Consider the following 128073-nt stretch of genomic DNA (forward strand, 5'->3'; position numbering starts at 1 on the left):
CAATTAAGAATGTTTTTTTAAAATCTCCACTACAGCCCAACTTTACAGGGATCCTTAAACCTAAAAAGCCTGACCCCCCCAAAAAACTTAATGCCACCTGCAAGCTGTAAATACACGTATTATTTAATTTTTTTTTCCCCCCCACGTATTTTCTTTGGCCCTTACATCCAGCTGAACGAGGCCTAAAAAATTGTCAAACTAAATCCTTGTTTAAGAGCAGAGCTCCAACCACTGCCAGTTTGAGTGAAAGGCACGGGCCAGGTTGAGGGAATACGCTTTATTTACCTTGGCCGCGGCGCGCGGTTGGAACGTTTTCCATCCTCCCATCCGAACGCGGGCGCAAAAGAGGGAAAAGAAAAAAAAAAAAAGGGGGGGGTGGTTTTGAAATATTGCACAATAAAAGCCATTCATTATATCTGTCTCCTCTGCCTTCCAAAAACAGAGCTGCCTGACCAGCCCCGAATCTGGGCAGGGGGCAGGAAGATGGGAGTCAAGGGGTCACTGGAAATAACCCAAGACTAACAGCGGGTTTTTTCAGGCCTGGCTTAGGGAATCTGTTCCATGCCCTCACTCCCGGAGCGCACAGGTTTTTTTTCCTGCTCCCCTCTGGCCGTCCCAAGCCTGGCTAAAGTAGTTAATTGCTCTGTTATGCACAATTTACAGGAGTTAATTACTAAACTAATACATTAGGCTGCTCGTCTCCCAGTCGTGGGCTCAGCTCCGGCCCCTCCACTGGGACACGGCGAAATTGGACCTGGCTTTAAACATTTGGGTTTTACCTCCTCACGTTAAAACCACGTTGGAGGAACACCCTGCTATTTTTGTTTTCACTTATTTCCAGTGCTCACCTGCCTGCTGACACGCTCGAAAATGCAATTTCTGCTCTTGCCTGGTCGTGTTTCTGCGCCTTGAATCCATCCCTGCCATTCTTCAGGGGAATTTCTCCCTTCCTCTGCCTCCTTGCCCACAGCTTTTGCAGAAAGAATTTTGCTGTTTGCATCCCTGCTCATCCCTAAAGTCTCTCTGGATCTAAGAGAGAGGATTCACAGTGAGGAGGAGGAGGAAGAGTTGAGCACAAACTTTCTGAACATTTCTGAGCAACAGCTCAGGAGGAACCCACGACAGAGACATTTCTAGGCAGCACTCAGGTGTTTCAGCATCTTCTGCTGCTCATTAGTCAGGAGAAAGTAGAGAAAAATCAGCTGAAAACCAGATTTATTTACAGTTACTTTAAAGGGGAATAACAAGAACTGTATATGCCATTTTTATTTTTTTATTCCCCTGCTTATCAGGTCAGGATGAGAAAACTTTGATTTCTTTAGCTTTTATTAACTCATATGGGAGAAAATAAGTGGGGATAACATCTTATCTCCACTTTTATAACTTACATTCGCCTTAATTAAGGCAAAATATTGGCATAAAATAATTCCTGGGAAACATTAACACTTTCCCTTGAAAACCTCCTGGAGAATTCAGGGATGAGGATTGTTCTTTGCACCTCGAGCAGAGCGAAGCGGAGACTTTTCCAACTGTGAAACAGCTGCCGGATATCCAGCCCTGAAAAATCCATCATCGCCGCCCTTCACAAAAGCAATGTGTAATTACTCTCACTTATTAACAGCATCATAATTACAGAGCAGCAAAACAATCAGCCTTTCCAGGCCCCGGCACTTGTCCTCCCTGCCAGTCAGAGCAGTAATTATGTGGCGAGCTGCTAAATGCAATTATTCACCAATCCACGCCCAGGGCTGGCTTCCACCCGCCAGAAGTCGTTTAAAGTCCACACAAATTAAAGTGGGGAAGGACTTTGGAACACAAATTCATCCTGAGAAAAGAGAAGGGAGAGAGAAGAGTGAGGAAGGACTTTGGAACACAAATTCATCTTGAGAAAAGAGGGAGAAGAGTGAGGAAGGACTTTGGGACATAAATTCATCCTGAGAAAAGAGAAGGGAGAGAGAAGAGTGAGGAAGGACTTTGGGACACAAATTCATCTTGAGAAAAGAGAGAGAAAGGTGAGGAAGGACTTTGGAACCCAAATTCATCCTGAGAAAAGAGAAAGGAAGGAGAAGAGCCTTGCTTTGGAAGAGGAATGGCAATGCCATGGATTTATCTGGATGCCACTGTAACAGATGGTCGGAGCTGGAGCTCAGCACAATAAAAATGGGATAAAACCGCTGGAATCTCCTTCAGGCAGAGCTGGAAATGCAAAGTGAAAAAGTCCTGACACCTCTCTGCTGTCGCACACCTTGATTTCATTTCCTACCCCCCACCTTGTCTAAGGTGAGACACAACTCCAGAAAAGCTGCTGGCACAGGGAGGAGGATGCTGGGCTTTCTAAGGGAAATGCTGATTTTGGAAGAGCAGATGTGACCATGGAACAACTCTGCTGCTCCCAGCCCCTGAGACACCACAGGCACCGGGTGCAGGTGCCAGTTTCAGTTTAGTCCCGAGCAGGGCAGGGACTCAGGTGAGATCCGAGTGTTTAAATCCCAAGCTCTCCCCGATTCCAGCCACGGATTCCAGCCCCACAGCAGCTCCTGCAATCTGCACCATCAGAAAACGCAGCCGGAGCCTCCGGAGGCCATCCCGGCCCGTCCCTGCCCCGGGAAGGATCATCTGTCACTCTGACAGGGATTTGTTTAATCTGCTCCTCAAGGCTGCGCTGATGGAGATTCCACACTTCCCCAGGCCCTGGACTCGGCCACGGCCGCTGTGAGAACTTTCCCTTCACGTTTTACAGAGCTGTTTTCCTCTGATTTAAACACTTTTCTTGTCCTTCTCAGCGCAGGCATGGAGAACAGATTATTGCCCCCCACTTGCTCAAGCCCTCTCCAGATTAAGGACATTAAAATATTTGGAGGACAAATTCTAACCAGAGAAGGGCAAAAGGAGCTAAAAAAGCACCATGAAGAAGCAGAAATCTCTCTTGGGAAGAGCTGCAACTCTTCATTTCTTGTAGGTTTCCTCACCATCAAGCATCCATGAATGATTCCTAATGCTCCTTTTCCAAATAGCTGGGGCAGGAGGAGAATCCAAGCTTTGTTTTGCTCTCCTTAGCCTCGTTCCTCTCCTCCTGCCTTCACTCCCAGCTGAGGAGCAGAGAGCTCCTGAGGGGACCTGGAGGGAGAACTCAGGACAGCAGCTGGGATTGGCCCCTCTGGTATCAGACACAGGGATTTATTGCCTCTTCCCCAAGGACGAGTCTTTGATTCCACGATTCCAGTCTGATATTCAGGATGTGACAGCCCCAGTGCTGGATGTGGTACCCAAAGCTGCAGAGACCCAGACACTCAAGCACAAAGCGATTTCCATGTAAAACTCACACCTGATTCCAGCCCATCATCCTTTCACTTTTCCAGTTTAATTCCAGCACAGCCTTCAGCTGCTGCTTTACCATTAAAAGGAGTGGCTGTTTTTACTAATTTACTCGTTTTTTAAGCTTTATATTTTAACCTCAGCCAGCCTCTCTGATTCTGTCCGTGACTTTTTTTTTTCCAGGCCCTTTCCAAGCAGAAAGCTCAGCCCAGCCCGCCCTCTCCTGGCAGCCAAGCACAGCATCCAGCCCAGGAACTTCCCAAAACTGAGCCCAAGAGCAAAGCCCCGAGTCAAACTGTTTTTGGAGGGATTAAGGACACAGAGATGTGGCACTTGGGGACGCGGTTTATGATCTTAAAGCTCTTTTCCAACCCCAACGATTCTGTAACTCCAACAGCACTTTGAGAGTGGAGATTCTTGCTTGAGGAATTCTTGTCTTGGGAGAAAGGAGTAAAAATCCAAGCTCTATAAAAGCAGCCAAGTACATAAAGGATTTTTTTTCCCACATCCCTCAGGTTGTGTTGGACACAAAACCATTTCCTCCAGGCTGGCACGAGGATCGCTCTGGGCTGGACCAGCCCAGGATGAAAAATGAAAGCAGCAGAGCTCCTCTCCCCTCAGCCAATTTCATTTGCCAGATGAATTTTATACACAATAAACATTTAAAAGTGCTTTTTTTTTTCTCTTTAATGACCACCCTTTATTCATGAACTCTTAACACAAAATGTTACTCTAAGGAAGCCCACCGCTGCTCACGGCCTTCTTTTCAGAAGACAGAAACAGGCTCCCCACGTCCCCCTCTGCCCTTTCAATAAATGATTCCTTTATTAGTTGCAGACAATCTCTTTTTTAATGTGTTTTTGCAATCCAGAAGAAAATCCACGCAGATTTCAACAGCAATTTATAGGGAAGGGTCAAGCACGTGGGAAACAAACCCTTGGAGCAACTGCAGCTGCAAGGACACATCTGACAAACACACATTTATCGGGGAGAAGAATTTCTTTATTCTCTTCATTACCTGCCCTAAACTGTGCCAGACCAATGCTCTGAGCCACTCTGCCACACAGTTCAGATCTTCAAACATTTTAGGCATCAAGACAAGGAGAATGAGCTCTAAGTTAGCCAGAAGATGAGTAAAGAAAATAAGTGAGGAAATACAAGTGGGAAAGAGAAGAAAACTGCGCTCAAGAGGCAACACCAGGCTCAAAGAAGCACCTTCACTTGAGAAAATCAGAGATGCCTGAAACATCTTTCCATCTCAGCTCAAGAGTTTCTGCTGCTCCCGAGTGGTTTTGGTCACTCCCGTCCTTCCCACACCCGGAATTTGTGCTTCTCCTCCTCTGGCTGGGGGCCCTGAGCGTTTCTCGAGCCGTGGCTTCCGAGAGGCTTCTCCTCCTCCGCGTGCTGCCGGGAGCAGCGGCCAGAGCAGCAGAGCCCTCGTTCTCCTTGCCCGGCGCTGCCCAGGGCAGCGGGTTCTGCTCCCTGCGGACGTTCTCAGCTCCTGCCAGGACGGAGGCGCTGATGCTTCTCCTGCCCTTGGGAGCAGCCGGCAGGGGAAGCTGGATCCATGCAAGTCCCTCAGCGGCTGCATCCCTGCTCAGCCTCATGCTGCGCCTCACCCTGAGCTCGGCGCTGCTCCTGCGGCCCTGCAGGGACCCCTCCTGGGCCCGGGGCACTGATAAAACTTCTTCCACACTGTAACAGGAGAAGGGAAGATCAGCCCCAGTTATTTCCGTGTTTTCGACAGGAGGGAAGTAGAAGGTGCTGCTGCTTCTTCTTCTTCTTCTCCTTGCTGGATCGCCTCTGACAGAATCCTTTAGAGGACGCTTGGCTCTCTGGGCACGCTCCTGTTCATCCTGTGGTTCCAGAATTCCCGGCTCAGTGAGGAGATTTCCTTCTAATTCCTCCTTTTCTATCAAGGAACTGCAGTGTTTTGCTGCTTTTTCACGTGGAGTCTCTTTGCCCTGCTGGAAATACTCAGATGTATCAAAATCACCTTCCGCACCTGGCACAGAAAACTGAGAGGATAAAGAAAAAAAATTTTTTTTTTTAAATATAGGCAAGAGGTAATCAATTAAAAAATGTTTTCAAACAGCTGAACTGGGTACTGCTCTCCTCCCCACATCAGTCTCCAAAATCCCAAGGACTGAGAGGGAATCCTGCAGGCTGGAATCTCTTTCAGTGTTTGGGAAGCAGAGAATGCTGGAATGGCCAGGGCTGGAACAGATCCCAAAGATCATCCCCATCCACCCCCTGCCACGGGCCCAGGCTGCTCAGAGGAGGGAGATTCCACGGCCCCCAGGCTGCCTGATCCCCAGTTTAATCACTCCTGATACAATCAGCACGAGGTTTTATCCCCACAAAGGTGTATCAGCTCTGAGGGCTGCCAGCAACCTCCCAGAAACAGCCACAAAATAATTACTGAGGCAGCTGATTAGAGGTGTTTTGGAAAAGCAGAAAGATTTTAAAGAAGAAAATAACAAACTGTACAAAACTAAAGAGTAAAAGCTCTGCACAGTGCAGGGAGTTTCCTTGCACCTGCTAAGACACCCCAAAAACCCCCCAGAGACTCCGTGCTCTCTCTCTTATGTATTCACCAGTCCAGGAGGGATTTTTGCTTTGCTGCCCAGCAGAAAATAGCTAAATCCCTCGAGGAACAGCTCGAGGGTCCAACAGGTGCTTTTGTCAGGATGAGAAGAGCACTGCAGTCCCTGCTTCTCTCCTCCCTTAAAAGCTCAGGGGGCGAAACTCCAACTCCTTCCCAGTGTGGGAGCAGCTGCTGGGCTCTGAGGGTGCGCTGCCAACGCCCCCAGGGGTTTTTTGCCCCCACCATCGCTGCTGTGACCCCTCAGCCCTGCAGTTACCTCAGGAGCGGAGCCAGGAGCACCCTCCAGGCTCCCTGGCACCTCGGGGTGTCCAGAGCTGGTGGCTGCTGCCTCCTCCAGGTTTTCTTTCCCAAACGTCCCTCCAGTGTCCCTGCAGGCACCCTCGGGTGCGGGGGCAGCCAAAGCTGCAGGCTCTGAACGACAGCAAGCACCTGGTTCATTAAAGGAACGGACAAAATCTGTCACTGCAAGAAAAGCTTCGTGTATTTGGCTTCTGTAAGTTATTTTACTGGTTATTTACCTGTGTAAAAATAAGTTTCTAAACAGCAAGGAACAAACCCAAGAGGAAGCTCAAGCCTTTAACTCAGGGATGCAGAGTTAATGGATATTTTTAATTCTGCACTTCCCTTCATGCCCAACTCACCAGCCCAAAGACTACGAAAAGCAGGACCCAAAGTAAAGAGGGGGAATTTTTTTGGTCAGATTTACACTGGATTCCAACAAGAACTGAATTTATCAGCTGGAAATTATTCATTAGATCCTCCAGACTCTGCTATTACAGACGCAATTAAAAGTAAATAAATATTTTTGTGTGTAAATATAAAGCAGATGTAAATTTCTGCTGAAATAAAGGAACAGAAAGAGCAAAGCAAAGCAAAACTAAAACCCAAATGACCTGTAAAAAGTCCATCTGCCTTTGGTGAGTTTGGAGACGAGACAGAAGAGAAAACCTCTGGAATTTCAGGGATAGGGCTCAGGAGGGGTTTCTTAGAAGCCATTTCTCTTTCTCCATACAAAGATTTCTTGACTCTTTTCTTTCTTCTTTTCCCATAGCACGGGTATTTTGTTTTCTGAAAAGATGGAGGAAGAGAATAAAGCACAGTGAGATTTTAATCATCCTCTACGGTGTTCCTCAATAAGTGACCCCATTACTGGATTTTGATGGATGACAACTCTTCCCCCTAAAATGAAGTTTCTGCCTCTTCTGCCAGCCACAGAATAATCTAAAAACTCAAAAGCAGAAAAGAATCACTTCTCTAACACAGCTCTGCAAGAACTCGGTAAGGGAAGAACCACAAACTCACCTGTTGGCCCTCAAGTCTGAAAAGCGACACAAAAACCTCTCCCCAAAAAGATCCTTTCAGCCCCACAAGAATTCCAGCCCTCAAGGCAGTGAGGAAGAGGGATGGGGCAGGAAATGCAGGAAAACGAGGTGGGGATGAAGAAGAAAATAGTGGCAACAACAGGAAGATCAAAACAATCTTGCAGGACACAAGGAGAGCCACTTGGAGAGAGAAAAAAAAAATAAGAATAAAAAAAGAGGAGGGAGGGAGGCAAAAAAAGGAGGGATAAGAGCAGAATTCAGCAACAGCAGTGGCTGGCACTCACCTGGGTCTTCTTGGGAGCAGCTGTGCTTGGATTTTTCTGTCTCTGGATCTTGCTCCTCCTCGGGTTTTTGGTGCCTTTGTCACTCTCAGTGCTCAGTGCCCCAGAGCTGCTCTGATCTGTGCCCTCTGCCACAGCCCCACCCTGCTGAGGAAAAGGTTTGGGGTGTTTGGGGGCATCTCCAGCCTCTAAAAACCCACCAGAGTCCAACAGCAATCAACTGGAATTCATCTCTGTCACCTCATCAGGGGCTGGCACGACTGGAAATTAAATATTACAGACTCGGCTCACACAGAACAACCCAGTCCTGTTCGTACTGCAATGAAAATGCAGTGAATTTTCAGCTGAAGTCATTGAAAAAAATTAGGGTTTTTTATATATTTCTGGTTTTTTCCTTCCCCTCTCACCAGCACTGACAGCATTTCTTGTACAATCAATTCTGTGCCTTGAAATGCCAGCAACCAAAACATTTTGTCAGATTATTTGGAAAAGCTCCTGGAAAACCCAACAGAAATTGTCAGTTGAAGTATCAGGCTGTATTTTTAATAACTGGAAAATCATTTTCACTGAAAAAATCTCATTTCCTCAAGGCACTGGCAGGAGCTATTTCCATACACCTGGATATGGATAATCCTCAAACCTGAGGCTGCAAAAACTTCTTTAAGCATCAGGAGGGATAAAAGAAAAAGTCTGCCTGAAGAAGTTAAAGAAAATAAAGCAAATTTTATCACTAAGGAAACTCACCTTCCTTTTCGTAGAAGAACGAGTTGTTATCACGTCAGGTTTGTGAGTATCTGCTACTAAAAATGAAAAAAAAAGATTTTTAATCAGTTTTGATGCAAGTTAATCACATTTTGAGGAAATTATCTACATAATTTCTGGTATTGTGCACTTCAGCCTTGAGTAGAAACTTAATCTCGAGGATTATCAAACAAGGCAAGATAAAAAAATTCTACCTTGCTCTACAAAACAGAGGAAAACTCAGCTTGGGAGGATTTGGTAATAATAATTCGAACATCCATAGCTTTCACAGATAAATGCACACAACCCACTTTCAATCCCTTTGTTGTTGGGTTGCTGTTTAAAGACCATCAAAATCACAGCATCAGAATCAAGATTCTAACAAAAAAATTACTCTGAGCAGTAAAATTTCCGCCATCAGGAGTTTAAATAAGATCCAGCAAAGCTCAGGTAAACGCTGCAGCTACTGCAAAGGAGCTTCAGAAGAAAACCCTGGAATTTAAATGCTAGCATTCAAATTTGAGCACAACTGAAATACATTTAAAAAATACAAACAGAAAAACAAACCAAAGCCCTCAACTCTCCGTTTTCAGGTACCAAAAGATTGATCATCTACTGATAAAAACACAAATTGGGGTCACCTTCTGCATTTTCCACAGGTGAAGGGGCTTCTGCAGCAACAGAACCTTCCAGGAATTCTGGGAGAGGCTCAACACCTTCCTTCAAACAAAAAAAAAAAATTACATTTTCAGCAATAAATTACAGCGGATGTTTGACAAAGCCTGTCCATCAGTGTTTGTAGATAAAGTGGTTTGGTTTTGTTTCCTTAGGGAAAACACCTCTGCTCCGTGTGGCGAAAAGAAACACGGCAGCAAAACGTAAGAAAAAGCCAAGGGAGAAACGTTTCAAGGTTCAGAAACCTTCTAAAACAGCTCTCCAGGCCAAAGTGCTGCTCAGAACTCCTAAAAACTCAACGTCTCAGCGTGAATCTAGAACTCCAAGCAAACTCCACATGGATATTTCAGCAATTTCTTTGCAAAACCAAAGAGGCTGGAGGGGGGAATTAAGCAAGAGTTGATGGTTCCCAGGGAAGAACAGAGGAAAACAAACTCACATCATCCCAACCAAAATCCAGGAGGGGCAAAGGCTCCTCGGAGAGGGCTGGCCTTGCCCCGGGGCCGTGCCCTGGGGAGGCTCCTCTGCGTAGGGGGGTGTTGGCAGGAAGGCTTTGGTCAAAGATTTCGGGGCTCAGCACTTCCCCAAAAGTCACTTTTTTCTTCCTTGGTGTTTTGGAGCTCTGAGCGTCAGGCGTCTCTGTTGGAATAAAAGGAAATGAGTGAAGGGGAACTGGCACAGAGCCGAGGCTTTGCAAGAGATTTAAAGTATTCTCCTAAAAATCACCACCTGAACAGTCAGCAAAATGTCACCTTTACATGTGAGGCCAGCCAGGATTTATTAAAAAAAAAATTAAGGAAGAAACAGGCTAAAAATGACGCAGTTGAAAAGTGTAAAACTCCTTTAAAGCTCAGGGGTTCTGTTCTGGTGTTTGAGGCTTTCTGAAGTTTTGGGCTGGGATTAATTTTTATTTTTGGTAGACGTTCCTTTCCCTGGCAATCTTGTTCTCCATGTCATCAGCAAGATGCCACAAGGTCATTCAGTGGCGATTAACCCCAAAAACCAGACTTGGCAAAGAGGCAAAACTTTTCACCCCACACAACACTCATTTAAAGAAGAACTAAAGAAAGCCAAGGGATTTTTATTTCTCCTTAGAAAAGGGAATCTGACCTGTTTGCAACGTTTCAATGGCTGTTACACAACTGGAGCCTGCAGCAGATTCTCCTCCTCCTTTGTCAATGGCTCTGCTGGAGTATTCCTGTCAATAAAATCTAATTAAAATATTGTCCTCTAAGCAGCATTTAATATTCAGTCCTTTTGTTCAACCAAACCTCCTTGTTTGCTGCATGAATAAAACTCAAAAGCATTCCTTTCATGGAATGGTTTAGGCGGGAAGGGAGCTTAAAATGATCCAGTGCCACCCCTGCCGTGGCAGGGACACCTCCACTGTCCCAGGGGGATCCATCCTGACCTTGGGCACTGCCAGGGATCCAGGGGCAGCCACAGCTCCTCTGGGAATTCCAGCCCAGCCTCTCCCCACCCTGCCAGGGAACAATTCCTCCCCAATCTCAATCTAACCCTGCCCTTGGTCAGTCTGAAGCCGTTCCCTGTCTCCTGGCACTCCAGACCGTTGTGAAGCCTCTCTCTGTTTTTCCTGTCACCCCTTCAGGTCCTGGCAGGTGCAGCTGGGTCACCCAGATCCTCTCACAACATGAAGGCTCCCAAGATGACCAAGCAGCATTAAATCGTTCCCAAATCATTCCCAACCCACAGCAATCGGTCACCAAAGCACTTTTAAGCTCATCCTCAGTGCAAGCTCTGAACCAAACCTTGGGGCTGTCCCCGAGCTCCATCCCCGGGGTTTTTTTCAGGATGGACCTCAGCAGGGAGCTGCTCTGGGAGAGGTCACTGCTGGGGATGTTCCCTGCTCCCAGAGGTGTCCCAGGGGTTTGGTTTCCACCCAGCATTCCCAGGCTGACATCTTCCACAGCTTTCCTTGGGCTGAGATCCGAGACAGCATCACCTCGGTCACACCTGGAAACTTGGGAGCAAACACAGAGCTGTGACAGAGAGGCTGAAGGAAAACCCACAAAACTTTAGCGCTAAAAACCACGAGCTGTCAAAGCGCACACATCTCCACACAGATGCAGAAACACCCCACAAAAATCCACCAGGCTGCAAATTCTGGCTCTTTTGGTGCCACGTTTGCCATTTTCAGAAATTTATAAAGCGTCCAAAAGAGGAGCACTGCCCGAAGGAAAAGCTACATCAGGTTTCTACTGCGTCCTAAATTGTAGACAAGGTGACAAATGTCAGCTGAAGCATTTCCTGACAAATATCCCAGTATTTTTATTTCCTAATGAGAGTTTAACAAAGATTCTAACAGCGCTGAATCCTCTTACCGTGGCCTGTTTCCAGGGAATCTCCAGTTACAACAGTCTCCAAGGATTTAACAGGATTTTGTCGCTCACAAACCCATTCCTAAGGAAAAAAAAATTTACAGGATTTTTACAACAGCACAAACCATGGAGGGTTTTAATCCCACAGACAAGGATTGCAGAGATTTCTCCATCATCCACTGTTTGAGCTGAATTTATTTTCCCAAAACACCCAGGGAAATGCTTAATTAACGAAGAGCTTAGAAAATGCTTAAATAATGGAATTATTTAGGCAGGATTAGACACGGCAAATGAAGAAATTGTCTGTTTTAGTGTCTAACTTAGAGGTTTCTCCCCATTCAAAGCACCTTTGCAGCAGCAGGGTCAGGGGCAGCCACAGCTCGGTGCGGGGACAAGATGCTGCAGATCCTGAGCTCACTCCTGCTGCTCTTGGTCCCATTTTCACTTAAATTTCCTTTCAAAGCAGTTCCTCTGGTGCTCAACGAGAACTTTTCACTCCAGTGCTCCAGGCTTGGCTCTTTTTTAAAAGGTGCTTTGCTCTGAGCTGCATCAGTTCAAAATAAAACAGAACCCAAACAAACCACAAAGACAGACATCAGGTTTTGCAACGGATTTCTTTTGGTGTTTCTTCATCAAGAGGTGCAAAAAGTCAGGTAATGCTCTAGGCAGGGAGAAGAACACATTTTTGAGATCTACTTCGAAAATAACATTACGAACCTTCAAAACAAAGTGATTCTTTTCTAACAAAGGTTATTAAGACCAGCAATAACAGTAGTGGAATGAAAACTATTCTCTGTTTCATGGAAAGAAGTGCAAAAACTTTTGCACTTTTAAAAACATTAATGCTCAGCGAGAAATCCATCAGAGTACAAATCTAGGAAGTAAAGCTAAGGAAAGAGCCCCAAAAATACAAGTTTTCAGAGGAACCACTGATCAGGGTGCATTAAGATGGTTTTAAACAAACCTCAAACCAAACACAAACACTCGTGCTGAGCCTTAAAAATGAAGATTATGTTGTTCCATAAGAACTATTTCTGGTTTGATGCTTTTAGCCTAAAGGAAGAGCTGATACTTGGGGTAAATCACTGACCAGGAGATTTAATCAGCTTACAGGAACCTCTCTGCTGGGAAGGCTCCCCCAGGTGTGAGAGCCCAGCCTCCCCCTCAGCCTCTTGCAGGGATTCAAAGGAGGCTTGGAAAGCGTCGATCTTGTCCTTCAGCGACCTCACGTTCGCAGGTTTAAAAGGACTGATCTGCCAAAACAAAAATCAACCCCATCAGGCATTTCCTCCCTCACCACCTGAGCTTTAATGATTTAAAACACAAAGGTTTCATCTGGCTGCTGTTGTGTCTGCACAGTAAAAATAAGGAGGAAGAGGAGCTTTGGTGCATTTTATTGAATTTCATCCGTTCCTCTAGTCTAGAATTTGGTTTCTGGCAGCCCAGGATAGTTCAAGTCATTAACAAATCCGACCAACCAAGTCACTCACGCGTGAACTGACTTCACTTGGAACCAGCACACAATTTAATTACCCAAAAACCAAGTGTCAGCAAACACAGGGAAGTTAAAAAAAAAAAGTTAAAATATATCAGCAAAGCTCAACACGGAGAAGAAATTCCTCTACACAGTGTGAACAAAACCTGGAACATCTCCTTGTCCTGAAGGGACCAAGGGACAGCAGCAAGTTACTGCCACGCTCATCCCCTCTGCTGGGCTCTTCCCAGGACTTGCCTCCCCTTCTCCCAGCACAAGGAGGGAATTCCTGGAGGGAATGCAAGCCTCCCGTGGGGTGTTTGGGAAGGGTTCTCACCTGGGTGAAAGCTTCTCCCTGCCTGCTGCTCCTCTGCTGCGCCAGGTACCGGATCAGGGTGTTGTTTTCTGGGGATCCCCTCAAGCCGATGGTTGATCTCCTCCTAAATTTTAGCGAAGTTGGGGAAGTCCCTGGAAAAGAGACGAGAGGAGAGGTTAAAAAGAAAAGCCAAGTGCAAGCCCAGGAAAATGTCTTGTAATACCTAAAGCTCTAAAGTGGTAATTTTTTAAAATTCTTTTTCAGGTTGATTAATGCTACTACTTCTAAGGTACAAAATCACCTGCTCAGCCCAAGAAGCCTCCCTGAGCACAACAAATTAAGTGCCTAAAAGCAATTAACCACAAACCAAGCCTGCCTTTTAGCTTTTCAATTGCTTGTTTGCCAGCACTTGCAGAATTTGTCTTGCAATTCCCTTGTGAAACTCAGGACACTTCATTAACTGAAGAGAGAGAAGCAGATTTAACTGTGTAGGATAGAACCTGCACAGGTAAATGGTGTAATTTACCCTATAAATGGGATATCCTATAAAGATGTTGCAGCAGCAGCCTCTCAGAGTTGTGCTCCTGGGCATATTCCAGCTCTGATCACCTGAATCTGCCCTAAATTGGAGCCTCTAGCACGAGGTTGGACTGAAGGAGCTGGAGAAGCCCCTGTGAGAAGGACAAAAGTCATTTATCGCCCCAGCCTCACCCGTGGCTCGTTTGCCAAAGCCTTCCTGAGCCGTCCCGAACTCAGCAGTTATCACAGCAGCAAAGCCACCAGGTTTTTTCCGCTGTTCAGACAGTCCAAAATCAGGTTTTCCATCCTCTTTGTCCCTCTCAGGAGTGCAGAAGTCGTTTCCCAAGGGAACAGCTCGGCTGCTGGAGCAATCCCCCCTGGTGTGCAAAGGCGAGGGGGGCTCACTGAGCACCCCAGGGAGCTGCCAGCTCACATCAGACCCCCGGGGCTGACACAAATGCTCCTCGGGGACTTTGGGCCATTTCAGGGCACGTTTTGGTGGCCCTGTCTGGTTCCCATCACCAAAATTCTCCTTCTTGGATGGTCTGACGACTTTGGATTTGGTCGCTTTGCAGCTCTTCTGGTCTCTTGATGGAGTGAAAGAGGCCTCTTCCTTCCGTCCAGGACAGCCACTCTCATTTTCTTTAACTCTCAGGGGAGTTTTAGATCCTCTGAGCATTGTTTGGGATTTATTTGAAGGAACATTCACTCAGCTTTTGCTCCTGGCAATTACCGATTCCTACTAAAAAAGGGGAAAAAAAATATTATTTGCTAAGAGCAAAAGCTCAAGCTTCTCTCAAACCCACATTTTTCCTGGACAAGGTGTTCGACAGCGGGGTGGGAAGGGAAATTTATCCCCAAAAAAAACTGCAGGGAAAGCACACAAGGGGCGGGGATCAGGAATAAAAACATAGAGCAATAAAAACCTGCAATATAAACAAACACAGGGTAAGGAGGTACAAGGTTGTAATTTCACTCTGTCGGAGTTCACACTGATATAAACTACATGTATAAAATACATTAATCACAATCACACCGCGACTGTCTTGCTCCAGGGGTTACAATAAATATCAGCAGTTTAATAATACTTTTAATAACGCTAATTAGTAGGAGTAGGAGGAGAAAACAAGTCTTGGAGCGAAATCAGCAGAAACAACACTAGTAATATATATATTTAAAGTACCACTAGCTTTTAAATAGAAACTTTAGAAGGTTAGGGGGTTTTGCAGCTAATTTCTTGAAGTTTATGACAGACAACTCAAAACGTGACTCTGAAACTTCACTTTTAGAAGCAAAATTACCGAAATTAAGCTGCTTAACAACGCTTGGGCAACCTTTTTCTCTCTTATTTTTTTTTTTTTTTTTTCTTTTTCTGCTCTCAGGCCCCAGCGGAGGTCGATGGCCACAATCACAGCCCACAGGCGAGGGAAAAAACCCTCAACCCGGCGTTCCCCGGTCTGTGCCAGCCCCCGGGCAATGGCACCCCGGGTACCCCCGCACCCTCCCGGCCACCCCTGAGGCTGAGGGATCCCCGCTCCTGTTTGCGTTCACACCGAGGGTCCCGGGCCGTGTTCCCCTTCACCCCCAGGGATCCCCGCTCATGTTCCCCTTCACACCGAGGGATCCCCGCTCCTGTTCCCCTTCACCCCCAGGGATCCCCGCTCCTGTTCCCCTTCACCCCCAGGGATCCCCGCTCCTGTTCCCCTTCACCCCCAGGGATCCCCGCTCATGTTCCCGTTCACACCGAGGGATCCCCGCTCCTGTTCCCCTTCACCCCCAGGGATCCCCGCTCCTGTTCCCCTTCACCCCGAGGGATCCCCGCTCCTGTTCCCCTTCACCCCCAGGGATCCCCGCTCCTGTTCCCCTTCACCCCCAGGGATCCCCGCTCCTGTTCCCCTTCACCCCGAGGGATCCCCGCTCCTGTTCCCGTTCACCCCGAAGGATCCCCGCTCCTGCTCCCGTTCACCCCGAAGGATCCCCGCTCCTGCTCCCGTTCACCCTAAGGGCCCCGGGCCGTGTTCCCCGTTCACCCCGAGGGATCCCCGCTCCTGTTCCCTTTCACACCGAGGGATCCCCGCTCCTGTTCCCGTTCACCCCGAGGGATCCCCGCTCCTGTTCCCGTTCACCCCGAGGGATCCCCGCTCCTGTTCCCCGTTCACCCCGAGCGTTCCCCACTCTCGCCGCCCTCACCTCCGCCCCTGCGGCTCCCGCCTCACACTTTCAAACCGCGCCACGCCCCTGCGGATCCCTCCGCGGCCCCGCCCCTCCGCCCAGCCCCAGCGCCCGCCGCGGCCCCGGCAGCGCCGCAGGGAGGGCGGGTCATGGCGGTGACCCCTCACCGCTGCTCTGCCCCGGGGGTCCGCGGGGCTCGGCGGGGGACAGGGGGGATTCTTTGAGTCGGCGGAAGGATCGCCGTTCGTTAACTCTCCGCGCCGCTTCGACACGGAAGGGAAAAAGAATGAAATTAACAAATGAATTCATTCAACGGCCCGCGCGCACGTGACGGGCGACAACCAATCAGAGGGCTGTTATGCAAATACAGCCGCTTCTTCTGCTCGCCATTGGCTGTCGCCCCGGTTTTGCCCCGCCTCCTCGCTGCTCGTTGGGAGGACGCGCGGCGGTGATTGGTCGCGGGGGCTGCCCGTCAGCGCCCGCCCCTTCCGGGTGTCGGCGCGGCGGCGGGCGCAGCATGAGGCGGGTGACGCTGTTCGTCAACGGCAGCGCCCGCAACGGGAAGGTGAGGGCGGGCCGGGGCCGGCACCGGCTCCCCCCGGGGCCCTGCCCTCCCCGCAGCCTCCCGGGGCAGCCGGGCCCGCGGGCTCCCCCCTCGCTGCCCGTGGAGGGAATCGCGAGGGAGTCGCGACAGGCGGGGATTTGTCGCGGGTGGAGGCGCTTGGGGGCTTTAGGGAGTCGCGTCCGTCTGCTCGTGTCGGGCGCGGCTGTGGGATGAGGGCTCTGAGGGGAGGTTGATCCTGCGCGGCGTGGGGGTACGCTGGGAATAATCGCATTGAATTGTTTGAAACCTCGCTAAAAATCGTCTCGAGACTGAAAACAGTGGTTTGTAGGCCCGAGCAGTGCTTGTCCAGCAGAGGAAAAGGCCCTGGGATGCAATTCCATAGCGAGTCTTTATGTTTTCATCCACATCCTCAGCGCAGACGTTGACGTGGCTGTGCTTTAATGTGTAATTCTGTTAATTCTGATCCCGCTATTTCCACCCGGGCCTGGAGTGCAGGAGCTCGTGTGGCCGCGTTTCATCCTTGCACTTCTGCTGAGTTGTGTCTGAGATCCTGATTTTCCCCATCCCCATCCCGAGTGCAGCCAGGTCACCTGTCCTTTAACCCTTGGTTTGGGGGAGAGAGTGGCTTGGAGCAGAACAAGCAGCAAATTTTCTTTTAGAGAAATAAAAAACTGAATTACATTCTATTTCCTCGCTGCTGGTACAGTGACTTTTGGTGGGAGCTGTGCAAAAGTCACGCTGGTTTTGTGCTCCAGCGCCAGAGTTGGTTTTTTTCCCCCTGGTTTCTTGGTCAAGATCCAGATGGATTTTGCTCCTCCTGCTGAACCTGAGGTGGCAGAACTTTAGGTTTGTTTTTATTCTCAGCCTCCTCTCTTCTCCCACAGGTGGTGGCCGTGTATGGGACTCTCTCAGATTTGCTCTCTGTGGCCAGCAACAAGCTTGGGATAAAAGCCACCAGCGTTTACAACGGGAAAGGGGGGCTCATTGATGATATTGCTTTGATTAGGTGAGGATCAGCCAGGAAAAGGCAAATCAGGGCTGTGGATTAAGAGACTTACCTGATTAATCCCCCTTAATCAACACCCAGTGCTTCCCCTAAAAAACAGATTTGATCGTTTCCAGCCAGGATGCCCAAAGGTCATTTCACGTCTTTTTAACTTCTTTTTAACTTCAAACCATTTATTGATTCAGAATTTGATACGAGCCGTGTTTGAGGCTTTTTCAGCTCCTCCTGTGTTGATTCCAGGGCAATGTTTGTGCCATGACATCCCCACTATTCCAGTCAGCCCTGCAGTAGGGGTGTTTCTGTGAAGGAGACACATTCTGTCACTGCTTAGAGCAGACCCAGACTGGGGACAAAAGCAGCAGTTTTGTAAGAATGAATTGGTTACACAAATGGTCCCTACCTGGCTGCTGCAGATAAAATCTCTCGTCAACTCAGTCCATTCCAATCCAGTAGAACCTGTGAAATACAGATAAAAAAAGATCAGATACAGAAGTTCCGGCTAATGGCCACTGGTCATCATTTACCTGAGAGTAATCAGGAGAGGCTCCACTGTCAATTAGATGAAGAATAAATTATGATTAATGTTCTTTTTCTCTCCCCTCTGCCCCCTCCTGTCTCAGGGATGATGATGTCTTGTTTGTCTGTGAAGGGGAGCCCTTCATTGGTGAGTCTGTAATCCTTACATTTTACCTTTTATTTAACAAGAGTTTAGTTTGCTTTCAAACCAACTTAAGACTTTATTTCGTGGTGTTCTCAGAAGTTACCTCTTTGCAATTCAAGAATACTCACAATTTTTTTTTTTTTTTCCCAGTAATGGCTTTGTTTTTCTCTGCAGATCCTCAGAGTGATCCTGGGAGAGCTCAGGAGGAGCTGACAGGGTCCCACACGGACTGGCTGACTCTCAATGTGGGAGGCAGATACTTCACCACCACCCGGTAAAAACGGCCTTCAGAACTTAAAAACCTTCATTCCAATAAAGCAAAAGACCTTAAAAAGCACTTTTCTGTCCAGTAGGAGGTCTTTGACTCCTGCAGCTTCCCCTGCATTTTGTATTTGCCGCCACGTTTCGGCAAGAAATTAATTCTTAGACGTTTGCAGGTGAAGGAAAAATAAATTGAGGCTGCTTTTGTTTTCTAGGAGCACTCTGGTTAACAAAGAACCTGACAGTATGTTGGCACACATGTTCAAAGACAAAGGTGAGTACGCGGAGATAAACTTCATTATTTTTAAGTAATAAATGAGCAGAGTAGGCAAAAAGTCACTGTCAAGCTGAGGCTCTTGTTCAGTACAAGTAAATTTAATTCAAGTCCAATACATCCAAAGTACGTTAAAGTACCGGAGCAGAACAGAGAATTATTTTTTAATAGCTTTATTTCTCTCTCTGTTTATCATCTCACCACCTAATGCTGATCACCTCACAAGCTGCAAATACAGCTCCCATCCTTTGTGAGGAGTTTGGGTCCTTTTTTTTTTGTTGGTTTGTTTGTTTGTTTGTTTATTTGATTTGAGGTTTTCATCTCGTTGCACCTTCCTCAGTTCTGTCAGCAGAGCCAGTGAGCAAACTCTGCACGAGGAGGCAGCCCTGGGGAGACAATCAGAATAAAATATCAGTGCTGCTTTTATCCTCACCATGATTCCTTTGTGTGTGGTAAAAATGCACTTACTCAGAGCAGGAACAAGTTCATTTTAAGCTGATTTTTCTTTTTTTTTCCCTCCCCACTCCTCTTTTCCTCCCTTCTCTCTCCGAACCGCTCTTCCAAGCGGAATGTTTGCCATTCCAATCCCCTTTGGTAATTAAAAAAAAAAAAACCAAAAAAACCTCTGAAAACTGAAGCAAATGCTCTTCTATGACTACATCAAAAGTAATTTTATATATATATATGTTGTGGAAACAGATGCTTGGGGGAATAAGCAAGATCCTAGAGGAGCTTTCCTCATTGACCGCAGTCCCGAGTATTTTGAGCCCATTTTGAACTATTTGCGTCACGGACAGCTCATTGTAAATGATGGCATTAATTTGCTAGGTAGGTATTACCTGTCTGACATCTCCTAAATTATTCCTCCTTGGAAATTAAAGCTTTGCCCTCAGGTGCCCGTGGTGAAGGCCAAGGGGGGAGCTCTGCGTGCTCGTCCCCGTGGTTGGGAGTTTTCCTTTGGTGGATTTGTCCTCAGCAGTGCAGCTCCATTGAAGTGCTTGCTTTAATGAGGATAGGCTGCTTATTTCTCTCTGGAGCGTTAAAAATCCACACTGGATTAATAGCTGGAATTCTGGAGTTGATCTCTTTAACCTGATGCTGGTGTTGGAAGTGTCGTGTCTTGAGTTACGTTTTTCCTTTTAGCTGCAAGCAAGCTTTTGCTCTTTCCCCAGTTACCTCCAGTAAAATGTGTGTGTGTTCTCCAGTAAGGGGAGAGAAGGGATCAGCAATTCCCTGGAATAACCAGCACTGCTTTGTTTGTAGGGGTCCTGGAAGAAGCCAGGTTTTTTGGGATCGACTCCCTCATTGAACACCTGGAAGTTGCTATTAAGGTACCTTGCTCTCTGTAAGCCCTGGATGCACGTCCTACTCTCCCAGGGAAAAAAAAAATGACTGCTGTCCCCAGAATTCCCAGGGAATGTGTAAATTATTGCTATCCTTGTTCTCCCAGGGAATGTGTAATTTATTGCTGTCCGCTGTTCTCTTAGGGACTGTGGAACTCAGTGCTTTCCCTGGGAGGTGCTGTCCCTTGTTCTGTCCTCTCCCCAGAATTCCAGGGAGGGTGGATCTCAGTGCTGTCCTGTTCTCTCCCCAGAATTCCAGGGAATGTGGATCTCAGTGCTGTCCTGTTCTCTTCCCCAGAATTCCAGGGAGGGTGGATCTCAGTGCTGTCCTGTTCTCTCCCCAGAATTCCAGGGAGGGTGGATCTCAGTGCTGTCCTGTTCTCTCCCCAGAATTCCAGGGAGGGTGGATCTCAGTGCTGTCCTGTTCTCTCCCCAGAATTCCAGGGAATGTGGAACTCAGTGCTGTCCTGTTCTCTCCCCAGAATTCCCAGCCAGCTGAGGATCACTCTCCCATCTCTCGGAAGGAGTTTGTCCGGTTCCTGCTGGCAACACCCACCAAGTCCGAGCTGCGCTGTCAGGTGAGGGAGCTCAGCCTTTGTCTTCCCAACAAAACTCCAGGAATTGCTTCCCAACGCTGCCCTCCTGCAGTTTAAATCCACAGCCTGTTTTAAGGAAATACCCATGCCTTGAGAGCTTTGCCTTTACATTTCGTGGTGTTATGTGATAGAAGAAATGATCTTGGATGTTTGTGTAGAGCCATGGGATGGTTTGGGGTTGGAAGGGACCTTAAGGACAATCCTGTTCCAGGCTGCCCTGGGCAGGGACAGCTCCCACTGCCCCAGGCTGCTCCAGCCTGGCCTTGGATGCAGCCACAGCTGCTCTGGGAATTCCATTCTCCCCACCCTGACAAGGAGGAATTCCTTCCCAACATCCCACCTGAACCTGATCTCCAAATCCATTGCGCTCTCTGTCCGTATAAAAATCTCTCCCATCTTTTTATCAGCCCCTTTGAGGTGCTGGAAATGTTCCAGCACATGTTTATCTGTATAGATTTATATACACAACCACCCAGACGTGTTTCTTTTAACCCTTGACCTCGCCCATCCCTTCTGTGACCGTTTTGGGGTTGCTCACTGGTTTTTCCAGGGTCTGAATTTCAGTGGAGCCGACCTTTCCCGCTTGGATCTTCGCTACATCAACTTCAAGATGGCCAATCTGAGCCGCTGCAACCTGTCCCACGCCAACCTGTGCTGTGCCAACCTGGAGAGGGCTGACCTCTCTGGCTCCGTGCTGGATGTAAGGATGCTGCACCCTGGGCAGTTCTCTCAAGAAACAGGGATTGAAACAACAAAAGAGGAAAAAAAAAAAAAAAAAAGAAAAATCACTTTCCAATGTTTTCTGTTCTCTCACAGTAACGGGGGGCGTTTTTCTTTGGGGGTTCAGTTGTAATGCGGAGTTTAAAGCTGTGTTGTGCTGCTGGTTTTTGGTTTTTATCTTCGCCCCCTCGTGACTCCCCGCCCTGTCTCTGCCAGTGTGCAAACCTGCAGGGGGTGAAGATGCTGTGCTCCAACGCAGAGGGAGCGTCCCTGAAAGGCTGCAACTTCGAGGACCCATCAGGCCTTAAAGCTAATTTGGAAGGTAAGATTTTGCCCGTTAATTATTCCCTGGAAACAGCCCCGTGCCTGTAGATTTACCTGGCAAAACTGAGCTGTGTTTGTGCAGTCCGTGGGATGAGCCCGAACCTCTGGGCTGGTTCTGCCAAATAAACATTAAATTCCCAATTCCGCCTTCACCTCTCCCAGCTCATTAAATTCCCAATTCCGCCTTCACCTCTCCCAGCTCATTAAATTCCCAATTCCGCCTTCACCTCTCCCAGCTCACCCAGCTCTTGGGAAGCATCACCTGGAGCGTTTTCTGGCTGATTTCCCTCCTTGGCTGGGGTTGTTGCAGGTGCCAACCTGAAGGGTGTGGACATGGAGGGCAGTCAGATGACGGGCATCAACCTCCGGGTGGCCACGCTGAAAAACGCCAAACTAAAGAACTGCAACCTCCGAGGAGCCACGCTGGCAGGGACTGACCTGGAGGTGAGCTAGCATTCAATTCCTGTGCGTACAGAGACATCAATTCACCTGTGTGTACAAAAAAACGGTGATTTGGGGGATTTGCTGGGTTTTCTCCAGCTGCAGAGCTGAATGGAGTTAAGACTTTGGAACTGGGTTCTGTCTCTGTTCAATCAGTGTTGATTGTCCTTTCCCCCTTCAGAACTGTGATCTGTCAGGTTGTGACCTACAAGAAGCCAACCTGAGGGGGTCTAACGTGAAAGGAGCCATCTTTGAGGAGATGCTGACGCCCCTGCACATGTCCCAGAGTGTCAGATAGGGGCCAGAGCGCGGCCAAGAGGAAGGAATCCAAACGTTCATCGTGACTTTCTTCACCTCCTCCCCTTCCTGAGTTAAAGTCATGGTTATTAGCCGCCTTCCATTTGCAGTAGTGCCTAGGTAAACTCTTTTTGATCCACTTTTTGGGGAGGGAAGTTTGGTTTTCAGAGGTACCAGCAGAGAGTTTGTACCTCTTGGGAGCAGAGCAAGGGAACCAGAGAGCGTGGCTGCTTCTGTGGGAGGGGGAAAGGGTTCAGTGGTTCCATTGTTTAGCGTTGCCTCACTTTGGGAATGCATTTTAATTTATGAAGCACAATATATGCAATTCTATTTATTAAACCTGTAGCTGCAGTAGGAATAGGAAAGGTCACTCCTGTACAGTAGCACCGAGTTGAGGTTTACAGGTGTGTTCCAGCCTGGGGCCGTGCCAGGGGCGCCTCGGTGTCCCCTGGGGGTGCTCAGGTCTCTGCTGGGGTGGAAGCTGATGGGAAAATGCCTGCTCAGAAATCGGATGTCTTTAATTCATCCTCTCCAGAGGAGCCTGGAAGGTGCACTGTCAGTGACAGCTGCTGAGGAGAATCCTGCTTTGGCAAAGATCCTGCCCACTGCAGGCTGGAGTTGTGCAGAGAGAGGAGAGCACAGAGCTGTCACCAAAGCAGAGAGAGGCAGAGGGACCTCAGCAGGTGAATCCTTCCCTGCTTCCCTCCGTGTACTATGCAAAAAAAAAACCCAACAAAAACAAACTCCCTGAAAGCTCCCTGGGCATCTTCCCTTTTCCCAGCTGGATCTTCCTGTTCCTTTTACCTGTGGCCAGGTGCCCTCCCACAGCTGCTGTGCCTGTGCAGGAAGCAGCTGGAGCCGCTTTGTGTGGGGGATTTGTGCAGGGCAGAGGCCTCAGCACCCCTGGGTGTGGATAAGGAGCTGCTTCCCTGTAGGATCCACGGAGTTCTGAGCTCACACCACCTTTATTTTACACGCAATCAAAAAAAAAAAAAAAAAAAAAAAAAAAGCACAGGAAGAAACTATACCAAAAAAAAACAAACAAAAAAGGCAAAAAGGTGCATCAAGAACTTACCTCAGATGCTTAAACCACCCCAAAGTGAAAACTAACCTTGAGTTTAAGGAATTCAAGCTGTTACTGTAGAAGTGCAAAGGAGGAGTAAGAACCAGTGGATCCCGGGGGAGCTGGAGCTCCACGGTTCTTTCCGGGGGGGCCGCGTCTCCCTTGCAGTGCAATTTCTGTTCTGTAGTCTCAGTTGTTACACAAATGCTGCTTTGCCACCAGCCTGGGAGGACCAGTGATGGTCTGGGACGAGCAGAGGATGCCTTTGGGGGGAACTGCAGGAATTTTCCAGTTGGTTCGACTCAGGCAGTGAACTCGAGAGGCTCGAAATCCCAGAGCGGCGAGGTTCAGAATTGGGATTATTTCCTGCAGACCCCTCTGGATCAGGCTCTAGGACAACACTATATCCTTGGAGAAACCACCTGGAGGTTCCAGGGAAATATTGCAGTGTGACTTTTGGAGTCCTTTCTCCCACCTCATGGCTTTCAGTGGGAATGTTGTGTCTGTTGCAGTAGGAGAAGATTCCTAGGGCTAGAGAAACAAATGAATTATTTTTCTTTATCATATTTTGTAGCTGCCAGAAGTAAAACTATTGTATGGGGAAAAAAATAAATATATATCTATATCTATATCTATTTTCATAATCACTGTGTATAAAATCTCTCTGAACTTTCACTGATGCACTATGAAATTATCACAGCATGTGGCACCACCATTCACAGCTGGATTTTAGGGACCTCTTTTGCCTGCCCAGAGCTGTGCAGAATTTTGCAGGTTCCAGCTAATTTAAGTTGCATTAATAAAAAAGTGTGAAAGAGAAAAGTGGCTTGGTTGTTTTCATTTTAATAAAAACCCCCAATTTTACCTGGCTTGTGTGAGAAGAACAATAATTTGTTTGGTTTTGAGCATAAAATAACCTGCTGGAGAAACAACTGTGCTGTGGGGGTTCTGAGGCGTTAATTGGGAGAATTTCCATGGAATTGGTTTTGGTTGTCATTCCTCTCCAAGACTTCTCAGCCTTTTTGTCCCCACCCTTTCTATTTGCTTAATAAAATAGCTGGAGGCAGAATAGTCAGAGAATCCTGGAATATCCTGAGCTGGAGGGATCATAAAACTCCAATTCCTGTGGAGAGAGAGTTTAAAACTGCTGAGGGCAGACTCATCAGAGCCAGGGTGAGAGGTGGTTAACGAGGTGCAATTATTGAGCATTTAAATGTCCAAACCAAATCTGTTTTTACCTTTTAATGCCCCTCATTTCTGCCAGGCTCGCTCCGGAGGCAGGGAGATCCCTGGGTGAATCCCTGTGCCCACGCCAGAGCAGCAGGAACATTTTTTCCTCCCCTGAACCCAAATCTTCCCACAGCTGGGGCTCAGTGCTGGCTGCAGGGAGTGGGAGCAACACCGGGGCAGGAAGAATGACTCTGCTAAGAGTCACCAAATCCTCCCTGGATTATTGACTGATTAAATTACTTTAATCTGTTCAAGCTCCCAGAGGTTATGGGAGCCGGGAGTGAGGATTTTTGGAGAGCAGGAGAAGTTCAGGGGGCGCAGAGCAGCGCCCAGCAAGGCAGAGGAGCTGGAGCTGGGGGAAAAATAATTTCTGCAGTCAAAATCGCTGCATTGAACTTCGTGCAAATCAACCTTTGTAAACCTGCAGCACACAACCCCTGAGACTGGAAAAACAGGGAATGGGTCGGGTTGGAAGAGGCCTGAAGGATCATCTCCATCAATTCCATCCCCAACTCCTCCCGCTGTCCCAGGCTGCTCCAACCTCGGGCACTTCCAGAGATCCAGGAGCAGCCACAGCTCCTCTGGGAATTCCATCCCAGCCCCTCCCCATCCTCCCAGGGCAGGAATTTGTCCTAATATAACCCCAAATTATATATTTCTTCCTGACCTAAACCTCTTTTCTTGTCAGTTCAAGCCCATTCCCCCTTTTCCCCGAGGCTCCAGGCCCTTCTAGAAAGGATTTGGGGATCCTATTCCCACCAGAGACTCCCTCGTGCCAACAAATACATTTACCATCATGGACTCGTCCAGTTTGATCCCACCTGGCGTTTTACAGAGCAAAGAACACCGAGGCAGCCGAATTGAAGTATTGAGGAGGAGGATTTCAAACTGCTCTGGGCACCGAGGAGTTGTTTCCTTCCTGCCTGATAAAAATGAAGGTGGGCACGAGGGGATGCCTGGATCACGGATTCTCCATCCCTGGAAGTGTCCAAGGCCAGGCTGGATGGGATTTGGAGCACCCTGGGATAGGGGAAGGTGTCCCTGGGTGGAAATCAATGAATTTAAGGTCTTTTCCAACCCAAGAGGGGCTGAGCTCAATTCCTCACCCGTTTCACTCCCCCAACAAATTCAAACTCACCCAAAAACTTTTTCTGAAGGAACCAGAAGGGAGTGACAGAGGAGCTCCTGAATTTCCCGGCGGGATCAGCTGGGATCCCCCAGTGTGGGATTTACAAGCTCCTAAAAGCAGAGCTGTCACTTCCACGGCTCTGGGAGAAAAGAGCTGAGTTTAATTGCTGCACCAATTACGGGGGTGTTCCAATTATGGGCTTTACTGGTGCTGCCTGGCCGACGCTGGAACAGCAGCACCCAAATCGCAGCCTGGGAGGGAGAAGTGGGAGAAAAACCTCCTGCTGGCAAAGGGTGGCACTGGGTATAAAAAGGGAGGAGGGAGAACGTTTTCCAGACGTTTTCCAGAGGAGAAGAGCAGCTGGAGTTACTCCATCGCCTCTCTCAGGTAACGTGCTGGAACATCTCACGCTCCGTTTTTATTTATCCAGCGCTTTCAGATGATCCTATTAGAACAAAAAAATGCATTAGGAGAGACTGCAAAGGGCAGTTTTTAAAGAGCAGGGACATCAGAGCAGAAAGGAGCTGGACAAATCTGCCAAGCACCAGCAGGGAATGCGACCCTGGAGGTCCTCACCTGCCTGGAGCTCAGCAATCCTGATTTAGACCTCCATCCAAATTTTTCAAGCGAGCTAATCCACGCTTCCAGAAGCTGCAAATGCAGCTGGGGGTGCAGATCAGAACTGCAGCAGGAGCAGGGTGGGATTTTTGGGGTGTCTGTGCAGGGCCAGGAGCTGGAATTCCAGGATCCTCGTTGAATCCCTCCCAGCTCAGCATCTTCCACCACTCAGTGAGGCAGAAATTCCTCATCCCCATCCCTCCCCAGGGCACCAACGGAGCTGCAATGCCCTGATGACCAGACAGGGGTTGTTTTGGGGTTTGGGGTTTTTTTTTGTCTCTCCAGGATGGAGAAGCCCAGGAGGATGGTGGCCACGGTCCTGCTGTGTGTGCTGGCCCTGGGGCTGTGCCTGGCTCAGCACTGGTCCTACGGCCTCCAGCCGGGGGGCAAGAGGAGCGCCCAGGTCCTGCTGGGACCCTTCCAGGAGGTGGGTGCTGGGCTGGGAAACAACCCTGGCCCGCAGGAAATGCAGCAAAAAAGGTGATAAAGGCTTCTCCTCCACCCTGGCCCCGTGTCTGTCCCCCAAATCCCCCCCTGCAGATCTGGGGATAAACAAACTGTTGGAAGGAGGATTTGGGGACGAGGGGTGAGGTGGCATTTGGCAGCCTGGCACAAAGAGCTGGCAGAAACCAAACATATTTATATATATTTCTTTTTTTCCATGATCACTGTGTGTAAAATCTCTTTGCACTTTCAGTGAGGAACTATGGAATAATTTGAACAGCTAGCTCCAAGGGAGAGACGGAGCTCTGGGTTAAATCTGATTTCATCCTCTCCCTAAATTCCGACATCCTGATGGGTTATTTTGTGACAATTCCTCCACTTTCCCTTAAAACTTTGGCACTCTGCACGTGCTGGATGCTCAGCAGTGAAAGGACAGAGCTCGCCTGGAAGGTTCTGTCCAACCTCTCCCTCTTTTCCAACCAACCCCTCACAGCTGCCTCCTCCTCATCCCTGGGGTTCCCGAGGAAAAGGTGAATTTCTGTGGGGTGGTGGGACACCTTCGCCTCCATCTGTAACTGGGGTAGAAAAATCTCCCTTTCCTGAAGGTTGTGTCACTTCCCTCATGTCGCTTCTCCCATCCAGATCGCAAACGAGATGGAAAAATTACAGGAGGTGCAGCAGGGGGAGTGCCCAGGCTCGGGGCAGAGCTCCAGGATCAGGGATCTCAAGGAAGCCCTGATGGTGAGTAATGGGGTTTTTCTGTCATCACCCCGAAACAGAACACCTCAGGAGAGGGAAAAGGAGGTGGTGGAGGAGGAAGAGGGAGAAAAGTTTGGCTCACGTGAGGAAATACTGGCTCTGCCCTTGTTCTGGAATCCTGGCATGGTTTGGGTTGGAAAAGGACCTAAAAATCCACCTTGTCCCTAAAATCCACCTTGTCCCTAAAATCCACCCTGTCCCACGTGCAGGGACAGCTCCCAGGGTACCACAAGTCCCTGCCCTGCTCCCTCCCTGGCCCTTCCCAGCACAGGGATCCACCGTTCCAAAGCTCCCCCTTGCAGCTGTGCCTTTTCCTGCCTGGATTAACCCAGACCAAGCCCAGCCCCACCCGGCTCCCCACGGACCCACAGCACTCCCAGCTGCTGCTCCAGGGCTGTCCTTGGGTTGTTCTTGCTGCCCCAGGGCTGTTCCTCTTGTCCCAGAGCTGTCCCTGCTGTCCCAGGGCTGTTCCTGAGCTGTCCCTGGGCTGCCCATGTTGCCCCAGGGTTGTCCCTGCTGTCCCAGGGTTGTCCTTGGGCTGTTCCTGAGCTGGCCCAGAGCTGTCCTTACTGTCCCAGGACTGTTCCTGGGATGTCCCTGTTGTCCCAGTGCTGTCCCCACAGCTCCAGGGCTGTCCCTGGGCTGTCCCCACTGTCCCAGGGCTGTTCCAGCTGCTGCAGGGCTGTTCCTGAGCTGTCCCAGGACTGTCCCCAAGCCCCCAGGATTGTCCCAGGGCTGTCCTCACCATCCCAGAGCTGTCCCCACCACTCCAGGACTGTTCCTGGGCTGTCCTTGTTGTCCCAGAGCTGTCCCAGAGCTGTCCCTGGGCTGTCCCCAGCATCCCAGAGCTGTCCCCACTGCCCCAGAGCTGTCCCAGGGCTCTCCCCACTCCCCCAGGGCTGTCCTAGGACTCTCCTCACCACCCCAGGACTGTCCCCATTGCCCCAGGGCTGTTCCTGGGCAGTCCCTGTTGTCCCAGAGCTGTCCCAGGACTGTCCACACCATCCCAGAGCTGTCCCCACTGTCCCTGGGCTGACCCCACCACCCCAGGACTGTTCCTGGGCTGTCCCTGTTGTCCCTGGGCTGTCCCCATTGCCCCAGGACTGTCCCCACTGCTCCAGGACTGTCCCAGGACTGTCCACACCATCCCAGGGCTGTCCCTGCTGCCCCAGGGCTGTCCCAGAGCTGTCCCCACTGTCCCTGGGCGGTCCCCACCAGCCCGGGATTGTTCCTGGGCTGTCCCCACTGTCCCTGGGCTGTCCCCACCACCCCAGGACTGTCCCAGGGCTGTCCTCACCATCCCAGAGCTGTCCCAGGGCTGTCCTCACCATCCCAGAGCTGTCCCCACCACTCCAGGACTGTCCCTGGGCTGTCCCCACTGTCCCAGAGCTGTTCCTGGGCTGTCCCCATTGCCCCAGGACTGTTCCTGGGCTGTCCTCACCATCCCAGAGCTGTCCCCACCACCCCAGGACTGTCCCAGAGCTGTCCCCACCACCCCAGGATTGTCCCAGGGCTGTCCTCACCATCCCAGAGCTGTCCCCACCACCCCAGGACTGTCCCTGGGCTGTCCCAGCTGCTGCAGGACGCAGCCAGATGGAAGCTGCAGCTCCCGGGGTCCCCAGGCTGGGAGATGCATTTCCATTTTCTGCTGCAGAGCGCACGCCTCCCACCCGAGCTCACTGACACACAACGAGCCCTCTCGGGATAAAATGGGATTTTTCACTAACCCAGCGACACCTTGAGGGGGCCAGATGGGCAGTGTCCCTGGGACACCCCAAAAACTCAAGCTCTGCTTCAAATCTGAAGGCAAACCCCAAAAAAACCCCAAAGCTCTGAGTGCTCAAAAGCCTCTCCAGCCTCTCACCGAGGAGCCAGGTCTGGGAACGGCTCCTAAACCCAGGAACAGCGAGGCACAGCCTGAATTCCACCGGGTTTGCATGCAGAAATCACCTAAATAAATACATTTTTAGCCCATCTTGAATCCTGTTTGTACTGAACACATATTGGAATCGTGGCCCATGACTTCCAGCAGCAGTAATTCACTATATTAAAGTGTTTTTTTTTTTTTTTTTTCAACTTCAAGAGATGATGTTAGGCAGGAAAACACGCCAGAATAATTCCCAGGATGTTTTCACTGATGGAAAACTTGGTCTTTGCAGAGCTGAAGGCACCAAACCCCGCCCAGACCCTGAGGTTTGCTCAGGAACTTCTCATTTCTCACTGCTTAACAACCCTGAAAACAACAAAGCTTCCTCCACTCCCATCTTTTCCAACCCAACACATTCCTGCAGCTGCTACAGGAATATTAAACGGAAAGCAAGGGAAGGGAGCGGCTGGAAATGTTCCACCCCATGGAAAAACTCCAATTTCTCTCCATTTCCTGGGGAAATGGGGCAAGCACAAAAATCCCCCTCGCTGAGACACCTGAGAGAACAAACCCCAGACCCCGAACGCCGTTCATCTCCATCCAAAGCACCCCAGGGCCTTCAGCTCCTGGGGAATTCCAGCACCTGAAAATTCCATCCTCAAAGCCATTCCCTTGCTCTCTTTAAAGCAGGAATTTGTGTGGTTTTACAGGAGAGGCTGGCGGAGGGAGAAGGCAGAAGAAAGGAGATTTAACCCCAAAGCCAAACGGAGCCACAGAGACAGAGAGGTTCCAGAACCGTTGTTAAAATAAATCGGTTTTTGCTCGGATCGATGTGTGAATAAATACTGTGAAATGGCATTAAAACGGTGGAGAAGTTCTGTGCAGGTTGTTGGATTTATGTAAAAAAAGATTTACGTTGGATTTTATGTAAAATTTCTGGATTACGAGCCAGAGTGGGAGCAGCAGTGCAGGGGAAATTTGGGATGTGAGAAATTTTGTTTCACACGTCCGGACAAAACCACGGCCCCTCTCACTCCTCTCTGGGTAAAACAGCAAGGAAACTTCAATTAAAAATTAACTTACTTTTGGAACTGACTGCCCATCAGTGGTCCGTGGAAGAAAGACTTTTACTGCTCTTTTTCCATCTGGTTCGGTCATAAAAACTACATTTATTTTAAAAATGTATTTACAAACTTTACAACGGTCATTACGTTTTTTAAAAAAAAACCCCACAAAAAAAAAAAATTTGTACACCTCGTTTTACAGATTTAGTGATTTATCCACAGCTCCTGCTCTCTCCAGAGCCACTTTAAAGCTGAGTTTTTTACTGATTCATAATGCAAAGGACTGGAAAAAAAAAAAAACCAAAAAACCAACAAAATAAACAACCCCAAACCTCGCATTTGCAGTGTGCAAAAATGGGTTTGCAACGAAACCACCAATCCCGGATCCCAGAACACACGAAAACTCCTCCCACAACCCCCAAATCCTCCTGAATTCACCTCAAACACATCCCAGGGCTCAGAGTGATTAAACCTTTGCGACACCGCAGTGAGAAGAATTCAGCAAATGTAAATTGCGGTGAATTTTGGAGCTGCCTAAAAACCCAAACCAGCACCACAAGGACCCGAAAAACAGCTTGAGGTGTGAACATCCCTTGGGGAACCCCTGCAGAGCCCAAACTGTCCTCAAGGTGCTTTAATTAATGCTCAGAGAGAAGAATCGGGCGAACCTTTAAGCCATAAAATCACATTATCCGTTAATTTTTTTCCCCCTCCTCGCTGCAGTCTTTGGAAAAGCTCACCCCGGTCCCACCAGAGGATTTGGTCTGCAGCAGTTAAAAAAAAAATAAAAAATAATAATAATAAAAAAAATAAGGTCAAGTTTTTAATTAAAAAATAAGAATAATCAAAAGAAGGTAGCAGAAGCAGGTCAGGAACATTTTCACTATATATATATATATATATAAAATTAGTTAAATTACAGATTTAAATTTATTCTTTCCATTTACAACGATAAAAATAAATAAGGAGAGGAAAATCTGGGGGGGGGGGGAGGAGCTCTTGTCCCTGCCAAGTCCAACTGGGAGCTGGGAGTTTATGGGATGCAGATTCCCAAAAAAACCCAAAAAAACCCCTCTGCACATCCACGCTCGGGCTGAGTGCAGATCACAGAGCTGGGATCTGTGCCCTTGCCTAATCCAATAATCCAAAGCTGCCTGCTCCCCTCTCTGCCCCTGCTGTGGATTAAAAGCTGCCACATTTTTAAAGGAATTTTATCCCAGCACGGCAAATTTTAATTAAAAGCTCCGGCAAAATCAGCGCTGAGCGCGTTTCTCCAAAGGAGAAATCCTCGAAGGGTTGAAATTTCACGGCGGCTTTGAACAGCTTGGCTCTGGAATTGGGTTTTGTCTCCTCTGCAGAGCAGAGGTTTTGACTTTGAGATTTTATTCGAAACCCTGAATTGGGCAGAAATTGCTGTTGGTTTGTGGCGTGCGGAGATCAGCACTGTTTTAATAACGCTATTTTAATAACCCTCCAGTTTAAAACACATTTCCTAAAGCATCTAGGTAACCTGAGGAGATGATTCTCATTGAAAAGAAAACAAAAAAACCCAAGGTGCAGACACCTTAAATCGTCTGTGAAAATGAAATCTCACAACTCAAGTCAGGCAATGAGCAAACACTTTAAAAAACCAGAGTTCTGGTGGGATTTCTCCTAAGAGTGGGCACTTAATTCCACTTTTTAAAATGCCCTGTTCCTCCTCAGACCCAATTACCTTTAAAATGCCCAATTACCTTTAAAAATCTGACACCTGGGTGATCTTTTTTTGATTTTCTTTTCCCCCTAAAACTGACCCAAAGCCCTGAATGATTTGGGCACAGAACAGAAATTCCATCCTTAAACCCCTGAGCCAGAGACGCCAAATTTATCAGCCAGGTGAGAGAACTGGACGCAAATTTGGGGACATTGCCAAAAAAAAAAAAAGGAGGAAGGGTGGGACAAGTTCGCAAACTCTAGAATATAAATAATGCTGAGAAAGGAAAAAAAACCCACAAACAACCAAATTTAGAGCCATTTGTGGCAAATTTACCAGTGAAAATGCCCAAAATGTGCTGGGAAGGGAGAACTCGCTCTGAACTCTTTGGTGTCGGCAGTTCCTCTCCTCCCAGTTTGCAGGGTGCCCGTCCCAGTGCCCAGCTGGGCAGGAACAGGGACGGGAGGAGAAGCCTGAACTCCTCAGGTGAGGTTTCAGGTGAGAGGAACAATTCCAGGGCAGAGCACCAAGGAAGGCAGGGATAATTAACCACTGACACAGCAAGGGTTCTGTCCAAAATCCTGGTCTGCAGCCGCAAAAAATGCAGCCAGAGCCAAACCTCCCCTGAAAAAAGAGAGCAAAAAGCTGGTTAAAGATCGGCTGGAAAATTCTTCCCAAGGCCAGACCTCCTCCTGTGAGTGTTTTCTGCATGGGGTGGTTCCTTCTCCAGGAAAAAAAATACCTGGATGCACAAGGTACAGCCACGTGTTCAGGTGGTTAATTAAAGCAGAATGAAAAGGTTGGAAAAGAGAACCCCAAAGTCACTTAGAGCCAAAAGAGCTCAGCTCCCACCGCAGAAACCATTCCTGAGGTCCCAGCTCAGCCTCGTGCTGACTGACTGGAGGAGTTAAACCCACCCTGAAAAGCAGGACCGGGGCAGGGCAGAGTGGGGAGAGGCACTGAATTAACAAAGCTGCTGGTAAAGATGCACTTCAGACAGCTCAGACCACGTCCTGCCGTTCTGCCTGAAGGGAAATCCCCAGCCCAGACGAGAAGTTGCTGTTGGAGTGAAGTTTCTGAGGATCCCGGGGTCGGCAGCGATGACAACGGGAGGGAGAGCAGACGGAAAACGCAAAGACGAGAAAACCCAGCGGTTTTCAAGTCAAGCAGCGTCTGTGTCCAAGAACACGACGAGGAGCTGACACCTCCAGAGAGGGGGGAAAACCAGGCCAGGGCGTCCAGGAAGATTCCTAGGATTTCCCCCGAGGAGCAGCGGCCCGGAGACAGCTGGAAGCGCGTGCAGCACTCGGGGCTGGGGATGGATGGGATGTGACCGCAGCGCCGCCTCCAAAGCGGCTCCAAGCTGGAGGTGACGGCAATCTGGGATGACGCTGGGATGAGGACAATCTGCTTCCAGAGCTGGGCAGGCAGCACAGCAGCTCCCGGACGTCAAAAGAATTGGGAAGAACAAAAGGAAACGGCGACTTCGGTCTGAGCAAAACCCTCCTGGGGGTGGTTTTTGTTTGGGTTGGGTTTTGTTTTGCCTGAAAAAGGCTTTGCTGAGGAAACTTTTGGTAAGGTTTAACAAACTTTGGTTCCTCAGTGAGGTCAGAAACCCATTTCAGTCAGGGGAGCACAATCGTGGCCCGGCAATAATTGTATTTCCTGCTGTGAGCAGCACTCTCAGCAGGGTTTGAGTGGCTCTTCCCGACTCCTACAAGATGATCAGAAGCAAAACAAGAGAATCAACAAACAAAATTATTTCCTGGAAGAGAAAGCAAAATCTTCATCAATACTGATGATAAATAAACCACGGAACTGGTACCAGTCCAGCCCTGGCAAAAGTGCAGCTTCTGTCATCCCCAACATCCACTGGAGGGATTTTTTTTTTTTTCCACCCCATTAAAAAAAGCACAAAATGAAAAATCAAACCAAGCACAAGCTGAGCAAAGAGCCTGACCCGGGCAGGACCAGTGAGATCACCCCAGGATTCCCAGTTTAAACTGGGATTGCAGCAGTGAGGAACTCGGGACAGACAAAGCCAGGAGAGAGAAGAATCCCAGCAGGGAGACGCGTGGATTAGTGTGTCAGTCCTGCAGAGGCAAACAGAGGGCAGCAAATCCAGTCCCAACAACAGATCCTTTGTGGGATTTCCCAGGAAAACTCCAGGGGAGATCCCCAGGCTGGCTGGAACCCCCAAATCCTCACTGCAGGCCCTGCTCCGAGGACACCACGCTGGATTTCCTGGTTTTTGGGGGCGGAGGCGGAGGCTTGGCCTCGCGTCTGCTGGGCAGCGGCGGAGCGACCTGAGGAGATGGAAACAGGAAAATCAGCCGCTGCTGGAAGGTGGGAGGCGTTGGAGAAACCCAACGAGGTGCTGATGGCTCCTCCAGGAGCAAAGCCTGGAGCTCAGCAGGGCCAAACAAGGACACACAGGAGATCACAGAAGCTGAAATGTTTTAGTTGCTAAAGCGTGCCCAGGACAGACTTTAATTGCTTCTGACCCTCAGCCCAGCTTTGGCATTTATCTCTCCTTTTGGGGATCAGCAAAATGGAAATAAACCAAATTTCCTTCCAGGTTTCAAAATTCAGATTTGAGTTGTTTTTTTTTGTTCCTCCTGCTGGCAGGATCAGCTGCAGCAAAAGGATGTGAAATGTGTTCCAGTCAGAATGGCAGAACTTCACACCCTACAACGGGAGCCAGGGCAGTTTTAATTAAACAAGGTCCTGCCTGCCTGCAGAGGGGCTTGGAGGGGGTTTCTTGCAGAAAACTGCACTCAGGGGGGTTTGTTCAAGTTGTTTTAAGGGGCATCCTGGAAATAAATGGGATGGGAAAAGCCAGGAGAGAGAGGAGCTGGTGTGGTTCATCACTCCTCAGCCAAAACCCAACATTCCAGGGCTCCTCTCCTCAACCAAAACCCAACATTTCAGAGCCTCTTTCTCAGCCAAAACCCAACATTTTAGGGCCTCTTTCTCAGCCAAAACCCAACATTTCAGGGCCTCTTTCTCAGCCAAAACCCAACATTTCAGGGCCTCTTTCTCAGCCAAAACCCAACATTCCAGAGCCTCTTTCTCAGCCAGAACCCAACATTTCAGGACTTTTCTAACCCAGGGAAGACAGACCCAACTTCACAGCAGCAAAGTAACAAAACCCTTCAGAAAAACCCTTCCCAGCCTCCCTTCCCATCCTTTCCCTCTGGCTGCCAGCCAAGGGCGATGCTGCAGGCCAGGACACGGCAGTAATTAGGATCCTTTCATTAATCCTCCTGATCCAGGGACCCCCACGGCATCCCTGGAGCCGGGATCTCTCCACAGCAGCCACAAAGTCACTTCCAGCCAAATGAAGGGCAAAGAAAGGAAAACTTTCCTCCCTATCCCCACATTTTCGAGGCTTTATTGCAGATTGACGGCACGGAATTAAGTGAGGAGCTGTTTTCTTGTCTTCCCGTGCTGCTCAAGTCACTCAGTGTGAGCGCTCCTCAAATTCTTTTTTGGACTACTCCAAAATCTCACTCAGGTGATCCCAAATCCTCTCTAAACCAGGCTCGAAACCCTTTCAACTGCCAAAGGTAATTCCTGACAGGTTTTGGGGAATTTTTCAATTGCCAAAAAAGGTAATTCCTGATGGGTTTGGGGAATTTTTCAATTGCCAAAGGTAATTCCTGACGGTTTTGGGAACTTTCAATTGCCAAAAGTAATTCCTGATGGATTTTGGAGATTTTTCAATGGCCAAAGGTAATTCCTGATGGGTTTGGAAATTTTTCAATGGCCAAAGGTAATTCCTGACAGGTTTGGAGATTTTTCAATTGCCAAAGGTAATTCCTGACGGGTTTTGAAGATTTTTCCAATTGCCAAAGGTAATTCCTGATGGGTTTTGGGAATGTTTTCAATGGCCAAAGGTAATTCCTGATGGGTTTGGAGATTTTTCCAATTGCCAAAGGTAATTCCTGACGGGTTTTGGAGATTTTTCCAATTGCCAAAGGTAATTCCTGACGGTTTTGGGAACTTTCAATTGCCAAAGGTAATTCCTGACGGGTTTTGGGGAATTTTTCAATTGCCAAAGGTAATTCCTGACGGGTTTTGGGGAATTTTTCAATTGCCAAAAAAGGTAATTCCTGACGGGTTTTGGGGAATTTTTCAATTGCCAAAGGTAATTCCTGATGGGTTTTGGAGATTTTTCAATTGCCAAAGGTAATTCCTGATGGGTTTTGGAGATTTTTCCAATTGCCAAAGGTAATTCCTGACGGGTTTGGGGAATTTTTCAATTGCCAAAGGTAATTCCTGATGGGTTTGGAGATTTTCCAATAGCCAAAGGTAATTCCTGACGGGTTTTGGAGATTTTTCCAATTGTCAAAGGTAATTCCTGATGGGTTTGGAGATTTTTCAATGGCCAAAGGTAATTCCTGACAGGTTTGGGGAATTTTTCAATTGCCAAAGGTAATTCCTGACGGTTTTGGGAACTTTCAATTGCCAAAGGTAATTCCTGATGGGTTTGGAGATTTTTCAATGGCCAAAGGTAATTCCTGATGGGTTTGGGGAATTTTCCAATTGCCAAAGGTAATTCCTGACGGGTTTTGGAGATTTTTCCAATTGCCAAAGGTAATTCCTGATGGGTTTTGGAGATTTTTCCAATTGCCAAAGGTAATTCCTGATGGGTTTTGAAGATTTTTCAGTTGCCAAAGGTAATTCCTGATGGGTTTTGGGGAATTTTTCAATTGCCAAAAAAGGTAATTCCTGATGGGTTTTGGAGATTTTTCAATTGCCAAAGGTAATTCCTGATGGGTTTGGAGATTTTTCCAATTGCCAAAGGTAATTTCTGATGGGTTTGGAGATTTTTCCAATTGCCAAAGGTAATTCCTGATGGGTTTTGGGAATGTTTTCAATGGCCAAAGGTAATTCCTGACGGGTTTAATAATAATAATACGGTATAATAATAATAACAGGCACTGCGCTCCACTACCTTCTCCTGAATCAAAAAAAACCACCCCAAAAATAATTTAAAAAATCCTTTTTTCCCCTTCTTTCGTGGTTTCAGGGAGTGAAGCAGTGAAATGATGGGATAATAATAATAATAATAATAATAGGCACTGCACTCCACTGCCTCCTCCTGAACCAAAAAAACCCACCCCAAAAATAATTTTAAAAATCATTTTTTCCCCTTCTTTTGTGGTTTCAGGGAGTGAAGCAGTGAAATGATGGGATAATAATAATAATAATAATAGGCACTGCGCTCCACTGCCTTCTCCTGAACCAAAAAAAACCACCCCAAAAATAATTTTTAAAATCCCTTTTTTCCCTTCTTTTGTGGTTTCAGGGAGTGAAGCAGTGAAGTGACGAGACAGCAGCAGCGCCCTAAGAGCAGCTTGGAAAATTCCAGTGGTGTCTCCTGCTCCAAAAATCCTTCAGCTCCCGTTTCCTCATTTCCTCACCTCCAAGGAGTTCCTGGGGGTGCTGCTCTCGTAGGGTTTGCTTTTGGGTGGAGGGGGAGGTGGAGTGGCCAATCCGTCAGCCTGCAGCGAGGGGAAGCCTGGAAACAACAACAGCGAGAGGAGAAATAGTAATTAAAAAAAAAAAAAAAAAAAATATATATATATATATATAAGGAAAAATAAGAGTAAATAAGGGAAAAAAAAAACCCCACAAGACAAAAAGGGAAAAAAAGGGAAAAAAACAAGGAAATAAGATAAAAAGGGAGAAAAAAAAGAAAAAAAGGAAAAAAAAAGGAAAAAAAAGAACAAATAAGAAAAAGGGAGAAGATAAGAACAAACAAGAAGAACAAAAGGAAAAAAAAAAGAAAAAAGGGATGAAAAAATATAAAAAAAGGGAGGAAAAAAATAAAAAAGGGAGGAAAAAGAATAAAAAATGGAGGAAAAAAAATTAAAAAAGGGAGGGAAAAAAAAGCGAGGGAAAAAAAAATTTAAAAAGGAGGAAAAAAGAAAAAAAGGGAGGGAAGCAGCAGCCAGGGACTTCCAGGGGTGGAACTGCCCAGGGATTTTTAATTTCACCTCAAACCACACTGAAGTGTTGCAGCAGAATTAACTCCAGAACTTCCTGGAGATACAAGAAATGCATTTTTTCCCCTCTCCTCTTCTCTTCCAGGATCAGATTACTGTGCTTTTTGACACCCTGCACGTTTTCAAAACCATCAAAATGATTCCTTTTGGTAATTCCTGAAGACAAATCCCCTTCAGGTGGAACGTTGACAGCTGAGTGTCCAAGCTGCACAGCAAACCCTTCTAGAACTCTCTGCCACGGGATAGGATTTATTGCTCGTTAATTAACACAACCCTCAGGGGGTCATTGATGATTTAGGCACGGAGCTGATCACAAACTCCGCGGGGTGCTGCAGTTCCCTCCTGGGAATCCACTGGCGATGCTCCCCCAGCCCTGACTCGAGGATTTACAGCTACGCCGACTGCAGGCGCTGTTCATCCCAAAACTCAGAGATCCGTGGGATGGGTGGGGTTGGAAGGAGCTGGAATCTCATCCAGTGCCACCCCTGCCATGGCAGGGAATCACCTCCCACGGTCCCAGGCTGCTCCAGGGACACTTCCAGAGATCCAGGGGCAGCCACAGCTCCTCTGGGAACTCCATCCCAGCCCCTCTCCACCCTCCCAGGGAGGAATTTCTCCCCAAAAATCCCACCTCTCCCTGCCTGTTACCCTGGTTTTTCTGAGTTTCTTTATTAGCCTTTTGATTTTCATAAATGGAGTCAGATCTTTTAGTTACTGTACAATATTAGAGCAGGTTTTTACCTTTCCCACAGAAGTAATATAAACAAATCCTTTGTTTTTCATTCTTTGTCCTTTGTTTGCATATTTCTAACCTGAAAACAATTGTAACTGACAATTGGTCTGGCCACTGAGGCTGAGGGGTGGAAACCCCAAAAAGCCAATCTTCTGCTAGACCCACAAATGTATAAAAGTAAAAGAATAAACAAAGGGGTCTCCTCTCTCCGCCCTTTCAGCTGGAAGCTGGATCAGAAGAACCTCTGCAGAAATCTCTTGTCTGCGTGTGATTTCTTTGTGTTTTACGGTGACACCTGCCCTCTGGCAGTTTAAAACCGTGTCCCATCACTCCACACTCCTGTGAAAAGTCCCTCCCCATCCTTCCTGTCCAGGAGAAAACAAGAAAGGAACTGAAAAACCCAGAAACTGGAATTCCTCTGATGCACGGCTTTAACGAGTGATGCGCCAGCCACAGATCCGATCTTTGATGCCACAGCCGAAACCAGAATTTCCCTGTCCTCCTGGGAAACTGAGGCACCTGGAAGGCTCTGGGGATAACTGGGACTCCAGAGGGGGTTCAATTCCCACTGTTTGTTCCCCAAACCTAATCCGTAAAATGGAACAACAACGCTGACCTCCAGTAACATTTCAAATGTATTTCCCTGGAATAAATCTTCATTTTCAGCATTTCCAACGGCCCCGAACCACAGTGATCTAACTCTGAGCGGCTCCTCCCTCAGCAAACACGGGGTCATTCCCACAAAATTCCAGCACCAGCACTTACTCTGAGTCCGGGGGGTTTTGGGGGTGATGGGGGGAGGGCTGCAGGTGGATTGCTGCAGCGAGGAGCTCGGCAGCAGGGTCAGCCTGTTGTCCCCCAGCTGCAGGCTCTTGGGCCTCTGAGCCTTCCCTGCCGTGCCCTGCAGGGAACAGAGACACAAAAACAGCCAGGTGAGCACCGAGAGGGGACCAGGGCTGTGACAGTGACACAAACATCAGCACGGAGAGGGGATCAGGGCTGTGACACTGACACAAACATCAGCACAGGCAGGGATCAGAGCTGTGACACTGACACAAACACCAGAACGGAGAGGGGACACAGCCAGGGGACCAGAGCTGTGACACTGACACAAACATCAGCACAGAGAGGGGACCAGAGCTGTGACAGTGACACAAACACCAGGGATGAGAGGGGATCAGAGCTGTGACAGTGACACAAACATCAGCACAGAGAGGGGACCAGAGCTGTGACAGTGACACAAACACCAGGGATGAGAGGGGACCAGGGCTGTGACACTGACACAAACATCAGCACCGAGAGGGGACCAGGGCTGTGACACTGACACAAACATCAGCACGGAGAGGGGACCAGGGCTGTGACAGTGACACAAACACCAGGGATGAGAGGGGACCAGGGCTGTGACAGTGACACAAACATCAGCACAGAGAGGTGATCAGGGCTGTGACACTGACACAAACATCAGCACAGGCAGGGATCAGAGCTGTGACACTGACACAAACACCAGCACAGGCAGGGATCAGAGCTGTGACACTGACACAAACACCAGCACGGAGAGGGGACCAGAGCTGTGACAGTGACACAAACATCAGCACCGAGAGGGGACCAGAGCTGTGACAGTGACACAAATATCAGCACAGGCAGGGACCAGAGCTGTGACACTGACACAAACATCAGCACAGAGAGGTGACACAGCCAGGGGATCAGAGCTGTGACAGTGACACAAACACCAGGGATGAGAGGGGATCAGGGCTGTGGCAGTGACACAAACACCAGGGATGAGAGATGACACAGCCAGGGGATCAGAGCTGTGACATTGACACAAACACCAGGGATGAGAGGGGATCAGAGCTGTGACAGTGACACAAACATCAGCACAGAGAGGGGACCAGGGCTGTGACAGTGACACAAACATCAGCACAGAGAGGGGATCAGGGCTGTGACAGTGACACAAACACCAGCACAGAGAGGTGACACAGCCAGGGGATCAGGGCTGTGACAGTGACACAAACACCAGGGATGAGAGGGGATCAGAGCTGTGACAGTGACACAAACACCAGCACAGAGAGGTGACACAGGCAGGGATCAGAGCTGTGACAGTGACACAAACACCAGCACAGAGAGGTGACACAGCCAGGGGACCAGAGCTGTGACAGTGACACAAACACCAGCACAGGCAGGGATCAGGGCTGTGACAGTGACACAAACACCAGCACAGAGAGGTGACACAGCCAGGGGACCAGAGCTGTGACAGTGACACAAACACCAGCACGGAGAGGGGATCAGGGCTGTGACACTGACACAAACACCAGCAGTGACAGCAGTGAAAGCCCTGCCCTGGCCGTGTCCAAGGCACCCTCTGTGCTTCCCCCGGCCCTTCCTGAGCAGCATTAAACTGCTTTTCATTGCCTTAAGGTATTAATTAAGAAGGGAAGATGCCACACTGGAAAAACTGCTGCAGTGATGTGAATAAACTTTGGAGGGGAGTGAGGGTGAAGTCATTCCAAGAAATAAAGGAAAATGAAGCTCTGGGTGCAGGTCAGGGCTGCTGCTATCCCCCAGCTCCTGAGGGCTGTGAAATTAGTCTATTTTAGGTTTTACAGAGCAAATCCTCTGCCTTTGGGAATTTGCATCCGGCTCCTTCCAGTGTCACATCCTCTGAGCTCCTCACTCAAACCATGAGGCCACCTCAGTGTGGCCCCAAAATTCCAGAGCAGGAACACTGGGGTGCTTTTGGATATTTGTTCATTGCTTCCCAGAGCAGGCTGGCACTCGAACACATGATTAAACTCTTTCTCAGAGGTCAGATTAAACTCTTTCTCAGAGGCTCAGGATTTCTCCCTGCACAGGAGGGACCACACACTGGTGGATATAAAACACAGAAAGCCCAGGCAGCCTTGGCTTCCCTTTGGCTTCCCTGCTCCCAAACAGCTTAACCCAGAGCTCCAGAAAAATCCCTCTGTGCAGCTCCTGTGCTCAGTGTGGAGCCATGCAGCAGAGCAGCCATAAAAGCAGCTTTTCCTGGGCTTTGCAGCGTCCTGAAGCAGGACTGGACCCCAGAGATATCAGGGATTTCATCCAACAGCAATTCCAGAGGCAGAGGGCCAGGCCTCCAGCATCCACAGCCCCAATTTTCCTGGGCTGGAAATGCTGTCAGTACCAATGACAGGACCCTGGATGCAAAAATCCCCTTCTTAGAAACACTCTGCAGCCTCCAGGTGCTGGCAGCAACCCCTCAGAGCTGCTGAGAGAGCTCCTGAAAGTGGAGCAGTGCTACCTGTCCCTGCCAGACCCAGCTGGGAACCTGGAGAGGAAAAGGAAACACGGGAATTTGGGTTTGCTCCTTATGGTGAAAAATGAGCCTGTGCTGGATCAGGTTAGCAGCCAAGTTAAGGGAGAGCAGGAGCACTCAAACACCCAGGGGCCCAATTCTCTCAGCCTGAGGGTGGAGCACAGGTTTTCTGCCCATCAGGACAATATTTCAAGGTGTAACACAGTTTTTCTGCCCATCAGGACAGTATTTCGAAGTGTAACACAGTTTTTACATCCACCAGGACAATATTTCAAGGTGTAAAGCAGTTTTTCTGTCCATCAGGACAGTATTTCAAGGTGTTAACAGTTTTTACCTCCATGAGGACCATACCCCAGGCTGTAACACAGTTTTTCTGTCCATCAGGACAATATCCCAGGGTGTAACAGTTTTTCTGTCCATCAGGACTATTTCAAGGTATAACAAACACAGTTTTTCTGTCCATCAGGACAATATCCCAGGGTGTAACAGTTTTTCTGTCCATCAGGACTATTTCAAGGTATAACAAACACAGTTTTTCTGTCCATCAGGACAATATCCCAGGGTGTAACAGCTTTTCTGTCCATCAGGACTATTTCAAGGTATAACAAACACAGTTTTTCTGTCCATCAGGGCAATATCCCAAGGTCTAACGCAGTTTTTACATCCATCAGGACAATACCCCAGGGTTGTACAGCTCTACCTGTGGGCTGAAGCTCATCTCTGCGCTTTGGGTGCCCCCTCTGAACCCCACTGTGAGCTTTAAAGCCCAACAGCTTCCAGGCTGTTCCTCCTCCCAGCCCTCTCTGGGGTTTATTCGGGTTTATTCCTCCAGGGATGCCCAACCCTGCCCCCGAGGAGCAGATCCAGGTTTCCAGAGCTGGCGACTGAACCTCCACAGCATCTCTCCCCAACTCCCCGACGCACCCAAGGGCTCTGCCCCTCACAGGACATTTGATTTGTGCTGCCTGACAGCAGCCCAACATCTGGCTGAGCAGCTGGATCCCTGCCTGGCTCAGCAGGAGCTCCTTGCTCCCACAAAAACCAGGGATTTGCCACCCCAGGGCTCTGCTCAGCACCTCCAGCCAAGCTGCAGTTGGGGCCTGTGACACGGATTTTCCAAATTATAAAAAATAAAAACCAAAATAAAATAAAGGGAATTACTCAGATGAGCGAGGCTTTTTGGTATTTGAACCCCTCCCAGTGTTTAATGAAGTTCCCCCCGAGCAGCAGGGCTGAGAGCAGTGGAAACACTCAGCCCCTGCTGTGGGTTTTGTTTTTGCTGTCTTTATTAGGATGGCTTTTTTTTTTTACCATTTGGGAAGTCAGTTCTGCTTCTGGCTCCTTCTCCACGATAACCTGAGACCTGCTAATGCTCCACTCCTTCCTCTTGAGCTTGCTAATCCTGTTGTCACCGTCGTCTTTCACGGGCAGCTCCTCAGCTCTGGAGGATGTGGATGTTCTCCTCTCCAACAGAGGCTCCAGGGTAGATCTGTGGCCCAAAAAGAGAGTGAGAAAAACATGAAACACGAGCCCGTCAGACGTGGAAAGGGCTGTTTGTTAAAAAGCCAAGAACTCTCAGTTTGTGTAAGGGATTATTGTGAGAAAGCGAGGCAGGGCCACGGATTTTTTCCCTGGAATTCTGAGAATTATGTGGTTTTTGTCCAAGGTAAAGTGTGAGCTGCTTGCAGAGGGAGCCAGAGCTGCAGTTCATGCTCAGCCACGAGTCTCACTGACCTTGAACAAATCAACAAAACTTTGGGTTATGCCAGCTGTAAAATCAGAGTACTGCCAGAGAATGTCCCCAGGTGTGGCAGCTCCTGTCCACGCCGTGGATGCAGCTGCAGACAGGGTGAAACACGAGCTCTGTGCCTCATTCACCTCCTGGCTGACCAAATAAACCACCCTGGGGCACCTCACACCCGTTCTTCCTGGGAAACTGAGGCACTGGAGAGCACTGGGGATAATTTCCTTCCAGGTTTCAAAATTCAGGTGTTTTTTTTTATCTCCTGCTGGCAGGATCAGCTGCAGCAAAAGGATGTGAAATGTGTTCCAGTCAGAATGGCAGAACTTCACACCCTAAAACGGGAGCCAGGGCAGTTTTAATTAAACAAGGTCCTGCCTGCCTGCAGAGGGGCTTGGAGGGGGTTTCTTGCAGAAAACTGCACTCAGGGGGGTTTGTTCAAGTTGTTTTAAGGGGCATCCTGGAAATAAATGGGATGGGAAAAGCCAGGAGAGAGAGGAGCTGGTGTGGTTCATCACTCCTCAGCCAAAACCCAACATTTCAGAGCCTCTTTCTCAGCCAAAACCCAACATTCCAGAGCCTCTTTCTCAGCCAAAACCCAACATTCCAGGGCTCCTCTCCTCAACCAAAACCCAACATTTCAGGGCTCCTCTCCTCAACCAAAACCCAACATTCCAGGGCTCCTCTCCTCAACCAAAACCCAACATTCCAGGGCTCCTCTCCTCAACCAAAACCCAACATTCCAGGGCTCCTCTCCTCAACCAAAACCCAACATTCCAGGGCTCCTCTCCTCAACCAAAACCCAACATTTCAGGGCTCCTCTCCTCAACCAAAACCCAACATTTTAGGGCTCTTCTTCTCAGCCAAAACCCAACATTTTAGGGCTCTTCTTCTCAGCCAAACCCCAACATTTTAGGGCTCTTCTTCTCAGCCAAAACCCAACATTTTAGGGCTCTTCTTCTCAGCCAAAACCCAACATTTTAGGGCTCTTCTTCTCAGCAAAAACCCAACACTTCGGGGCTCCTCTCCTCAACCAAAACTCAACATTTTAGGGCTCCACTCCCCAGCCTGTAAAACGGAAAACCACCACTCACCTCCACCAACATCTCTAAACGTTATTTCCGTGGAATAAAACTTGACTTTCAGAGTACCTGGTCCTTTCTAAGGCACATCCCCCCTGCTGTCGATCAATCAATCACTATCAATCACTATCAATCAATCAATCACTCACTGACCCATCGGAGCCCGGCCTGGAGGACGCGCCGTCGGATGAGGTGGACGAGGTGGAGACCACGGAGGAGGCCACGGAGGTGACCGAGAGCCTCCTGAGGGTGGAGGACATGATGTAGGGCAGCACCACGGAGCCCGACCTGCTGGGCTTCCTGTCGGTCAGCGCCGGGGGCTGCGGGGAAACGCCGTGAGGGAGCGGCAGGGCCTACAGGGCCTGCAGGGTCTACAGGGCCTGCAGGGTCTACAGGGCCTGCAGGGCCTACAGGGCCTGCAGGGTCTACAGGGCCTGCAGGGTCTACAGGGCCTGCAGGGTCTACAGGGCCTGCAGGGTCTACAGGGCCTGCAGGGTCTACAGGGCCTGCAGGGCCTACAGGGCCTGCAGGGCCTGCAGGGCCACCACCGCTGAGCCCAGGAGGGTTAATGAGGTTCTACACTTTGGTCACAACCCTCAGGTTGGGGACAGCGTGGCTGGACACCGAGGGATTTGGGAGGATTGAACTGGACGTGAGCGCGGGTGGGCCTACGTGGTCAAAAAAAAATGGTCAAAAGAACTTGGGTGGGATCGTTGCCCATGAGGCCAAAAAAATGGCCAAGAGAACCCGGGTGGGATCAGGGGCAGGGCAGGGATTGTCCCCTGTGCTGGGACCTTGAGGGTTGTGTCCAGTTCTGAGTCCCTCAGTTTGGGATGGACATGGAGGGGCTGGGGCAAGTCCAGGGAAGGGAACGGAGCTGGGGAAGGGGCTGAGGGAGCTGGGAAAGCTCCAGGAGAGGCTGAGGGAGCTGGGAAAGCTCCAGGAGAGGCTGAGGGAGCTGGGAAAGCTCCAGGGGGGGCTGAGGGAGCTGGGAAAGCTCCAGGAGGGGCTGAGGGAGCTGGGAAGGGGCTGAGCCTGGAGAAAAGGAGGCTCAGGAGGGACCTTGTGTCTCTGCACAGCTCCTGACAGGAGGGGACAGCCGGGGGGGTCGGGCTCTGCTCCCAGGGAACAGGGACAGGAGCAGAGGGAACGGCCTCAGGCTGGGCCAGGGGAGGCTCAGGGTGGACAGCAGCAGGAATTTCCCCATGGAAAGGGAGCTCAGGGATTGGAGCTGCCCGGGGAGGTTTGGATCCCCATCCCTGCCGGTGGCACTCAGGGCTCTGGGCTGGGGACAAGGTTTGGGCACAGCTGGGACTCCGCATTCTCACAGCTCTTTCCCAACCCTGACAATTCTGTGATACCACTTCACACCCACCCACAGGTGGAAAAGGGGGGAGCTGGGCTCCTCTGAGGCAAAACACGGCAAAACCAGGTTCCCTCACCAGAGTTATGACCCCGTACTGCTTCTCCACCTTCCTCCTGAGCTCCTTGAAGCAGGCTGTGAGCCTCTCGTGCAGCGGCCTCAGCTGCTCCGTCAGCTTCTCCCCGTGGATCCGGATCCCTTCTGCCAGGAGAGGCATCTGAGGGAGGAGCAGAATGAGCTGCAGGAGCACAAGCCAGCCCTCCTGCATCCCCTGAGTGCGAGTTCAACAGCTGAGAGCAAACTAAAGGGTTTAAATCGACGCGTTTTGGGTTGGCAGAGGGGGAAAATCAACAGTGACACAGCAAGGGAGCTCAGCTGCTGGCTCAGAGCTGGTGGCAGTCAGGGGACATCGGTGTTGGAGCTCCAGGTGTCGAACAAACATCAGCATTTTTCCCCAGGCCAGGCTGGATGGGATTTGGAGCATCCTGGGCCAGGAGAAGATGTCCCTGCCCATGGCAGGGGTGGAAATTGATGAATTTAAGGTCTTTTCCAACCCAAACCATTCCAGGATTCTTAAAGACTCAGCTCAATTCCTCACCCCTTTCGCACCCTCACCAAATTCGAGGCTTTAAGGTCCCTTCCCACCCAAACCACTCCAGGGTCCTGTGATTCCCTCTTCCCCACTCCCCCAGTTCCATACCTGTATAGCGATCTGCTGCTTGAGCAGCTCGATTTTGTCTTGATCTTCAGGATGCTCCTGGAGGTATTTCTCTGTGAAGAAGGCCTGGAAGCACAGAGGGAAGGTGACACAGGTGACACAGACACAGCTTCCTCAGGCAGCTGTGAGGGGAAGATCCTTCAAAAGCAATTCACTGCCATTATTCCTCATATTAAACCCAAATTTAAGCTGAGGGACAAAGAACCAGGGTTATTTGCTGGGAGAAGGGAACAAACCCCACTTCTTTTTATTTAAAAAAAATATACTTTTTTTCCAGTGAAACACGTGGAAAAACAGCATCAGAAAGGTTTTGCTCAGTCCTGATGCCCCTTCTCACGAACCAGATTTGAATAACTGAGGTCCCACCACTTCTGCTTCTCACTCACACGGGAGTGGCTGACCCAAAACCTCAAGTTCTGACTTCAAAACTGCTGCAATTTCCTTGATTTCAGCCCTTAAATCCCCGCTCACAAAGATTCAGTAGAAATAAAAGCTGTGCTGGGATTTGGGTCCCAGCTTCCTTCAACAAAGCACCTTTAGTCTCCACTTCTCCTGGGTTCACCTTTAATCAGCAGAATCTGGTCTTGGTTTGGAGTTGAACAAACACCAATCCACCTTCCTGGACTGAAAACTTAAAATTGTGCCAATTCCCAGGATGAATCCCATTGAAATGGATCCCAATTCCTGGTCAGAATAGTTTTTTCTTTATTTTTTTTTTTTTCCTAGATAAACACCCATAAGTTTTTCATTTATGTCTCTGAGCTATTTCAGCCTCTGGGAAAAAAAAAAAAATATATATATATATATTAACTTCTGTAAAACTGGACTGTGGTACAAGTTTATAGGAATGGAGGGTTGATCCTGAACAGGATGGAGGTGTGCCTGGGAAAGGATTTTTCCCAGAGGGTTTTCCTTGAAAGTGCTTCATTATTGCAAGAGGAATGAAGTTAAAAACCCCAGCTTTGGCTTTTGGCTGCACCGAAACAATTAAAATTCAGATTTTAGCCTCCCACTAAAGCCAAATGTCCTGCGCTGATCTGCAGCGGCAATAGGAAAATATGAAGCAGAAATGAGTGTTTCCAGATGCGGCTGCAGAGACTTGCTGTTTTCTAGCTTTAACTGCTTTCCCACTTTCGTAATTCTAAACCTGATGCCAACCTTAATTCATAAAACGGGAGGATTGGGGGCCAACTTCAGCCAAACTCCTCAGGAATCAGCAGAGTCTGACCCCAGAACACCCAGCCCCTCTCCCAGTAAAGGTGTGCACCTCATTTCATGGCACTGGCACGCAGATGAAGGGAATTAAATGTGTTAAATTCCACCCAAGCAGTGCATCCTGTGCCGGCAGTTTCGCCATTAGGCGCAGGGAATCAACAGCTTGAATTAAACACCACAAAAAAGAACAACCTACAACCTACACTGCTCAAGTGAAGGCAGCTGAGTAAACCTGCACAGGAAATGCTGCTTTTTTGTTTTTGGGTTTTTTTTTTTTTTTTCCCTGAATTATTTGCTCGGAGAAGCCTGCTGGAAAGTGCAATCCTCTTTTCCCTTATCATTCCCTATTAATCAGTCTCAAGCTGCGACAAGGGAGAAATAGTGTGGATATTAGGAAAAAGGTTTTCACTGAAAGAGTGATAAAGTACTGGAATGGCTTGCCAGGGGAGGTGGTGGAGTCACCATCCCTAGAAGTGTTTAAAAAAAGACTGGATGTGGCACTGGGTGTCATGGTCTAGCTGAGATACTAGAGATGGGTTGGACTCGATGATCTTGAAGGTCTCTTCCAGCCTAAAAATCCTGTGATCCTGTAATCCAGGGAGGAATGCCAGGTTTTGGCTTTTCTCTGTCACCTGGGCTGCCTGAGCAGGTTCTTATCCCACCAGCAAGGGGGGAAAATAAGAATTAAAACCAACTAAGGGCTCTGCACCCAACAACTTCACACGATCACTTCACACTTCTTACAGAGGAAATTTGAGGGGAAAAAAGCCACACAAACTCCAGCATTTCATAAATTATCATGGATTGCAAGGACGAAGGGAGCACCCTCCACTTTCCACGCCTTTTTTAGAGCCTGCATCTCACAGCTTTCACCCAGAAATGCCCAGCTGGGTCCCACCACGGCCAGAGCCGTCAGCACCACCTGAGTGAGCACACAGGGGATCCTCCCCTGGCCCTGAGAGCTCCAAATCCACCTTGCAGCCCGTGCAAGCCTCTGCTGGGGTTCTGTTCTCCTGTGGGAGCACTCGCAGCCAGCCAGGGCCGTGTGTGAGAGCTGGGAATGGAACTGAACATCCCAGGTCCTGCCTGGGCCTCCCACACTGCAGAGATCTGGAACAGGACACAGAACCCTGCAGTGCTCGGGGCTGGGAGGGACCAGGGGGATCCCAGCTCCGGTGTCCAACCCGGCCCTGGGCACTGCCAGGGATCCAGGGGCAGCCACAGCTCCTCTGGGAATTCCAGCCCAGCCCCTCACTGCTCTCACAGCCAGGAATTCCTTCCCAATATCCCACCTAACCCTGGCCTTCGCCAGTTTAAACCATTCCCTGTGTCCTGTCCCTCCAACCCTTGTCCCCAGCCGCTCCCCAGGGAATCCTGGAATGGGGTGGGAGGGACCTTAAATCCCACCAGTGCCACCCCTGCCATGACACCTCCCACTGCCCCAGGTTATCCCAGCCTGGCCTTGGGCACTGCCAGGGATCCAGGGGCAGCCACAGCTCCTCTGAATTCCATCCCAAAATCCCACCCCAATCTCCCCTCTCCCAGTGGGATCCATTCCCTGTGTCCTGCCCCTCCAGCCCTTGTCCCCAGCCCCTCTCCAGCTCTCCTGGAGCCCCTTTGGGCCCTGCCAGGGGCTCTGAGCTCTCCCTGGAGCCTTTCCCTGCTCCATGTGAACATTCCCAGCTCTCCCAGCACCCAGAGGAGCTCCCTGGGAGTGCCCAGGACCTTCTCATAGTTGGTGTAGCCGCCCATGACGGCGGGGTCCACGATGCCGTTGAGCAGCATGGACAGGGGGTGCACGGGCAGGCTCCTGTCCCACGTGTGCTGCTGCACGATGTTGGTGATCCTCTCGTTGGTCAGCTCCATGGTCTCGATGGCGTTCTCCAGCGGGCTGATCTCCTCCTGAGGGACAGGAGAAACCCAGTAAGCCTTCTTCAGAGCCGAAGAAAGGAACTTTCAGATTTTTTAGGGAGGAATTCCTTCCTTGGGAAGGTGGGGAGGGGCTGGGATGGAATTCCCAGAGGAGCTGTGGCTGCCCCCGGATCCCTGGCAGTGCCCAAGGCCAGGCTGGAGCAGCCTGGGACAGTGGGAGATGTCCCTGCCATGGCAGGGGTGGCACTGGGTGACTTGTAAGGCCCCTGCCAACCCAAGCCAGAATTCCCTGGAGATGGGCTGGGGACAAAGGATGGAGGGACAGAACACAGGGAATGGCTTCCCACTGCCAGAGAGCAGGGATGGGTGGGATATTGGGAAGGAATTCCCAGAGGAGCTGTGGCTGCCCCTGGATCCCTGGCAGTGCCCCTGGAGCACCCTGGCACACTGGGAGATGTCTCTGCCCATGGCAGGAGGTGACACCGGATGATTTCAAGGTCCCCTCCCAACCCAAACCATTTTGGAATTCCACACTCCTGGGAGTCATTCCTCTCCACTGAGCAAGAAACAAAACAATTTGCTATTATCTGTGCCACATCCAACAGCAGAAGGGACTGGAATTCCCAACTGTCCCAAGGCTTCATTCCAGTGAGGAATGGAATTCCATGAGGGGCTGGAGAGCGGGAGATCCAGGCCCCGTGCAGAACTCACCGTTGTGACCTGTTTGACCTCAAACCACTTGAGGATGCCAGGAAATGAATAAGCTGTCGTGTAGGTTGTCCTTTCTATCCACATGTTCTGGGCAGGGAAGGAGGAAACAAAACAAACAAAAGACATCTCTGAGATGTAAAGGAAATATCGGTCTTGCAATTCCACTCCCTCCAGCACGAAACGAGGCTTCCAGGAGGAGCTGGCAGGAATTCCACAGCCACTCCCACATCTCCTGATTCTGATGGATGCTGAACGTTAAAACTCCAGCCCTGGAGCCCCTTGACATCACCCCAGCTTCAGGTGGGGACCGCAATTCCCTTTGGTGCCTCCTGCTTGTTTAATTCCCAGCCTCCACGGCCACAGGGAGAGGGAGAAGGTGCCACATTGGTCGAAACGCCACCAAACAAAGCAAACAAAAAGCAAAGGACTCACAGCAAACTCGTTGTCTGGATCTTTCTCCCCTTTCCTGACAGGTCTGGAGTAGGTGAATTGCTGCACCTCGTTGGCTCTGTAGTAGCTGGGAAGAAGCAGAGTAAAAAGTTGCTTTTCCTCATCCTCCTCACTCAAATGTTCAAGTGTTCCCTCAAAGTTTGTGGGGAGGAATTTACACAAATGACACAATTTAAGGCACAGCGCCTTGTGCCCAGGCTGGTGGGGAAAACACAAACAAACTGTGGAGGGAGAAGAAAAATAAATTACTTTAAGATCTGTTCCGGAACAGGTTTATCTTTGTAAGTAGGTGGCAGGTTCATCACAGGCTTCACGATGAAGCACTGCACATCTGAGCAGCTCTGGTTAAGGATGAAAAACCGGGAACACTTTCGGGAAAACAGGAGAGGGAGAGAGAAAAACCCTTCCTGTTCCCACTGTCAGGCTTTTCCACAAATCCCTGTGCTCTCGTTAAGTATTTTCCCTCAAACCTCACGAATTCATCACCAATCACAGGCGTGATGCTGCACCTTGCGGTTTGGCAAGAAGTTGTAAATTAAAAACTTAAAAATAAGAAAAGGACTTTACAAATAATAATCCCTGAGTGGTTTGGGTTGAATTTCACCCCGTGCCGTGGACAGGGGCACCTCCCACTGTCCCAGGCTGCTCCAGCCTGGCCTTGGACACTTCCAGGTGCTGAAATTCCCTGGTGAAAATGTTTGGGGAATCCTGGGCACCAGAGATTTCTACTTTGGGAGAAAAGGAAAAAGGGCGACGAGGCTCTGCAGAGGTTCTGTGGATGCTGCTGGCTCTTCTCTCACCCCACAGTTATTTCTCAGAGGCTGCTGCTCCTTCCCTCCCACTTTTTACATTCAGGAAGCCGACTGAACAAAGGAATTGCTTCACCCTCAGCCTTTGCACCTGTGAATGACAGACACTAAAAAAAACCCCCAAAAAATCTTAATGCGTCCCCAAGCACTACAGCTTGTGGCGCTCCTCCAAAATTCTGCTTTGAGGACGGTGCTGAGGCTTTACAGGAGCAAAAACTCGGCTGGAAAAGCAAAGCTTAGCCAGTCTGACCCCGACAGGAGCTGACTCCTGTGAGTCCCCTGCCCCTGAAGTGGAAATGTTTCACTGGGGGGGGTTGAGGCAGCTCCCACACATCCTCGCATTCCCTGAGGCAGCTCTCAAGAGCGTTTTGAGAGGGAGAGCTGTGCCCAAAACCACAGAGCCGTGTTAGATCCGGCTCTGAGCCCCAGCTGAGGAGTTCTGTGTCTCAGGAGAGCTTGGGCTCGGTGCCCTGAGAGCCCCTGCACAGCTCCCAGGGCTCAGCTGGGGGGACTGTGCTGCTTTGGGGTGCAGGGAGCCCCTGGTAGCCCCAGCATGTCATTACCTAAAGAAAAATGAGGTATTTTGTCATAAAAAAACCCCCAAAAACAACAGACTAAAGAAATAAAGAGCCTGAGGCAAAGGAGGTTAAAGGAGCCTGAAACCAAGGCCAGGAGCAGCAAGGTCCCTGACACAGCCGAGCTCTGGGCACTCCTCATCTCCTCAGGAGCTGTCCCAAATCCAAACCCTGCAGCTGCTCCCTCCATCCCGGGGCTGTGCCAGAGCCCTGGAATCCAACAGCCCCGAGCCTTGGGGACAGAAGGGTCAGATCCACATCCAGATTCAGATCTGCATCCAAACTCCGCAGCTCGGCTTCATCCCGAGCCAGAAACATCACAGCAAACACAACCAGATGCAGAGGAAGCAGCAGAAAGAAAGCAGCTGCAGAAGAGGCATTTTGGACACCGAGTTTGGCCTTGAACGGATTTCGGTCTCCTCTGTGGGCTGAGTGCTCGGCAGGAGGATTGCAGGGAAGCATCTGCCGTCACTGCCTGCCCCACACCTCTGTGCACAGCCTTGGAGGGCCAGCGTGGACCCGCAGATTCTCCAGCCTGGCCCCCCGAGCACAGCAATTCGGTTTTCCCGGCGTGCATCCTCCAGGAGCCGCCCGCTGAAGCCGCCGGCAGGAACCTGGAGCAGCTCCGGCGGCTCCCACGGCGCAGAGGATGGAAATGCTGGTGGGGAGCCTGGGACACAGCCTGGAGTCCCACCAGCAAGGGGGGAAAATAAGAATTAAAACCAACTAAGGGCTCTGCACCCAACAACTTCCAGTGACACCATCACTTCACACTTCTTACAAAGCGAATTTGAGGGGAAAAAAACCCCACACAAAATCCCAGCATTTCATAAATGATCATGGAGTGCAAGGAAGAAGAGAGCACCCTTCACTTACCATGCTCCTTTTAGAGCCTGCATTTCACAGCTTTCACCCAGAAATGCCCAGCTGGACCCCACTGATGCCTTCAGGTTTAATTTCGTGTATTTCAGGTTCTGCGCTGCCCAGGTGCAGCTCTGAGCTCACACTCAGGGTCACTCAGCTCTCTGCACACAGCAGCGACACAAAACAAATCCTGCTCCTGCTGCACACCGAGGACAACTTTCAGCCCCAAAGCACAAACAGCGGTGGCTGGAGGGAGGAACGAGAAGGATGGGAGCTCACAGCCTGGAGCTGGGATGGGACAATTAAACACCAATGTGCAAATGGACCAAAACTTATAAAAGTGTGAGAACTTGTGACCCTGAAGCCATCTTTCTTTGGTGACCTGGGTGCAGCCCTGGTCAGGCTCTTGCCCTGCCCAAGGTGGATCCCAGAGGCCTTTCAATAAATAAATAAAAGATAAATAAATAAATATCCCATTTTCCAGCTCTGTCCAGTCTCTGTTTCAGGTCAGCCTTCCTAAGGCACCAGTTTCTGGTGACCACAAAGGGACAGTGAAGCATCTGAAAACCCCCCCTGGACCAGAGGAACTCCGAGAGAGGCGGCTCCAGCTGTGGCCCAGGAGAATCCAAAGCTCTGTGGACCTGACAGATGTGTGAATAATTGTATAAAAAACCCGAGTCAGGTGTTGGTGAAATCGCCACCATGGCCGGAGCAGTCAGCACCACCTGAGTGACAACACAGGGAATTAATTCTCCCTGCAAAACCCTCCTCACCCTGACAGCAGCAACTTGTTAAACTCTGACAGCCTCCAAATCCACCCTTGAAACTCTGGAGAGCCCCCCTTTTCCTGCCTCCACACCCCCCTGGAGCAAAAATCCCCTCACTCATCATCACAGCCACATCCCTGCGGGGCAGAGGCGGCCCCGGGGTGTGCCCAAACCCCCCCAAACCCAAAGATACACTGTTTGGGGGAAGCTTTGATCTCCTCAGCTGGAGGGGCTGTGCTGGTCATCTTCTCAGCGCTGGGAAACTGAGTCAGCAGCTTCAGGTTAAAATCCTCCCTGCGCTCGTACTCTTTGCCACGGTAGATGAAAATCTTGTTCTGTGGGCAGGAGGAGAAAAAGGGAATTAAAATGCGACAAAGCAGCTGGGGACGGAGCTCTCCAAACCCTCCCAGAGGTTTTGGGTTGTGGGAAGGGCTGATCCCAGCCGGATGGAAGAGGTGAGGGAAGGAAGAGGCGCTGGAACGAGGGCACAGCAACTCCCAGCAGCCAGGCCTGGCAAGGGAGAACCTCAGATCCGTCGGAAAAAATCCATTTCTCCGCAGAGGATCATCAAACGGAGCTGGAAAGGAGCTTTTAAATGTCATCAGCAATTTCACCTCAAAAGGTGGTCACACAAACCCAGCCCAGGGTCACAGGGCTGCTCACACCTCCAAAATCAGGGCTTCAACCCAGGCCACCTCAGCCAGGAGCTGATTTTAATAACAGGATAAATGTTAATAATGTTTAAATAAGAGGATAAATCCTCAGATGCAGGGCCCTGCCTGCTGCCTGCCAGCCCCTGCTGTGATTTCCGTGGGGATTTGACCCCAGCCCCACTCCTGACCACCACCACCCACCATGTCCTGGCAGTTTTGTTCTCCACACCCAACATCAGACCACGGCCAAGGATTTTTCCACCTGGCCGTGGTTTCTGGCAGGGATGGATTCCAGAACACGACCTGGAGTTGAAATCTCCTTCCACGCCCTCTCCTCACACAGTTCCAGCTTAACATCCTTCTCTTTTTTTTTTTAAGCCTGGCTTCCACTGAAGACCGGAACTTCAAAGAGCTCCAGTCTGAGGAGGGGAAATGGCCCCGGATTTTAAATAACAGGAATATTTTCAGCCTTGCTGACCCTGGACCTGAGTCATCCCTGTCCTCCACACAGATCCAGCAGTGCTCAGCAGCTGTCTTTATTTAAGAAGCACCTTTGCACTTGGAATTCTCCTGTGTGGGACAAACTCTCCCTGATCTCTGAGATGATCCCTGTCCTGAAAATTTGCTTGACTGAGGCTGAAAAGCAATAAATTCTTCACAGGCTGAGCATTTTCAAACAGCAACGACCACATTTCAGAGGGAGCACAAATACAGAAGGTAAAATAATTTAAATCCATGGAAGAACTCATCAATAATCTAAAAGAACCTGCTGTGACACCCCGACTCGAGCTCCACACAAAACTTCACCTCTGCCTTGTCTCTTTTTAGACGCTGAAATGCTCTGAACCACTGCTGGGATTCAGATCAGTGCCCCTGAAAGGAAAAGGAGTTTGGCACGGAATTTCCCCGGAGCTCTGCAAAAGCTGGGATTTTCGGGGGGCCAGCAGAGCAGAGGTTGGGTGGGGAAGGATCCTTACCCGCAGGAAAGAGGGAAAACCCTGCCCATAGTATCCAACAGCAAAGTACTCGGGCTGAGGTCTCATGGCCTTCATGATGTTCTCATAAAACGTGGCTCTTTTTTTCTGGAAGAGAAAACAACAGCAGACTTTCACTTTGGGCGCTGCCAGCTCGACATTCCCAGGGACAGCTCGTGATCCCCGAGCTCTGCCCTCGGAGCACGCTTCACAGCTGCTTTTTGATGAACCCTCTCATCCTCGTCCATTTACTTGATTAAATATTTGCTTTGTCTGCGCCAGAACCAACTTCATTTCCCGGTCTGCAGGCGTGAGCACAGCGCCACGGGTTTCAGGGCTCCAGAAGGAACCTCGAAATCCTTCACTGTGGGAAAACAAGTGAAATACAAATACGTTCTGAAAGCCAGCAGCCACAAATGGTGACAAATGTCAGGGAGCTGGCAGAAATCAAAGTGGGCAGACGACTCTGCTGTGAAAGAACATAAAGACCATCTGGTTCCATCCTGAACCGCTGAAAAAAAAAAAAAGCAGAATTCAGGGCCAAGAGGATTCTATAGCTCTGTGTTCGTGCCCAGCACTTCTACCACAGAAATAACGAGGTGATGAGATTTATGGAGCCTGAAAATGCACCTTGGCTGTCACCTCTGTCTGGTTCAGATCAAGAATTCTAAACCTCTGTGCACAGTATTATCATGCTAATGAGGAGGTCGAAAGAAACCAAGAAAATATTTATTCTGCTACTAACCTTCACAAAGCCAGGGGCTTAAGCTGGTTTGTTTGTCTTTGACATAAATTTATTTTAGGCTTAGCCTGCTTGAACAGAATTAAATTTAAGCAGTCAGCAGCCTGCTGGAAACAGAGGTGAAAAAAGCCTCACCAGGAGATGACCAAGTCCCTCGTAGTCAAAGATCTTGTTTTCATACATGTCAGCCAGCTCCTTGCTCAGCTGAATGGCTTTTTCCCACATCTCCACGGAGGGTCAGGACAGCCAGGACGGGGAAGAAGAGCACAAAAAAACATGAAAGGCTCACTTAAAAGCCTTCACTAGCACAGGGAGGTAAACAAGAAGGCAGCTGATTTTCATTTCTTTCTTTTTTTCATTTAACTTTCATGCTCTGCCAGGTTCCCCTCAGACTCCGCTGTGCGGTTTTTTTTATTTTATTTTTGTTTTTCAGGGATTGTTACAGTCGTACAGATCTCGTGATTTGGGGATCTGAGAGTGATTTCCAAAGCCAGGTCTCCACTGAGATCCTGAGAGGATAAATTGAGGCTGTGGGAGGAGAAGGACAGCTCTGAGCAGCAGAGAGAGGAGCCCAGGTGCTCTCCTCCTCCAGCAGCACTGGGACAGGGTTTGTCTCATCGTGGAATTTGGCTGGGAAGGGACCTCAAAGCCCAGAGCCACCCCTGCCATGTCCAAGGACACCTCCCACTGTCCCAGGCTGCTCCAACCTGGCCTGGGACAATTCCAGGGATCCAGGGGCAGCCACAGCTCCTCTGGGAATTCCACCTCAGGCAGGAATTCCTTCCCGAAATCCCTTAATTTCCCCTAAATTTCCCTTATTTCAGCTTAAAGCCATTCATCCTGGCAGAACCTTCTCTCCCAGGGTCAGTGCCAGCCAGGGAATCCTCTCCCTGCAATCCCAAAAACCTGACAGGAGGGAAGGGAAGGGAAGGGAAGGGAAGGGAAGGGAAGGGAAGGGAAGGGAAGGGAAGGGAAGGGAAGGGAAGGGAAGGGAAGGGAAGGGAAGGGAAGGGAAGGGAAGGGAAGGGAAGGGAAGGGAAGGGAAACACCTGCACTGTTCCCAACTCCCCAGAACCTCCAACACCTCCCCTTCCAGACACTCTTTGGCCAACACAGAACCAGGATTTCAACGCCTGCAGACACACACGAGCCCTGCTGGGCTCCCTGTCCAAAACCCAGCCTGCTGTGGAACCACACCAGCTTTTTAACCAACCCCAGCTGCAGAAGAGGCATTTTGGACACCGAGTTTGGCCTTGAATGGATTTCGGTCTCCTCTGCGGGCTGAGTGCTCGGCAGGAGGATTGCAGGGAAGCATCTGCCGTCACTGCCTGCCCCACACCTCTGTGCACAGCCTTGGAGGGCCAGCGTGGACCCGCAGATTCTCCAGCCTGGCCCCCCGAGCACAGCAATTTGGTTTTCCCGGCGTGCATCCTCCAGGAGCCGCCCGCTGAAGCCGCCGGCAGGAACCTGGAGCAGCTCCGGCGGCTCCCACGGCACAGAGGATGGAAATGCTGGTGGGGAGCCTGGGACACAGCCTGGAGTCCCACCACGACCACGACCACCGAGCCAGGAACTCCCCGGCGAGGGAAGCCTGAACCCCAGCCCCAAGGGGATCTGGCAGGGCAGGAGCCGCCGTGGGGACAGGAGCAGCGCCTCACCTTGCCCCTGTCGAAGAAGGAGATGATCTCCTGGTAGAGCTTCTCCTTGAGCTCCAGCTGGGAGTACACGTAGTAGGTGTCCCTCTGCAGCAGGTGAGGGACACAGGGCTTCTCCGACCACTGGCACGGGGGAAAAGGCAAAAGTGAACGAACTGGAACGTTCCCGGAGAAATCCTCACAGTGGGGGACTCCAGGGAAATCCCTCAGAGATGCAAAGGAAGCTTGGCAGGGATATAAAGCGATATAAAGTGATATAAAGCGATATAAAGCAATATAAAGTGATACAAAGCGATACAAAGCAATACAAAGCGATATAAAGCGATATAAAGCGATATAAAGGTTCTCCCCCAGCTCGCTGCAGCAGGAGGAGATAAACTGATGCTAATAATTATTTTCCTTTTATCATTATTATGTAACTATATCACTTATTTAATATATACATATTATTATACTTTATTATATTTTATACTTTTATCTACTATTGTATTTTTATAGATGATGTAATCTTATTGAATATATTATTGAATATATTATAATCTTATTGAATACATCTTTATTTCTATTTATTTTATACATATTTTTATATATTTATTTATTTATATATTAAATATATAATTAAATATATTTATATATTTATTATTTATACATATGCACACATATTTTATATGTATATTTTATATACATTCATACTTTATATGTTACATTATCATGCATACAATATGCAATTGTTATGTATTTTATGCCTATCATTATATATACTTATATATTATAAACATATTTTATTATAATATTGTAACGATACTATAATGCTATTATAATGATATTATAATTGTATTACAACTATATTATAGTTATATTATACATTTTTATGTATAACACTATATATTCATCATGATGTACATCACAGTTACAATTATTTTGCTGGGGAATCTGCGAGACTGTGAAGCCCCTCAATGACCACTGCTATCTACACGATTCAAATCCACATTAAACACAGAAAATAAATTGATTTGGTTATTTTGGGCTGTTTGTGCCCGATTAACCCCCAAACTGGCACACCTGGAGCAGCTCAGGAGGAACACACAGGTAATAAATTAATTTGGTTAATCTGAGTTGTTTGTGCCTGATTTAACCCCCAAACCTGGCACACCTGGAGCAGCTCAGGAGGAACACACAGGTAATAAACTGATTTTGTTAATCTGAGTTGTTTGTACCCAATTTAACCCCCAAATTGGCACACCTGGAACAACTCAGGAAGATAATACAGGTAATAAATTAATTTGGTTATTTTGGGCTGTTTGTGCCCGATTAACCCCCAAACTGGCACACCTGGAGCAGCTCAGGAGGTAAATACAGGTAATAAATTAATTTGGTTATTTTTGGCTGTTTGTGCCCAATTTAACCCCCTAACCTGGCCCACCTGGAGCAGCTCAGGAGGAACACACAGGTAATAAATTGATTTTGTTATTCTGGGCTGTTTGTGCCCGATTTAACCGGGCACACCTGGAGCAGCCCAGGTAGATAATACAGGTAATAAATTAATTTGGTTATTTTTGGCTGTTTGTACCCAATTTAACCCCCAAACCTGGCCCACCTGGAGCAGCTCAGGAGGAACACACAGGTAATAAATTAATTTGGTTATTTTGGGCTGTTTGTGCCAAATTTAACCCGCAAACCTGGCCCACCTGCAGCAGCTCAGCAGGATTAATACAGGTAATAAATTAATTTGGTTATTTTTGGCTGTTTGTACCCAATTTAACCCCCAAACTGCCACACCTGGAGCAGCTCAGCAGGATTAATACAGGTAATAAATTGATTTGGTTAATCTGAGTTGTTTGTGCCTGATTTAACCCCCAAACCTGGCACACCTGGAGCAGCTCAGGAGGATTAATACAGGTAATAAATTGATTTGGTTATTTTTGGCTGTTTGTACCCAATTTAACCCCCAAACCTTGCACACCTGGAGCAGCTCAGGAGGAACACACAGGTAATAAATTGATTTGGTTAATCTGAGTTGTTTGTACCCAATTTAACCCCCAAACCTGGCCCACCTGGAGCAGCTCAGGAGGTAAATACAGGTAATAAATTAATTTGGTTATTTTTGGCTGTTTGTGCCCAATTTAACCCCCAAACCTGGCCCACCTGGAGCAGCTCAGCGTGCAGGAGCAGGGTGTAGGCGGCCTCGGTGAAGTTCTCACAGTCCGTGTGCAGGTCCCTGAGTTTGTACAGGTACCTGAGCAAAGCAAAAGCAGCTCCTGGGTGTGAAGGGCTCCTGCACCCAAGGGAGCACCGAGGTTTCTCCCCGGCTCGTGGAGGAACACGGCTTACCTGATGTAAATGTCCTCTCGCTTCTTCTCCTTGTAAAAATTCTGCCAACCACAGAAAAAGTCAAACGTTGGCAGTTTTAAAGCAGCACAGATTTGCGGAATCATCTCTAGACCCGCAACCCCAGCTGCAGTTTTTGGCATTTCGGGGGGTTTTGATGTCATTTTTGGCTGCTCTGGTGGATCCACCCCCGGGACCAGCCCTTCACACAGAGGGGGTCACCTCCAAAAATGGGACAAATCAGAGAAATCACTTGTCTGAAGTGATGCAGGCTCTTTGCAGGGCATCAGGGATCCCAGCCTTGAGCCAGGCATCCTCTCTGCCCGTGTTCCAGGGTTCCAGGCTGGGAGGATCAGCCAGTGGATTTTTGGACCAACCCTTTTTCTGTCCTTACAGCTCCAGAGCCTGACTTGAGCACACGGTTACCCAAAAATTGCGTGAGGGAATCATCAAAATCCTCCCCTAGATCAAAAATAATTCTGGGGAGGGTCTAGAAAAGCTCAGGGAATGGGTCCCAAACCCAGGGGAGATGCCCAAAACCCAGGGGACAGGTCCCAAAGTACAGGAGGGGGTCTCCAGCCTGGGAGAGGGGGTCCCAAAGCCAAAAGGTGTCCCCAGCCCAGGGTAGGGGTCCCCAAAGCTCAGGAGAGTGGGGGGTCCCAAACCCAGAGGAGATGTCCCCACCTTGGGGGAACTGTCCCAGCTCAGGGGAGGGGTCCCAAAGCCCAGGGGAGTTGTCCCAAACTCCGAGGTGCCCCAGCCCAAGGAGGTCCCAGACCCAGGAGAGAATTCCCAAAGCCACAAAGTGTACCAAAGCCCAGGAGAGGGGTCCCCAAACCCAGAGGAGATGTCCCCAGCCTGGGGGAGTTGTCCCAGCTCAGGGGAGGGGTCCCCAAGCCCAGAGGAGATGCCCAAAGCCACAAGGCGCCCCAGCCCAGGAGAAGGGTCCCAAACCCAGGGGGGAGATACCCCCAAAGCCAAGGGGGGAAGATGTCCCCCAAAGCCTGGGAGAGGGGTCCCAAACCCAGAGGAGATGTCCCCAGCTTGGGGGAATTGTCCCAGCCCAGGAGAAGGGTCCCAAACCCAAGGAGAGATGTCCCCAAGCCCAGGGGGGAGATGTCCCCAGCCTGGGGGAACTGTCCCAGCCCAGGGGAGGGGTCCCCAAGGCCCAGGGGAGGGGTCCCCAAGGCCCAGGGGAGGGGTCCCAGCCCGTACCAGCACGTTGACGGTGCAGCTCATGCGGTTCTCCTTGCTCTCGTCGTGCATGATGGTCCTGTAGTCCAGCAGGTTCTCCAGCAGGCTGCTGACCAGCAGGGCAAACACCTCTCCAGAGGCTGCCAGGTACTTGTGCTTCCTGCAGTGCTCCAGGAGCCTGCGGGGAACAGAGAATTCCAGAACTTTCTGTGCCGCCAGGCTCTGACCCCCCAGCAAACCCTGCACTGACCCGAGGCCGTGGAAAAGGCTCCAGAATGGAGTGACAGCGCTGGGATCGTGGGTGTGTGGTTGGGATAGAAGTGTGTGACAGCACAGGGTGCAGAACTGAGAGCTGAAGGGTTCAGAACACAGGAACAGAGATAAAGCGAGATGGAGGATTTAGGGCGGAGGCTGAGTCCTTCTTTTTCACCTTCTTCTTCCTGGGTCTGGGTGGGATTTTGGAATTGGGGAGAAAAATCCACATTGTGGGCCAGGGGTGTTTGGTTCTTGGGTTAAAAGTGAAAATAATTGAGGTGTCATTTCATAAGTGGACAATTTGTGCTTAAAATACCGTGTAGAGAGATAGAGACAGAGCCATTTTCCACTTTGTTAGCTGAACTCACAGCTTGTGAGACTGTAACATAGATAAGAATTAATAAACATCTGAGTCCAAACATGAAACACTGTCTCTCGCTCATTTAATCCTGACTCTGGCAGGAAAGGAAGATAAAAAAGCAACAGTAAAGGGCACTTCGGTGTGAATTACCAAAAAATTCCAACCCTTCCTTGCGTGGACACTCAGTGCTGGGCGCACCCACCTGGGACACCCAACTCAGGCAGGGCAGGACGGCAGCTGCTGGCCAAAAAATGGAGTTTTTGTCGCTAAAAGCTTCAATTTTGCTTTAACTTTGAGCCTGCTCTTGCACAAACAGCCCCATCCCCAGCCTGGCAGGTGACTCTGAATTCCATCTCCAGTTTGGGGCAGCTAAAAACGCAGAATAAACCCCTCATTTTTGGGCTTGCACAGCATTTACACCAGCTCACTGGGATAATTAATCAATCAGGGCTTCTTTGCATTGGAAAAACAGCCAAATAAAGTGTAAAAAAAATATACATATATAAATATAAATACAGAAAGAGCCTCCAGGTGCTTTATAGCACTCACAGTTTCTCCAGCAGGATCTTGTACTGCTCATCCCCTCGGCCCCCTTCCACCTCCTGGTCCAGCTTGGTGATCAGCTCATTTTCAAACTGGAAAGGCGAAAAAAGAAAAAAAAAATAGAAATAAAACCCCAAATCAAAGAGAGAGCTGCTCCTGACCCTCCCCACCAGCACACGTTGGGTTCTCAGGCCAAGGTCAGGACGTTCTCAGAGCTGGGGCAGAATAAAAAAAAGAGTTAAAAAAACCCCAAAATTGACAAGATTGGAGCAAGGAAACGCCAGTCCTCCCTCTCCCACCCCACAAAGCCACGCCCTGCTGTAATTAAGCCACAACATAATCTTAATATTTGACTGCCCAGCGGAATTCTGGGGAGTCACAGCCAAAATTCTGTTGTGGGGGGGGATTTATGTTGTTATTGTAAAGGTAAATAAATAGCTAAAATGGCATTTTAGACAGTCTGAGGGTCTCCAAACTGCTCCCCAATTCAGAGGTGGCATTGGAACCTCTGCAAATGCAGGGAAGGGTGAAAAGAGGGGGATTATCAATAAAAGGAAATGCAGATATTATTTAAAAAGGGAAAATTCAGGGATTATCAAAAAAAGGGGAAATGCAGGCATCATTTAAAAAAAAAAAAAAAGGGGAAATGCAGGCATCATCAAAAAAAATGGAATTCAGGGATTATCAAAGCTATGGAAAGGCTCAATCAGGACAAAACTGTAAAATCCTGAACCCTACAGACCACAGAGGCTTCCCAAGGGGGTTGGCACAATTTTAGGTGGGGATTTTTTGGTTTTGTTTAAATATTTTGTCTCCCTTTTGTTCCCTATGGACAACGTGGAACATTTGTAGGGAATACACCAGTATTGTGCATCTATTGCAAATAGATATGTTGCAGCGTATTTATAAATATTATTTTATAGAAAAATTCTTTTATAGAAAAATTAAATATAAGATTACATTATATATAAAGCTACAGCTATAATATTATATCTTAAAATATTGTGGCTTTTTTATGTATTATAAACACATATTTCATATTATATTGCATTTAATATCTCCATATATCGTGTTATTTTCTATATTGGTCATCCTTTACCTTGTGGAAGTTCCCGTTCCCACTGAAGTTGAACTCACACTGCATCATGTCAAAAAAAATGGGAATTGTTGCTTTCCTCAGCTCAGGCTCTGGGACCAGGGTCACCTCCAGGATTGGCCCCACCATTGCTGGGATGAATTTTATTTTGTGGGGACCTGCAAGGAATTTAAAGTCAGAGACATGCAGCGGCAGGATTTGGGTTTCGCAGTGCCTAAGCACGTCATTCACACAAAAACCACTCTGCTCACAAGGTGGATTTTTATCTGGATGTTGCTTAAGGAAGAATTAACAGGTTACAGCTGAAAAAAAAAAAAAAAAAATCCAGGAATAGCCCAAGGAAATGATTGTAAATCCCAAATAAAAGGGCTCTCTGAAAAATCCCACTCATCCTTTACATGGCAGAACATTCTTCAGAGGGAATCTAAGGAATTATCTCAGCAGCTGATGGGAGGGAAAAAAAAAAAAAAATCAGCTTTTCCAAGTTATTCACAGAAAAAGAAAAAAAAAAGATTTTTGTGTGCTTAAACAGCGGAGCCGTAAGTGCATTAAATGTTACACACATGCAGCTCTTGTCAGGAAATAAAGGATTTGAAATCCAGCCTGAGAGCTGGAATAAAGAGAATCCTTCAGCTGGAACTCACCCAGGTTGTACCACATGTCCCTGATTTTGAAGCCAATTTCTTTCCTCATGTCCCCGTACCTAGGGAAAAAAAAACATTCAAAGGAAGAGGTGAGAGGGGCCCAAGCACTGAGATGATCCTTGGAATGTCACTGGAAAAGTGAAGGGCAAAGCCACAAATGTCCATGGCTCACTCTGACAGGAGTCTGCAGGTTGCTGAGAGCAGAATTCCCTGGGAATCCAAATTTCCTGGCTCCTTCCTGCAATTCCACCCCACTTTGGTTGGATTTGGGTGGGTTTTTTCCTAAGAATTTAACTGCTGGCATCGAGGTAATGTGAAAAAGTTTCATTATCAGGCATCTTCAAGCCACTTGTGCAGGAAAGAAAGGGGATAAATCCTAACAAAAGTCTGTGTGGAGATGCTCAGGGATATCCAGGCACCAGATTCCAAGGAAATGAAGAGGTAAAAGCCGCTCAGTGACTAAAAATTGCTGGTTTGGGGCTAGGAATGGCTTTGAAAAAAAATAAAATAAAAGGTGGGGGACCAAAAAGCTGGAGGGCTTTTAGGATTCCTCTGACCATAAAGGCTGAGGGATTGCAGAAGGGAATTTTGGGAATCATGAAAACCTTTCCATTACAGTGGCACAGAATCCTGGAAAGGGGCTGGAACAGCTCGAGAGCCGGCAGTCCAAAATTAAACCAGCTCAAGATCTGCCTGTCCAAAGTTAAACCAGCTCAAGATCTGCCTGACCAAAGTTAAACCAGCTCGAGAGCTGTCTGTCCAAAATTAAACCAGCTCAAGATCTGCCTGACCAAAGTTAAAGCAGCTCGAGATCTCTCTGACCAAAATTAAACCAGCTCAAGATCTGCCTGACCAAAGTTAAACCAGCTCGAGATCTGCCTGATCAAAGTTAAACCAGCTCGAGATCTCTCTGACCAAAATTAAACCAGCTCAAGATCTGCCTGACCAAAGTTAAACCAGCTCGAGATCTGCCTGATCAAAGTTAAACCAGCTCGAGATCTGCCTGACCAAATTTAAACCAGCTTGAGATCTTCTGCCTGACCAAAATTAAACCGGCTCAAGAGCTGCCTGACCAAAATCAAACCAGCTCAAGATCTCCCTGACCAAAATTAAACCAGCTCAAGGTCTGTCTGTCCAAAATTAAACCAGCTCAAGGGCTGTCTGTCCAAATTTAAACCGGCTCAAGAGCTGTTTGTCCAAAATTAAACCAGGTCAAGATCTGCCTGTCCAAAATTAAACCAGCTCAAGAGCTGTCTGTCCAAAATTAAACCGGCTCAAGAGCTGCCTGACCAAAATTAAACTGGCTCAAGAGCCGTCTGTCCAAAATTAAACCGGCTCAAGATCTGCCTGACCAAAATTAAACCAGCTCAAGAGCTTCTGCCTGTCCAAAGTTAAACCAGCCACGATTTACAGCCCTGGTCACCCCTTTGTCACCCTGCCCCAATCAGCATTTCCAAGGCACCTCCTCCCACCCTGGCGTCTCTGGAACAGCCCCAAACGGAGCTCCCTGACAGCAAAGAGGGGCCTGGAATGTCCTTGAAATGAAAAAAAGGAACTCACTTCTTGATGATTTTGCTGCGTTTGGCCTGGGAGAAGGTCTCCAGCTGGAGGGACTCGTGAGTGAGGAAAGCCACAGCCAAGTGGAAATAGTTATTCCAGAGCTGGGGAGGAGAAAGGAGATTAAAATGGGAGGATGTAAAGGAAAAGCAACAACAGGCACAAAAAAAAAAGCTGCCCAGCCCCAAATGCGGAGCTCCCTCTGTGAGGAGGGGAACCTCGGTGAGCTACTGGTTCTAAAATCAAATTAAACCAGTAATTTAAACAGCAGAGAACTGGTTTAAAATCAAGTTTACGCATCCACGGAGCCACCCCAGATGTGTAGTGCAGGGTGGGAAAGGTGGAGGAGAAGGAGCGAGCTACAGCCTGCTAACAACGGGATTCGGTTGTTCTCTCAGGCCTGGGATCCGTAAGAAAATCCAGAAAAAAAACCAGGAGAATCACCTGGAGTTCAAAACTAGTTTGATCCAGGAAGAAGCGGTTGAGGACGGAGGTGAATTGGTTCACTGCCCGGAGGAAAACCCTGAGGAGACAAAAACATCAAATAATGGGGATTCTGTCAACAAAACCAACGGCACCGCAGCTCCTACGTGCAAGCTCAGGACAGCAACAGGAGCTCCCAAAAAATGCAGGAATTCCTTAAAATTCAGGCAAAGCTATCCCTTGGATTAACAGCCTCCAGCTGCATCAGGTTGGATATCAGGGAAAAATTCCTCTCTGGAAGAGTGGCTAAGCATTGTCCAGCTCCGGCTTTAGGTTCTCCATGTGATTCCCCCAGAACTGAGAACAAAAAGGCTCCTCTGGTTGAAGAAAGACCCCAGGGTTGGATTAAGTTCTTCTGGGCACCACAGAGATTTCCAGGAGGAAATCCACCTGGAAAGAGAGATTTCCACCAGGAACTAAAACCAGCCGAAATCTGATTTAAACCGACCTGGAGCAGCTGAAGAAAATAACTCTTTGTGGGAGTCGCCCTCCTAAAAGGCCCAGGGAGGCTCCAGAGCCAGACTTAAGCCAGACTTAACCCCGTACCTGCTCTGCATCATGTTCATGACCATCCAGTCAGCTGCATACACGTTCTTCCCAATCAAATCCTTGAACATAATGAAGGTTTCCATCAGGAAGTCCTGTTGGAAAAACAAAGGCCAGCAGGTTGCAGGCGGCGGTTTCGTGCCCCTGGAAGCACAGGGGAGGTGAAGCTGTGACCTCATGGGATGCAAATGTTCGGGGCTGCATTGATTAACGACCAGGCTGATTAGCAATCAACGCCCTGGCCCAGCCTAGGAGGGGTCTCTCGTTGTGGGGTTCATTATTTCATCTCAATAATGACATTATCCCTGACATCTCATCCATCCAAGGGGGAAGTAATTGCACGGAATGTTGGTCTGTTCTAATTAAATCTGCCTTGGCTGTTTTGCATCAAGCTCTGCTGGAGGGAGCCCGGTGCAGGAGCTTGGATTAGAGAGCAAAACCAACCTTGCAGGGCTCGTTCCCAAATCTCTGAGTGGTGACAATGCAACAGGATGGTCTAGAAAGCCTAAAATTACAGTGCATTTTCACTCACTGAGGAGTTAAACCTTTCCTGAAATTACAGTGCATTTTCACTCACTGAGGAGTTAAACCTTTCCTGAAATTACAGTGCATTTTCACTCACTGAGGAGTTAAACCTTTCCTGAAATTACAGTGCATTTTCACTCACTGAGGAGTTAAACCTTTCCTGAAAGTACAGTGCATTTTCACTCACTGAGGAGTTAAACCTTTCCTGAAAGTACAGTGCATTTTCACTCACTGAGGAGTTAAACCTTTCCTGAAATTACAGTGCATTTTCACTCACTGAGGATTTAAACCTTTCCTGAAATTACAGTGCATTTTCACTCAGTGATGAGTTAAACCTTTCCTGAAATTACAGTGCATTTTCACTCAGTGATGAGTTAAACCTTTCCTGAAATTACAGTGCATTTTCACTCAGTGATGAGTTAAACCTTTCCTGAAATTACAGTGCATTTTCACTCACTGAGGAGTTAAACCTTTCCTGAAAGTACAGTGCATTTTCACTCACTGAGGAGTTAAACCTTTCCTGATATTACAGTGCATTTTCAGTCACTGAGGAGTTCAACCTTTCCTGAAATTACAGTGCATTTTCACTCACTGAGGAGTTAAACCTTTCCTGAAACTACAGTGCATTTTCACTCACTGAGGAGTTAAACCTTTCCTGAAACTACAGTGCATTTTCACTCAGTGATGAGTTAAACCTTTCCTGAAATTACAGTGCATTTTCACTCAGTGAGGAGTTAAACCTTTCCTGAAATTACAGTGCATTTTCACTCACTGAGGAGTTAAACCTTTCCTGAAATTACAGTGCATTTTCACTCAGTGATGAGTTAAACCTTTCCTGAAATTACAGTGCATTTTCACTCAGTGATGAGTTAAACCTTTCCTGAAATTTACAGTGCATTTTCACTCACTGAGGAGTTAAACCTTTCCTGGTCCAGTTTAAGGACAGTTAAGGAGAGGCAGCCAATAAAACATCAGAGATGTGATTAAGAGTTATTCTACATTACTGTAGCAAAGACACTTCTTGCACAAACACCCTCCAAACCTGGGAAAAAACCAAGGCTGAGTTGCAGAATGAGGAAAAAAACCCCAAAAGGAAAACGAACAGAGATGAGCAAAAGAAGGGAACATCAGGAATATCGATCTCCTTGTGGTCTCTGCAGATACAGAAGCCACTCTGAGCCCTCAAATCAATTCCATTCTCTGCAGCAGCACATTCATATTCAGAAACAAGAGGGACACAAAGAAGGTCACAGGAGGAGCCATCCCCTTGAAACGATCACCAGCAAAAAAAAAAAAAATCCGTGGAGCTGAACAGTTTGGGCTGAAGGATTGGCAAGGTATTGATGGGGAAATGCAGCACTCGGCGCTGCCTCAGTTAAAACCCTCTTGGCATTATTAAATCCCAGCCTGATGGAGAGGGCTGGACTCGACACGGGCACCTTGGAGGTATGAATTAACGGCTGAAAGTGCTCAACTGGCCGGGGAATGGCGCCAAGCCAGGCCTGGAAACGCCAGCACCAACAGACCCCATCGTGAGCAACGAAAAATAAACGCAGTTATTGCAGCAAAACGAAAGTTCCTGTTGGAATTAACAACTGCCACGCCTCTACAAAAGCAGCTTTGCTCCCGTAGGTTTAAAGGCGTCAAAAAAAAAAAAAAAAAAAAAATCAGATTAGAAATCGTCGTTTTCCAAAACAGTCCCGAAAAATCTTCTCACTGGATGAACACTTCCAGAATTCCTGAATCTGCCTGATTTTCCCTTTCCTTTCCTTCTCATTTGAGCAAGATAAAACCAGCCCTAAACCCATACAAAATGAGTGACCTGTAGATGGCTGTGTTGCTCCACGCTGGCTCAACAGCTGATTTTTTTATTATTATTATTATTATTATTATTATTATTATTATTATTATTATTATTATTATTATTATTATTTTTTTTTTTTCAATTGATTTTCTGTGAAATTCCCCAATTCCAACTGCACAGGGGGGGAAAAGAAGAGATCTCCTTGGCTCCCCGAAGTGAATTCCAAACCTTCTGGTGGGTTTTGGGACGGGAAGGACACAACTCCAGGCCCTTCCCCAGCTGGAGTTTCAATAATCAGCCACTTCCCAATTGCAAAACAAGGGAAAAAAGGGATTAAAAAAGCCCCAACAGTTCTTGTGTTGTGCATCAGTCTTGGTAAAATACTGGTTTGGGCCATTTGGGGGAGTCCGGGGGGAAATCTGCTGATTTTAAGCAGAAAAAAAAAAACCCTCAGAAATGTGATGTTTCACCTGGTTTCATACCCCAAGTTTTTGGGGAGGTGAATTTTTAACTTCAGGAATTTCCTAAAGCAAGATCCGAGCATTAAATTAAACTTGGGGATGTGAATTTTCAACTTCGAGAACTTTCTAAAGCAAGATCCGAGCATTAAATTAAACTTGGGGATGTGAATTTTCAACTTTGAGAAATTTCTAAAGCAAGATCCAAGCATTAAATTAAACTTGGGGATGTGAATTTTTAACTTCGGGAACTTCCTAAAGCAAGATCCGAGCATTAAATTAAACTTCAGAGGAGAGGAAAGAATTAAATAAAGAGAATAAACAGGGGCACAGAGTGAGAGCCAGATGAGGGGAAATGCTTCTCCTTCCCACCTTCGTTCCCTCTTCTGCTTCCTGACTCAAACCAAACGTTTTTTGGGGTTTTTTTACCCATTAAAAATGTTTTTCCTCAGTGCCACGAACGCTCCTCTTGGGTTCTGCTGAGTCAGCACCCCCTCCCTGCTGCCCAGCAAGGGTGACAGGAATAAATTCCCGGGAATTGCGGCACCAGGAGCCACTGCTGAGGGTTTGATGAGCCCAAACTCGGCAGAGAAAGGAGCTGCGAGAGCGGGGCGGGCTGAGGTCGTTCCGCAGCCAGGCTGACTTACGATGACGTCCTGCCTGGTTTTGAAAGTGTTGATGTAATGGCTGTAGTGGAAATCATCCATCTGCCTCAGGATGGCTGTCATGCAGGCCACAAAAATACCCTGGAATGGGGGGGGAAAAAAAAAACCACACAAAACGTTGAGTTATTTTCCCGGGTGAAGCGCGTCAGCGTGGCCGAATCAAACGTCGCTGATTGGAACGCTCCTTATCTCCGTCCTGGCCTCAACCTGAGACTGTCTGCTCCTCTAAACCAGGCAAGAATTCCTAAAATTCAAGCTTGGAGTCTGGGTGTGGCTTTTGTTCTCCCCACGGATCACAGGAGAAACACATCCTCCAAGCACGGGATTTTATTTTGTATGCATTGATCCGCTCCATCAGATCTTAGAGGTCTTCTCCGAGCTGACTCTGAATTTCAGATTTAGCAGGGCCAGCTGCAAATCTCACGGGGGGCACGCTGGAGTGACCCCAGACTTATTAAAAATCAGGTAAATCCCCGGCTCCTGGCTTTTCCCACCCTTCTGTACACGAAATTCAGGGCGAATTAAAACACCCCAGCTGCCACAGCGGGGTCAGAAATGCTCCCATCCCTCAGCATTTCACTCTGCTGAGCCCAGGTGACAAAATGCAGCCAAGATCCTGGGTCAGGCACCGCACTGACACAGAATTCTGTGCTATGGGGCCCAGAGGAAATGAAATCACCCCCAGTGACTCAGCTCCAACTGCAGCAGGACAAACTGAACCCTAATCCTCAGAAAAACACCAGGGGCCACGGCTGGGTGGCACAGAAGCCCTGCAGGGAAGGGAGAGAGGAGTTCATCAGGCACTGCTGCCCACTGAGAGCTCCCAGGGGAATGAACCCCACGGTTAAAGGGACTGGGGAAGGAGGAAAAGGCTCCCAAGGGAATGAATCCCACTGTTAAAGGGGCTGGAAAGGCAGGGAAAGGCTCCCAGGGGAGTGAACCCCACTGTTAAAGGGGCTGGGAAAGGAGGAAAAGGCTCCCAAGGGAATGAATCCCATTGTTAAAGGGACTGGGGAAGGAGAAAAAGGCTCCCAGGGGAACAAATCCCACTGTTAAAGGGGCTGGGAAAGGAGGAAAAGGCTCCCAAGGGAATGAATCCCATTGTTAAAGGTGATGGGGAGGCAGGGAAAGGCTCCCAAAGGAATGAATCCCATTGTTAAAGGGACTGGGGAAGGAGAAAAAGGCTCCCAGGGGAACAAATCCCACTGTTAAAGGGGCTGGGGAAGGAGGAAAAGGCTCCCAGGGGAATGAATCCCACTGTCAGGGAAGGCTGGGGACTGAGGAGAGGCAGGGAAAGGCACCAAGGAGAATAAACCCCACGGTTAAAAGGGGCTGGGGAAGCAGGGAAAGGCTCCTGAGGGAATGAACCCCACTGTTAGAGGTGCTGGGGAAGGAGGAGAGGCAGGGAAAGGCTCGCAGGTGAGTGAACCCCACTGTTAAAGGGGATGGGGAGGCAGAGGAGGCAGAGCAGGAGGGAAGGCAGGGAAAGGCTCTCAAGGGAATGAACCCCACTGTTTAAAGGGGCTGGGGAGGCAAGGAAGGAGGGAAAGCAGGACAGAGCAGGGCAGATCAGAGCAGGGCAGGAGGGCAGGAAGGGAAGCAGGGCAGAGAAGGGCAGGGAAGGAGGGTAGGAGGGGAAGCAGGGCAGGGCAGGGCAGGGCAGGGCAGATGAAGCAGGGCTCTCACCATGTGCGGGGACTGGCGGCTCATCCCGATCACCGTGCGGTTGATGCGGCGCAGCAGCCGCTCCATCATCAGCTGGATGTGCAGGGCAGTGGCACCCTGGGGACAGCCAGCAGGGGACATTGGGGACCATTCCTCAGGCACAGCCTGCCAGGAGCAGCTCCCTGCCTGGGAGGACTGCCCCGGCAGGACTTAATTGTCATTAGGGGAAGCAGAGAAAGGACATTTAAGTGCACGAGCGACCGATTCAAACACTCTGGGATTCACTTGGTGGAGAATTCCCTTCATGGATCTGTCCCAGCTTCAGCAGCTCATCCTGGGGCTTTGATTTGTGTTCTCTGAGCAGCTCAAACCACTCTGTTCACAGCCGCTCAGAGCAACCCCCACGGCCAGAGTGGGAAGTGCATTTTTCTGCCTGAACAGTGACTGCTGTCCCTATTCCACAGGAGAGAGAACGAGCAGCCTCCTCATTTTTATACCATACTCCTTTTCCTGGCTCCAAATCACTGAACAAGCCACCGAAGCAGCTGGGATGACATTTCACTCCCCAGAAAGGGAAGTGACTGCTTCTAGTGGAGATAACAACTAATTCAACCTTTCCCAACTCCTCAGACAGAGCCGCGACACAAAGAGCTGCACAGCGAGGCGCCACCATTTCTATAAATGTCACAATCCTGACTCATCAAAGCGTTAAGCTGAGGTCGTTTCTTTACTGTAACTCCTCCAAGGAAGAACTGGAGCTGAACTGGCAGCCCTGAGAGCTCGTGCTCACCACGTCTTTGCGGTCCAGGACCTCCAGGACGCTGCTCAGGAGCTGGGAGCTGGCCTCGTGGTCGGGCTTGCTGGAGTTGTCGTCCAGCTGCCCGCTCAGCTGGTCGATGAGCAGGGGCAGGAGGGCGTCTCTGCACTCTGCAAAGTGACACAGGGACGTGGGCACCTCGCAGGGGTGTCCTGCTCCTGGCCCCGTCTGGGACACCAGGACTCGCTTAGAGCCACTGGAGTGACAGCAAACGGGCTGGGGAGAGGCGTGAGTGAGCTGGAATTCGAACTGTGGAACCCCAGAAGGGGTTGGGATCAAAAGGATCATCCCATCCCGGCCCTGTCCACGGGCAGGGACACCTCCCACTGTCACAGAGCGCTCCAGCCTGGGCTTGGGCTCCTCCAGGGAGCCACAGCTCCTCCGGGAATTCCATCCCAGCCCCTCCCACACTCTCAGGGAGGAATTCCTTCCCAATACCCCACCTAACCCCGCCCTTTCATCTATTAAATTCTGTATATTCCATCAAAGAGCACACTCAGCTTCTCGCTCCTCCTAAACCAGCACCCCGGATCAGGATCCCACATACTGGGCATCGTATGAAGACTGAACAGCAGAAAACAAAACCGCTTCCAGTTCTTCCTGGGCAAGGAATGTTTCTAGAGATGGATTTCATGGTGGATTGCCCCTGGTGACTGCCAGGGAACTCGTTTTGGAGGGTGTGGGACAGAACCCGGGGCTCCCCAGGCGCCACTCACCAGCCTGCTTGAACAGGTCGCTCTCCACGATCTTGGTCAGGCAGTTCAGCTTCTGCCGCACCAGCTGATTGTCAGGGATGCTCTGGATGAACTTGCTGAAGAGGACACTGCGTGCGACCCACAGGGAGCAGGGGTCAGCATTCCCAAACATCCCAATGGACACTGCCCACAGGGAGCAGGGGTCAGCATTCCCAAACATCCCAATGGACACTGCCCACAGGGAGCAGGGGTCAGCATTCCCAAATATCCCACACTGACACTGCCCACAGGGAGCAGGGGTCAGCATTCCCAAATATCCCAATGGACACTGCCCACAGGGAGCAGGGGTCAGCATTCCCAAATATCCCAATGGACACTGCCCACAGGGAGCAGGGGTCAGCATTCCCAAATATCCCACACTGACACTGCCCACAGGGAGCAGGGGTCAGCATTCCCAAATATCCCACAGTGACACTGCCCACAGGGAGCAGGGGTCAGCATTCCCAAATATCCCACAGTGACACTGCCCACAGGGAGCAGGGGTCAGCATTCCCAAACATCCCAATGGACACTGCCCACAGGGAGCAGGGGTCAGCATTCCCAAATATCCCACAGTGACACTGCCCACAGGGAGCAGGGGTCAGCATTCCCAAATATCCCAATGGACACTGCCCACAGAGAGCAGGGGTCAGCATTCCCAAATATCCCAATGGACACTGCCCACAGGGAGCAGGGGTCAGCATTCCCAAACATCCCAATGGACACTGCCCACAGGGAGCAGGGGTCAGCATTCCCAAATATCCCAATGGACACTGCCCACAGGGAGCAGGGGTCAGCATTCCCAAATATCCCAATGGACAGTGCCCACAGGGAGCAGGGGTCAGCATTCCCAAACATCCCAATGGACACTGCCCACAGGGAGCAGGGGTCAGCATTCCCAAACATCCCAATGGACACTGCCCACAGGGAGCAGGGGTCAGCATTCCCACCCGGCTCCAGCCCATCCATCCCACACAGAACCACAGGATCCCAGAATGGGCTGGAAGGACTCAAAGCTCATCAACCCCTGCCATGTGCTGCTTTGGGCATGGAAGGGATTTTTTTCCCCAAGAAAGTTTTCCAAATCCAGCCAGTGTCTAGGTTTGAATACTGACATCTGGTGCAGCCGCTGGAAGAGTGACACACCTGTGTGAAACTGCTCTTTCTAGTGGGGAAAAGTCTCAAAAGAGATTTCTCTCTCTAAATGAGCTGATGAAAATCTGTTTTAAAGGTGGGACTCCGACCAAGGGCTCCAAGTTTTGTCTCTATGCATTGTCCATGAAAAGGGAAAGGAAAGTTGTTGGGGAGGGGAAGCGCTTTGAAGGTTTTCTTCTGATTCTTAATGTGTTTTTTTTCTTTCTTGTAGTTTTTTAACAAACCTGTCATCCTACCCTTTTAAGTTTTGAGCTTGCTTTGCTTTTCTCCTATTTTAACCCTATCTCACAGCAGCAAAAAGAGTAAATAATCATAGTAAACACTCAAACCGCTGCACATAATCCGGGAAACAGAAATTGGCAAACTTGAGACCACGACACAGGGACACCTCCCACTGTCCCAGGCTGCTCCAGCCTGGCCTTGGCCACTTGGAGGGATGGGATAGCTCCTCTGGGAATTCCATCCAACAGGCACATTCCTACCGAGCCCTGACTTGTTTTCAGGAAACGCAGCACAGGACTCGAAGTAAAACCGAGCAGCGTTCAGGAACTGCGGGCTCAGACCTCCTCAAACCATCCCAGACCCCGTAAACAGCCCGGGACGATCCCACCGGCCGCCACCCCCAGGGACACTGGGAAAGGCTGAACTGGTGGAACCTGGAACACCCACAGCAGCAAAGGCAGTGCCTCCTTCCAGGTGCCCCTTCCATCAGGAGGGACTCACTCCAGCCCCAGATTCCTCTTCAATTCAATCCCGTGGGCATTTGCTGCCCGTCCGCTGCTTCCCAGCGAATCAACTGAGTCAAGACAGGGCTGGGCAAATCCACAGGGCCAAGAATTTCCTGGATAAACGCAAATTCTGGTTTCCCAGCCGAGGCTCTGCCTTTGCCAGGCTTTTCAGGAGCGTTCGCCGAGAACTCGTGCGAGATTTCAACGCTTCGCTGCCCCCAGTAAAATCCTGAGGCTCCTGTAAGGATCCCAGAATCCTGGGATGATTTGGGTGGGAAGGGACCCTCAAATCACCCTGCTCCACCCCTGCCGTGGCAGGGACACCTCCCACTATCCCAGCTTGCTCCAAGCCCCGTCCAGGCTGGCCTTGGACACTCCCAGAATGAACAACTGGGATGCAGAGAATCCTCTGAACTCCCCTGACTCCCTTTAAAGCCCTGCAAGCGCTACCTCGAGTCCACACACAGCATCTGCGCCGTCAGAGCACAACCAGCATGGCTGCTTCCAGCCAAGTTTCCAAAATCCTGCCACCAGACGAAGTTTAGAGGGTTTAGAGGACAAACAAAACAGTTACCTGAGCTCAACGGGGTCAAATACCAGTTTGACATCATTTATGATGCTGGGCAAATACTTTAAAGCTGCTCCCTGGAAGAAGGAAAACAAACAAACAAACAAAAAAACAATTCAAGGATGTGAAATACTCGTGGGAAATTCAGTTTTTGTCAAGCGCAAATACGGGGATAACTGCAGAGAACTGGTTTAAAATGAAATTTGTGCAGCCACAGAGCCTCCAGCCACCCCAGACCTGTAGAGCAGAGCAGGAAAGGTGGAGTAGAAGGGATTTGTGGAAAATTCTCTCATTCCTTTACCTGGCCCAGCCCCTTCCCAGCTGCACCAGTTGATCTAATTAGAGGTTTTCATTTTTCCCTGGGAATTACGCTCACCTTGATCTTGACAGCCTCCTCCAGGGGCCGGTCCATGAGGACGTTGAAGGAGAGGAAGAGCTGGCGAATCGCATCGTTGAATTCATTCCCATCCTCGCTTTTCCCATAGACACTGCAAAGAACAGGGAAATCCAGCAGCTGAGACAGGATTTCATCCCGTGGAGCAGCATCTTAACTCCACCTCCTTCCACAAAGACACGGGGGTAAAAATGGAATTGGGGATTTTGCAGTCCTTTCCTGCTGGAAGCAGGGGGGAAATCGCACTTCTCAGGCTGCCACTGCAGCAAATTCTGCTTGGGTTCCAAGGATTAAACTGGGGAAAAAAAAAAAAAAAAATCCAGAATGGACATGAATAAAGGGTTTCAAACCCTCAGTGTGAACTTCTGGGAAGAGGATTTGAAGCTGCAATTAAACCACTGTCATAGATTTTACCCCAACCGGAGAATGTGTCACCCCCCACCTCACCCAATGGTTTAAGTGTCTGTGTGTTTGTTTCTTAAAAGCTCCTAAAACTGAGGAGGAAATTCCATGTTTTACTTTATAAAAATAAATATTGGGATCCTTTTCAGCTCTGCCACGTGCCGCTCGCTTTAAGCCGAGGGGAACTAAAAGGTTTTCTTCTCCCTTCTAATCTGATATTTTAATTTTTGCTCAACTTATTTGTTCCAGCCACAGACGAAGGGCAGAAAGATCAGTCAGTGGCAGAAGATTTGGTGAAGAACATCCCCCACAGCGATATTTGCTGGAAGGAACTCCAGTGGGTTTTCCCAGAGGAGGCCCAGGGATGATGGGACCCACCTCAGGTACAACACCCGCGACTGCACGATGAATCTGAACAGGTATTTCAGGGCTTTCAGGGCTGCAAAGAGCAGCTCTGTCTTGCTGGAGTCCTCAGCGTTCCCCACGTAGCAGTTCAGGACTTTGGTGAGCTTCCTTTGGAAGTAAAGCAAAACAAAAAGGTTGAATAAAACAAATAAAATAAATAAAACAAAGTTCCTGTGCGAGTCCAGCTTCCTTATCCCAGAGAGGAACTGCAGGGCCATGAACACCACAGAGCTCCTCCTCGCAGCCCATTTCCTCCTGAAACCTACACATTCCACCCTCTTGCTCTGCTTTTCTTTTGCCCTAAAAGGAGCTGTCCAAGGAAAACTGCAAAACCCATTTTCCAGGTGGGAATTCCCAGGCGTGGAGCAGCTGGAGAAAAGGAAATCACCGAGTGGAAGCAGTGATGGTGAGGCAGGGCAGGGAAGGAGGCGATCCAGGAGAGGGGGACTTCAAATCGTCTTTTCTTTAAGGTGGCGGCCGGCAATTCTTGTGGATCAGTAAAAATTAAAGAGGTTTTTGGAGGGGAAAAGCAGCTTCTGGTTCTGCCCTCCCCTCTTGGCCCCAGTTTTAACTTTTCACTTCTGTTACCACAAGGGTGATGACCTTTGAGCAAGGGGTTTCACCAAGGTCCAAGACAGAAGTGTCTTTTCTGTCTGTTTCGACAGAAAAAAAAAAAAAAAAGAAAAAAAATCTCACAACAGAAATTTTTCACGGGGCAAAAAGAGAAATCAGAAGGGTTTTCTCTCCTGAACGCAGAGAAGGGACGGAACTCTGCTCTCTGCTGCCTTCATCGCATTAACATCACCAAAAATTACCTAATCAAAGACATCAGCTCCTACTGATGTCACTTTTGTACTCACACGTAGGCCAGGGTTGCACTGAAGTGTTTGTAGATGTAAGTCTCGAGCACCGTGTTGAAGTGCTGGAACTTGATGTCTCCAATCAAGGAAATAATAAACACCTGCCAGAAATCCAGAAGGAAACAGATGCACCGAGCTGCACAGCAACTCGAGTACAACAGCCTCTAGTTCCATTCATTTTGCTGGGTTATAATTTTTTTAAAAAATTTATATATATATATATAAATTTTTTATAATTTTTTTTTGCTGTTTTATCAACAGAAATAAGGCTACAGAGAGTGTTATTCATGTTCCAACAGCCACTAAATAACTGTGTGTGTGCAACTCATTACTCCCTTCACTGTGGCTACTAAAAACCTGATGTGCATTCCAGTCCTGGCTCCTGAAAAAGCATTGAAAAGTGTTTAAATATCATGGATTTCGAGAGCAAAACACCAACTGCTCATTGGAATCACCGGGGACAGACTGGAAACGTGGCTGAAAACAAACTCTGAACCCACTGAAGATTCACTCACCAGGGCGTCAAACACCAGGAAATCGTAGGTTTCGTTTTCTGACATTTCCATCATGATGTTGAAGAGTGCGTCGAGGGTGTCTGGCAAAAACTAGAGGGGAAAAGGAACAGAGAAAGAAACTGCTCCAAAACTGGAGAAGTCTGGAGAAGTGTTGGAGCATTCTCCCCCTCCCAGCCCGGCTGAAGTGTAAAATCTGCACTCATTTCCTAGAATCTAATTAGTTTTTTTTTCTGCTGTGAGGTAGGATTAGGAGAAAAGCAAAGCAGGCTTGAACATAAAAGGTATAAAGATGGGTTTATTAATAAACACTAAAAGAAAAGAATAAAAAATCACTTCTTTCCCAAGCTATCAGAGCTGTCCATGAGAAACCATCCGAAAAGGGATCCCAGCCCTGTGCTCATGCACGATTGCCACGATCTTCTCTGCAGTAGGGAAGATCTTTTCTTCTCAGCTCTGAATGGCCCCACTTTGCTGCTCTGCTGCCTCTTGATCCCACAGGATAAAAATCCTGACCCCTCCAGCGCTGTCCCGAGGCAGGACACCGCACTCAGCTGTGTCTGCACTGACACAGCTTTAACTTCACCTTCAGCTGCTCCATGAAACCTTGCAAAATCCCAACGCATTCACTCTTGGCACCCCTCCCTGCAGGGAAGAATTCCTCCTAAATCCCTCTGTGGGAATTCCCCCCATTTCAGGTCCACTCCCCACGGCATTCCGTGAGGTCTCCGGGCTGTCTCTGCTCCCAGATTCACAGCAAGTCCCTCCTCGTCCCCAAAGGAGTTGGAAATTCGAAGTTAGGCTTTGGATGTATCTCTTATTTCGTGAGGATAAAGGGGAAAATAAAGTCGGTGGCGTCTCCCTGATCCCTGTAATATTTCACTCCCGTAATTCTGGTGAGTCCCGCTAATGAGAGGTGGAGCACAGGTTTCCAGAGGAGCTGTGGCTCCTCCATCCCTGCAAGCGTCCAAGGCCAGGCTGGAGCAAGCTGGGACAGCAGAAGGCGTCTCTGCCCACGGCAGGGGGTGGAAAAATCTGATTTTCAGGTCCCTTCCGAGCCAAACCATCCCATGATTTGATGACTCTCCCACTGCGCAGCGCCCAGAGCTGCTCTCCCAGCCTAGCCAGACGCCTTTGGGCCCAACACCAGGCCGAGACGCGAGAGTCTGTGCAGCAGGGAGGCTCAGATCCCTGGGAATACCTTCACGATCTCTCCTCCTTCCACCTCCATGAGCTTCCTGAGGTTGTGGGCGATGTTGTGGGCGTTGGAGCGCCAGTTCAGCAAACCCAGCAGGTCAACTGCAAGGACACCAGGCAGCAATCAGCAGATCACAGCCCACAGCGAGGCTGGGGGTTATTTTTAGCCAGTGCACAAGGAAAAGTCACCCTGAGGTACAGAGCGTTACCTTGAGGCGCTCCTTTTGTCCCGGCAGAAGAGCAGAGCTCTGCTATAAATGGAAACCTGGCTGCCATCTGATAACACACTTGGAGACCGTTTTGCAGGGGTTTTTTATGGACTCAGGAGTATCTCAAGCCAGGAATTTTATTGAGTGCACGACTTTTGGCCCAGGAGCCTTCCAGAGCTGCTGGAAGTCTCCCATCATTTACCAGCACAGGCTGGACTCGTTCCCATCACCCTTCATTTCCATCCCTCTGAGTTAATGCACACCATCACCCTGGAGAGCTCAGTCCTCACTGCCGCTCTCTTAGCGGGCAAAAGAAGGCAATTAACCTTAAATATTAAAAATTCTGACCGAACACAGCCACTGGGGCTGGCAGGTGACATTTCCACGTGCGCCAGCGAAGTTGTTGGGTTCAACACTGGCTGTCTGCACGGAATGTTTGTGCGTGAAAAAGGCTTTCTAGGGGGCCGCACAAAAATTCTGGGAGCTCGTTCTGGCGGCTCGATGGGACATTTCCACTGGCATGTGAGAAAGAAAGCGAAAGGATGGCAAAACGAAAGCCGGCGCTCTCTGCCCACCCACAAAAACCTGCCTGAATCAAACGCCCTCCGCATTTCAGAGCCCCGGCGCGAGCCCTACCATTCTGGGTGAGCTTGGTGGAGCAGATGACGGTGGCGATCTGGAAGCTGTCCTTCGTGCTGTCCTTCGTGGGGGTGAAGTTGGCCAGAGCGTGCAGGTTTTTCCCCGACGGAGCCTCCTTCTCCTCCACCTCCGTTTTGGTGCAGGGAAGGGTCAAATAGCTCCTGGCATCTTCCATTTTCTTGTTGTCACCCTGTTGGTTGGGCGCAGCAGAGAGAAGGGTCACGTCCCACAGGAACAAAATGGGCTTGGACTTCATCTCTGTCGTTGCTTGAGTTTGTAATTTCAGGGATGAGCTGCCCACGCCGCAAATGAGCTGAGCTATTTGCAAAGCCACAGAGTTTAGGAGGATCTCCCGCCCCACCACATAGGTTTTGTAGCTTTCTACTGCTTGGAAAATCAGCCAGGAGAGAGTTTTGATGGGCGAAACACGAGCCAAGGCTGGAAATGCCCAGGTTACCTTGTAAACAATCAAGTTGTGTTTGCCATCCTGCAGCGTCGTTCCATCCGCGTTCATCAGCTTCACAAAGCCCACGCCAAACGCTCTCTCAGACCTATCCCTGGCTGCAAAAACAGGAGAAATTCTCATCAGCAGTCACCTTATTCACGTCCACGCAATCCAAAAGGCAGCCCTGTAACCTCGTCAGCAGCTTTATTTCACAGGTTACTGCGGCTGCACAAACACGTCCTCCTGGAGCACCTCCCACACACAATTTGTGCGGGTTTTGTGCGGGTTTTGTGCTGATGGGTGGACAGATTAATGTTTGGACTCCTCGATCTTCCAGGACTTTCCTAACCTTAACGATTCAGTGATTCTCTGATACGGAACTCTGTGGATGTTTTTGGCTGGGGGTTTGGTTCGTGAGCTGTGGATGTGGGAGGAGGTCGCTGCCTGCAGAACCAGGCGCCTTTGAGAGCCGGTCACCGGCTGAGCCTCACGTTTCATTCATGATCTCACTGCAGGGCTCTGAAGAGATCTGGTGGAACTTCTGACTCTCTCTCATTAGCCTTTCATTAGCCTAATTAGAAATCCTTCTATAGGAAGATCATTAGAAGCCCACCAGGCCTTGCAGTGAATGTGGTGAAATAAAGAAATTAAATTATAAATAAATAATTTATAAATAATACTAAATTAAATTTATTTAAGGCCCACCAGGCCTTGCGGTGAATGTGGGGAAATAAAAAAAATAAGTTATAAATAAATAAATAATAAAATTATAAATAAAATAATAAAATTATAAATAATAATAAATTAGATTTATTTAAGGACCACCAGGCCTTGCGGTGAATGTGGTGAAATAATAATAATAATAATAATAAATATATATTAAAAAAATCATAAATAATAATACATTAAATTTATTTAAGGCCCATCAGGCCTTACAGTGAATGTGGTGAAATTAAATACATATATATATATATATATATATATAAAAAAAATTATAAATAATAATAAATTAGATTTATTTAAGGCCCACCAAGCCTTGCGGTGAATGTGGCGAAATAAAAAAATTACATTATAAATAAATGAATAAATAAATAAATAGTAAAATTATAAATAATAAATTAGATTTATTTAAGGCCCACCAGGTCTTGTGGTGAATGTGATGAAATAAAAAAGTTAAATTATAAATAAATTAAATTATAAATAATAATAAAATTAAAAGCAACGCCCAACACTGAGAAGTCAAAGCAGCAACAAACATTGATAATTGTCCTTTGGGGGAATAAAAATGTAGCTCCTTATCAAATCCCAGTTTCAGGACAAAACCAGCGCCAAACCTCGGGCCCAAAAAATTCCAATTATTTTTTTTTTTTTTTTTTTTTTTTTTTTTTGCCTGCCACAACACCGGGAATAAATAAACCCAGCAAGAAAAACACAACCCCGTAACACCGTGAAAAAAGCAGCAAGGCAAGCTCCGCTCTTGAGCGCGCGGCGACCCCGCGGGTTTGGCACTCACACTCCTGCGACGAGCGGTGACGGAAGGTGAACCTCAGGTGGCAGCGGCTGACCTCCTCGATGGCGATGGCCACCTGCAGCGGGGGACACGGGGTGAACACCGCGGCGCTCGCGCTGCCCCCGGCACCTTTGGGGAGCGCCGACACGAAACGCCGCTCGCGAACTGCAGCCGAGAGCGCGAGGCCGCGTCGGACACGGAAACACGGGAAGGGCTCCCAAGAACAGAAACAGCAAACGCACAAACGTCAACTACGTGGACGCTGGAACCGGCAGCGGGTATTTTCTGTGCAAGAACCGTGAACCTTCGGGTTTGTATCGATATAAAAAGCGTGAAAAGAGAGCTCTATAATATATTAGTATATAGAGCTTTATTAACACGTGTGCTATACATCACATTATAATTTAAAATCCAAAGTGAAGTACAAAACATTGAATTTTTCGTTACAATTAGTCACGAAAAAAAAATCTTCCTATTCTTAAAAATAATAATATAATATATACTTATATATAATATATACTTATAAGTATATAATATATACTTATATCTAATTAATAACATATTGTAATGTAATTATAATATTATATATAACATAACATATATAATATGACATTATTATATTATACTATAATAAAATAATAAAAGTAATTTAAAAACCCTTTAAAAATACATTAAAAATATATATTTTTTTTAAATTAAATATTCAAATTTCAGCGGGTCACTTTTGAAAAAAGATCCTTTGCTGATCACAGAATGGATCTTTTTGCCTTACAGGTCTCCCAAGACAATATCCACAACCACGGAAAAGATGACTCAGGTTATAATCAGAGCCAGAGAAAGGCTGTTAGCCACAGCGGGCCGAGATTTTGCTGTGACCTACATGCCTTTAAAGAAAAGAATATTTTAACTGGGCTTTGCAAAAACCGGAAGATTCCCGGCCTGAACACCAACGCAATCAGCGGCTGCTACTTTGACACCAGTCCTGGTTTGCGGGGAGAGGAAGAGCACGGAGAGAGACGGGGCCGTACCTTGACGGTCTCGTACCAGCAGGGCTGCTTGACCTGGTAATAAACCACGGACTTGTACTCGGAGACTCCCTCATAGCCAGCCCCGGGGTGGATGGCTTTCTTTGGACACAACGCAAGGGATGGGGGAGAAAAAACGGTGAGAAATGTGGAGTTGTTGCAGCGCAGCCCCACACCCGAGAAGGTGCTTCCATATTGGGAAAGAGTTTGAGCTTCACCCCTGAACCTTTAAGGAAGAAGAACCAGAAACTTCTGTGCTCCTCTCACCGTAATTGCCTTGGTGCCAGCACAAAGGCACCTGTTGGGCCCTCGAGCTGTTCCTCAAGGAACGTCGCTATTTTCTGTTGGGCAGGAAGCCAAAAATCCCTCCAGGATTGTTGAGTACATAACAGAGCACGGAGTCTCTGGGGGTTTTTTGGGGTGTCTTAGCAGGTGTAAGGCACCTCCCTGCACTGTGCTTTTACTCTTTTGCTTTGTACAGTTTGTTATTTTCTCATTTAATTAAAACCTTTTTGCTTTTTCAAAGCACCTCTAATCAGCCGTCTCAGTAATTATTTTTGAGCCATTTCTGGGAGGTTGCTGGCAGCCCTCAGAGCTTGGTGCACCTCTGTGGGGATAAAAGCACCCTGGCCTCAGGCAGAATTGTATCACGGAGTATTTTGGGTGGTGAATCTCCAGAGGGCGTCGGGGGCCGTCCTACCTCCTGCAGGTTCCCATCCTCGTCGTGCACTGACATGGTGACCTCGACGTTCTTGGGGGTTTTCTTCTTGCCCTTGTCAAACTCCCCTTGGATCAGGGTGACGTAGATGTCATTGCGGACGTCACCTGCAATTCCCAGGGTTCGGTGAGCTGGTTTCCCATTCCCAGTGTGGCAGGTTAACATTTAACACCCTCGGGTGCCACGTTATCCCCATTCTCCACTTAGCCTTTAATTAACCACACCCACCGTCCCACCGTTTTCATCTCCATCTCAAATTGCACAAAATCTTCCAAAATGAACCATTTTCCTTTCTACAAAAGGATTTTTGATTTTTTTCAAATTTAATTAATATTATTTAATAAATTAATATTAATTTATTTAAATAAATTTATTTAATGACTTTAATTAATATTATTTAATAAATTAGTTAATTAATTTAATGAGCTCTCTAGGGTTAAATCCATTCTGAATGGATGGGTCAAAGCCATACGCAACAAAAATGCTTTTGAGTAAAGAGACATTTTCTTCCAAAAGCTCCATAAACCATAATTTTGCCACAAGAATGGAAACTCATGTTTTCAAATTCTTGCGACCAAAAAAAAATTTAAAATAAAAAAAAGAAACCAAAAACCAAACCAAACCAAACCAAAAAAAAACCCAACCCAAACCAAACCAACAACAACAAGAACAACAACAAAACAACCTGGAAATCTGAAGAAAAATAAGAAAAATTCAGATAAAAACATTTTTAAAAAAATCTTTAGTGCGACAGAAATTCTAGAATTTCAGGAGGCTCTTTCACCCCACGGAATGTAGAAGCACACGGGACCTACCAGGAAGGATGATCTCAGGGAACCCCATTTTTCGAGCCACTGCAGTGGATCTGTCTACAAGGTGGGAAAAATCCTTCTGAACCTGAGCCAGGTCCCCAGGGAGCAGCTTCAGGGAGACCCAGAGACCTAAGAAAAGGGAGATGACATTTGTTTACTGAAAACAAAAAGGTACAAAGCGGTGAAATTTAAGCCTGTGCTTCCAAAGAATCTGTGTTTTCATGAAAACTCCATGCCCCCATCTGGTTCTCTCTAGCCCAGCTCTCCATGCCCCTGAATCTGAGCAAGATTTTTCTGGGCAAGAGGATTCTCCGAAGTAAATCCCAAACTTTCAGAGATGAATCTCGAGTGTCTTTGAGCCAAGGAAGACCAGAAAAATCCAGAATAATTTGATTTAACCCCAAAGCCATTTGGGATACGCAGCCACGTCCACTTACAAACATTTCATGCCCATAAAACGCTTTTTATTTTAAAGGTGCTAAAAAATATTGACCTTAAGCACATGACTAAAAATATTGACCTTAAGCAAGTGAGGAGCTGTTGGAGATGCTCTCATGCAGGTTTTGCCTGGTTTTATCTGGATTTTAGCTCCGTGTGTGATGGGGTGACAAAGGGACAAAGAGACAACCAAGACCATGCACTGGGTTCGGGATTAAACGCCACCGAACTTTGATCTCCAGACTTTCCAGGGAGCTGGGGTTGTTCAGCCTGGAGAAAAGGAGACTCAGGGGTGACCTGATCACTCTCCACAGCTCCTGAGAGGTGCCTGTGCTCAGCTGGGGTTGGTCTCTTTCTCCAGGCAGCGCTATCAGAAGGAGAGGACACAGCCTCAGGCTGTGCCAAGGGAAATGTAGGGCGGATATTGGGAAAAAGTTTTTTATGGAAAGAGTGATAAAGTACTGGAATTTCCTGCCCAAGGAGGTGGTGGAGTCACCATCCCTGGAAGTGTTTCAGGAAAGGCTGGATGTGGCACTGGGTGCCAGGGTTTAGGGCTGGGTTGGACTCGATGATCTTGGAGGTCTCTGCCAAGCTGGTCGTTCCGTGAGTTCCCCACCCGGTTATTCCCCTGGGATCCTCGCCCAGGCTGGGCTCTCCCCAGGCCGCACCTTGGCCTTTGTGGTTGACCTCCTTGGCGGCGATGACTTTGTTGAAGACGGCGGTGAGGGGCTCGTTCTCGCCGATGACGTGGGAGGTGATCAGGGGGGACATGATGAGCTGGCGCTGCCTGATGTAGGTTTCCATGGCAATCCTGGGCAGGAGGGCCACAAAAATGGGGTCAGGAACCGCGACAGACCGACACCGACCACGTACAAGGGGAGGGCTGGCCAGCAGCCGCCGATTTCCACATAAATGTGGGGTTTTTTAAGGATTCCACGGAGGTTTTCATCCCCTCACCTGCACAAAATCCAATTAAACCTTCACACTAGGAAATGCATCACAGTTTATCCCTCGGGCCTAAGGTAAGCAACGCTGACCTCAGGATTTAAGCCCGGACTTCAGGTTTGCCTCAGAGCTGTCCCCTGGCAGATTAACTACTGGTAAACTCATATATTAACATAAATTAATGACTGCTGTGACAACACCTAAGTGATGAACCCACCCCTAGTCACAAACAAGACTGTTGAGGTTTGGATCTGGGCCCTGACTTCACTCCTGTGCTCACAGCATCAATAATGAGGGAGAAGAGAGGTTTCCACAGGCTGCCCCTCCTGGTGTCCAGCCTGAACTCAGCCTCATTAGAGCAGGAGAAAAACGGGAAAAAAACCCAAACCAACAATAACAACAAAATCAAACAAACAAGCAAAAACCCCCAAAGCAATAAAAAAAAAAAAAATAAAGAAAAGCCCCTAAACAAATAAAAAATAGCCAATTAAACACAAAAAAAGGTAGCAGACTATTATTATTCTGAAAAGGGAAAGCCATCCTTCCAGGCAGTGCAAGGGCAAGGGAACAAACCCAAATCTCCCCTGAAAATACCCTGTAATAACAAATGGCTGCAGCCAATGCTTGGCTGTATTTAGGGCTGTAACAACAAGGCTGGCTCTACCCAAACAAGCTCCATTTTCGTTACTGTAACGTGCCAAAAGAAATGAGCAAGCACAGCAAACACAGACATTTAAGTCTCAGAAATGCAGAATCCATCGGGGCTGGAATTTCTTCCCCAGGAAGAGGGAGAAATCCCTTCCCTACGACTGACCCTGACAAGGAAACGTGGGAAGGGAGGGGCAGCACAGAGGGTCCCACGCAGCAGTGACAAAAAGCTGTGTCTCTGCTCAGTCTCTCTGATAATTCTGCCTCTCAACCCTCCCCATACATTTTGGAAGTCACATCCCCCTCGCCCCAGGCCCCACAACATCATTTTGCTCTGTGCTCCTCTCCCTCACCCCACACAACTCCAGCTGCACTGCCCGAGCCCCCGAGCCTGGCACAGAGCCGTGAAAACCGAGGGGAACAAAGGGGTGACAGAAACCTCTCCCTGCCAAGAGCGGAGTGCAGCTCTCAGCTGATCCATCTGCGGAGCCCCTGGGGCTCTGCCAGGCTCCCGGGCACATCTGCCCTTCCCAAAGGACACGGCTGAGCTGGGGCGAGCTCTGAGCCCGGTACTCACTGCTGGAAGGGGATAAAATGCTGCTTCTCCTCGTCGTCCACCTTCCCGTGGATGATGTCGGTGATGTCCATCACTGCAACGACACCAGAGCATCACCCAGAGCCGCCAAAAAACCCAGAGGCAGCTTTTCCCTCTCAGAGCAGAAACAGCAAGGGGTTTTTTGGGGCCAGTGGCACTCAAAACAAGGGCTCTGAGCAACCCTGGGATGGTGGAAGGAGTCCTGGCCCTGGCAGGGGTGGAACTGGATGGGGTTTAAGATTCTTGGTGGGGCCCGTGACACGCTGGCCTCAGCTAAGATTGCACCACACACCCTCCGGTCACGCTTGGAAGGTGAACGCTTTTCTTTCCGTGGAAGGTGAACGTTTTTCTTTCGGTTCTTCTCATTGCTTCAGCTGTTCCCAGCTCCCAGCCCCCTGTCCCTGTCCCTGCTCCCCCAGGTGTTGCTGTGCGTTATTTGGTTTCATATTGTATTTCATTTTTATAACGGTTTGCTCCGTACCCCTCCGTGTTCCCCTGGAAAATGTAACGCCCCGAAGTTCGTCCCTGCACTTCCACCAGCCCATGTCCCACATTGTTCCCTTCCTGGAATGTAATCCAACCCTGTTCCACTCCCACCTTATCCCTGGCTGGGTATTGCCTTGTGCCCACCTTTAGCCCCTTCCCTGGGTATAAATCCCAGACCAAGCAGCTGCTCTTCCTCCTGGTTTGGGGACTGGGATGGGGCTCCCGACCCAGGCTGGGGCAGGACCACAGAAGAAAACCTGAATAAAGCCCTGCTTTCACCCTCAGGTCAAGTGCAGACCTTCCTTTGCCATCGGCAGGGTCTCACTCTCTCTCTGCTAAGGAAAAGGCTCTCGGCCGCTCCTGGGTTTTGGGACCCTGAGGAAAACCCTTCCAGCTGCGGTTTGTCTCTCGAGCTAGCCGGGGCGGGAAGGGAGCCGGAGAGCTCCGTGAGGGGGACGAGCAGCACCCGAGGGTTCGCCGGTGTCCCCGGGGTGCCAGCGCCCACCTGCCACGCCGAAGGGCCGGCGCAGCCCGCACGTGTGCTTCTTGCCGTCCTTCAGCTCCATGTGCCCCACGCGCACGATCTGGCACACCAGGCTGATCCTGGGCCTGATCAGGTCGGAACTGCTCAGGTCCTTAAAAAAAAAAAAAAAACCAACGAAAAACGAGCTCAAATCAATGTTAAAATCGAATTCGAAAAGTGTTAAAACGTTAAAATCGGTCAGAGAGTTCAGTGCTAAAATCACTCAAGGAGTTAAAATCTGTCAAGGTCCTTTCCGAGTGGAAAAGAAGACAGAAGGAGAGAGGGAGGGAAGGAGGGAGGGAAGGTTTTTGTGGGGTTATCACAGGTAAAAACTGTGGCCTTCTGTATCTGGAGGGAGACCACGAGGGGGATGGAGACATTTATAGCGCAAGGACACAGAGGGCAGGGATGGATGGGATACTGAGGAGAAATCCTTCCCTGTGACGGGCAGGAAGGGCTGGATGGAATTCCCAGAGGAGCTGTGGCTGCCCTGGATCCCTGGAAGTGCCAGGCTGGAGCAGCCTGTGACAGTGGGAGCTGTCCCTGCCATGGCAGGGGTGGCACTGGTGGGATTCAGGTCCCTCCCAACCCATCCTGGGATTCTCTGAACTTACAGTAAACACGGCTTGGAGGTTGTTCAGCTTCTCAATTTCTTTCGGCATCCCATTGCTGCCCCAGCGAACCAGGTAATTTTCACTGCGAAGAAAGGGAGAAAAAAGTAAATTGTAACAAATCAATGCCTGACATCTCCCATTTCCTGGCAGAAGCCCCAAAGCATTTTGATCTTTCAGGGACATTTGACCAATCTTTTATCCCAAAATGCCTCTGGAGTGACTCATTTACCGGAGGCGGGATGGGGTGAGCCCTGGCAGCTGCTCCCCTGGACAATTCCCACGGCACGGCCACACCTGATAACGGCAGTGATGGGCACAGAGCGTTCCTGACACGGAACTGCCTCCCTGATAAAGTTCCTCATGTCCTCCCCAACTCCTCAGATGTGAACTGGCACTGACTGGACAGCAAACACCATTTAAATCCACGGTTTACTGGGAAACAATTCATAAAATGCTTAACCGAGGCTTGCAGCCACAGCAGGGAAAATTAAGAATATAAAAAGACAATGTAGGATCAAAGACATAAGCAGCTTTAGGAGGGGCAGTGCCTTCCTATCTCGCTGGAATTCAAAGGAATTTGAATTGATTTTCCCCCACTGAAGGCAGCAACCAACAGAACTGGAGAACATCTGCTGGATCTCCCTTTCTAACGCACCAACTGCTTCAGAATGCTCACCCTGACGACTGAATTGATGAAGAATCTCCAAAGAAAAGCCCCTACCTGATGAATTTGGAGAGGTCAGGGTCATAGAGGCTCATCAGCAGCTCTGCATCTTCCCCAATGTTGCAGACAAAGTTCTTGAAGTTCACATAGAGGCTGTAAGTGTGCGTGGAGTTGAATATCGGCTGCCCACGGAGGTCCAAACTCTGCTGCAGGGACTGCAAAGAATTTCCTATTTCCATCAAATTTTCTACTTCCACCGCAAACAAACCCAGGAGAATTTAGTTCTGCTGCCAAAGGAGCGCAGCTTTAAGAGGAATATAAAAAGCACGGTGGGCAAAGTGACTGGAGAGGGCAAAGCAGGGACACCAGAGGTACCTTCTCCTCCTGGATCCTCTCATCAATCCTCTTGGATGCAGTTTCGTGGGCCTTGAAGAGGGAGATTGTGCTGGTCTCATCGGGGTCCAGGATGTTCCCGTTGTCATCTCGGACAACCAGGTCCAGACCCAGGATCCTGGACAGCCCCAGGAGACCAAAAAAAAAAAAAAAAAATCCAGAATGTGGGAGCAGCAAACATCAAATCACTGCCTGGGGCTGCTCAGCATCCCACTCCTTGGAATAACCTCGCCCACTGCTGGTTTTCCTGCCTCAAAAAAACTTCTCTCTCCCATTTTCCCATTAAAGGGAAAAGGAATTGTTCAGGTAACTCAATTCCAGGGTAACATCTCCCTTATTCCAGCTTAAATAGCTCGGTTTCAAAGGTGGACGAATATCTACCAAGCTCACGGAATCAAGGAGAATTTAGGGAGGAGAATTCCTGCCTTAGAGATCAGTGGCACACCCAGAACAAACTGCTCCACGTCCACCAGCCAGGTGGCCACGTTGTCATGGGGACTCCAAGCTGCCATTTCACCCTTTCCAAGGGAAAAAATTAAGCCTAATTCAGGTTTTTCATTGAGAGCCTCCCCTGTGCTCCAGGCAGGGTTTGGAGCTCACCTGTTGCCATAGTCAATCTTGGCAGTGACTTTTTTCTTGAGCTCAGCCAGTTCATCCTTGGGCAGGGTCCCGGAGAGGATTTGGGATCTCCACTCTATCAGGCTGTAGGTGAGCTGCTGGACGTGCCTGAACTGCGTGGTTTTGTTGTTCTGAGGCAAAAAAAACCCGAAAAAAATTGGCAATTTTAATCAAGGAAAACCTTGAAACCTCAGCTCTGCAACCCTTCTGTAATGTCTGCAGCTGCAGAACCACCCAAGTTCTATTTAACTAAAAATACCTGGCACTTTGTGACACCACGAGATCAGAGCCATCCAGTAAATGCTGCAGCACTTGGCACTGCCAAGGTTTAAGTGCCTTTAAGATCTTTAAGTGTCCTTAAGGGCTTCAACCTTTCCCTGGGACATAATTTCAGAACAACCTCACCCACTAAAAATAGACCTCTGGCGCTTTCCAGCACTCCTAGACTGCTCTGATGGAGGCTTTTTATAAAAGAAAAAATTATAATCTGCAGACAAATTATGTTAAAGGACCACAAACTGAACAAGGGCACTGAACAGGATGTCAAAACCTGCCTGGTGAAGAGTCCCCTCCTGCCATTCCTTCTGTTACCATCTCTAATTAATGAAAATTCCTCCCGCGCCCTTCGCTGGTTCCACTCCCATAAAACCAGTCCTGTCCCCACACCTTGTTCCTGCACCTCCAAGCTCCAAGGCTGTAATTAAACATGGATTCGTGGCAACCCACCCGGTTTGGGTGCTTTGATACGCAAATAAGCTTTTAAAAGCGGCAGGGAAGACATTTAAACCATTAAAAAAGGGAGCCCGGGTTTCACTCCCTCTCTGCCACCACAGCGGGGCAGTTTCTGGGAGGATTCTGACTCTTTTCGCAGGGAAGTGCCACAGATTTGGAGTTCCTGGCGCAGTGATGAGGTTGGTCAGCTCCAAAGGAAAAACTGAAGTCTAATTCAGCGCCTGGTTTTTCATTAAGAGCTTTTCCTGGGCTTTGAGAGGCCAAAATCCGGGAGTTTGGTTTGGGTCGCATCTCCCCCGCAGCCTCCTGGCGCTCGCTGGGGTCTGGCTGGGCTGTGAGCTACAAACCCCCCCTGCTCCCACACAGCTCCAAAAGAACCTAACTGCAACTATTTCCCCATTCTCATCTCTGCAATGAACAGGAATGATATAAAATATTCATGTTTCCCTCGAATTTAAAGGTCCGAGAACGATCCTCCCTTTGGTTTGGGCGTACATCAAGGTGCTGACAGGGGCTACTTGAGTTTATAGAAATGGTATTTGAGATATATTTAATTATCTAAAAACATGTTCTTGCATTAAAAAAAAAAGGCTTGCAAAGAAAAGGCAGTTTCTGTGAGTTTTCAGAGCAGACCTTGATTTGACCTGAGTTATCTGCACAGCTAATTCCTATGAGCTAAACCAATTAAAAACTTTCCCCGTTTTTGTATTTACTTTGCACTAGAGGTAAAGCCACTGCTGCAATGAAACCCACAGAAATTTAAGAAGTGAAATTAAATGCTGCCGAAATAAAAAAATCCCCTCATGTTTCCTTTCTCTCCTCAAATGCCTCCTTCCTCCTTCGGCTTTTTTTAAAAATTCTTTTAATACATACTGCAGGGAAAATAAAATAAACTCAAACCCATTTTAAACCGCAAAGTTTTCCAAACCTATTTTAAGACTTAGAGTGGTTAAGCACAAGAACATGAAAGATTTCTGCTTGTTAAAAAAAAAAAAAAAGATTCTGAGGCTGGGATCTGAAAGTTATTCAGAAATAAAAAATGCCAGGAACAAAACTCTCTTTTCACACAGTAATACCATCACGTAGAGCTTCTCATTAAATTGAGAGGGTGGAACAAATTCTTGTGGTTTAGTGGCACACAAACACAATGTATCTGTGGCCTGGTGAAATTTCCAATAGGAAAACTTGCTCTGGGTGCACTGGATGATCAGAGCTCATTTACACTCACTCCCTCTTCTTAATTAAAGCACATTCTGTGCAGGCTGAACCCGCAAACGCTCAGAGAAAAATCCAGTTTGACTCTTGAATGTGCCTTTAAAATAAAGCAACTCACTGTGGGCTCATCTCTTTGAGCAGGAAGCACCCACTGCAGGACAATCCTCAAACTCCTGCAGTGCCTTGGCTTGGGACACTGCCGAGGTGACTCCTGTGGCCAGGGATTCAGGACGTGAGAGCTCCTGAGAGCTCCAGCCATGGGAGACCTCGGAGCAGCCAAGAAATTCCTTCTGTGGGGCAGCTCCTGTGACAGGGACAGGACCCAGGGAACGGCTGGAGCTGGGTCAGGCTGGATTTTAGGGAAGGATTCTTGCCCCCAAGGCTGGGACAAGCACTGGGACAGCTCTGCAGGGAATGGGCACAGCCCCGAGGCTGCCAGAGCTCCAGGAGGGTTTGGGCAACGCTCCCGGGGGGCACAGGGTGGGATTTTGGGGTGTCTGTGTAAGGTTGGGTCAATGATCCCTTCCAGCTCAGGACATTCCATGACATATCCAATAAAGATAAGTGATAAAATGGAGTAGACCTGCTGGTGAGGAGGATCATGAAGGAAAAGGATCCTGGGGAGAGAGAATCCCTGCTGGGAGGTCAGTGTGGGGCTGCAGTCAGAGTGTTTTGCTGGAACCTGTAGACACAGTCTAGCTAGGGACAAGTTTTCTCCCAAATTTGTCCCTAAACCAGGACACTGGGTAAAATCCTGCAGTCAGGGGCTGCACACCAATCCCTGCAGTCACAGTCCAGCTGGGTAAAATCCTGCAGTCACACTCTGCACACCAATCCCTGCAGTCACACTCTGCACACCAATCCCTGCAGTCACAGTCCAGCTGGGTAAAATCCTGCAGTCACACTCTGCACACCAATCCCTGCAGTCAGAGTGCAGCTGGGTAAAATCCTGCAGTCACACTCTGCACACCAATCCCTGCAGTCAGAGTGCAGCTGGGTAAAATCCTGCAGTCACACTCTGCACACCAATCCCTGCAGTCAGAGTGCAGCAGGAAATAACCAGCAGTCAGAGGCTGCAAGGGAAACCTCCAGCAGGAGCTTGCTGCAGCCAGAGTCAGGGAATGGTTGGAGTGAGGATGGCTGAGCTGTAAGGAGGAATAAACCAGGACCCTTTTCATGCTGTGATCAACAAGCAGTCTGTGTCTGCTCATTTCTACCCTCGGACAAGAGAGCTGCTGTGACAAGCTGTGACCCCCAGCCAGCCCTGCCACGGTGACAGCGTGACCTGCTGTGCCAGGGCAGTGTCACCCACAGCCCTGTGAGCCCAGGGACCCCTCCCACTCTGCCAGACCCCACATCTGCCAGCAGAACACTCCGAGCCCCCCCAGCCCCATTTCATCACTCGATTCTGCACCGTCCAGAGGCGCAGAGAGCCCTGCACAGAGCCCAGGCTCAGCTCACCTGGGACAAACATCAGCCCCTGAGGAGAACTCACCACGTAGAGCTTGTGCCAGATCACTGCCCACTCCCGCAGGGTGGACGTGAGCTCCTGGCCAAGGGGCAGCTCGCTGGGGATCACTGTCTCGTGTTGCCTGGAGGGGGAAAGGAGAAAATCAGAGAAGTTTCACGCTCAGGGTTAAAACTTGATGGAAAACACTCTTTCTTGATAAATATACAAATGGAAATACCAGAGGGGCTGATTTTCACACAATTCACTCACACGTGATGTCAAGACTCCTAAGCTGTTCTCAACACACACATCCACATTCATCATCCGTTTTTAATGCAAAATGCTTCAAGCTGCTTTCACTCCTCTTATTCCCAGTGGATCCATTCCAAACCCAGCTTAAAGAGACAGAAATTAAGTTTGGAAGAACCGCCCCCCTTGCAATGCTAACAGTTACTTAAAAACAAGAGCTAAAAAAAAAAAAAAAAAAAAGTGTTTTATAAAGTTCCTTCCTTTGCAGCCGCTGTTTTGCTCTCACTTAACGAGCGCAGACCCAGCTCGAGGAATCCAACCAGGAGTCATTTCCTGCAGTGTTTTCCAAGGCAGGAAGGAATCCACGCTCCTGCTGGGCCCTTGGCTGCCAGCAGGAGTGTGTTACGACTTGCAGGAGTCCCCAGAGGAGCTGGATGGAGCTGGACTGACCCTCCCCACCACCGACTCGCCCAGCAGAGCTTCCTCAGTTCTGCAAATCCTCTCCTGCTGCCCCTACTCCCGGCTGCTCTGCTCCAGCAGCACCCCGAAAAATGGAATTATGCAGCGGTAGGAGGAACACCCTGGGTTTGCGACGACCACGGCTACTTAAACTGGTTATTTTGGGGTTTAAATGGAATTAAATTCCCTGGGTTTTGCTGCCTAAGAAGGGCCAACATACCCTCGGTCTTTCACGATGGCCTCTTTTAAATGGATGTAGGTTTCTGGGAAAATGCCCTAAAAATAAGGAGAGAAGTGAAATAAATCAATCCTACTGTGGGACAGGATGTGACAAGAAGATATTTAACAAAAAAACAACAGGGGAAAGGAGTAAGAAATGTCCCAGTATGCCAGGAAAAAAGGACAGGGAGGAGCAGCAGGTTCCATGCTGGCAACTCAGAGCAGCTGATTCCTTGTTTTACTCTAAAAACCCTCATCTTCCTGCAGGAAATGCTGGAAATTCCTGAAAATTATCAGTCATTGCCATGAAATATTCCTGGAGTCCTCTGTCAGGCTACCCTGCGCTCCCTACAAAAGCTCCCACCACCAGCATCAGCAGAAATTCCCAAATTTTCGTTGCTACAGAGAAACCTTCTGGAAAAGCTGGAATCCTTTCCTGTTCCCCTTTCTCTCCTCTTTACCCCTAAAACCAGAGGCTGTGGGGGATGCTACCACAGGAGAGGCGCCAGCGTTCCTGGGGGAACACGGATTCCCAGGCAGCTTCCAGCCCCAGCAGCTTGGCTGAGAGCCAGGGATGTGTAACTTCTGGAATATTTTCCAGCCCAGACTCTGATATTCCCATTAAACAGAACTAATGCTGGATGTGCGCTGGGCCCAGAGCATCACGATGAAGCGCTGAATTCACGTATGGAGATGGGAACAGGTGAATTGTGGAAGTTCCAGCTGCATTCCTCACGCTTCCAGTGGAGGAAGAGCCAACACGTGGCTCTGAACTTTCAGCTCAAGGTCACGGATTTCTGTCACTGAGGACACCGTGGCCAGGAGTCCTGCCTGATGTTAAGACAAGAACTGCAGGAGTTTTCAGCACCAGACGGGCTCCGGCAAGGTGTGAAATGAAAACAGGGGTCACCCAAAAGCGAGGTCGTTACCTTCTTGGATTTATTTCGGAGCGTGTATCCTCGGTACCAGCCTGGCAAAGCAAACACAGGTATTTACGTTCAATTATTTCCTGTTGGCAGCAATTAAATACAAACTGCAATCCTCGCCACCTTCCTACAACGCTGATTTTTTGATCTTCTCATTTGGGATCTGCTCCTGGGACGACACCTCAGAGCTCCCTGCCCTGGCACAAATCCTCTTTGTCACTCTTACCTGGGTAAGGTCGGAAATTTGTTAAGACAGAAGCAGTAATTGTGCTGCCCAGGCCTCGGGAGCAAACGGCTGTGAGAGAACATTCCTCCTCTCTTCGGCGCCTGGGCTTTAACCAGGATTTCCATGCAATGGGTTGGGTTGGGAGGGACATTAAAGCCCATCCAAGGGGATTATGCCCAGCTGAGCGGCAGCATCGAGACGGCAAAGGGGTTTAAGGGAATAATCAGGCAAAGAAGAGAGGAGGGGAGGCTGGTGTCTTTGGGTTTGTTTTTAAATTTTTTTTGGTGGTTTTGTTGATGGTCCCCCCCATATTCCTGTATTTATCGAGGAAGGTTCCATAAAGAACCATGGATCTGACACTCCTCAACCATAAATTAGAGCTTAGAATGGTTTAATCCATATTTTACTGAGGATTTTTGTGACTGTATTTCCATTTATTTGTTTTCTGAAGTGCAGTTTTGTGCCCTTTCTCCAGCAATGCAGAGGTACCTCCACCTCAAAAACTCCAATATCCCAGTAATAAATTTGGAAGAAAGAAGAAATTCCATTTCTTTCCACAGGAGGAAAACAAGATTATCCATTGCTGATGGAGCTATGGATGAGGTCCTGGATTAAGGATGAGAAGATTTAGGTTCTATTTTTATCTAAGTTGTCATTAATTGAAGGGGAAAGCACAAATTACTCAGGGTGGGAGACAGAGCTGATGGAATTTACCAGGAGGGATTTTGATCCCATTAGACACGTTCAGCCCTCGGACAGCACGACTTCCTCCTGGTTCAGAGGGCCCCTTGGCCTAACCCCCAGTCCTGTAAAATATTTTGCAATCGTTGCACAAAAGCACGTTGAGCCTGATTGTGCAAAGCTGTTTCTGCAAGCGCCTCGTGCAACCTCTGTCGGAATTCTGCTCCCACCTTCAATGACTTTATCCATCACTTTACCAGGAGCATCAATCTTTGGGCAGTGGTCAGTTCATTGCATGGTTTCTTCTTTAAAAAAAAACCCCCAAAATCTGTTTAAATATTCAGAGGAATGAGAGACTGTTTGGGTGTTTTCCCCAAGCAGAGATGGGCTAAAAATGGAGAAAGATTTTGCAGCTGACGACGACACGGAAAATTTCAGACTGAAATCTGAGTGGAAACAGGAAAAAAAAAAAAAAAAAGCAGACTCGCAAAGAAATGGCTAAAAGCTTGGGGTTGTTGTTTTGTTGGGTGGGGTTTTTTTGGTGGATCAGGTCCTCAATTTTACCCTTCATTAGGCGGGTTTTTAGCATGGAAAGGAGAAATCTAAGGACAGTACTCCGGTGGTGATGAAGCTCTCCCCGGTGAGGCAAGGCCGGGTCACGTGCGGGACCACAGGGTCCCTGTTCCTCCTGCTGCCCTGTCCCACAGCGCTCAGGGCGTTGCTTCACCCTCCACGGGGGTGACAAATTCAAGGTAAACCTCTCCTCCTGGCAGGTTCTGCCAGGGCTCACGGTGCGAGAGCACGCGTCCCTTCCAGCCACGGCTCCCCTGAGACGCTGCGATTAACAAACCCCGTGAATTAGGAGGAGATTCCCCCCTCAAACAGCAAAGCGTCCTCCCAGCTCCCTGCCCAAGGACAGACTGCCGGCGCTGGAGCGGCCCCCAAGGTCCTGCAGGCAGCCAAGTTTCCCTGCTTTTCTCGGATCCTGAATCCTTGGCAGGCAGGAGGAGCACGCACTGCGCCTGCTCTTATCAGGGCAAGGAGAAATCTCGTACCAAGAGCTCCCTGCCCTTCTGCAGGCGGAGAGAGCAGGGGAAAATCAAACCTCACTCTGCGGAGTGGGACCTGAAGTAACAACCCTGGGCTCTGCAGAGGGCTTGGCTGCGTTTGTTTAAAAGGGAAAGGAGAAAAGCGATCTGGGAGCTCTCAGGTGTCCTGCACAGGTTGTTACTGGCACAGAGAAGCATCCCTGGAAGGATTTCCATCCCTGGAAGGATTTCCATCCCTGGAAGTGCCCAGGGCCAGGTTGGAGCAGCCTGGGATAGTGGAAGGTGTCCCTGCCCCTGGACAGCGTGATTTTAATGTGCCACCCCAAACCATTCCATGGCTCCATGGACCAGCCTGTACTGGGAATATTTGGAACCTTCAGGCCACACTGCTCAGCCTCTGGTGGCTTCCCTCTGACATCTTTCCCTGTGTCCTTTGTCCAAGCTGCACCTGAATTTCCAGGGATGTCACCCCCCGAGGGATCCCTGGCACAGGGGAGCTGCAGGTCAGAGAAACGAATCAATCACACCCCTGTGTAATCCCCCGTTGTGATCCCCCCGGGTTAGCACCCCGTTTTATCACCCCCTGTTCTATCACCCCTGTTCTATTCTCCCTGTTTTATCTCCCCTGTGTAATCCCCCCATTTTATCACCCCTGTGTTATCCCCCTGTTTTATCACCCCGTTTTATCCCTCCATTTTATCCCATTTTATCACCCCCGTGTTATTCCCCTCTGTGTTATCACCTCCTGTTTTGTCCCCCCCATTTTATCCACCCCATTTTATACCCCCTGTGTTATCAACCCGTTTTATCCCACACTGTTATCACCCCATTTTATCCGTTTTATCCACCCCTGTTTTATGCCCATTTCATTCCCCCTGTGTTATCACCCCCTGTTTTATCCCCCCATTTTATCCACCCCTATTTCATCCCCTCCCCGTGTTATCTCCCCATTTTATCCCTCTCTTTTACCCCCCCTGTTTTATCACCCCAAATCTCCTCGGCTGCACTCACCACCCACCCCAGCAGCTCCAGCCTGAATGGGGCTTGGAAAACCCGAGGCAGAGCCGTGTTCCGAGCCTCACCCCGAGTCTGGGTGGGATTTTGGGGTGTCTGTGCAGGGCCAGGGGTTGGACTGGCTGATCCCTGCGGGTCCCCTTCCGCTGGGGGTATTTCGTGATTCCTTTGCGAGGGGCAGCACAGCCCAGCAGGGATTTTTTCAGTTTGAAGAAGTTTCCTGGCACTCACCAAAAAATGATTTCACGGGGCTTGTCCCAACCTTCCAAAAATTACTTCATGGGGAATCTGCCAGCCCCCAAAACATGACTCCACACAGCTTCCTTCTCCCAACCCCAAAGAATTATCTTATGGGGCAACCTCCAAAAAATTATTTCAAAGGGTTTGTCCCAGACTCCAAAAAACTATTCCATGGGGCATCTCCCAGACACAAAAAAATGACTCCACAGAGCATCTCCAGCCCTAAAAAATTACTTGACCATGTCTCAACCCCCCAGAAAAATGACTTCACAGGGAATCTCCCAGCCCCAAAAAATGATTCCACAGGTCTTCCTTCTCCCAGCCCCAAAGAATTATTTTAGAGGGAGTGTCTCAACACCAAAAAATGATTTCACAGGGCATCTCCAGCCCCAAAAAACGATTTCACAGAGCATCTCCAGCCCCAAAAAGTGACTTCACAGAGCATCTCCAGCCCCAAAAAATGATTTCACAAAGCATCTCCAGCCCCAAAAAACGATTTCACAAAGCATCTCCAGCCCCAAAAAACGATTTCACAAAGCATCTCCAGCCCCAAAAAACGATTTCACAAAGCATCTCCAGCCCCAAAAAGTGACTTCACAGAGCATCTCCAGCCCCAAAAAAATGATTTCACAGAGCATCTCCAGCCCCAAAAAGTGACTTCACAGGACTTGTCCCAACCCCCCCAAAAAATGACTTCATGGGGAATCTCCCAGCCCCCAAAAATGACTCCGCAGGGCATTTCCAGCCTTTCCTCCCACACAGCCCCCGCCCTGCTTCCATGGAAACTTTTCCTAAGTCGAGGCTTGTGTGTCCAGATAAGAGCAGCGATTAGAGGAACAAACCCCGTTTTTATCAGCTGGATTGGTGAGCAGGCAGCATTAGCATGAAAAGGAGAAGAGATAAAAAAAAAACCTCTTGTGAGAACATTCATCTTCAAAACCGGACCCACAGAGGGCTGGGAACACAGCTGAGGGCTGATATCCCAAAAAAAAAAAAGAGATTTGGGAGGACACAGGCAGGCAGAATATCAGAATTGCGAGGTTTGAGGTGAATTTCTGGGAAATTAGACCGGAGCCGCAGCAGAGTCACCATCTCTGCGTCTCCTCCTTCACGCTCAGCCTGGATTTCTGGCTGCTCTCTCTGGGAAAAGGGATTTTTGTTGCCCTGAAGGAATTCCAGAGGTGCCTGGGCAGCAGTGGTGGCTCAGCATTTGAGAACAATCACTTTTTCCCCCCTCACACACAAAAACATTCACGTCTTTCCCAAACTGTTCACAGGGAATTTGCTCCTGACAAAGCTCCAAACTGGGAGATTTCAGGCAAAACAAACAAACAAACAAACAAACAAAACCCCAACACAATTTATGTACTCATCTCCTATTCCTGCCTCTGTGTCGAGCTGATTGCAAGAAACAGAGAAAACAATGACACAAAAAAAATATTAAAAATAGGGAGAAAGATGTAAACCCCTGCAAATTTTGGGAAGCACAAGATGCCTCCCCTTCCCGAGGGAGTTTTCCTCCCTTTTCCCTGGGTGTTTTTGCAGAACCAGGTCACGAATCAGAGATTTCCACAGGGATATTTCCCTTTTTCCCCTCTCCCCCATCGCTATCACCCACAGCAGGATAAAAACACGAATTTGCCGGGATTGGGAGCTGCTCCCAGCCCGGAGGATGGAGAGGGAATGATGGGCCAAGAAGAAATCGCTAAAAAATTTTAGCAGTGCTGATCCTGGGCACGGAATCCTCGTTCAAATGGATGCTGCTGGTGAAAATAATTTGATTTATATTTTACCTTTTTCGTTTTGGAGAGGGGAGCAGAGGCCAGAGCATTCCCTAAAGCGATTAAATGGTTCTGTTCCAGTCTTAGGAGCGAAAGCTTTTGACAAAGAGTCAAATTTGGCAGGGAGATTTGAAACACTCAAGCGTCATTTTAATCTTTAAAATAAGAATTTTGTTTTCTTTGCAGTTTACATTAAGGTATTATGAAAAATGTCCCGGTGAAGGGCTGGGGGAAACAACCCAAAAAGGGCATGGAAGCTCCAAACTGGAACACTTTAAGAACATTTAATGAGTTTGTGATTTAAACCCAAAACAATATTAATTATGAATTAATCAGAACGAATCAGCCCCTCCTTCTCCTTTTCTCTCATCCACTCAGATCAAAAACTAACTCAGGTTAAAACCTAGGGGGTTTTTGTTGTCATTTTTCTTTTTTTGTTTTGTTTTGGTTTTTGGTTTTTGTTTTGGTTTTTTGGGGGGTTCTTTTTGTGTTGTTTGTTTGATTGGTTTTTTTCATTATTATTCTTATTTTCCAGCAGGATCAGTTCATCCCACGAGCACAGGTGCCTGGCCCAAAGAGGAGCCACGGCCAAGAGACGTGGGGTGAAAACAGCAGCATTTTTCCCGGAATTAAATTAAAAACTAAACCCAATTAACAAACAGAATTAAGAGTTTCTTTCTCTCTCGTGAGCTGCACCTACCTTCGTACATCTCCAGGATGTGAACGGTGTCCCCCACCTGCAGGGACAGCTCCACGTCCTGCGTGGCCTCGTAGTTGTAGATGGCTGAAAAACGGGGAGAAAAAAAGGGGAAAAACAGAGGTTTGGGAACGAGCTCTGCAAAGGCAGGGGAGGATTTGGGCAAAGGAGTTAAGGATTTGGGAAAAGGAATGAAGCGTGGAATGCACTGGGGAAGGACGTGGCGGATTTATTTTAGGGCGGGGAAATGTTATTGACAGACACCAGTGTTGTCTGTTGATAACGAATATCAATTACATGATCATTAACAGCAGTGGCAGTATTAACTGTGACATTCAAACCCCACATCAGGTGGGTTTTCACCCGCCTGTGGCACCTTCTGGAGGAGCTGCACGTCCCCACTTGGCCAAAATCCTGCCCACGGAGCTCAGCACCACCTCAGGCACATCAGTCCCCTAATTAGCATCATTAGCATCATTAGCATTCTGGCCCCAGCATCGGAAAACATCCGAAATGGGATGTGGGGATAAAACCCACCCCAATTCCAGACTAAACCCGGCTCATTTCCAAACCAAATCAAACTTACCTGCTGCCTAAGGCTCTGCCCAGCCAAGGACCAATTTTAGCACCAAAACTTGGGGATTCTGTGCAAATTTAATCCCTCCCAGAGACCAAGTTAAGCTGGATGCTTATGGGATTTCCAGGGGGAATAGGATTAAGGGCACACTCCTGGAGCGCCTTTTCCCTGGGATTTGCTGGAGCTCCACTGGGCACAAGAAACTGAGAAAGTTTAAACTGAATTTGCTTTCAAAACGAGTAAAAAGACTGAAATGCTTTGCTGTGGTTTGAGGAATTGATCAGCAAAGCCAGAGCAGACCAAACCCAGACCACCTGATTTATTTAAAATACTGATTTAAGAACAGATCACATCCAAAGTGCAGCAATGAAATCTCCCCAGACACAAAATACCCATAATTTACGCATCCCTGAGCAAATCCATTGCTGAACAACCACATTTGTTTTTTAAGGAAAAAAAAAAAAAAAAAAACCACAAAAAACCCCCATTTTTCAGAGAGGATTTCTTGAGACTTCCCAAGGTTTGCGTTTGAGGAGCTCTGGACTGGTACACGAGATAAATAAATAAAGACTCAGAGCTCTTCTGCCAGGAAATTCCCATGAAATGCCTCCCAATCCCATCGGGATGAGGTGCTCTGGCTCCTGGCCGGGCTCCAGCACAGCCTGGGGCTTTCACCACCGGAAATTCTCTCCCAGATCGGAGCCTTCTTCAAAACACTGTGGCTATAAATACCCCAGCGGGGATGTGACTCCCCGCAGGACCCCTGATCCCAGGCTGGGACATCTTCCTGTGCTGCAGGGCAGGGTTTGTTCCCAGTTTATGCCACAGACCCACGGACAGCGCACTGAATCCATGATTTCCACGGGATTGCAGGAATTTTACTGCATTTCTGCCCCTGAGAGCTGCTCCTGCAGCCGCTCTCCTCTCCCTCCCCACAAAGGGGCTGTAAATCAGGATTTTAAAGCTGATTTGTGAGCTGGGTGTGCTGCTCAGGCACCAGAATTGGCCCAGGAGTAAAAATTCCATTCACATCCTAACAGAAAAATAATAATAAAAAAAATCTGGATAATGTTCACAGCCAAAGCTGAACGTGAATGGGAAGCTGGAATGGGTTGGGATTTAAATCCCATCCAGGGCCACCCCTGCCATGGGCAGGGACACCTGAAACGCTCCCAGGTTATCCCAGCCTGGCCCTGGGCACTGCCAGGGATCCAGGGGCAGCCACAGCCTCTCTGGGAATTCCATCCCAGGCAGGAATTCCTTCCCAATATCCCATCTAAATCTCCCCTTTCCCATTCCCTGTGTCCTGTCCCTCCATCCATTGTCCCCAGTCCCTCTACAGGGGAATCCTGGAATGGGTTGGGAGGGACCTTAAATCCCACCAGAGCCACCCCTGCCATGGCAGGGACAGCTCCCACTGTCCCAGGCTGCTCCAGCCTGGCCTTGGGCACACCCAGGGGCAGCCACAGCCTCTCTGGGAATTCCATCCCAGGCAGGAATTCCTTCCCAATATCCCATCTAAATCTCCCCTTTCCCATTCCCTGTGTCCTGTCCCTCCATCCCTTGTCCCCAGCCCCTCTCCAGCTCTCCTGGAGCCCCTTTGGGCCCTGCCAGGGGCTCTGAGCTCTCCCTGGAGCCTTTCCCTGCTCCAGGGGAACATTCCCAGCTCTCCCAGCCCCGAGTTTCCCTCTGGCCGGGTCCTTGCAGGTCCCTGTGTCACACTCAGCCATTCCCACACTCCCCGGGTTTGGTTTTGTGTTTTTTTTTTTTTTTTTTTCCCTGGGACAATCGCTCATTATACAAATTCCAGGCTGCATTTTTTCCCCACAAATTGCTGCCCAGGGAAAGGTGGGTGGACACAGGCCCAGGCTCTCCGCTGGGAACACAGAGTTAATTCAGCCCGAAGAGCAGCGGGGAGGACCCGGCCCTTCGTCCCCTTCCTAAGGATCACAGCAGCCACAGGGCAGAACCAAACCCTTCCCTTCCCCTTCCCCGCTCCGCCAGGCAGGTTTCACATCCCAACACGCGGCATTTACAACCTGGAGGAACTCCACATCCAAAAAAAAAAAAAAAAAAAAACCAAACAAAAAAAAAAAAAAAAACCAACAAAAAAAATCCAATTTTTATCGTTCCTTGCCTCGCCGGGCTGACCTTAGGCAGAACAGAGGGGTCACTGTCTGAAACCTCAAACCTCCTCCCCCCACGGCTATGCACAAGATTATAAAAGACAAATTGCTGGCATATTTTCCCTGGGAGCTCTGCTGGTCTCAAGGGATGTTTTTCCTGCTGCTGGAAGCCAGAGCTGTCCCCAGCCCGTCCCGTCCGCGGGGATTTGTGCTGCTCAGCCCCCTCCGTGACCCCTCTCCCACTTGAAAGGAAAAGGAAAAGCTTCGCATCGCAAACATGGGCACGGCGTGGAAAAAGAAAAGCCCTTACGCTTAAATCCTGACACAGCAGCGAGAAAGGAAGGAGGAAAAAAATAATAGGGAGATTTTTGTATTCAAATTCGCGGCAATGTCTGAAGTTGAGTCTCTTTGCTCCGAGCTAAACTTCAGCTGTGATTTTTGTCCTTTGAAATTCACTTCAGAGCGTTGATCCCGCTCCTTTTATCATCCCGGATGAAAAGCAGCGCAGAAACTGAGGAAATTTAATCCAAATAAAGAGGTAGAGGTGGAAAACACGAGCCTGGGTTTGTTTAGTGCTCGCTCCTCGGAGCACAACCGGAGGCAAACTCTCGCCGTGTTCGGTTTAGCGCTGCGCTTTGGCTAAAAGGCGAGGAACGTTCCCCACGTGCACCCAGCCTGTGGAATCCAGCAGGATTGGAAAGGGCAGCAGATAATTCCACCAGCAGTTGGTTTTATGGCCCAGCCAGGGCCAGGAGGTGAAGATAAGCAGCAACTTTCGTGCTCGGGGGCAGAGGGTGATCCCTCAGAGGGGCTGGAGGAGGAGCACTGCACAGCCGCGGGGGATGCTCCGCTCCAAGGCCACCCCGCAAACAGGGACTGCGCTGGAGACCCGGCAGAGCCCGGCTCAGGGAGCAGGCTTCTGCTGGAATTCCGGAGAATTTGGGGTTTTAGCACACAGCAACGTGCGTGAAGCAAGATGGAGGATTTAAGGCGTTGTCCAAGTCCTTCTTCTTCACCTTCTTCTTCTTGGTTTTGGGGTGTTTTTTTTTCCTAACTGGGTGAAAAATTGCGGGCCTTGGGTGGTCATTATTGGGTTGGAAATATAAACTACATAGGTGTCGCCTCTTTATTAGGTGATTAGCACCTAAATAACCTGCAAAGAGTTAGAGGTTCCCCTTTTTACCTCCGTTTGCTGACTCGCTAATTAGAGCTGGTGAGACTGTAAATAGATAAGAGTTATAAAATAACACAGAGTCCGAGCACGAAGCGCTGACTCCCGTGTATTAATCCCGGCTCTAACACGAAGAAGAAAAGATAAAAACCTCACAGGTTTGGCTCTGTTCTTGCCCCAGGACACATCCCTGAGCCACGGAACACCCATGGGTGCCCCCAACACCACAGGGCTCAGCGCCACGCACGGGACACAAAACAAGAGACAAAACAACAAGTGCAGCTCTACTGCAAGGGAAAAACACCCAAAAACACGCTTTAAACCCCGCAAAGCTCCACTCTGTGCAAGAAGAAACCTCGGTTTGCAAAGAGCTCTGTGAGCAGCTCGCGGAGCCCGAGCTGGGGTTCAGTGGCACCAGGGACAGTTGTGGCATTTTTGGGGGGGAATGGCTTCAAAGTGACAGAGAGGGGGTTTAGATGGGATTTTGGGCAGGAATTCCTCCCTGTGAGGGCGGTCTGGAATTCCCACAGAAGCTGTGGCTGTCCCATCCTTCGGAAGTGCCCGAGGCCGGGCTGGAGCAGCTGGGATAGGCGAAGGTGGGATGGGACGAGCTGTTCAGCCTCTTCCAACCCAACCTCTCCAGGATTCCGTGCTTCTGTTAATTCCTAGACCTGCCCATGAATTAACCCCATGAATTAACTCCTTTTCAAGACTGCCCTAAAGGCCAGGCTGAGCCGGAACACCTCAAAACGAAAAGGGAACGAAGCAGGAACTGTCACACGCAATTCCCGCGGAACCCAAACCAGAAGGAAACGGAACCTTTCCCTCCATGGGCGCACCTGAAATGTGGATTATTCCCTGGGCAGGGATAGCCCACCTGCAGCTCCTCAGAGGTTGGACTCTGCTGTCTAATTAATGACGGCTGTTAATGAGAGCACTTCCAGCTGCATAATCCAGTTAAATCTGGGTTTTAACAGGTTTAACATCCCAAACGCTCAGCACTCACTCAGAACTTTGGGAATTGATCTGAGTGGCAGCAGCCACCACCCAGGAGTGGGAATTCTCTCATTACAGTGACTAAGTATCTTTATTTCCCAGTGTTGAACCATTAATTACTTTTTTTTTTTTATTTTTTTTCATTTTTCCTGAAGAAGCAGAAGTACCCTGACATCTAAATCGTGATGCCGTTCTCAGTTTGGCAGGAACCAGGATCACCCAGTAAAGTGGATTATTCCCCTGCAAGTTCCATTATCTCCTGGAGCTGGCTCTGAACCCTCCCCTGCCCCACGCAGCACAAAGACACAAGAACCCCGTCCAAATGCCACGTCCCGCTGCCCCTGCCCTCCCGTCTGCCGGCAGAGCCCGGGGCTGCTCCCCAGGACAAAGGATCCCATTCAGGGCTCCGCAGGAACCCTCACAGCCCCGCTGCCAAACCCCTCCGCACGGAACCGCAGTGATTCCATCTCCTTCTGCGGGACGGCCCCGCTCGGAGGGGCCTGGGATGGTCCCCGGTGCCAAGATCCAGCCAAAAAAACAAACAAACAAAAAAAATTCCCCAAACCAACAACCAGTGGCTTTATTTAAGAAACAAGGAACTGCCCAAGGAATTAATTCCTCAGAGGAACAAAGCCTTTTTGATGTTTGGGGCAAAAACATGCTGGTAACTTCCCGGGAATTTGTGTCTGACAAACTGAGAACGGCATCGTTAAAGGTTTAGATTGTCAGGCCACTTCTCCTGCTTCCAAAAAAGAAATAAAATAAAAAAAAAATGTAATTCATGGTTCAACACTGGGAAATACAGACATTTAGTCACTGTAATGAGAGAATTCCCACTCCTGGGTGGTGGCTGCTGCCACTCAGATCAATTCCCAAAGTTCTGAGTGAGTGCTGAGCGTTTGGGATGTTAAACCTGTTAAAACCTAGATTTAATGGGATTATGCAGCTGGAAATGCTCTCATTTACAGTCATCATTAATTAGACAGCAGAGTCCAGCCTCTGAGGAGCTGTAGGTGGGCTATCCCTGCCAAGGGAAGGAGTGGATCTTTGGTCTTTTCCAACCCCAAACTCTTGGAATTCTGTGCATTTATGACTTCTGGCACCTCGTGCACTCACTGGTCCAGGCTGACCTCACACCATGAACACACTCGACATTTTTAAACTGGGTTATCTCAAAAACAAGCATTAAATCAACTGAGAAATGACATCATCTGCCTCTGCAGGAGGATGGGACGTGACCTCTCTGATCTGGAAGCTTTAACTGTTGGGTTTTACGTTCCCTCCTTCCTTGGGGAACCAGGAGAAAAGCAGGAGGAGCCCCTGCCCTCAAGAGGATTCCAACATTTCCAACCTCAGCTGTTCCAGGAACCAAACCAAAATGAGGGCATCCCCTGCTCACCTGCCAAGGACGAGGAATTGATGCACACTCCATCAAAGTCTGAAAGATTTCCCTGATTTCCTCCGAATAATGGATTATCTTGGAGTGGGACGGGAAATCGTCTGAGGTTTTGGAGATTCTGTGCTGCCCAAAGAGCCCGGATGAAGCTGATTCCCAGCTCTGGGAGCAGGGAAGGGTTTCAGCCGTGCCCTCGTGGTCTCTGGGCTAATCCTGCCTCGCTGCCCATCAGGGCCTGGATCACAGCCTGGGCTCCACGGTTTAATCTCCTAAAGCCTGGATTGTTTTAGGAAAAACAACCTCAGAGCCCAGCCCATGGGAATGGGGAGGCTTTCCCAAGGTTACACAGGGGCTCCCATGGGATGATCCCGTGGTCTCTGAGACACCCCCGAACCCACAGGCAGCTCCGCAGCAGTGCTCTAGGCCAGGGGCAAATGAGTCCCTGGGTTTTAATTAGAGCTGCTCAGATCCAAACCAGGCAAACTGAGACGACCCAGAACAGCTGAAGCACGAGATATCCTGACTGTAAAGGGAAAAAAAAAAGAGATAACATCCGTATTTTCACGTCTGCAGGATCCCCATCAGTCACCTTCCCCTCAAATATTTGCTGCAAAGCGTTTACACCACGGCATCCGTGTGAAAACAGAGATCATTCAGCTCTCAGAGCGCATCTGAACTGCACACAGGACACAGACACCCCCTGGACACCCAGATTTGGGCACCAGCATCAATCTCACCGCTGCACAAACTGTTTTGTCTCTGAGTGTGCTCGGGGTGGAAGGAGCCAAACTCCAGCTGCTCCCGTGCTCTGACCCTCACAGACTCTCTGGTTCATTTTCCACCCAAGGAACACTCACACACAAACCTTCTGCTGTGTCATTCTCTCCACTGGCCTCTCCATTTCCTTCATTATTTTCACTCCAAAGGGCCCTTGGGGGTTTTAAGCTCCGATAAGGAACTAATCTACATGAGCTGTCTCAGCTCCTGTCTGGAGTGAGACGGAGTGCTGTGAGCCAGAGGAGGAATAAATCAGTGCTGGAGCCAACCTGCTCCTGAATTTACAGCGCCCAACCAGATCTAGGCCGCGATTTCAGGGGAAAAAAAAAAAAACAAAACCAACCACCAAAACACCCAGACCTGCAATTCCAGTCCCCTTGGAACAGCAGGAAATGTTCCCCCTCGCAGAGACACGGCTGGAAAAACAGCCTCACGCCTCTGTCAGTTTTATCAGGTTTGATGAGCCTGTTCATGGAGCTCTGCAAGGTTTGGGGCAGATGATCCTGGATATTCCCTGGATATTCCAGCCTGATATGCCCCAATCCTGCGATTCTCCAGGCTGTGGTGTGGGGGAATGCCCCGGCTTTTGCTCCTGGTGAGAGCAGCACCTCCCTAACAGAGCCCAAACGTGAGAAGGGAAGGGAAATTTTGAAGCTTAGCCTAAGCGTCAAACAGGTTTGAAGGCTGCAGGGTGTTCCAGGTCTGCCGATCCCTGCCAGGGATCCTGTCAGGGTTAAAGGTGCTGATGCTACCGCAGCTTTTTGTTCTGCCTCTTTGGGGATCCCAGCACCAACAGCCAGACTGAAGGATCAGTATTCTCCCAAAAAATACATTCAGACGTTGAAAATAATCACGCTGACCCCGTGGAGTTGTTCCAACATCACCACAGAATATTTTTGGGGTGGTTTTTTTTGGGTTTTGCCACTGGTTTTCGAGGGAGCAGAACCTGGCTGGTGCCCAGCCCAGCCCGCTGGCACCACTGCAATCCAACACACCTCAAACATTATTCAAAAACAAAGGAACAAAGGAAAACAAAGGTTTTCCTTTGTTCCTCTGGACAAAGAGGCTCGGGAGAGCACAAAGCCACTCTTGGGGCTGTGCCCTCCACGGGAAGGGGTTTATACCCCACAGTGGCACTAATTCTGATTCAATAACTGCACACCCCTACCAGGGCTCTGAAATCCAATTCCACAAAAGCAACCTCAGATTCCATCTCCATTTTTACGGCCTGTGAAGATGCAGTGTTTGTTTACAACACCCACACATCGGCAACTGGATTCTACCAAGCCTGTCTGTAATTACCTTTTTTCCTCCGAGCTAAAAGTGCAATTTGTGCTTGGATACTTTGAGTACAAAAAAAAAGAGCAACTCTTCTAATGAAATTTTCAGGCAGATTTGTAAAAGCAAGACCCCCACCACTCCACAAATTGGACTGCTCAGTTCGTTTCCAACTTGAAACCGCGTCGTGGCACTTTCAAAAGAATTAATTGAATTTGCCACTGGCTTGAAATCGCTGTCCCAGTTCTCACTGGGCAAAACATCAAAGCGGGAGCAGGAAAACTTGGAGATGCCGGTGCCCAGAGCTGTGAGCGCTCCGCTGTCTGCAGATTCCAGGGGCAGGGACGGGGCAGAGAGGAGGGGTTCAAGGAGTGAAACATTTGAGCACCGGGGTCGCCGGAAAGGTTCCCTGTTGGAGCCCTGGCACGGAGAATTCCAGAACTTTCTGTGCTGCCAGGCTCTGACCCCCCAGCAAACCCTGCACTGACCCGAGGCTGTGGAAAAGGCTCCAGAATGGAGTGACAGCGCTGGGATCGTGGGTGTGTGGTTGGGATAGAAGTGTGTGACAGCACAGGGTGCAGAACTGAGAGCTGAAGGGTTCAGAACACAGGAACAGAGATAAAGCGAGATGGAGGATTTAGGGTGGAGGCTGAGTCCTTCTTTTTCACCTTCTCCTTCACGGCTCTGGGTGGGATTTTGGAATTGGGGAGAAAAATCCGCATTGCGGGCCAGGGGTGTTTGGTTCTTGGGTTAAAAGTAAAAATAATTGAGGTGTCATTTCATAATTGGACAATTTGTGCTTAAAAGACCTCGGGAAGAGTCAGAGACAGCGCCATTTTCTACCTTGTTAGCAGACCTCACAACTTATGAGACTGTTACATTGATAAGAATTAATAAACATCTGAGTCCGAACACAAAAACTGCATCTCCTGAGCATTAATATCTAACAGAAGAAAAGATTAAAAAAACCCCACAGTCCCCTGAGTTCAAACCTCAGCGCTGTCCCTTGCTGGCATCGCCACCATCAGCACAACCACCACCAAACGCAGGCTACAGCTGAGGGTTTGGCCTTTGTCAGCTGAAAACCCACCTGAATCACAGCGGATTTTGAATTTCACACCAATTCTTGATTTCTCTGGTGGTTCTTCCTCTGGCATTCTGGTATTTGCCAGCACAACTGCAAATGGGAGTTATGAGAGGAAAAGCAGAATAAACACTCATGAACTGAGAAAAACTTAAATATATTGGTAGAGGAACACAGACTGCGCACTAATGTGTAATCTTCTTCATCAGAATGTGTAATCATCTTTATCATTCAGCTGTTGAAAAATGCACACCCCTTTTACCTGAAAACCTTTAATTGAAAATCTACATTTTTTGCTCTTCAGCTTGCAGTTGACTGGTTAGGACATTTCTCTCAACGATTGCTTTTAAGGGGAAAAAAAAAAAAAAACAAACCACTTTCTCCTATTTCTGCCAGGACATTAAAGGCACAACCACGGCCAAGCTTCAAACCACGCCAGCCCAAAGCCATAAACACATTTTCTGAAACACATTTTGCTGAATTTTGCTGCCTGCCTGAGTCACAGCTGGGAATTCCTGACAAGGGCTCCAAGACCTTCCCCTTTCCAGGGGTTCAGGAGGAGATGGAGCAGCTCTCCCACAAGGTGAGGGAAGGACTCATAGCGTGGCTCAGAGTTTGGAGAAATCCGGGATTCAGTGCTGAGGGAGTTTTTCGCTCCACTGGGAAAGAGCTTTGTGGAAACCCTGGAGCTCCCTGGAGCTGGCAGGGGTAACGCAAGGAGGATTTCCGACGTGCAGAACCTCGGGATTTCAACCCTGCACCTCCAGTTCTGCTCGCCCAAGGTGGGGTTTGGGGCAGATTCATCTTCCTGTAGGGCCTGGGGCTCACTGACCGCATTCTGCAGAGCAAACCCCATCAGAGAACGGGCACCGCAGGGACAGGCCGGGTCACAGCCTCCCATTTCCAGAGAAACGCCAATTCCAAGGCTTTTTCCTCTTGCCACCCACCCCAGGTAACAAGAAATTAGGGATTAAAAAGGATTAAAATGAGGAGCAGGAAATCTTGGCTGGGAATGGGGGTGGTTTCTTACACTGGAAGCAAAAAGCCAAACAAGAACATTGATCCCTTTGTTGCCAAGGAGAAGGAAGAACAAACTGCCCCAAAATTTGCAGTAAGTTTTAATTTAAACTGCCTGAGACGCCAGGAGATGAAGAATTAACCACTGAAGGCTCCCTCACTTTCTTCCTTTACATCAAACTCCGTCTCTCTGCAGCTCTGACATTGTCAGAGCAGGAGAATGGAATTCCTGCAAGAATCAGGTGAAATAAGCTGAGAAAATGGGCAAAATTTTTAAAAAAAGCACTTTTCCAGAACCAACTGCCCGTGACATTCTGAGCCACTGGGGGAACTTTAGAGCTGAAGCCATAAATGGTTTTATTGCCGTGGAGGATCAAAGTTCCAGACTTCCCAAGAGCAGGAATCGTTATCTCCACTGCACCTTAATGAACTTCTGGCTCAGACTCTCACCTCCCAGGACGAGGGGCGCTTGGATTGCACCAACACCTCCCAAAAATTCCGTGTCAGAGGGCAAAGAATCCTCCCCACGGCACAGACACCGTCTGATCCCGGCTGCCAGAGAATTAATCCTTTAAATGCCGCTTCCTCCTCTGTTCCAGGGAGATCTCCCTGGGAAGAACAGCCCGTACTGCGCCAAAAAAAGACATTATTTTATCATTTCTGCACCAAAAAAAAAGACATTTTTTTATCATTTTAGCCTCTGCTCCAACGAAAACTCTGCAAGATCACCGCTTTCTGAAGCCAACCACGCGCTGCCAGCCCCGAGAGCTGTTGGGTATCTTGTATTTATGGGCTGGTTTTACTAGCACAGGTTTGCTGGCAAATGCACCCAAACCCGTCGCAGGATTGCAGGATTTCAGGCATCAGCAGTTGAATGCACCGGACCTGAAACATCCTCGCAGCTCCAGCAGCAAGGGGGGAAATGTGTTTATGGCTTTGGGCTGGCGTGGTTTGAAGCTTGGACATGGTTGTGTCTTTAATGTCCTGGCAGAAATAGGAGAGAGGTTCATTTTCTTCCCTTAAAAGCAATAGTTGAGAGAAATGTCCTAACCAGTGAAGTAAACTGCAAGCTGAAGAGCAAAAAATGCAGATTTTCAATTAGAAGTTTTCAGGTAGAAGGGGTGTGCGTTCTTCGACAGCTGAATGATAAAGATGATTACACATTCTGATGAAGAAGATTACACATTAGTGCACAGTCTGTGTTTCTCTACCAATATATTTAAGTTTTTCTCAGTTCATGAGTGTTTATTCTGCTTTTCCTCTCTGTAACTCCCTTTTGCAGTTGTGCTGGCAAATACCAGAGGAAGAACCACCAGAGAAATCAAGAATTGGTGTGAAATTCAGCACCGGTCCCACACCCAGCTCTGGGGGAAGTCGGTTCCTGTGATCTCTTGGCACCTCACAACAATTAACCCAAATTCAATCAGCAGAGCTCAGCCCAAGCTCCAGAAGCACCCAGCAGCTCTGGAGCCCCTTCAGAGCCTCCATAAAGGGATTTAATTGTTGCAAAGATGAAATGTGGGCCGGTTCCTGAACACCAGGGTGGCAAACGAAGCACCCACAAGTCACAAAACACTTGGGGAAATATTTTTTTTCAAAGTAAGAGCGAGATAAGGAACATTTACAAGTCTTGTTCGTGGCCTTTGAAGTCCACAGGATTAATGTCACAGGGAATGACCGAAGCAATGGAGCAGAAATCACCGAAAATAAGAGCAGGCAGGGCCTGGCTAATATGGAATAAAAAAAAAATCCAAATAGAAAGGACTGTGGGAGCAAAAGGCAGCGCAGCCAAATTTCACATCAAATCAACTGCAGACACAGCAATAAAAGTTGGGAAATGAGACCAGAAGTGGAGTGTCATCTGCTGGGAAGATCCAATTCTCCAACCAATGCCAAGGTTTTGCTTTCCCCCATGGGGAATTCCGTTGGCATCCCCACGGGACAGTTTTTAGCCATAAATGATAATAAAGCAGGAGAAAGGAGCGGAGCGTTTGAAGGAAGGGGCTCAGTCCTGCAGCAGGGAGGGGGAAATTGGCGTTATTGGCTTTTCCATCCTCCTGGAGCCCCTGCAAGGAACCAGGGGCACGGCAGCGGCCGTGAGCGCCAAGTCAGGACAGGAACGGTGGGGGAAAAGCGAGGAGCAAGTCGAGGCAAAGGTGGATTTTGCCCTGATTTGACACGAGGCACAACTGCCAGCACCGCGAAGGGCTTTGATCCCAGGATCTGTGGAGAGAGCTCTGCAGGTGCCTGGAATGGGGACAGAGAGCCAGGAGATGATGGCCCAGCGCCCCGGGTGATGCCTTAACTTTTAGCATTTGTATTTTCCAGATCCTGCGCTGCTTCAGTGCATAACTCTGCGCTCCACAGCCAGCGCTGGTTATTGTCGTTGCATTTTGGGCAGACAAAACAATTCCTCTCTGGGCCTGAAGTTCAAGGACACTCTACAGCCTCAGGACCCAGAAGGGAAAAACAGAATAAACAGAAGTGAATTGTTGGGGGAGCAAGCTGGGAGTAAATGACTTCATCACCTGAAGCTGTAATTGGAGGATTAACCCCTGATGTGTAAATGAACCAAACTTATAACTGTGTGAAAAATTTGTGATCATTGTCCATCTCAGGTCTTTGGCTGCCCAAGGCGCATCTACTGGAGGACTTGAAGAAATATTGAATAAATAATATTGAATAAATATTGAAGGCCTTCAATAAATCCCCACTTTATTCTCCTCATCCTGTCCAGCCTCTCCTCCAGGGAGCCACTCCAAGGCATTGCCACAAACCAAACCCTGGGTGAGCAAAGCTGCTCCTGCAGCTCCCTCAGCCACCCAGGGCTGACCCTGTTTGCTCTGTGTGAGGAACTGCCGCCATTCCTGAGCCCCGGAACCAGCCCCCACATAGGACCTCAGAAAGGAAAGAGCTCAAGGTTATTTTCAAATAAAGCAGCCCAACGCTCTGGTCCTGCCAGCCAGGACAGCTGCCAGGGGTGGGAGAGGCCACCAAAACCCGGCAGGGGGAATGCCAGGATAATCCCCCAGGTCACCACCACACCAACTCCGTGGAGCAGCCACACCGCCTCAAAAACGAGGGGCAAGGAATCAGGGAATGCCCTGAGCTGGGAGGGACCCACAGGGATCGCTGATCCAACCCCAGACCCTGCAGAGACACCCCAAAATCCCTGCAGAGACACCCCAAAATCCCACCCTGGGCATCCCTGGGAGCATTGCCCAAACCCTCCTGGAGCTCCGGCAGCCTGAAGGCCGTGCCTGAGGGGAGCCTGGGCAGTGCCCAGCACCCTCTGTGGGGAGAACCTTTCCCAAAATCCAACCTAAAACCCTCTGGCACAGCTCCAGCTGTTCCCTCCAGGCACTGGAATCCCCCCCCCCCCCTCCCAGTGCTGGTGCAAGCCCCCACCTTCACCAAAAATGCAGATTATTCCGCTTTTCACACCTCAGAGCTCTTCCCAGGCCAACCTGAGTTAACAATTCCCGCTTCTGGAAGCCGGGATTTGCGTATCCGCCGAAGGAGCGGCGCGCTTTCAGCTGGGGCCGCGCAAAGGACGAGCAAACACTTCACATCCTGTTGGTTCAGAGTCAGAGGTGCCACGAGTCCGTCATCACTGCAGCCAGCTGGAAACCACCCCGGCCCCGAAGCCAGCTCTGCTCTGCCACCCCGCATCGCTCCGGAGCTGGGGGCAGGAAAAGGGAGCTGCTTGCTTGTTTGTAATGGGTTTATTACAGACTAATTTAGGACGCCACGGGCTCCAGGTTCTCCGTTAGCTAAGTGAGGAACAGCTGATGAGCAATGACAGGATTGCTTTTACCACCCGGAGCAGTTTTACAACCCAGGTGTAGCTCCTGAGTTAAAGGCGGGGCAATTCCAGGTTGCTGCCTGCAGAAAAAGAAAGGAGTTATGCGATTGGCTCCTTATGCTCCGGGTTAATGATTTTACAACAAGTAGGTAACAAAAGCTAAAAACCTTGGGAATCCGTGAAGGTGTTCTCTAATCCATGAAGGTGTTCCCTCCCTCAGAGCAGAGCTTTTTGACTGGAAGGAGTCTTTGTGAAGGGATTTCTTCAGATGACAGCTCCTTTTTGAGATGCACACGCGACCAGAACAATTTTGTCCAGCGTGGCCCCAAATCTGATCGGCGTCCCAAGGAGATTCTCGTTCAGAGGCGAAGGAGGAGGCTCTGTCAGAGCCTGGTGCTCAGGGAGGAGATGCTGCCCATGAGCTGATCCAGCGTTTCTGTCCCTCCCCAAATCCCATCTGTCACTTGGTGGAGAATTCACTGCGAGGGGGAAGCTGCGGGAGCCGCAAGCTGCTCGTCTCTCACTCTGGCTCCCCTGAAAACTCTGCAGTTCCCAGATTTGCCCTCCCTGCTGCTGCCGCTCCAAACTCATCCCTTGGCCCTCTGTGGGGAAGGGAACCAGTTCAGGATGGAAATAAAACCCAGCAGATCCACTCGAACTCACAATCCAGGGATCTGTAAAACACAGCCCAGGACAGAAACCCTCCTGAAGGGCAGAAACCACACAAGTGGCACTGATTCACGCTGCTGGCTTCCCGGAATTCTCCACTTCGCTGCCGTGACTTCCAGGGTGGTTTTTGTAAATAAATCCAAGTAGTTCCACAGCAGTTTCCAAAGCAGAGGTCACCGGCAGCTACAGCTTGGGTGTTTTTTTGCAGAATCCCAGAATATTTAGGGGTGGAAGGGAGATCTGGAGTTCGTCAGGCAGGGTCAGCTGGAGCAGGTGAGACAGGAATGGGTCCAGCTGGGTTTGGGATGCCACCAGAGGAGGAGATTCCAGGCCCTCCCTGGAGCCGTTCCAGGGCTCTGCCACCTCCGTGGCAAAAGTCCTTCCTCACGGTGAGGTGGAATTTGTTGTGTTTTATTTTGTGGCTGTCACTGGGAAGGGTCTGGCACCGTCCTGGCACCCTTTGGAGGCGTTTATTTGGATTGCTGAGATCTCCCCTCGGTCTTTTCTTCTCTTTCTGAACAGAAGTTGTGTCCCTGCACGTCACGCCTGGCTGGGATCTGTCACGAACAGGGACATTCCCCTCCTGGCAGCCGCTTCAGCACCGGCACAGCCCCTGCCCAAAAGCTCAGACCTCCCTCCCAACCCTCATCAACCCCTCAAAATAACCCCAAACCCCCGAGAGCTGTGCCCTAAAGCACGGGACACACTTGCAGAGCAGAAAACTCATGGAGTCTGCGAACGCCAAACTGACAAAACCACAGCAGGTGAGTCAAACGCTGCCTGACCAAGCCAGGCAGAGCCTAAATAATCCCGTCACTGCCTGTGGATCAACCTTGTCAATCCTGGCTGCAAACTAAACCCCGGAGCTGCAGCAGGACAGCCCCCGTGTCACCTGGGGCAATAAAAAAATAAATCACCTTTTTCACCCAGCTGATCACCCAGGAGTCACAGGGTTCGTCCCACCACACACTTTTTGGGTGGAAACATGCAGGAAGAGGCTTTTATTTATTTTTTTTTTTTTCCTTCCACCCTGCTTACTCACAGGCCCTTTCCTGGGAGAGGAGCTGTCACAAGGAGCAGCTGGCTGTGGAAAACTCACCCCGGAAGGTAATAAAGAAAAGAGAAGCCAGAGGAGTGCCGGTGATTCATCCGCTGCCCAAGGCCATTCTGAGCCCTGCAGGAGCTCAAAGGAAACACCAGCACAGCAATCACCCCGGCAGGATACGGATTATCTGCTTTACCCACCAAAGCTGGGAAATCACTTTGGAAATCACTTTGGAAATCACTTTGGAAATCACTTTGGAAAGGACGGGAGCTCGGCGTGCCGCGCGGTTCCATGGAGGAACAAGAAGCAAAGTTCAGGGTGACAGCAGCTCCACGCCCTGCAGGTTACCTGGAGAACCCAGATAAGGCTGAGCGGTGTGAGGTGTCCCCGCAGCTCCTGCGAGGAGCTCCGCTGCCGCCCCGCAACGCCAAACGGAGTGGTCACTGCCTGCAACGCCACTCTGAGAGGTCACTGCCTGCAGAGCCACTCTCAGTGGTCAGTTCCTGCAACGCCACTCTGAGTGGTCAGTTCCTGCAACGCCACTCTGAGTGGTCAGTTCCTGCAACGCCACTTTGAGAGGTCAGCTCCTGCAATGCTACTTTGAGTGGTCACCTCTCTGTACAGCCGCTCTGAGTGGTCACTTCATGCACATCCACTCCCAGTGGTCACTCCCTGCAGATCCACTCCCAGTGGTCACTCCCTGCACGGCCACTCCCAGCGGTCACTCCCTGCACTCCCAGTGGTCACTCCCTGCACGGCCACTCCCAGCGGTCACTCCCTGCACTCCCAGTGGTCACCCAGTGGTCACTCCTCTGTGAAAATCTCTCCCCGTGGGGTTTTTCACCCTCGGTCTCGCAGGCCGAGCGCTCCCGTGGGGGCTGGGGCGATGATCGCTGTGCAAACACGAAATCGGCGATTTTATTTTTTTTTTTTTTCTCACGTCAGGAATCCACGGCTGAGCGCCGGCGGCGCAGGAGGTGACACTCAGCAAAAAGAAATTATCAGAATTTTGCTCTCTGTGTCATTTGTGGCTTCCTGCCAGCTGTTCCCTGCCCAGTTCTCACCGCCAGCCTCAGAAGTGCGGGTTTAAAACTCTCGAGCAGAGCGGAATTTTATCAGCAGCTCCACGGGTGTTTGTTTTCCGTTCCTGACCCGCGAGCGAGCGCTCAGCAGAATCCTTTTAGACCGAGGCGTCAGTGACAGAACCTCGGAGCGCTTTGGGCTGGAGGGACCTCGAAGCTCTCCCAGTTTCACTTCTGACACCTTCCATGCCCCGGGTTGCTCCGAGCCCCGTCCAGCCCGGCCTGGGACACTCCCAGCCGAGCTTTCCCCATCGCTCACCCTGAATCACGATTTCCCCTGGCAAAGACGTCACCCAGAGCCCTCAATTTTCCCGTGACACCCTCCTCAAGCTTTTCCAACCGCATCTCCTTCCAGACGCACCAGCAGACTGATTTTTTCCTGCCTCGTTAAAGCTTTTTTCCTTTTTTTTTTTTTTTTTTTTTTTTTTTTTCCAGTGTAAAACACGCAAAACGAGAGAAGGCAAAATGGTAAAAGCCAGCCCTGAACTTTGAGGGATTCCTGGACGCGCAGCACCGAGAGATCAGCGATCCGAGAATTGATGGATTCAGGGAGCACCGAAGCCATCCAGGGAGCTGCGAGCGGCACAGCGAGGGCTGGGGATGAGAAAAGGGACGGGAGAGATCCCGAAAAGGGACGGGAGAGATCCCAAAAAAGATGGGGAGACCGGGGGTGAAACCGCCCGAGCGGTGCGGGGAGAGCTCCGGGAAAGGAAAGGAAAGGAAAGGAAAGGAAAGGAAAGGAAAGGAAAGGAAAGGAAAGGAAAGGAAAGGAAAGGAAAGGAAAGGAAAGGAAAGGAAAAGGAGCGCAGCTCCGGGACATCCCGGCTGGCACTCACTCACTCACCGACCCCGTACTTCTCGCGTTTGGTGGGGATCCAGCGGGCCATGACGGCGGGTTCGGGGGTCCCGGGGGGTTCGGGGGTCCCGGAGGGGTTCGGGGTCCGCTCAGCGCCGCCCCTCGCCCGCCGCAGCCCCGCGCTGGAGCCGCGGGCCGGGCTCCCCGGGCTGCTCAGCCATGCTCCGCTCCTGGCTCCGCTCCTGGCTCCGCTCCTGGCTCCGCTCCTGGCTCCAAACTCGACCCCAAACTCGCTCCAGAAAGTCCCCGGCACACGCCCAAGCTCGCAGCCTCCCCCGGCGCGCCGAGCGCAGGAGCGGGAGGGGAGAGCGCCGGGAGGAGGAGGAGGAGGAGGAAAAGGAGGAGGAGGAGGAAGAAAAGGAGGAGGAGGAGGAAGGAGAAGAGGAGGAGGCGGCTCTCCCCGCCCCGCCGGCATCACCTGCCCCGCACGGCTCCGCCCCGGCCCCGGGACATCGCCAGGAGCGGAGCGACAGCGGGGACAGGGCCCGGGACAGAGCCGGGCATGGATGGGATCGGTACTGATGCTGCCGGGGCTGGATCGGGAAAAGACTGGGAGCAGGGAAAGGCTGGGATCGGGGAGAGGCTGGGATCGGGAAAAGACTGGGATCCGGGGAGAGGTTGGGAGCGGGGAAAGGCTGGGATCGGGAAAAGGCTGGGATCGGGGAGAGGCTGGGATCGGGAAAAGGCTGGGAGCAGGGAAAGGCTGGGATCGGGAAAAGGCTGGGATCGGGGAAAGGCTGGGATCGGGGAAAGGCTGGGATCGGGGAAAGGCTGGGATCGGGGAAAGGCTGGGATCGGGGAGAGGCTGAGATCGGGAAAAGGCTGGGAGCAGGGAAAGGCTGAGATCGGGAAAAGGCTGGGATCGGGGAAAGGCTGGGATCGGGAAAAGGCTGGGATCGGGGAGAGGTTGGGAGCGGGGAAAGGCTGGGATCAGAGAAAGGATGGAAGCAGGGAAAGGTTCAGAGCAGGGAGAGGTTGAATTCTGGGAAAGGCTGGGATCAGGGAAAGGTTGGATTTTGGGAAAGGCTCTTCGCCCAGAGGGTGCTGGGCACTGCCCAGGCTGTCCCCAGGGACTGGGCACATTCCCAAATCTGCCAGAGCTCCAGGAGAGCTTGGACACCGCTCCAGGGATGCCCAGGGTGGGATTTTGGGGTGTCTGTGCAGGAGCTGGATCAGCGATCCCTGGGGTCCCTCCCAGCTCAGGCCATTCCCTGATTCCGTGGAATGGTTTGGCTTGGAAGGGACCCCAATGCCCATCCCATCCCATCCCACCCCATCCATCCCATCCCACCCCATCCCATTATCCCATCCCATCCCATCCCATTATCCCATCCCATCCCATCCCATCCCATTATCCCATCCCATCCCATCCCATCCCATTATCCCATCCCATCCCATTATCCCATCCCATTATCCCATCCCATCCCAAGCCCTTCCAGCAGTCCCGGCTGCTCCAAGGCTGCCCCGCTGTTAAAGTAACTCATTAATAGCTGAGAAAACAACGAGGCTGCTCCAAAAGCACTCCAGGCATGCGGGAAATGCTCCCGGGGCTGCGGGAGACTCCCTGTGCCAGGGGTTGGAGTTCAGGGATTGGATCGGCGCTCGGTGACTCCGAGATCCACTCCAGCAAGGGCCGGGAGGTCAAACACCTCGAGCTGGGGAGCAGCTGAGCACAGCCTGGGTCCTGCAGGGACAGAACCGGGCTGGGCCGGGTCCTGCAGGGTCAGAACCGGGCTGGGCTGGGTCCTGCAGGGTCAGAACGGGGCTGGGCTGGGTCCTGCAGGGACAGAACCGGGCTGGGCTGGGTCCTGCAGGGTCAGAACCGGGCTGGGCTGGGTCCTGCAGGGTCAGAACCAGGTTATGCTGGGTCCTGCAGGGTCAGAACCAGGCTGTGCTGAGTCCTGCAGGGTCAGAACCAGGTTATGCTGGGTCCTGCAGGGTCAGAACCGGGCTGGGCTGGGTCCTGCAGGGTCAGAACCGGGCTGGGCTGGGTCCTGCAGGGTCAGAACCGGGCTGGGCTGGGTCCTGCAGGTCCTGCAGGTGCGTGGGCTGTGCTGGGTCCTGCAGGGGATGCTCAGTAACACCTAAAGGAAGTTCAGTCACATTATTCACGCTGCCTTAGGGCCGAGCTGAGGAGATCCAGGTTCTTCCCATCCCTCCCGGGCTGCAGGAGCTGGGTTTGGGCTGTGTTTGTGCCTGTGGAATTATGGAATTATGGAATCACGGAATAACGTAACTTTAATCTTATCCCCTTCCAGCCCCTGCCATAGGACACCTCTGTCTCTCCTGGAAGAAGAACAACGATCACCCAGAACATTCTAACATCCGACCGCTTCTCTGAGTGCATTAAGGCGTGAAGATCTGGGGAGTTCATCCCACTTTTGGATTGTTGGACCCTGCAGGGGAGAGGCAGCAGGGCAGAGTTGCTGCTCCGCTCTCGGGGTGCCCTGGGCTGGTGGCTTTGGGTCTCTCTGATTCCAGCCCGGCGTGTTCAGGAGGAGTTTTCCCTGCTCCCTCCTCTCCCACCTGTGTTTCCAGTTTTTCCTTCCTCTCCAGGGGCACAGCAGCGTAAACAAGAATTAATTGCCAGCGATTTGCTCCGACAAATGAAACCGAGTGGGAGCAGAGAGCTGCACACAGGACACGGGGCAAATAGAAACAGAAAACTGCACGAATGAACTCAAATAAAGGCAGAAATCTGCACAAATGAACCCAAATAATAGCAAAAACTGCACACAGGACACAGGACATAGGACATAGAACAAATGAAAGCATAAAGCTGCACAAATAAACCCAAATAAAAGCAGAAATCTGCACAAATGAACCTCAATAAAAGCTAGAAGTTGCACACAGGACACAGGAGAAATAAAAGCAGAAAACTGCAGAATTAAACCCAAATAAAAGCAAAAAGTTGCACACAGGACAAATAAAAGCAGAGAGCTGCGTGAATAAACCCAAATAAGAGCAGAAAGCTGTGCTCAGGACACAGGACACAGGACAAATAAAAGCAGAAAACAGCACAAATGAACCCAAATAAGAGCAGAAAGTTGCACACCGGATACAGGACAAATAAAAGCAGAAAACTGCACAAATAAACCCAAATAAGAGCAGAAAGCTGCGCTCAGGACACGGGACACAGGACAAATAAAAGCAGAAATGTGCACAAATGAACCCAAATAAGAGCAGAGAGCTGCACTCAGGACACAGGACACGGGACACAGGACAAATAAAAGCAGAAATCTGCACAAATGAACCCAAATAAAAGCAGAGAGCTGCACTCAGGACACTGGATGTCGCCGATTTTTGTGGTGGCAGTGCTGATCTGTCACCTCCCAAGGACAGAGGCGGCTTTGTCACGCACACACATCCCTCACCTGGAGCTCCAGCAGCCCCAGAGGCGGCAGGGAGGGAAAGGAGACAGGATTTACGGGCTGGAGCTGTTTAAGTGATTTGTTCTTTATCAAACACTAGCTCAGCACAGCCAGCCACGCTCGGGCGTTGTTCTGGCTCATAAAATCCAGGCTCTCGTGCAGAAAAAGCTCCAGTTCCTCTGCTGGGTGGTGCCAGGGTGGGATTCTCCAGAGCTGGGGGCTCGCAGAGGGCACAGACCCTGACAAACGCCCTGGGATGGGGGCTCGAAGGGAAAATATTCCCGTGTTGGGCAGATCCTGGCGCTCTGGAAGATGCAGCCAGGCTTTGTAGGCGGAAACTGAATATTGCAGAGGGCTTTGAGGGCCTCAGGTGAAGAGAAAAGTCACCAGGATGTCAGGACAATCGACCAGGATTTTCTGAGTCCGGTTTTGGAGCACCTGGATTTCCAAATATTCCCTGCCAGGGCTGGGATCTGGCTTTTCTGCGGCCTTTATTTTATTTTATTTTAATTTTTTGCCGGTGCGTGGCAACAAGAGAAGCAGAGAGGATTTGGGATTTTTTTGGATCCCTCTCCATCCCCTTCCACCCTGGGAACGCTCCGTCCCACACCCACCCACCGCTGCAGGGGATTTGGGATTTTTTGGATCCCTCTCCATCCCTGGGAACGCTCCATCCCACAGCCACCCGCCGCTGCAGGGGATTTGGGATTTTTTTGGATCCTTCTCCATCCCTGGGAACGCTCCATCCCACAGCCACCCACCGCTGCAGGGGCGATGGGGCGGGACACGAAGGGTTCAATCTGGCAAAAGCGGTTCCAGCGCTTTGGGTGAAGCGTCCCTCGCCGAAATTCCGCCTGTGCCAACACCCAAAATCAGTTCAAGCGTTTTCCCTCGGCAGGGCAGAACCAGCCGGGTCTCTGCCGAGAGAGGGAGAGAGAGAGGCGGGTTTATTTATTTCTCTCTGTATTTCTTTTTATTTTACTTGGCCCAGGCGTTGATTTCTGCAGCACAACCCCAAAAAAAAAAGAGGAAAATGAGCTCCGTGAAAGATGTCCTGCAGGGAACAGGAGGGAAACTGAGGAACCTGCTGAGATCTGGGGCCGGATCATTGAAGAAGAAAAAGGTTTTTTTTCCAAAGCCTCCTGAATCCTGGCTGCCAAATCTCCGCTCAGGAGCGGAACTCTCAGCCCAGACCCTGATTTTACTGTAAGATCCCTGATTTTTAGATAAGCTGCCCGAGCTGTGCCGGTGCTTTTGTTGGGGTTTTTTTTTGTTTTGTTTTGGTTTTTTTTCCAGCCCAGGTGAGACAAATTCTTGGCAGCGAATGAAAACCAGAGCGAAGCACGAAAGGCAGGCAAGTAGCGACTGGAGCGGCCGCTTTCACCCGAGTGGGGGAACTCGGGGAATGTTCCATCAAACAGCAGCGCTTGCAAAAGGAGGAGAGCTCAGCCCCCACTGCTATTTCACAAAGAGTTTTATTTCTTTTTTTTAATCACCAAATCCGCCTTTTCCATCTCATTTTCTCTCTTGCTTCGCAGGGCCGTCGATGGGGCTCCTGTGGTTGTGTGAGCAGGAGCAGGGGAATAATTAAATCCTAATTAAGGCTGCAGCAGGAATTAACTCACGGCCACATCAAACCCCCGAGTGTGAGGCCGTGGGACAGATCAGAGCCGGGGAGAATTTGGGGGGCTGAGGTTCACCCACATTTTCAGCGCCCTAAAAATCGTTTTGCTCCTGGGTCCTTTAGAGCTGAAAGAGCAGCGCCTTTGCGAAGGATCGGGCAGCAAAAGTAAAATTTTCTGCAATTATTTCTAAAATTTTCCTTTCTCTAAATTTCTAGATGTGAAGTTGGGAGTCACTAAAAAGAAGCCCCGTCCTTACAGACATCTCTGAAACACTCTCCTCTTTTATTTTATTTTATTTTTATTTTATTTTATTTTATTTTATTTTATTTTATTTTTTTATTTTATTTTTATTTTATTTTATTTTATTTTATTTTATTTTATTTTATTTTATTTTATTTTATTTTATTTTATTTTTGTTTGTGGTGCACCTGAAGTTTAAGGAATGGAATTCTGGTGCCCTCCTGTGTCCAAACGGAAACTACAGCGGTCAAAGCGTCGCTGAAAGGATGGGAAAAGAAAGGGGAAAAAAGAAAAAGGAGTTTCTTTGCTGGGCTAACGCTCAAAAGCTCTCCTGGATCGGTCTGGATCCTCTCGAGCCGGGTTCTGTGCACGTACAGAAAGGAAAGAGGGCCCTTGAATAAACCAGCGTGTATTTTATATTTTATATTTTATATTTTATATTTTATATTTTACATTTTATATTGTATATTTTATATTTTATATTTTATATTTTACATTTTATATTTTACATTTTACATTATATTTTATATTTTATATTTTATATTTTATATTTTTTTATTATTATTTTTTATTTTATATTTTACATTTTGCATTTTATATTTTACATTTTAGAGAAAGGGCACGGAAACTGGAGAAAAACAAATAAAATAGCGAGGGGGGGAAAAAATAAAATAAATAAATAGTCCAGCAAAAGCCATCTGTTGGTTAATGTAATTAGCCAGACCCTCCAGAAGATGAATGATTGGGTCTGATAAGAGCTGAACTCTTCACTTTCGACCCCCAGCAGAAACCGCGGAGGAGAAGCAGCAGAGTGGGGTAGATAATGAAATAAATGAAATAAATGAAATAAATGAAATAAATGAAATAAATGAAATATGCAAATGCCCATGGAAAGGAGAGAGTAGGGGTTTTTCCATCTGCCTGGACACGTTTTAGCACGGAACAACGCTGAAGATGTTCGTTCTGTCTGAATATTCCGCTGCACGTTTTCTCACCCCCTTCTCTGATAATGTGGATTTTTACCCCTCGGTTTGCGTTGCGGTTCGTTTTGGGTTCCGTTGAGGTGTCAGAAGTATTCCTAAGCATTTTTTCAGCCCTTTACCTGCTGGAACTTCCCAGCCAAGCTGGGATAAAAGGCAGAGCTCATGAATTAAACCGAATTTACAAGCACCACAGCCCGGCCCTGACGGAGCCACGGCGGCACAAACACAGCTGGGCGGGGAAGGGAGAAAAATTCTTGTTTCTTCCCGAGAAGAAATGATTTCTTTCCATCCCTGCAGGAAGGTGAAACCCTCTGAAATGGGTTTGCAGGGGACACGAGCCCTGCAGCGGTGCAGGAGCTGCCCTGGGTCGCGCTGTTCTCTGCCTCCTCCTCAGCTGGAAATGGGATTTGTGCTGCTGACAAAGTTGTTGCTTTTGTGTAAAACTACCAAAAACTGCGGGGTTTGTACAGGAGATTTCCTGGGGGGCGGATCTGTGGAGGTGTCCTGGTAGGGACAGGTGAAAAGGTGCTGTGTAGGGATTCAAAAGTGCCTCAGATTCCTGCGGAGAGGAATCCGGGAGCAGCAGATTTCCCAGGAATCGCTCAGGTTTGGGGTTTTTGTGTGCGCCAGAGTTAACGATGACCCGGCTTTGCACCTCCCCAGCACTCGCAGCTCAACCCCGGGAGCTGGCACGGAATCACTGGGGTTGGGAAAAGCCTCCAGGGTTGGAAAACACCTCCGAGGTTGGGAAAATAAACCCCTCCAAACCCAACCTCAGGCAGTCCCACCGTGCCCAGCGCATCCCCAAACCCCCAAATCCAATCCCACCCTTCCTCTGGACACGTCCAGGGGTGGTGACCCCACCTCTGCATCCTCACAGCTCGCTCAGGTGTGTCCAGCAGCGCCCAAAACCTCCCAGATTTCCTGACCCCGGGATCTCCATTCCATCAACAGACAGGCACAGACTTCTTGGAGAGGGTTTTAATCCCCTTTATCAGCAGGACCTGGCGTGGAATTCCCTGTTTTCCCTCAGCCCTGGAGAGGCAGAGCTGTCGGTTCAGGACAGTTTTTACCCCTGTAAAATTGGGTAAATGATTTGTCAGACAGGATTATGGTTTTGTTTTGGGTTGGTTTGGTTTGGTTTGGTTTGGGTGGGGTTTTTTTGTTTTGGTTTTTTGGGTTTTTTTTGGGGTTTTTTTTTGTTTTTTTCCCGGAGAAACGTCATCTTGGCCGTTTCACCATCCCATGCGAGGTATTTTCAAAGCCTCCTGATTCCTGAGACCCGACTGCTGTCAATGAAACGGGAGCGGGGGCTGCAGCAGCCCTGGGGCCCCTGGGGAACTTCCTGCCTTGATGAACCCCGCAGCTGCCGTTTCCATCCCCGACGCTTTGTATTTTATGGCTGAGTTTATTAAAATTTCAAAGCTCGCATTTCAGAGCTCGCATTCCGTGCCTTTCCTCCATGTTTTTCTTCCAAAGGAGAGGCAGAAGAAGTTTTTTGAGTCGGCGCTT

At 49.3% G+C, this 128073-nt stretch overlaps 4 protein-coding genes across 20 annotated transcripts; 2 read left to right on the forward strand and 2 right to left on the reverse strand.

Annotated features, from left to right (window-relative positions):
• Positions 1–3942: 3942 nt before the first annotated feature.
• CDCA2 (cell division cycle associated 2) lies at positions 3943–16030 on the reverse strand. 12 transcript variants are annotated; one of them, XM_040087751.2, is made up of 15 exons: positions 14892–15164; positions 13783–14332; positions 13093–13223; positions 12372–12534; positions 11629–11825; positions 11285–11363; positions 10712–10923; positions 10053–10140; positions 9382–9581; positions 8909–8987; positions 8271–8326; positions 7530–7673; positions 6817–6991; positions 6180–6352; positions 3943–5279 (listed from the first exon to the last, which is right to left on the reverse strand). In XM_040087751.2, the coding sequence occupies exons 2-15, from the start codon at positions 14267–14269 to the stop codon at positions 4533–4535; spliced, it is 2931 nt and encodes a 976-aa protein (XP_039943685.1). In that variant the 5' UTR covers positions 14270–14332; positions 14892–15164; the 3' UTR covers positions 3943–4532. The 12 variants fall into 12 exon arrangements, with proteins under 12 accessions (XP_039943685.1, XP_039943680.1, XP_039943679.1 ...); XM_040087746.2 differs by having other exon boundaries at positions 3944–5333; positions 7530–7670; positions 8271–8323; positions 14892–15163; XM_040087745.2 differs by having other exon boundaries at positions 3944–5333; positions 8271–8323; positions 14892–15163.
• Positions 16031–16218: 188 nt separating this feature from the next.
• On the forward strand, positions 16219–24131 carry KCTD9 (potassium channel tetramerization domain containing 9). Of its 2 annotated transcripts, XM_040087843.2 has the most exons (12): positions 16219–16327; positions 17212–17333; positions 17954–17997; positions 18169–18268; positions 18471–18529; positions 19229–19357; positions 19793–19860; positions 20355–20450; positions 21019–21168; positions 21405–21510; positions 21823–21956; positions 22135–24125. In XM_040087843.2, exons 1-12 carry the CDS (start codon positions 16280–16282, stop codon positions 22249–22251), a joined length of 1173 nt encoding a protein of 390 aa, XP_039943777.1. In that variant the 5' UTR covers positions 16219–16279; the 3' UTR covers positions 22252–24125. The 2 variants fall into 2 exon arrangements, with proteins under 2 accessions (XP_039943777.1, XP_039943778.1); XM_040087844.2 differs by lacking the exon at positions 19229–19357 and having other exon boundaries at positions 22135–24131.
• Positions 24132–26576: 2445 nt separating this feature from the next.
• GNRH1 (gonadotropin releasing hormone 1) lies at positions 26577–30196 on the forward strand. Its single transcript, XM_040087798.2, has 3 exons — positions 26577–26717; positions 27377–27475; positions 30071–30196. The coding sequence occupies exons 1-3, from the start codon at positions 26577–26579 to the stop codon at positions 30110–30112; spliced, it is 282 nt and encodes a 93-aa protein (XP_039943732.1). The 3' UTR covers positions 30113–30196.
• Positions 30197–30566: 370 nt separating this feature from the next.
• Positions 30567–120418, reverse strand: DOCK5 (dedicator of cytokinesis 5). Of its 5 annotated transcripts, XM_040087577.2 has the most exons (53): positions 116858–117976; positions 116353–116770; positions 102467–102550; positions 96779–96819; positions 95851–95906; positions 94968–95064; positions 91508–91656; positions 90890–91025; positions 90572–90729; positions 89851–89932; positions 89219–89348; positions 88210–88282; positions 86708–86850; positions 85605–85730; positions 84772–84896; positions 84075–84173; positions 83050–83122; positions 81549–81652; positions 81089–81281; positions 80248–80345; positions 79050–79139; positions 78535–78635; positions 77648–77782; positions 76850–76961; positions 76480–76550; positions 74005–74111; positions 73262–73398; positions 72493–72588; positions 70789–70887; positions 67355–67449; positions 66770–66848; positions 66329–66429; positions 64769–64827; positions 64128–64282; positions 63035–63120; positions 61891–62047; positions 60679–60719; positions 60493–60583; positions 58351–58470; positions 56828–56917; positions 55954–56058; positions 54517–54658; positions 51558–51639; positions 51291–51375; positions 50859–50945; positions 50001–50177; positions 47043–47126; positions 46422–46559; positions 45133–45299; positions 43468–43645; positions 39630–39765; positions 37547–37644; positions 30567–34423 (listed from the first exon to the last, which is right to left on the reverse strand). In XM_040087577.2, exons 2-53 carry the CDS (start codon positions 116555–116557, stop codon positions 34322–34324), a joined length of 5775 nt encoding a protein of 1924 aa, XP_039943511.1. In that variant the 5' UTR covers positions 116558–116770; positions 116858–117976; the 3' UTR covers positions 30567–34321. The 5 variants fall into 5 exon arrangements, 4 of the variants coding, with proteins under 4 accessions (XP_039943511.1, XP_039943512.1, XP_039943513.1 ...); XM_040087578.2 differs by lacking the exons at positions 116353–116770; positions 116858–117976 and adding an exon at positions 120331–120418; XM_040087579.2 differs by lacking the exon at positions 116858–117976 and having other exon boundaries at positions 116330–116497.
• Positions 120419–128073: the final 7655 nt, after the last annotated feature.

The sequence above is a fragment of the Hirundo rustica genome, chromosome 28 (genome assembly GCF_015227805.2).
Source record: "Hirundo rustica isolate bHirRus1 chromosome 28, bHirRus1.pri.v3, whole genome shotgun sequence".
NCBI classification, from domain to species: domain Eukaryota; kingdom Metazoa; phylum Chordata; class Aves; order Passeriformes; family Hirundinidae; genus Hirundo; species Hirundo rustica.

Excerpts from the sequence above, each read along its gene's own strand:
- KCTD9 (XM_040087843.2), top strand. The coding sequence starts at position 16,280 with ATGAGGCGGGTGACGCTGTTCGTCAACGGCAGCGCCCGCAACGGGAAG. Across the intron at positions 19,861-20,354 it reads ACCTGGAAGTTGCTATTAAG|AATTCCCAGCCAGCTGAGGA; the intron begins GTACCTTGCTCT and ends TTCTCTCCCCAG. Across the intron at positions 21,169-21,404 it reads TCTCTGGCTCCGTGCTGGAT|TGTGCAAACCTGCAGGGGGT; the intron begins GTAAGGATGCTG and ends TGTCTCTGCCAG.
- DOCK5 (XM_040087577.2), bottom strand. The coding sequence starts at position 116,557 with ATGCGGGGTGGCAGAGCAGAGCTGGCTTCGGGGCCGGGGTGGTTTCCA. Across the intron at positions 91,026-91,507 it reads AAGATTGACTATGGCAACAG|GATCCTGGGTCTGGACCTGG; the intron begins GTGAGCTCCAAA and ends GGGGCTGTCCAG. Across the intron at positions 72,589-73,261 it reads TCCTGGACCGCAAAGACGTG|GGTGCCACTGCCCTGCACAT; the intron begins GTGAGCACGAGC and ends GGCTGTCCCCAG.
- CDCA2 (XM_040087742.2), bottom strand. The coding sequence starts at position 14,269 with ATGCTCAGAGGATCTAAAACTCCCCTGAGAGTTAAAGAAAATGAGAGT. Across the intron at positions 11,826-12,371 it reads TAAGCTGATTAAATCTCCTG|CTCAGAGCAAAGCACCTTTT; the intron begins GTCAGTGATTTA and ends GAACTGATGCAG. Across the intron at positions 8,988-9,381 it reads TGGATTTTGGTTGGGATGAT|GAAGGTGTTGAGCCTCTCCC; the intron begins GTGAGTTTGTTT and ends TTTTGTTTGAAG.
- GNRH1 (XM_040087798.2), top strand. The coding sequence starts at position 26,577 with ATGGAGAAGCCCAGGAGGATGGTGGCCACGGTCCTGCTGTGTGTGCTG. Across the intron at positions 26,718-27,376 it reads TGCTGGGACCCTTCCAGGAG|ATCGCAAACGAGATGGAAAA; the intron begins GTGGGTGCTGGG and ends TCTCCCATCCAG. Across the intron at positions 27,476-30,070 it reads ATCTCAAGGAAGCCCTGATG|GAGAGGCTGGCGGAGGGAGA; the intron begins GTGAGTAATGGG and ends GTGGTTTTACAG.